Source organism: Choloepus didactylus (genome assembly GCF_015220235.1).
Source record: "Choloepus didactylus isolate mChoDid1 chromosome 23 unlocalized genomic scaffold, mChoDid1.pri SUPER_23_unloc7, whole genome shotgun sequence".
Lineage (NCBI taxonomy): Eukaryota > Metazoa > Chordata > Mammalia > Pilosa > Megalonychidae > Choloepus > Choloepus didactylus.
This window is the reverse complement of record NW_023637601.1, coordinates 1-130869: the sequence shown is the minus strand read 5'-3', so window position 1 is coordinate 130869 and position 130869 is coordinate 1. Positions and strand designations below refer to the sequence as shown.

General features: G+C 41.9%; 2 long non-coding RNA genes, 2 pseudogenes and 1 gene segment (V, D, J or C); 3 read left to right on the top strand and 2 right to left on the bottom strand.

The window, feature by feature from the left end:
* Window positions 1-16042: 16042 nt before the first annotated feature.
* LOC119525102 lies at window positions 16043-17301 on the top strand (annotated as a pseudogene).
* Window positions 17302-51998: 34697 nt separating this feature from the next.
* On the bottom strand, window positions 51999-54008 carry LOC119525101 (annotated as a pseudogene).
* Window positions 54009-66666: 12658 nt separating this feature from the next.
* On the bottom strand, window positions 66667-75209 carry LOC119525106. The gene is made up of 2 exons (XR_005214922.1): window positions 75127-75209; window positions 66667-66863 (listed from the first exon to the last, which is right to left on the bottom strand). It is a non-coding gene; the product is annotated as an uncharacterized LOC119525106 (long non-coding RNA).
* On the top strand, window positions 74661-102087 carry LOC119525105. The gene is made up of 5 exons (XR_005214921.1): window positions 74661-74789; window positions 75661-75719; window positions 99138-99260; window positions 99363-99460; window positions 101471-102087. It is a non-coding gene; the product is annotated as an uncharacterized LOC119525105 (long non-coding RNA).
* Window positions 102088-111181: 9094 nt separating this feature from the next.
* On the top strand, window positions 111182-122669 carry LOC119525104. The segment is given in 4 exon segments: window positions 111182-111559; window positions 114415-114500; window positions 120649-120707; window positions 122250-122669. Coding segments are annotated over 3 exon segments (249 nt in total).
* Window positions 122670-130869: the final 8200 nt, after the last annotated feature.

The following is a 130869-nucleotide window of genomic DNA, read 5'->3' as shown; positions in this document are numbered from 1 at the left end:
CCGCCTGTGGTCCCCAGTGCTCCCTGCTTGTAGACGAATGTCAGATGGCCCGCTCCCCGCGCGCCAGCCACGCCAACGCTGGGAGGTTGGCAGTGAAAGCCCGGCACAGAGAGAACTGTTGCAGCCAGGTGCCTAGCACCTGATCTTGTTAGCTCCGATTCCTACAAAGGACTTTGCCAAGTTCAGCTGCTTCTCTCCCTGACTGAGGAGCCCTGGCGCCTGGGGAAGCAGGTAGGGGTGGGAAGGGGGCGCCAGGGGTGTCCCATTGGTGGTGCAGGTGCAGCCGCAGGCAGAGGCAGGAGCAGGCCCGGGAGGGAGAGGCGGCCATGGGAGGGTTCCTGGCAGCTTACTGACCCACTTCAGCAGTGGACCCCCAGGGCTGGCTCTTTGGCCCAGTGGTCAGCGTCCATGCTGGTTAGTTAGCGAGTGACTTGGTGAATGGGGTGTTAATTGGTAAACCTGTGGCTGGTGGGAAGTGGGGAGCTTAACCTCGTGAAAGCATCTGACTTGCTTTTTGTGCATCTGTGCCCTGATCGTTAATTAGTGAAGGCTTTAAAAGTGTAGCAGACAACGCACTATTTATGTATTTCTTATGTAAACAGGAGCTTTTTTTTTTTTTTTAACGTAAAGAGAATTTTGTATTGAAAAACAGTTTTCTGGCACTGGGAGACCCTGAGAAATATTCATCAAATGGGAAAACTGTTCCCCGTTACACACACATGCCTGTGTCCCAGGGTCCTGAGCATGGGGCGGGGGGTGTTGTGTATGGCCCCCATGGGCCCTGCCCGCTCACCCATGCCTGTAGGTTGGGGCAGGGTCAGGAGGCCCCAGCTGAGACCCTTCCAGAGCAGGGGACCCTCTGGGTTAAGGACAGAGACTGCGCTGCCTCCACTCTCAGAGCCTGTAGGGAAAGAAAAGGGAAGCCGTGTATGCTGGGGGTGGAGGGTTCAAGGGCAGAGGGGATTTCAGGAGCCCTGTGCTCTCCAATCCTATACCCAGGCCGGGCCCAAGCCTTCCCCTACCCATGCCATAGGGATATGTGCTCCAAGCCGGTCCTCAGTCTCCACCTGTCTACACCACAGATACATGGGTTCCAAGCTGAACCCTGCATCCACCCATATACACAGTGGGGATATGGGCTCTGAGACAAGACGCCAGCCTCTACCCACCTACCCCACAGGTATATGGGCTCTGAGGCAGGCCCCAGGCCTCCACCCCTCTACACTGCAGGAATATGGGCTCCAAGCTGGGCCCCAGCCTCCACCTTTCTACATAAGTAAATGGGCTCCAAGGTGGGCCCCGGCCTACATCCATCTACACTGTGGGGATTTGGGCCCCGAGTTGGGCTCCAGACTCCACCCATCTAACCCACAGATATAAGTACTCCAACCTGGCCCCATGTCTCCTCCTATCTCTAGCACAGTTATTTGGGCTGAGCCAGTCCCTATCCTCCACCTATCTACACCTCAACTATGTGGGCTCCAAGTCAGGCCCCAAGCCAAACCTGTCCACATTGCAGGATATGGGCTACAAGCTGGGCCCCAGCCTCTGCTTGTCTTCACTGTGGGGATATGGGCTCCAAGCTGGGCTATAGGCTCCACCTGTCTACATTGAGGGGATATCAGTTCTGACCCGGGCCCCAGCCTCTACCTGTCTACCCCACAGTTATGTGGGCTCAAAGCTGGGCCCCAGCCCCCACCTGTCTACACTGTGGGGATATCAGTTCTGACCCGGGATCCAGCCTCTAACTGTCTACCCCACAGTTATGTGGGCTCAAAGCTGGGCCCCAGCCCCCACCTGTCTACACAGTGGGGATATGGGCTCTAGCCAGACCCCAGCCTCCACCTGTCTACCACTCATATATATGGGTTCCAAGCTGAGCCCCATGCCTCCACCTGACTACACTGTGTTGATATGGGATCCACCCCAGTCCAGCCTATACCCATCTACACTGCGGGTATATGGGCTCTGAGCTGGGTCCTGGCCTCCAGCCATCTACCTCATAGATATACGGGCTCCAAGCTGGGCTGCACTCATCCTTCTGTCTATGTCACAGTTATTTTGGCTCCAAGTCAGGTGCCAGCTTCCACCTGTCTATACCACATTTACATGGGCTCCAAGCAAGGCCCCAGGCCCCCACCCATCTACTTTATTGGAATTTGGGCTCCAAGCTAGGCCTGAGCTTCCACATGTCTAACTTTCAGGCATATAGCCTCTGAGTCACACCACAACCTCTACCTGTTTACCCCAAAGTATATGGGGTCTAAATGGAACCCCAAGCTCCTCATGTCTACACCACAGGTATATGGGCCCCAATCTGGGTCCCATGCTCCCCTTGTCTACACTGAGCAGATATGGGCTCTGAGCCAGGACCAGTCTCTACCATTGACACTGTTGTGATATGGGTCTGAGCTAGGCCCCCAGCGTCTACTCATCTACAACAGATATGGGATCTGAGCCGTGCCCCAGCCTTCACCCCTCTACATTGTGGGGATATGGGTTCGAGCTGTGCCCCAGCCTTCAACCCTCCACACGGTGGGGATATGGGCTTGAGCCATGCCCCAGTCTTCAACTGTCTACCCCACATGTATATGGGTTCTAAGCTGGGTCCCATGCCCAACCCATCTACACTTTGTGGATATGGACTCTGTTCCGGTTTGCTAATGCTGCCATTTGGCCAATCACCAGAAATAGATAGGCTTATGTAAAAGGGGTTTATTTGTTTACAAACTTACAGTCTTAGGGCCATGAAAATGTCCAAATTAAGGCATCAATATGAGTATACCTTCACCGAAGGAAGGGCAATGGTGTCCAGAAAACCTCTGTTAGCTGGGAAGGCATGTGGCTGTCATCGCTGATCCCAGATTGTGTTCCACCTCCTCTCTCAGCAATTCTGCTTTTTCAAAATGTTGCTCTTGGGGTGTTTTGTCCTCTCTTAGCTTCTCTGGAGCAAACACTGGGCTAGCATCTGCAAGGTGACAGCCAAAGCCTGCTTTCAGCAGCCATCTCCAAAATGTCCCTCTCAGCTGCTCTGAGGTCCTTCTGTTTGTGAGCTGTTTTATAGGACTCCAGTGATTAAATCAAGACCCATACTGAATGGGTGGGACCACACCTCCATGGAAATAATCTTATCAAAGGAATTATGCACAGTTTGGTGGGTCACATCTCCATGGAAAGAACCTAATCCAAACATTCTAACCTAATAGACACCAATACATCTGCTGCCACAAGATTTCATTAAAGAACATGACACTTTGGGAGGCATAATACTTCCAAACTGGTACAGTATTTTAAAAATTATATACTGTTATGGCACTTTAGAACATTTTATTTGCAAGTGGATTTTGACTTTAATTCTGTGGCTTCCTGCCTGTCATGGAAAGCTTGGAGCCCTCCTTACCTTGGGTAATCTTTCTGCAAAGGACAGTAGAGGTGGGAAGGAAAGCCCAAGATTCAAGTCTAGAAAATGGGGAAGGGGAGGGGGAGTTGGGAGTGTGCAGACAGGAAGACATTGAGAGGCCACAGTGCAGCCAGGATATCATCTTGGGACCTGGGGGATATGGCTTAAGAAGAGAATGGCCTTATGCATAAAAAACACTGGGGGGGATTAAATATAGACCAACCATCCATCCATCCAAAGGGCAGGGCTCACCTTTGGGCTGCCCCAGGACTGGACACAGGCTGGTTTTAGTTCTTTGGAATTCAGGAACTGATGAGCTAATAAATTTGGTATCCTTCATGCTGTTTCTCTTAAACCAGGGGTTGGATACAGGAAGGGCCAAATAATAAATATGTTAGGCTATACAGGCCATACTAGTATTGCAACTACTTTAACACTGCAGGAGTGGAGCAATGTGAAAGCAGCCACAGACAGCAGTAAGCCAATGATCATGGCTGTGTTCTAATAAAACTTTACTTACAGACACTGTCAAACCTAGAAATAACAAACTGCATCTGGAAAGGCTTCTTCCCATTTTAGGTCCTTTACCCCTGCTCCAGCCCTGTCTGAACTGCTGTGTGGACCCCACTGCCCACCCCCAAAAAGATCAGGACCCTGGCGAACTCCAGGTGAGGTGGTTGGGCTCTGGGAAATTCAGAGAGGACGTAGCCGCCCACCACTGGACCCCACCGGATAAGGCGCTCTGACCTGGCCCCTGGCCCCGCCCACATTCTTTCCTTTGATGCACTGGAAGGAAGGTTTTGTCAACCACGCCCCTAATCTAGTCAGGACATACTGGTGCAGGAAAGTGATTGGAGCCCAGTGTGCCTGTTATTGATAGGATTACCTGGGTTTTAAATAGGGCTGGAATCTTCTGTCCGAGTCTCAGACCCTTTTTTGGAGAGCGAGGTGAGAGCTGTGCAAACACAGAATAAGACAGGCTGTACCGTGGAGAAATTGCTCCGTGAGGAGGAGGCACTTTAATTTCACCCTCCCTGTGACTCCAGTTGGAAAATATTGAGCCACACCAAATTATCAGGACACACAACTTCAGGAACTGGTGAGCTGAGAAATTTGGTATCCTCCATGTTGCTTCTCTCAAACCAGGAGTTGGATTGCAGCAGGTCCACTTAGTTAATATTTTAGGCTATGTGGGCCTTACTAGCTTTGCAACTATTTCTATCCTGCTCGGTTATAGCAGTCAATGTGAAAGCAGCTACAGTCAGCAGTAAATCAATGATCATGGCTGTGTTCTGAAAAAACTTTATTTATAGTTGCTGTCAACCTAGAAATAACAAACTGATCTGCAAGGCAAAAAGGCAATTTCTGGGGATCTTAGAATTGCAATTCTGGAGCACAGATTTAAGTAGCAACCCAAAACATTTCCTATCTTGGCTTTTCCAGTCAAATTGTTCGTGGTTGGTGGATATTTGGAATTCACCTATTGTCCTTCAGGTTAGATAATTAGCTGAGTTCTTTATGTTGAGGTTTTTTATGGTCAGCATGTCCTCAGGGTTTTGAGAAACACTGTTGCTTGAGGCTTTGCATACTTTGGCAGTTTGTGAAATCTGGCTGATATTTGCCTGAGACTAATCTCAAGAATGACCTCCTGACTCCCTTTCAAATTTCTTAGCCATAATAGCTGTATTTTGCTTTATTTCTTTTTTACAACACTGATATTTGAATTTCATATAACTTACAAGTGTCACAAAATATTCTACTTTTGATCTTTGTTCCAAAATTGAAAAGTAAGAAAATGCTTTTTAAAATGTAAAGAACCTTCACAATGTAAAAAAAAACATTTAAAAAGTAAGTAACATTAAAGTTTCATCCTTAGCTTCCTAGTCTACAAAAACAGGGCAGGCTGATTTGCCAATTCTTGACTTAAACCAATTTTTTGCCAAAATGTAGCTAGCATCACACCAGTGAACTGTGAAATCAATTTTATGAGCTGCAATCAACATACAAAAAGGAAAGAGTTTTTAATTGACTCTAAGATGCCATGAATTATACAATGTATTATTTTGGGGACTGCTATAAATTGAAAAGAATATATCCTGCCAAAGAAACCAGTGAAATGCTATTGAGAGATTTAATCTGATTTCAGGGATGTTAAAATGTAAATATGAAACTGAATATAAGCAGGCCCCTTAGAATCAGTGAAATGTACTAACAGCATAGAAGATAGGGTATATCAATATAGTGAAGTCATTATTTTACAAAACTTCTGTTTCAGTTATATATACACACACCCACATACATCCTGGCTTAATTTCTCCATTGCCTGGTAGTGTTAAATCATTGAGATTTTGGATTTCATTACATGTTGGAGAACTTGCAATTAGTGGAGTCAAGTATGTTGTACCCAGAAATAATCATATTAAAAACAGCTCCCATTTATTTAGGTAACAAATGTTGAGTGCTTACACTACATTGAGCATTGCCCTAGGAGCTGGGGATGCAGCAGTAAGCAAAACACAAGTCACTGCCCTCATGGAGCTTGCAGTCCCGTGGGTGAAAAGAAAAAAGAAACAAGCTATATTTTATATAATGTGTGTTAAAACAAAAACTTGAGCAAGAATTGGCTTGATCCCACAGAGATTTAGTCAATCAATTCACACATTGGGGAGGTTCCAATTGCCTTGAAATAGAGAAGCACTCTGCTGAACTAAAGAGTGCAACAGCCTTTTATAGACAGACAAGCAGAGTACATCTGGAGGAAAAATTCATTTGTGAGTGCAGACTACATTCCTAATATGGTTAGCATGGGCAGTTGCTTAGTAATGAGGAATTAAGCTGGCCTAAGAATAGGGAGTAGTGATAGCTGTTTGGATGGCCTAAATTTGGTTTTCCAGGTGAGCCTGGTATGTACAAGAAATAGAAAACTACTCAGATTTTGGTTTTGCTGACATGGGGCTTAGTACAGGCACCTCCAGTTGGACCTATTAGATTTTATTTATCATGTATGATGATAAATATTAAGTTGACAAATAGCCTAGCTGGGAAAATAGGGAATGAAAGTTGGGGGAGATTGCAATTTTTAATAGTGTGGTCAGGGAAGGTGCTTCAGTTTGCTAAAGCTGCCAGAAAGGCAATATACCAGATATGGATTGGCTTTTGCAATGGGGTTTTATCCATTCACAAGTTTACAGTTCTAAGGACTTGAAATTGTCCTGATTAAGGCATCAGCATGATGATACCTTCTCTGAAGAAAGGCTGATGGCAGCTGAGGTTCCTCTGTCACATGAGAAGGAACATGGCTGGAGTCTGCTGGTCCTCTTCCAGGTTTAGCTTCTGATTTCCATGGCTTTTACCAAAATGTCTCTGGTTGCTTTCTCTCTAAGCATCTCTCTTAGCTTCTCTCTGTTCCTGTGGGTTCTCTTCACTTCTCCTGGGAGCAAACTCTGGATTGCATATCTTAGCTTCTCTCCAAAATGTCTCTCTCAGCTTCAGTGGACTCTCTCTCTCTCTCCATGGGCTCTCTTAAAGGACTCCAGTAAAGGATTAAGACCCATCTTGAATGAGCAGGGTCACATCTCCATGGAAATATTCTAATCAAAATGTCCCATCCACAGTAGATCTGCCCCCACAAGAGTGGATTAAAAGAACATAGTCTTTCATAGGGTACACAACAAATTCAAACCAGCACAGAAGCTTTCCTGAAAAAGGCCAGGGGCCAGGATGTGGATGTCTGGGGAAACAGCATCCAAGGCAGGGGGTACAACAAAATCCCTGGAACATAAAGGGCCTGACATGTTCTAGACTCACAGAGTTCATGGTGGCTCTGGTGGAGTGTGTGAGGGGTGGAAGAGATGAGGGCCCAGGTGTGTATGGGCACATGGCCTAAGGCTCTATTAGACATTTTTAGTTCATTGGTGCTTCTCTATGAGTGAGATGGGAAGCCACTGGAGATGTTTAAAGGACAGAGTGAATGCCAGCTTGATTATATATTTTATCAGGAGCATTGGGGCTGCCATGGGGAGTTCTGACCAAAAAGGCTGGAAAAATCTGCCATGATCCAGGGAGAGGACAGGTGCCTTCCATCAGGGAGCTGGCAACAGAGGTAGAAAACAGTGGTCTGATTCTGGATACTTTCAGAAGAGTTTGCAGATAGGATTTGCTAATTGTCTATAAGGTTTGTCAGCCAAGAATTTTTTAATGCAGTTTTATTGAGATATATATTCACATGCCATACAATCCATCCAAAGTGTACAATCGATGGCTTTTAGTATAATCAGAGTTGTGCATTCACCACCACATCAATTTTAGAAAATTTTCATTACTCCAAAAACAAAAACCCCATACACCTTAGCATTCACCTCTCAATCCCAACCCTACAAAACCACCAGTCTAATTCTGTCTCTATAAATTTATTTATATTTACAATTTATATAAATGTAATCATACAACAAATAGTATTTTATATCTGGTTTCTTTCACTTAGCATATTTTTTGTTATTTTTTTAATTAGAGAGGTCATAGATTTACAGAAAAGACATGTAAAAATACAATGTCCCAATATACCCCCTTATTAGTGACATTTTGCATTGGTATGATACCCTTGTTACAATTGCTGAAAGAATATTAAAACATTTCTGATGCTTTAGCCCATAACTTATTTTAGGTGTATTTTACCCATATATCCCCTTATTATTAACACCTTGTAATAGTGTACATTTGTTACAATTGATGAAAGAACATTCTTGTCTTTATAGTATTAACCACATTCTATTGTCTACCACAGCATTTACTGTTATACAGTCCTGTGCTTTATCTTCTAAATTTCCTTCTAGCAACACATGACCCAAAATTTTTAACAACATCCATATGTATATTTCAGTGCTGTTAATGCCACTCAAAACAAAAAATGTGCTACCATCACCACCATCCATTTCTAAAACTTTACAATCAACCTAAATAGAAATTCTGCACAAATTAAGTATCAGCTTTCCTTTCTCTACCCCATTCTATCCACTGATAACCTATATTCTAAATTCTGACTCTTTGAGTTTGTTTATTATAATTAGTTCATATCAATGAGATCAGACTATATTTGTCCTTTTGTGTATGGCTTATTTCACTTAACATAAGATTCTCATGGTTCATCCAGGTTCTCATATACATTGGGACTTCATTCCTTCTTACAGTTGAATAATATTCTGTTGAACTTAAATACCACATTTTGTTTATCCATTCTTCAATTGGTTGACACTTGGGTTGTTTCCATCATTTGACAATAGTGAATAATGGTACTATGAACAACAGTGTGCAAATGTCTGTTTGAGTCCCTGCTTTTGGTTTGTCTGGGTATATACTGCGGTCGGGGTTACTGCTTCTAGGGGGAGTGGCGGCCGGTAGCCGAGCCCTCAGCTCTCGGGGCTGCTTAAAGGGTACCGGCGGCGGGGGCTCTTTCCCGGAGGCGAGGGCGAGGCGGAGGACGTGGCCAAGGTCCTCGGCGAGAGGCGTGCAAGGTATGGAGGGCGGCGATAAGGACAAAAACACTCTTCATCCAGTAGGAGTATGCGCCAAAGAGATTTATTCAGGGGTGATCACAGGTTATATAGGCTGGTAAGAAGGGCAGGGCTGGAAAGGAGGTGAAGTAGCCTAAAATGGCAATACTGAAGGAAGAGGGGCTAGGATTGGTTCTGAGAGGACGCAGGAGCCGTTGCAGCGGGCGGGGGGTTGTTCTGGCCACGGTGCATGCGCGCTGGCGGTGGCAGGAGTGGCCTTGGCACAAGGGAGTATGTGGGTAAGATAAGGAAGTGGGGAAAGGGCAGTTGGGAGAAAGGCGGTTTCCTCCGGCAAGCCTCCCCTGCCAGTGGCATTTTGGGTGAGGAAAAGGGAGCTGCCTTGACCTCGCTCCTCAGGCTCGGGGGGGCTGCAGAGGGCACTCACGCCCGTACCTACTACCCTCCCCAGGGGGTGATATCAAGTCCCCTGGCCCAGGCCTGGTAAGTCGAGGCACAAGCTCAGTCCCCGCAATTCCCCTTTCTTTTCTAATTAGAGGAAGAGGCTTTACCGGAGAGGCCCGCTAAGGGTGAGGGAAGGGGGAGGTCAGGGAAGGGAAAAAGGGGTTGACGGTGGCTCAGCGAGGCTGGAGCTCAGTGTTGGTGTGGTGCCCGGGCGCTCGACAAGGGCTTCGCTGCAGCGGGCTGGGCGAAGGTGAGGGGTTTAAAGTTCAGGGGTTTAAAGTTCAGGGGTTTAAAGTTCAGGGGTTCAGAGAAGCTGGAACTCGAGGTGAGAGCGATGTTCAGGTGATTGAGAAGGGCCTCGCGGTCGGCGGGTTGACCGGTGGCGTTGAGGTCGCGGAGGGTTGGCTGTCATCTTGGAGTGGGGGGCTTCAGAGGTGGCGAGCCGCTGATACTGGATTTGCACGAACGAGGAAAAAAGGGCATCTGTTTGTTTCCTTACAAGCTGGACAATTTTGCGGATGAGGCAGGGTCCTAAGATAAGAGCTAGAATAATTATTAATAGGGGGCCAAGAAAAGGAAGGATGTACGGGAGGATGGGAGTGAAAAAACTGGACCAATAATTGGTGGCTTCACGATCTCTTTTACGCTTTTCCAGTCCCTCTCGGACCCTTTTCAGGCTGTCCTCGACGAGACCTGTGGAATTGGCATAAACACAGCACTCTTCTCCTAGGGCGGCGCAGAGGCCTCCTTCTTTGAGGAGGAGAAGGTCAAGACCTCGGCGGTTTTGGAGCACGACTTCAGAGAGGGAATTGACAGAATTTTTTAGATGGTAAATAGCGTTTTGTAGGTGACGAATGTCCTCGTCAACAGCCGCCCTGAGGTGAGTTAGGGCGGAGCCTTGACTGGCTAGTGCAGCGATTCCGGTGCCAGCGCCGGCAAGACCTAGGAGGGAGGCAATTGTAAGGACGGTGATGGGCTCTCGCTTTTGCAGAAGGGCAGGAGCTGCAGTTCTTTCCAGACGGAGGAAGAAGTCTTCTTCGCTGTGGTATAAAACCCTAGGGATAAGGACAATTAGGAGGCAAGTTTCTTTATATTCGCTGATGATATTTGTGCTGAGACAGGGGGTAAGTCCTGTAGAGGAGCAGAGCCATTGGGAGGAGTTATGAGGAATGAGAAATTTTGCCGAGCTACTGGGAGATGAGTAGCTGGCACAGGCAGTGAGGTCGGGAGAGTTACTGGAGCGAGGGCGGACGCACTTTCCCGTATAGGAGACTGAATGAAAGGTCAGGGGAACGGCAGAGGTATTCCAACTGCATTCCGAGGGGCTGTCTTCTGTGCTTTCTGAAAAGGAGAGGTTGGAGGCAACGGGCTCGTATAGTGAGGAAGAGGTGGAGAGGCAGAGCCAGCAGGAGGAGGTAAAATTGGGGTTGGAGGAGTTCACTGAGGCAAAGGCGGCTTGGATGAGGCTGAGGAGGGGAGAGGAATAACGAGAAGGGGGCAGAGGAAGCTGGGGTGGTGGGGTTGGCGATGCGTTGTTTGTAGCTGAGGTGCGGCTGGTTGGAGCTGAGGTGCGGCTGGAGAGCTGTGGAGAAAGGGGGTTAATGACTTTATTGGGACCTATGCCAGAGGGTGTTTTTAATGCAGTATTTTGGCCTGGTTGACTTACAGCCTCCTTTTTTATAAGAATAAGTGATCCTCGGTCGGCTCCCTTCTCATAGATTCTGAAGCCCCAAGTTTGACCGAGTAACCAGGAGGGATCAGTGGGGAGCTGCACTGTAAGATTAAGATGTGTGCAGGATCCCTCGCTTTCTTGGCCGAGCCAGTTAATTGTAGGGAGTTTGCACCCTGTAGGGGCCCACTCTAAGGTAAGGTAATGATTAGGAACAGGAGGCTTCCAATTAGTGGCTAATGTTTCACACCCCCAGTATGCACAGTAGTACTTGTTGGGGGAATTACAGCACGATTTTCCAGGATTGGAGGATGGGCACATGTAATATTGGGCCTGGGGATTACTTACCTTTCGAGCGCAGGTTTCTTCGACTCTGGAGACAAAGGTGGCGAAAGGCTTACTCGGCTCCTGGAAGAGCTTGGTGAATTTATTAGGCCGACAGGCAGAGCATTTGGCAAACGCGCGTAAGGCGATGCCTCTGAGGACAGTCCAGAAGGCAGCAGGGGCATTAATATAAGCAGACGCATTTAGAAACGCTCCAGTGCCCAAATAGGCTTCGGGGGGATGATAGACTCCAATGGCTGCATCTTGCTCACTTTGCTTAGCTGCTTCTGCCTGGAAGTGAGCACGCCAGTCAACAAACTGACCGGGGTTAAAAATTGAACGGGCAAGCGAGGCCCAGTCTTGGGGAAGGCAATAGTTCATGGCGAGGTCCTGCAGTATTTGGGAAGCATATGGGCTACCTAACCCGTCCTCCCTGACGGCCTTGCGAAGCTGCTTGATAGTATCTAAGTCAATGGGATACCAGTCATGCGGCCTCTGTGGGGTGGGGGCAAGGTTAAGAGGAAAGCAGCGAAAAGCACGAGAGAAAGGAGGACGCGCTTGCAGAGGGCTTGGCGCGGGAGTGGGGGTAGGGGGAGCGTTGCCCCAAGGGTTGCCTTGAGGTGCAGAAGGCAGCCAGGGGTTGTTAGTCGGCAGGGTGGGAGGAGCGGCGGCAGCTGCCGGTAGCGGCTCCGAGGGGGAGCTCGCCGGAGGGAGAGGCAGGAGTGGGAGGCCCCAAGCGTCGCAAGATGGCGGCGTGGTGGGCGTGGCTAAGACACAAGATGGTGGATCAGTCCCGCCCTGTGAAAGGGCGGGGCCCAAGGCATAAGATGGCGGACTAGCTCCGCCCTGTGGAAGGGCGGGGTAAAGCATATGCGGTTTCCGGCCCAGCTTAGGGCTGATGTCATCGCCGGAGCATTTCCTCCCCTCGATGGAAGAAGAAGGAGGAAGTTCGCCATCTTGGCGTGGCGCAGTGTTATTTTGCTTTTTGGGAGTCACCTCGAGCGCGTTGTTAATCTGCTCGACTAAGGACTCCGTGTCCGAGTCATGATTTGAATTAGTATCGCTATCTGAGTCTGTTGGCTGGGTTGATAGGGCCTCTTTGGATTTAACGGGGCCTCTATCAGGGGGGAGGGAGCCTTGAAGGCAGGAGCGGATGGTTATTAAGGTGGGGAGCAAGCCGGGAGGGAAACGCTTGCTCTCATGTTCCATGGCGTTAGTGACTCGATCAATAAGACGATCATAAGTAACAGGGTCCCAAAGATGGCAAGTGGTGAGCCATGGGTTAAAGGGCAGCAGGAGATCCCAGTATATCTGCAGCTGCCGGACAGACACTTTACAGCTATGCGTGTCTAGGAGACCCGCTAGAGCACGAACTTGAGGTGCCTGACATGTAGATATACGATTACCCATAGCTGAGGGGAGAGGAGGGGGAGTTGCTCCCGAGCCGGGCCGGCCGGCTGGCGGGGAGGAGAAGGAGGAGTAGTTTACTGAGCAGAGAGAATGAGATAAACTGTGGCTGCAAGGTCGAAGGAGACGGCGAGAGCAGAAAGCAGTGCCCTTTGGCAACGAGAGCAGTCAGGGGGGGCAGTTGCAAAGAGGCACACGGTGCCAAATGAGGAAATAAAGATACAAAGAACTACAGCAAAGTAATGGAGGGGAAGAGGGAGAGCGTTAGGAGGAACGGGGGTCATAGAAGTGCGCATACAAGAGGACGAAGAGAGCGTGGGGGAAGGGAGGAGTTCCTACTGGATGAAGAGAGCGTGGGGGAAGGGAGGAGCGGCTTCGGAGCAAGGAACCTCCCACGGCTCCGGAAGCGGCGAGGGAGAGGCGGCCCTTACCTTGCAGGCGAGGAAATGGGAAGCTGGAGGGGCGTCCGGGCGAGCGGGTGACCTGCCAAACTGTCGTGTGGAGACGTTCCTCACACGGGGCACCAGTTGCGGTCGGGGTTACTGCTTCTAGGGGGAGTGGCGGCCGGTAGCCGAGCCCTCAGCTCTCGGGGCTGCTTAAAGGGTACCGGCGGCGGGGGCTCTTTCCCGGAGGCGAGGGCGAGGCGGAGGACGTGGCCAAGGTCCTCGGCGAGAGGCGTGCAAGGTATGGAGGGCGGCGATAAGGACAAAAACACTCTTCATCCAGTAGGAGTATGCGCCAAAGAGATTTATTCAGGGGTGATCACAGGTTATATAGGCTGGTAAGAAGGGCAGGGCTGGAAAGGAGGTGAAGTAGCCTAAAATGGCAATACTGAAGGAAGAGGGGCTAGGATTGGTTCTGAGAGGACGCAGGAGCCGTTGCAGCGGGCGGGGGTTGTTCTGGCCACGGTGCATGCGCGCTGGCGGTGGCAGGAGTGGCCTTGGCACAAGGGAGTATGTGGGTAAGATAAGGAAGTGGGGAAAGGGCAGTTGGGAGAAAGGCGGTTTCCTCCGGCAAGCCTCCCCTGCCAGTGGCATTTTGGGTGAGGAAAAGGGAGCTGCCTTGACCTCGCTCCTCAGGCTCGGGGGGGGCTGCAGAGGGCACTCACGCCCGTACCTACTACCCTCCCCAGGGGGTGATATCAAGTCCCCTGGCCCAGGCCTGGTAAGTCGAGGCACAAGCTCAGTCCCCGCATATACTAAGCAGCAGGATTTCCAGATTATATAGAAGGTCTATATGTAGCTTCCTGAGAAACTATCAAATGGTTTTCCACAGCAACTGCACCATTTTACATTCTCACATTCAAAGAATGAGTGTTCCTTTTTCTCCACATCTTCTATAATATTTGTAGATTTCTGTTTTTTCAAAAGTGGACATTCTAGTAGGTGTCACATGATATCTAACTATAGTTTTGATTTGCATTTCCCTAATAGCTAGTGATGGTGAGCATCTTTTCATGTGCTTCTTAGCAATTTGAGTTTTGCCTTTGGAAAAATGTCTATTCAAGTCATTTACCCATTTTAAAATTGGGTTTCTCTTTTTATTGTTGAGTTGTAGAATTTCTTTATTTATTATGGATAGTAAACTTATTGGATATGTGGTTTCCAAATATCTTCTCCCTCTGAGTAAGTTGCCTTTGCATTTTCTTGACAAAATCTTGTAAGGCAGAAAAAGTTTTAATTTTGAGGGGCTCTGATTTATCTATTATTTCTTTCACTGCCTATCACAGGATCTTGAAGATGCTTTCTTACATTTTCTTCTAGGAGTTTTATAGTCCTGGTTTTCATGTTTATGTCTTCAATCCATGTAGAGTTAATTTTTGTATAAGGTGTAAGATAAGGGTCCTCATTCATTCTTTTCATATAGATATCCAGTTCTTCCAGTACCATTTGTTGAAGAGACTGTTCTTTCCCAGTTGAGGGACTTGGCAGACGTGACAAAAATCACTTGGCCATAGATGTGGGGGTCTACATCTGAATGCTCAATTCAATTGCATTGGTCAATAAATTTAAATTTATACCAGCACCATGCTGTTTTGACCACTATAATTGTATAATACATGTTAAAGTCAGGACTTATGAGTCCTCCAACTTCATTCTTCTTTTTCAAGATATATTTGGCTTTTCCAGTTCCCTTGCCACATCAAATAAATTTGATAATTGTCTTTTCCATTTCTGCAAAGTAGGCCAATGGAATTCTCATTGCAATTGTGTTGAGTCTTCTAAAAGTGGAGAGAGGGCCTTCTTGGTAAATGTAATCATTCAGTAACAAGTATTATCTTCTTTCCTTCTCAAAACCATGAGTATATATTGCAAGAAGATTCCTTGAGGCTCTTTAAAATTGTGCCTTTTTCCCAGGTTCTTTGCATCCTGGGTGTTCTTTGTGTGCCCATCTCATTGTTGTCTCTGCCCTGAGGGGATGGTCCATAATTTGGTTTTATCCAGACACCACTTGGCCAAGAAGAGAGGTGTCAGATTTGGGCCACTTGGAGACCTCTGGGGTCTCTGCAAGATCTGGAGTATGAAAAGCTAACCAAAAGCTGGAATCATGGAGTGGGGGGCAGTGTAGAGTCCAAGGCAACAGTAGAGGCACCTTCTGGGAGCCTGGAGGCAGTCACAGTAGAGATGAAGGTGGGTGTCCATGGGCTGGGTGGGGCAGGGGCAGGAGATGCCTGAGGGTAAAGTCCTGGAGCTAGCACCACCTCCTTCAGCTTTGCAGATTGGGAGCCTCACTCTCTCACCCTAGAACCTGTCCTGAGAGGAGGGATGCTGAGCATTTTGCCTGACATTCTGGGGCACTGGGTGGCCAGAATGGCTGGAGAGTTAAGTTTAGAATTAGCAACAAATAGATAGTAAAGATATGGGGCTGGATGAGAACCTAAGGGTGTCTGAGGGCTAATGCTGTACTAGGAACTGGGCTTAGTACTTTACAAGTGGACCACCCTCTGTGAATTCTGCTTAGCAATTTTATCTAGTGTTTTATAGAATGGGACCACAATCTGTAACTCAAAGCTCTGACACTGGAATCATACACAACTGGGTTTCTAATCCTGGCTCAACCTCTAACCAGCTGTCGCTTGAAAGTTTTCAGCCCTTTAGCTCATGTGTAAAACAGGGATGTTAATAGTTATCTCAGTGTTATGGTGGAGGACTAAATAAGGTAATGATTATTCTCTTTTCAAATAAATACTGACTAATGTCATGTGGTTGTTCTTAGGTGGCAGTTTATTAAAAGCAAGCCCTGGAAGTTGAGGGGACCACTGGCTTCAAGCAAAACAAAAATAACTGTAAAATGGCAAAGCTCTTGTGTGAGAAAGAACAGGAGTCAGCAGCACAGATGAAAAATGGAAAAGAATCCAAATGCCAAGAAGATGAAGATGCTGAGCTGATCTTTGCTGGGGTAGAACATGAAAGTGTAGATGCTGACATTCTGTTTGTCAAGGTGATTTCAAATGCAAAAGTCATCAATTCAAAGATTTTGAACAGAATTACCCCAGGCTCATGTTCAAGAAGAAAGAAAAACCACATGAGTCAAGAGACTGCTCATGCATTAAAATCTGCAAATCCTATGACCCCAACATCAAAAGCAGTTGTCCAATTGTCAGTCTCTGACCCTGAATTAAGATCAACAGATACTTCTGTTATCATGGAGCATTCATCTCAACCTGGTTGTAAGAGGAGACCACTACAAGTCATGCCCCATAATTCCTCAGATTTGCCCTCACTGTGGACTTGGCATGTAGTTGGAACTGCTCTTTATGTAGGAGACAAGGATGAAAGTCCTCACAATTCAAAGCAAATTTCCCCTTCTGATGTGAACAGTGGAAACCCCAAAAGGCCTAAAGTCAGTGATGGAATCCCATGGGAGCATTCTTCAGATACTCTTTCAGGTGTCTTTCTTACAGTGGATGCTGGCACACCCTCAAAAGGTGTTCCTACTTCCTTGAACCATGATCAAAATGGAATGTTGGTTCCATGGCCATGTGCAAATGGCAAGACACAGTTGGATCTTATGATTCCACACATAGGAAATAGCTTTGAAGGACTGGCAAAAACAAGCTTTTCAAGCCTAACCAGCCAGAACAAGACTGTGGATTCCAGGAAAGGAAATATGATCATGCTACTTCATGACTTTTACTATGGACAGCATAAAGGAGATGGGCAGCTGGAACAGAAGACTCACACAAACTTTAAATGCCTCAGCTGCTTGAAAGTTCTAAAAAATGTTAAGTTTATGAAGCACATGGAGCACCATTTGGAACTTGAGAGGCAGAGGGGTGACAGCTGGGAGAGCCACACCACCTGCCAGCACTGCCACCGGCAGTTTCCCACTCCCTTCCAGCTGCAGTGTCACATTGAAAGTGTGCACATCCCCCAGGAACCCTCCTCTGTTTGTAAAATCTGTGAATTGTCATTTGAAACAGATCAGATTCTCTTACAACACATGAAGGACAATCATAAAGTTGGTGAAATGCCTTATGTTTGCAAGGTTTGCAATTACAGGTCATCATGCTTTGCTGATGTGGAAATGCATTTTAGAGTCTGCCATGAAAACACTAAGAATTTGCTGTGTCCATTTTGTCTGAAAATTTTCAAAACAGCAACATCATATGTGAATCATTTTTGGAGGCATTGGAACAAGAGAGTCTTTCCATGTTTGCAGTGCCGGCTACAGTTTTTGACTATGAAGGAGAAAATGGAGCACAGAACCAAGGATCATCAAACATTTAAAAAGCCAGAGCAACTAGAAGGGTTGCCACCTGAAACAGAGGTTATTATTCACTCAGTTCAGCCAAGATCAAGAGACACAGCATCCATTATTGTCAGCATCAGTCATGATAACTGACCCTAGGTTGTCACCTGCTAGAACCTACAAGAGAATGGCCATAGGCGCTAGACTTTCCAGATCTCTTGTACCTAGTATTCTGGCTGACAACTATATTCTGTGCTCACTTACAGGAATTATGACAGACACAAGCTAGGCTAGGCCATCTGTACATCTTGGTTGTGGATGCCCACAAGCAATGCCATCAAATATGGGTTTTCCGTTGACAATTTTTCAGCTGTCTGATTTTAAGAAGTAGCCAAAAGTTTCCTTCATACTTCCTTCCAGCCACCTTCCCCATAAGTAACACCTATTCTAATCTCTACCCCATGAGTTAATTAAGTTAATTTTTTAAATTAAAATAAATGGAATCACACAATGTCTTCTTTCCTTTGCTTTCTTTTAAATAATGTCTGTGAGATGCATTGTGGATGTGTTGCAGTAATACATTTCTTTTTACATGGTTTGGTGGATTTCCACTAAATGAATATGGCATGGTGTTATGTATCCATTTTACTGTTGATGGACTTTTAACCTGATTCTTTGGCTGTTTTAAGTGAAGTGGCTGTGAATATCCTTGTGCCACTCTTGGTGGGAACATGGACTCATTTTTTCCTGGGTATATACGGCTATGAGAGGAAGTGCTGGAACTGAAGATAAAGTGCAGATACTATCAAAGTTTTTCAAAAGTAATAGAAACAACTTATATTCCCACCAGCCACACTGAGAGTTCCACGGATACAAATCCTCTCCAAAACTTGGTACTGTCAAACATTTTAATTAGAGTTATTTACTTGAAGTTGTAGTTGTATCTCATTTAGTGCCTGTTTTAAGTCAACTTTTTTTTTAACTTAGTTGTCACTTAGGAGGGGGCTGAGGGGCACTGAATTGTCCTGTGTCTTGATCTGGTGGTGGTTTTATGTGTATGTTTACATATATTATGGTTGGTGCTTTGTGTGTCTTTTGAAGAAATTTAAGATAGTCCAGCTATGTTTTCTTCTAGACGTTTTACTGTCTAACTTTTTACATTTAGGTCTATGATCCATCTCAAATTCATTTTTTCTTTAAGGTGTGAGAAATTAAGGCATCAAGGTTAATATTTCCCATATGCACATCCAAATTAACTGGCACCATTTAGTCAAAAGACCACTCTTGTCCCCACTGTATTGCAGAAAACCTTTGTGTGAAAGAGGTAAGTGACTATATATGTATTTCCAGATTTTTTTCCATTCTGTTTGTCCAGTTATCTATTCTTGTTCTAATACCACACTTTGTTAATTATTGTAGCTTTATGTAAGTCTGTGTATCTGGGACTTCAAGTGCTCCAGCTTTGGCCTTAAATTGGCTTGGCTAATGTGCTTTCTTCTGTGTAATGAGGACTGTTTTCCTTGAGGAAGGTTTTCCAACATTGATTATGGTCAAAGGTTTGTTTCAAAGTCTGAATATTCTGGTGCAGAATAAGATCTTCATTTTGATTTCCAGCTTTCTTAATTTGATTATGTTTGTACTTCTTCATTTATGAATGACTTTTCTCCTGCTTAGTATGGAGTTGTGATATCCCACATTCACTGTATTCATTGGGAATCTTTTAAAAATAGCTTTTCTTTACAACAATTAGTTCTGAATTACTTTTCAAACTGTTTTCACATGAATCTTATTTATTGGGTATTTTTCTTGAGGGAACAATATCCATGCCTGGATTAAATGTTTTTCTAAATACATTATTAGCGCTCTCTGTAATCCGTGTTTTGTTGCTGAAGAATACAATTTGCCTCAAAAGTTAAAAAAAAAAAAATTGGCTTGGCTATTCCAGATGTTTTGTTGACTTGAAGTGATTATAGTGAACATCTGTGTCTTGTTCCTAAAGTCATGTTCTCTAGTTCACCATTAATTATAATATTTGCTGTAGCTACCCATGACTGCAGTGGAATTGAACTAGAAATCAATAACAGGTAATTAAAAAAACTAAACAATAGTTTGGAAATTAAGCAATATATTCTAAAATGGAGCTTGGAATAGGATGAGGCAGGCAAGGAGCCTAAGGTGTAAAGTGCCATTTGTCTCTACACTTTCACAGAGCTGAGAGGGAGTAGCTCCTTAATTTTGTGCTTGTGGTTGCTTGTTTTCCCCATTCTAGTCCTCCTCCTGGTTCTAAATAATTCATAGGTCTATATTTTGGAAATGAAAATATTTATGTTAATGAGTTAAAGCAGTTTTTGGAAAAGAAGAATTGTCAAAAAATCAAATCACTTCTATCCAGAGAACTTTCTGTGATGATGGAAATGTTCTGTATTTGCACTGTCCAATATAATAGCCAGTAAACACATGTGACTTGATTTCTTGTTCTGTAACTAGTGTGATTGATGTATTGAATTTTTAATTTAACTTTGATCTTCCTTACAAAAGAATCACAAATAACTTATGTAGATACACTCCCCCAATGAGGTGGAATTTTACTCCTCACCTCCCCCCACTTCCAACTCCCCTCCTTTACATGAGCATTGTTTGGATTTAGTAACTTGCTTCTAAGGAACAGAATATGAAAAGGGGATAATAACTTTACAGTGGGGAAACTTGTCAAACAATGCTTGGCCAGTTGTTCAAGGCTAACTCCCCAGTGATAAGTCAGGGTGATAGCAGGTATCCCTGCTGTGAAGTGATGAGAAGGGCTCATCACTTGTGTGATATTCCTAAAAACCCATAACCCCAGTATGATGGTAAGAAAAACAGCAGACAAACCCAAATTGAGTGATATTCTAGAAAATACCTGACCATTAGTTACTCCTTAAAGTTGCCAAGGTTGTGAAAAACAAGGAAAGTCTGAGAAGCTGTCACAGACCAGAGTTAAACTAAGGGATATGATGACTAAATGTCTTGTGGTATCCTGGATGGAATTCTGGAATAGACAAAGGACATTAATGGAAAAAGACAGTGAAATCCAAATAAAGCCTGGAGTTTAGTCAATAGTAATACACCAACACTGCAGTTCTTGTTAAACCTAAGGAGGCCATTTCACATATATACATTTTAGGGATTGCAAATATCTTTAGATCTCTGATTTCTTAATTTTGACTATGAATAGAAATCTTCAAATGCAAAGTATCAATGATATTTAGAGTGTGTGATCTGACCATAATAGAAATGATAAAGGAATAGCTTTAAAAATAACCCCATAGATTTGGCAAATAAATAACATATTACTACATATCCATTAAGAGAATCACTAGGGAAATCAGGGAATACATGGAATTTAATGACAGTGAATATATTACAGTCAAAAATTGTGAGACAAAGGTACATAAGTACTTACAGGGAAATTTATGGGGAAAGTGATAAACAATGAGCTAGGCATGCATGCCAATAAGTTGTAAAGAGTAGCAACAGAGTAAACTGACAGGGATCAAGAAGGAGGAAAATAATAGAGAATGGGTAAAAAATAAATGAAGTAGAGGAGATAGCTTTACAGAAGATTAAAATCAAAAGCTGCTTCTTTCACAAGATTATTAAGATGAGCAAACTTCTGGCAGAACTGGTCAATAAATTAAAGAAGAAAAAATACAGATAAATCAATGATCTGCAAACTTTTCCCATAAAGAGCCAGGTAGTAAACATTTTAGGCTTCCACAGCAGTAAGCACAGTCTCTGTCACAATTAATTAACTCTAATGTTGTAGCAGGAAAGCAGCTGCAGACAATACCAAAATGAATGGACATGTACTTGATCCAATATAAGAGTTATTTATGGACACAAATTTGAATTTGATGTAATTTTCATGTCACCAAAATAGTATTCTTTTTTTCCTCTTCTCCCCAATCACCACTTAAAATTGTAAATGCCCTTCTTAAGCAGCTGCAAGGTGTGCAAAACCAGGCAGCGGGCTGGACTGGATTCACCCCCAGATGCAACATCACGGGAGGGGGCCTCAAGGCCCAGTTGGATCATCAAGTTCATAACCGTGGCACTCGTACTAGCACTTTTATGGAACAGGTGACACACCTGAGGGTTATAAGAGCCGGACACCAGAAGGGGAAAGGTATTCCCTGAGGGTCTGAACCTCGGCACCCCTGACTCTTGCAGGGACTCGGGTCTTCGCCCTCTCCGGGTTCCTGACAACCAGACTGCACAGCACCGCATCGCCGCCAGGGGCCCAGAGCACGCGCATGGGTCCCACCCGGCCCGTCAGCCCCCACGCAGGGACGTGGCAGCCAATCAGAGGTCACAGCCGGGCGCATGCGGAGGCGTCGGCACAGCCGGGGGCCTGAGGAGGAGTTGCCGCGGCTTCACCTGGGGAGCGTCCAGGCCTGATTTGCTTCCAGGAGCTCCAGGACCGCTGTGGACCGCCGCGGACCTGTAAGGATGCAGCGTGGCGTGTGCGGCCCCTAGAATCCCTCGAGTGTTCTCTTCAGGGAGGCGGGAGGGATTCCGTGGACGAAGCCCCGTGGGTGTTGATATCGCTCAGGGTCCTGCGCGGTGCGAGGGGTCTGTTCTCCCTGAGGCGCTCTGAGGGGACATCCCTGTCTGGTGACCCTGGTGGGTGCCTTTCACCTTCCTCCCCGCCCGTCATTCTGACGCCTTCCTCTCAGGAGACAGACTCGGTTACCGCCCCAGGGCCCGGCCTCCCCTCCCTGCACCTCCCCCGCGCTCATCCCCCTCCCCCATGGTTTCCCCCCAGCGGTTCCCACCTGCGCTCCTGGGGAAGGGGCCTAACCAGGCCCTTAGTGCCCCTCCCTTCCCGTCCCGATCCCCCTCGTGGTTTCTTGAGGTGCCTGATGCTTTTAAAACTCTCAAGCCGATTTTGTAACCCCGTCCTGCAAAAAACAAAACAAAAAAAATCCACTTTTGAATGGATTATTCAGCTTAGATAGGCTAATACCAGCTAAGACTGCCGTCTGTGCTTTCAGCATACACTGTACAGACTGTGCACTGCTGGGTGGAAGAGTTGGTCCCTGACCATTCTCTAAACCTCTGTAATACCCATCATAGTATATATCCAGCTGGCTAGCAAATACTTGCTGAAAGAATAGGTCTGAAAATTTAATGCAACTCCCCCATACATATTCTCTCATGTGCTCACATGTAATTGTTGGGGGGGCTGGGGATAAGATTTTATTTAACATGCTATGAGATACTAAATAATTAAAAAAAATTATGGGCTCAAGTTCTCTTGGGTAATGGTTCAAGTCTTTAAGCAACCAACCTCTGACATTAAGGAGAAAATTAGCAACATGGAGGAAGGTGCCTTTGTTGACATGCCTGACGAGTAAATGTTAGTTGTATGCTATTAATGTTATTCTTTCAGTTTGATAGAACAACAAATAATAAGTCTCACACTAATTCTCAGATGTTGTAATATATCACAATCCTAATCAAAGGATGTCCTATATTTGCCAGAGCACAGTTCCAAGGCAAAAGAATTCAAGCTTTACTGTTACAAATAAGTAATGGTTCAGATACAATATAAAAATGTTCAGCACTATTTTTTTCTTTTTTTCTTTTTTTAGCACTAATTTTAACATGTTATTTTAAAGTTCTGATTCCTGAATGCTAGTTCTTTTTCACTTAATATACTCCACCAAAGAAAACCTGATGTGTTTGGTTTCTCATATTACAGTAATGAACACATATGCCTGAGTCTTTTAACTGGTTATTAGCAAAATCACAAAACAGTCATTAAATAAATGCCAATGCTGTATACAACTTACTAGGTACTGATTCAAAAATCATACTACTAGAAAAAAAAGATGAAATATAACTATCCCCATGCCAAAAAAAATGGCCCAGGAGTTCGGATCAATGATCAAACCAAGGATTTTGCAAATTTGGCTTAGAGTGTAGAAAATAATGGATAATTCTATTACACTGACTCGTGTTATTTCCAATGAAGCATTGGTTGGCTCAAAACCTTACATTTTAATTTCTAATTATGAAAATCCAGATTAACCCATAAAACGAAAAACACATGCAACTGAGGTAGATTTTTCATCTTAAGTCTACATTGCTTCATGCATCTGCCCCTGATAGTTAATTTTCTGTGTTTTAAGCTACTTGAGCAAGTGTGACAGTGCTAATCTACTGTATTTACTAAATTTCCTTAGATTACTTAGAACTACACCCTAAAAAAGCCATCCCCTTTCTCCATAAAGGAAGCTGTAGTACAATAAAATTATTAACAATTTCTAGGAAAATGGAGTAAAGATTACTCCAGTAACTTTCAAGTTAATGCCTATAAGAAATCAGGGATGCAATGTCTTGTTCATTTTAAAGATAATTTAAAATGATCTCATAAACACATTAAAACTTTGGATATGTTTTATTATGCCACAAATTTGCAAGAGATGAGAAATATTTTTAAGTAGCAAATTCTAGTACTGTGTTGACAATAACCAATTTTTCTAAGGTAAAACATGTGTATTTTAGTTAAGTTCTTAAAATCTCAAAAGTTTTCACAAATCTTTAATGGGGAATGATTGTATTTCATATTTCAATAGTCTGTAAATTTTTTAAATATTTTAATTCATTTTTTATTGTAGAATATAACATATATACATAAAAGTGATAACTTTCCAAGCACAATTTAACAAGTAGTTAGCAAATTTCGAAGAATATCATAGGTTACAATTCCACAGTTGCGGGACACTGTTATCGAGTTCCGACTTGGCGGGCCTGGGCCAGGGGAACTGATCAGCCCCTAGGAAAGGTAGTGGGGCACGGGTGGTAGCGCCCTCCACGGCCCCCCGGGCCTGAGAAAGTGGAGCCGAATGCAGGCCCCATTTCCTCACCCCAAAGTAGAACCGTTGGGGAGGGCTTGCCGGAGAAACCCCCCCCCCCCCCGTGCCTTACCCGCACCCTCCACCCTCTTTGTTACCGGAGCAACTCCCGCCCCTTTTCAATCAACCTCCGCGCCCTCTCAGAACCAATCCAAGCCTTTAACCCCTACAGCTACCCCGCCCTCTAAACCGCCCGATATAAGCTTATACTCTCCCCTAATAAACTCTCTTGGCTTCTTCACCCTCAAAGAAACGTGTCCCGCCTGTTCCTTCTCGCTGCCCTCCACACCTTGCACGCCTCCGCCGGGGACCGGGCCCAGTCCCCCACCTCGCCCTCGCCTCCGGGAAAGAGCCCCCGCTGCCGGTACCCTCCGAGCAATCCCGAGAGCCTAGGATTTAGCAACCGGCCGCCACCCCCCCCAGACGAGTCAACTGCGACCGCACACAGTTTCAGTTATTTCTTTATTATGAACTATAACACATATATACAAAAAGGTAATATCTTTCAAAGTATGATTTAACTAGTAGTTATATAGGATATTTCCAAAGTTCATGACTGAGCCAGGGCATGAGTTAGTTTGAAGTGAATTAAAAGCCAGGCTTCCAAGCACATGGAAAGATGCTCAACATCCATAGTCATCAAGGAAATTCAAATCCAAGTGTTGTGCCCTATATCCATTACTGCAAAAAAGAAAAAAAGAAGTGAAAACAAACCCAAACCACAGTGAAATACCACTTCACATCCCCTAGGATGGCTATTATAAAAATAGATGAAAAAAGTGTTGAATTTTTGTGCACTGCTTTGCTGGTGGGAATGTAAAATGGTACAGTTGCATGAAAACCAGTTTGGCAGTTACTCAAAAACTTAAACAGAGAATTACCATATGACATATACTCCTCAAAATTGAAAACAGGAACTCAAACCTTAAACAGATATGTATATGCCAATGTTCATGGCAGCATTATTCACAATAGCCAAAAGATGTAGAAAACTCAGGTGTCCATTGGCAGATGAATGGATAAACAAAATTCAGTCCAACCATGCAATGGAATGTTCTTCAGCCATAAAAAGGAGTGAAGTTCTGATCTGTGCTGCAACATGGATGAGCCTTGAAAATACAATGCTGAATGAAGTAAGCTGAACACAAAAGGACAAATTTTGTATTATTCCACTTACATGAAATATCTAGAATATGCAAAGTCATCGAGTCAAAAGCAGATTTGAGGTTTCCAACAGCTGTTGTGGTGGCAATTTTGCAACATTGGGAATGTATTCAGGACCACTGAACTGTTCACTTAAAAGTGGCTGAGATGTAAGATGGAATTTAACAAAGGATTATGAATACTGAATCTCTATATAATTTTCTTTTTCTTAGTTGCTAGGGTATTAGAATAGCTAGAAGGAAAGAACTGAAGTGGTGGAGCTGTAACCCATAGCATTCTTTGAAATTTGTTCCACAAATACTTGTTAAATTGTAATTTGAAAGTTATCATCTTTTTGTATATATGTTATATTTCACAGTAAGGAAATAACTGAAACTATGGTGCTGTAACTCATAACATTTTTGGAAATTTCCTATATAACTACTTGTTAAATTGTACTTTGAAAGATTTTTGTGTGTGTGTATCTTTTATATTCACAAAAAGGAAATAACTGAATCTGGAACTGTAACCCATAACATTATTTGAAATTTGCTCTCTAACTACTTGTTAAATTGCACTTGGAAAGTTACCACTTCTATGTATATATGTTGTATTCTACAATAAAAATTATGATTTAAAAATGGTTATGATGACACATTTTATGTTATATATGTGATGACAAAATAAAAGTAAAAACAAAATCTTGAGTGTCCTAAAGTTCTGTGTGTAAGTCCCTTTGGTTCACACCATTGCATCACCTGCAGGCAGCCACCCTGTCTGTCATGAGGGAGCTGCCCTTAGGTACCCGAATTCAGAGGGCATGTATCCATGGGGCCAACACCATTGTTCAGTCAGGATGAGAAGTCAGGACTTCTGTCAGCCTTGCCAGTCGCAATTCTGACCTTGGGATCTCAGAGCCAAATGGTCCTCATCATTAAGAAATTAATGGCTAGAGACCATAGATACCATCCTTGAAAACTGAACTTGGTGGTGAAATGTCCAGTCCTATAACAGAGAAGACAGGGACATCATCCATGTGTGGGTATTGGAGCAATGGATGGGGAATCACACACTCTTGGCCTCGGCATCTGGGGCTGCCTGTTCACAGACATTGAGGGTACACCCATCTCTGCATCTTCCTTTTCTCAGTACCCTGCTCCCTTTTTAGAAAAATATGCAAAACATATCTTTCAGCTTAAAAGATGTGTCCCAGACTCTCCATCTTCTCTGGATTTGTGCTTGCTCTTTCTGTACTAGGAAAGCTTACAGCTGCATGCAGATCACCCAGAATGCTTTATTAAGAAAAAAAATAATAAAATGACTTTATTTGCCAGTTATATTTCAGATTTCTGATGCTGGAGTAACTCATATCTTGCTTTTTTCTCTAGTGTGGAAAAAGCACCCTTCAGTGAATTCACAGACCTCAAGGATGGAAGGAAGGTGCCGGATCTTCCTAGAAGGCCTCATGGAATCCTTGCTGGTAAGGGTAGTGGGTGTCTCTGTCCTCACTGACATGGAAGACCCTGAGGGTACTTATCTCAGTTTGCTGGGGCTGCCCTAACAAAGTCCCCTGAAGTGGGAGGCTTGAAACAACAGAAATGTATTGTCTCAACATTCAGGAGGCCTGAGGTCCAAAACAAGGGGAGAAGCCCTCCAACCTCTGCCCTGGCTTCTGGTGGTGTCCCTTGGTTTGTGGCAAACTCTCTTTCTGCCTCCACAGCATGGCCATCTTCTCCTTGTGTCTGACTCTTCATCTGTGCCCAAATCTCCTCTCCTTATAATGGCTCCAGTACCACTGGATCAGGGCCCACTCCACTGTACTCTGGCCTCATTTTAACTAATATCATCTTCAGAGATTCTGTTTACAAATAATTTCACTCCCATGGGGACATGTCTTTAGGGGGTACACAATTTGATCCATAATAGAACTTTTAGAAACAAGTTAATTCTTTAATAGAGCAACATGTATGCTTTTTTTCAGGGCTCTATTTTAATCAAAGGTAAGATTTCCTTAAATATTTATTGCTCCAAGGCAGCCCACATTGTGGATTACACAGAAGAATGGGTGTGTAAAACAGGCATTACCAGTAGAGCATCACGCAGACACATTTAGGTGTTCTTTTACAAATACTGAAAAATCATTGTTTTAAACTCTGGCATCTATATTTATTCAGGTTTTATTCTGTATGTGTAAGGTCCCCTGTGCTCACCCAGAAATAAATGCCTGTCCTAAGGCAGTGGGAACATTTTATGGGTAGACAAGTGAACATCAGAGGGAAAATGAAAATAAAAGGCAGAGAGAGATGCACTCCTGAAGATAAATTTCTTTCTTGCAAAAGCATGGTGTTCAAGTGTGGGTAGGCACTTGCTGGGAAGGCACCTGCTGGGAAGGCTGCTGTCTCCTGGGTCTGAGTCACCCCCAATGGTGCAGAAATCAGAAGTCCAAGTTCCCTAGGCTTCTGATTTCTGCACCATTTCCCAGGTGGCAATTCCTGCCTTCCCTGTATAGCCCCTCAGGACTCTGCTCTGCCCAAGTCCATGAAGGATGACCATGCATCTCAGTCTCTCTGCATCCAGAGCTACTTAGACCCAAGAAGCTTTATGCCTCCAGCATGGGTCCCCAAACTTGTCTGCACATTGGAGTCACCATGGAGTTCTTTGAAAATCCCCAAAGCCCAGCCTACTCTCCAGACCATTAAGTTCCTGTCTTGGGGCTGGGATAGGACATAGGTATCAGTACTTCCTGAAGCTCCCTGGGAGATTCCAATGTGTGGGCAAATCAGGCAACCATGATGACCTCAGAGGATGTGGTTGGAGAATTTGTATACTGTGAACACTGCCCTCCAAGGTGGCCTGGGAAAGTGGCTGGAGCTCAAGCATCCAACCCTGTGCTGATCAGGCATGTGAAGGGATAATCTGCCTTGTTTGTTTGTGCTTTATTTTCCAGCCAAGGAGCATAGCTCCACAAGGTTCCATTCTGTAAATAATGTGTCAGCCAAGTGCAGGTCTTACATCAGAACAATGTAAGTTTGCAATGTGAGCTTTGGGTGTTTTTTTTTTTTTGACACTGGTATTTTTATTAGTACAAGATATTCACAAGGTGCAGTAACTTCTTACAAACAATACTACTTGTATTTAAGAGTTGACATTTAAGGAACAAATTCTGAAATATGCTGGTGCAAAAGAAATAGAGTTTTTACATACAGAAAGCACCGGGCAAAATTTAAAAATTATTTGAAAGAGGAGTGAAAATATTTACCAAGCTCTGAACAAAATTCTTTACTGCTAGGTTTAGTTCAGAAGGAGGAAGGACAAAAGTATTAGAGGCCCAGGTAGGGAAAAATAAGAAATGTGAGCAGTGTACATAGGTAACTGAAAAGAACTGAGGTGAAAATGAATTGAACTAAGGCTTGGTGTATCCTACTCTAAATTTTTTTTGCTTCAGCATAACTTCTCTGACCACAATGTATGCTTGCTACACCACCACAGAATATGCCCTTGGGAGATCATATGGGCCTTTCCCCTGGCCTCAGGCCTGTCACAAATATGATCCCTATATTCTTTTTTGATGGATGAGAGTCCCTGGACTCGGTCCACTTTGCAGTTTCTACATCATTATTTACTGCTTGATTAATATGCTATCATCCTGTCCTCCTTTCTGTACAAATTTTACATCATGCCTCAGGATCTTAAGCTATGAGACTGGACTCTAGAACTTCTATGGGATGTATTACAAATGAAATAATAAATGTGCTTTTTGGGATTACTTTATTGATCTGTTATATAACCAATATGTTTTTGAGATTTAGCTTTTCATAGTTCTAATAAAATTTGTTTTTTAATTCACTTATAATGTCAGCCAAAATTGCCAAAATGAAAACCCTGACTTCTGTAGAGAAATTGTCTTAAAAAGCTACTTTTTCACATTAATAGGTGGATTTAGTGAATATCAGAGGCACAGATATTGTAGACAGAAATCTCAACATGACAATGGGATTACTTTGGAGCATCATTTTGCATTGGTAACTGAGGAAAGTTTTAATCACTTTTTAATAAAAATTGAAAATTTATCTTTTCCACAGAAATGTCTGACAAGCTGCTCTATTTTCCTGGCATAGGAAAAAAAATCCATTTTAAATATTTAGTTTAAAAAATTGACATAATTTCAGACTTGTAGAAAGGCTGCAAGAATAGTTCAGAGAATTCCCAGATTCCTTCCCCTAAGATTCCCTGAATGTTAACAGTTGTCTCTTTTTCTTCATTCTTTCTTCCCTCTCTCTCTCTTTTTTTAAGTACCTTACTGTGTATTTTCTAGAAGTAAGGAATTCTCCTCAAAAGAAGGAATTATATAACCACACTATAATATTAATATAATATATACTTATAATATATTAATATGGAATATAAATGTTATGTAATGCCAATATTAATGATATAAAATGATTATCATTGTATTATGTAATAAAAGCATATATTTATCAAAACCAGGTGCATAGCATGAAAGAATACAATTGTATAATCTACAGTTCTTGCTGAGATTTTGTCAGTTGCCCCAATGATATCCTTACATCAAAACAAAGTCCAATATCCTGCATTGTGTGCATTGTCATGCCTCTTCAGTGTTCTTTATTCTGGAACAGTCTCTGAGGCTTTCTTTGTATTTCATGATATTGACACTTCTGGAGACCCCTGGCCATGGATTTTGTAGAATCTCTCTCAGTATGTTTGGCTGATGTTTGCTCATGATTAGATTCAGGGCATTCATTTTGGCAGGGCTGCCCCAGAAGTGATGCTGGGTACTTCTCTGGCCATGGAGTCAGGAGGCACAGGACATCACTTAGCTGAGCTGGCTGCAAAAACTGTGACCCTTTGCTTAAGGCAGCATCAGCCAGGTTTTTCCACTCCAAAGCAACTAACTTTTGCTACTAAAATCTCTCTTTGGGGGGGGGGGATACTTTGAGACTGTAAATACTCAAGACATTTTGAAACTTTCATCTATTAGTTTTAGCATCCATTGATAATTCTGACCTTAATCAGCTATTATTTTTATGTTTTCTAATTTGTCTTTCAATAGTGATTTTCTGTTTTGACATTCCTTCTACATCAGCTTTCTTCTTCTAAGGAAGAGCTTTCCATGGTCTCCCATTTATCTGTGAATCTTATCTAACCATCTGTCCATTCATTTATACAAATATCAGTGTAGACTTATGGATTTTTAATTATTCATACATTATAATCTTTTAGCAAGATTATTTATTTTGATGTTCAAATTGCCCCAGATTTGGCCAGTGGGAGCCCCTTGCAGCTGGCTTCTGTGTCCTTCTGTTACATCTCCATTACTCTTTGAGCACTTCCTTAAAACATACACCTTGCTTTTGAAATGTAATAAAAGAATATCTTAGTTCTGGGTTTACACAGTTATTGCAACAAGGTAATGAACATTATTCTTTGACTTTGATGTCTGTCTTTCCTTCCCTCCTCATTTTTAAAAATTGGATTCTCTTCCTATTGAAAGATCTTTTTAAATGTATTGGAATTAAGATATTACTTTTTTGTTACTTCTAAAGGAATATACATTGCAATCAAGTATAACAAAAGTATGATTTATTTTTTTAATGCAGTTTTTTTAATCTTCATTTTATTGAGATATATTCACATACCACGCAGTCATACAAAACAAATCGTACTTTCGATTGTTTACAGTACCATTACATAGTGGTACATTCATCACCCAAATCAATCCCTGACACCTTCATTAGCACACAGACAAAAATAACAAGAATAATAATTAGAGTGAATAAGAGCAATTGAAGTAAAAAAGAACACTGGGTACCTTTGTCTGTTTGTTTCCTTCCCCTATTTTTATACTCATCCATCCATAAACTAGACAAAGTGGAGTGTGGTCCTTATGGCTTCCCCAATCCCATTGTCACCCCTCATAAGCTACATTTTTATACAACTGTCTTCGAGATTCATGGGTTCTGGGTTGTAGTTTGATAGTTTCAGGTATCCACCACCAGCTACCCCAATTCTTTAGAACCTAAAAAGGGTTGTCTAAAGTGTGCATAAGAGTGCCCACCAGAGTGATCTCTTGGCTCCTTTTGGAATCTCTCTGCCACTGAAGCTTATTTCATTTCCTTTCACATCCCCCTTTTGGTCAAGAAGATGTTCTCCGTCCCACGATGCCAGGTCTACATTTCTCCCCGGGAGTCATATTCCACGTTGCCAGGGAGATTCACTCCCCTGGGTGTCTGATCCCACGTAGTGGGGAGGGCAGTGATTTCACCTTTCAAGTTGGCTTAGCCAGAGAGAGAGGGCCAAATCTGAGCAACAAAGAGGCATCCAGGAGGAGGCTCTTAGGCACAACCATAGGGAGGCCTAGCCTCTCCTTTGCAGCAACCGTCTTCCCAAGGGTAAAACCTGTGGTAGAGGGCCCAACCGATCAAACCACCAGTCCCCTATGTCTGTGGTCATGTTAGCAACCATGGAGGTGGGGTAGGCGAATACCCCTGCATTCTCCACAGGCTCCTCAAGGGGTCACTACATCTTTTTTTTTCCTTGTTTTTCTTTTATTTTTAACTTTCCCTTCTTTTTTAAATCAACTGTATGAAAAAAAAGTTAAAAAGAAAACAAACATACAATAAAAGAACATTTCAAAGAGACCATAACAAGGGAGTAAGAAAAAGACAACTAACCTAAGATAACTGCTTAACTTCCAACATGTTTCTACTTTACCCCAAGAAAGTTACCTAATATAGCAACATTTCTGTGAACTTGCTCCTACTATATCCATCAGAAATTAACAGACTATAGTCATTCCTGGGCATCCCCAGAACGTTAAATAGCTTATCTGTTCTTCTTGGATTATTTTTCCCCCTTCCTTAATTGCTCTCTATTGCTAGTTCCCCTACATTCTACATTATAAACCATTTGTTTTACATTTTTCAAAGTTCACATTAGTGGTAGCATATAATATTTCTCTTTTTGTGCCTGGCTTATTTCGCTCAGCATTATGTCTTCAAGGTTCATCCATGTTGTCATATGTTTCACGAGATCGTTCCTTCTTACTGCCGCGTAGTATTCCATAGTGTGTATATACCACATTTTATTTATCCACTCATCTGTTGAAGGACATTTGGGTTGTTTCCATCTCTTGGCAATTGTGAATAATGCTGCTATGGACATTGGCGTGCAGATATCTGTTCGTGTCACTGCTTTCCGATCTTCCAGGTATATACCGAGAAGTGCAATCGCTGGATCGAATGTTAACTCTATATCTAGTTTTCTAAGGAACTGCCAGACTGACTTCCAGAGTGGCTGAACCATTATACAGTCCCACCAACAATGAATAAGAGTTCCAATTTCTCCACATCCCCTCCAGCATTTGTAGTTTCCTGTTTGTTTAATGGCAGCCATTCTAACCGGTGTTAGATGGTATCTCATTGTGGTCTTAATTTGCATGTCTCTAATAGCTAGTGAAGCTGAACATTTTTTCATGTGTTTCTTGGCCATTTGTATTTCCTCTTCAGAGAACTGTCTTTTCATATCTTTGCCCATTTTATAATTGGGCTGTCTGTACTATTGTCATTGAGTTGTAGGATTTCTTTATATATGCAATATATCAGTCTTCTGTCAGATACATAGTTTCCAAAAATTTTTTCCCATTGAGTTGGCTGCCTCTTTACCTTTTTGAGAAATTCCTTTGAGGTGCAGAAACTTCTAAGCTTGAGGAGTTCCCATTTATCTATTTTTTCTTTTGTTGCTTGTGCTTTGGGTGTAAAGTCTAGGAAGTGGCCGCCTAATATAAGGTCTTGAAGATATTTTCCTACATTATCTTCTAGGAGTTTTATGGTACTTTCTTTTATATTGAGATCTTTCGTCCATTTTGAGTTAATTTTTGTGTAGGGGGTAAGGTAGGGGTCCTCTTTCATTCTTTTGGATATGGATATCCAACTCTCCCAGCCCCATTTGTTGAAAAGACCATTATGACTCAGTTCAGTGACTTTGGGGGCCTTATCAAAGCTCAGTTGGCCATAGATCTGAGGGTCTATCTCTGATTTCTCAGTTCGATTACATTGATCTATATGTCTATCTTTGTGCCAGTACCATGCTGTTTTGGCAACTGTGGCTTTATAATAAGCTTCAAAGTCAGGGAGTGTAAGACCTCCCACTTCGTTTTTCTTTTTTAGAGGGTCTTTAGCAATTCAAGGCATCTTCCCTTTCCAAATAAATTTGATAACTAGCTTTTCCAAGTCTGCAAAGTAGATTGTTGGAATTTTGATTGGGATTGCATTGAATCTGTAGATGAGTTTGGGTAGAATTGACATCTTAATGACATTTAGTCTTCCTATCCATGAACATGGAATATTTTTCCATCTTTTAAGGTCCCCTTCTATTTCTTTTAGTAGAGTTATGTAGTTTTCTTTGTATAGGTCTTTTACATCTTTGGTTAAGTTTATTCCTAGGTACTTGATTTTTTTAGTTGCTATTGAAAATGGTATCTTTTTCTTGAGTGTCTCTTCAGTTTGTTCATTTCTAGCACATAGAAACATTACTGACTTATGTGCATTAATCTTTTATCCCGCTACTTTGCTAAATTTGTTTATTAGCTCTAGTAGCTGTATCGTCAATTTCTCAGGGTTTTCTAGATATAAGTTCATATCATCTGTAAACAATGACAGTTTTACTTCTTCTTTTCCAATTTGGATGCCTTTTATTTCTTTGTCTTGCCGGATTGCCCTGGCTAGCACTTCCAGCACAATGTTGAATAACAGTGGTGATAGCGGGCATCCTTGTCTTGTTCCTGATCTTACAGGGAAGGCTTTCAGTCTCTCACCATTGAGTACTATGCTGGCTGTGGGTTTTTCATATATGCTCTTTATCATGTTGAGGAAGGTTCCTTCAATTCCTACCTTTTGAAGTGTTTTTATCAAAAAGGGATGTTGGATTTTGTCAAATGCTTTTTCAGCATCTATTGAGATGATCAATTGATTTTTCCCTTTTGACTTGTTAATGTGTTGTAATACATTGATTGATTTTCTTATGTTGAACCATCCTTGCATGCCTGGAATGAACCTCACTTGGTCATGGTGTATGATTTTTTTAATGTGTCTTTGGATTCAATTTGCAAGTATTTTGTTGAGGATTTTTGCATCTATATTCATTAGGGAGATTGGCCAGTAGTTTTCCTTTCTTGTAACATGTTTGCCTGGTTTTGGTATTAGATTGATGTTAGCTTCATAAAATGAGTTAGGTAGTGTTCCATTTTCTTCAATGTTTTGAAAGAGTTTGAGTAAGATTGGTGTCAGTTCTTTCTGGAAAGTTTGGTAGAATTCCCCTGTGAAGTCATCTGGCCCTGGGCATTTATTTGTGGGAAGATTTTTGATGACTGATTGGATCTCTTTGCTTGTGATGGGTTGGTTGAGGTCTTCTATTTCTTCTCTGGTCAGTCTAGGTTGTTCATATGTTTCCGGGAAATTGTCCATTTCCTCTACATTATCCGGTTTGTTGCCATACAGTTGTTCATAGTATCCTCTTATAATTTTTTTAATTTCTTCAGGATCTGCAGTTATGTCACCTTTTTAATTCATTATTTTGTTTATATGGGTCTTCTCTCTTTTTGATTTTGTCAGTCTAGCTAGGGGCTTGTGAATCTTGTTGATCTTCTCAAAGAACCAACTTTTGGTGATATTTATCCTCTCTATTGTTTTTTTGTTCTCTATGTCATTTATTTCTGCCTTAATCCTTGTTATTTCTTTTCTTGTACTTGGTTTAGGATTGGTTTGCTGTTCATTTTCTAGCTTCTTCAGTTGATCCATTAGTTCTTTGATTTTGGCTCTTTCTTCCTTTTTAATATATGTGTTTAGTGCTATCAATTTCCCCCTTAGCACTGCTTTTGCTGCATCCCATAGGTTTTGGTATGTTGTGTTCTCATTTTCATTCGTCTCTATATATTTAGCAATTTCTCTTGCTATTTCTTCTTTAACCCACTGATTGTTTAGGAGTGTGTTGTTTAACCTCCAGGTATTTGTGAATTTTCTAAGTCTCTGATGGTTATTGACTTCTAATTGTATTCCATTGTGGTCAGAGAATGTGCTTTGAATAATTTCAATCTTTTTAAATTTATTGAGGCTTGTTTTATGTCCCAGCATATGATCTATTCTGGAGAAAGTTCTGTGAGCACTAGAAAAGTATGTGTATCCTGGTGATTTGGGATGTAATGCCCTGTATATGTGTGTTAAATCTAATTCATTTATCAGATTGTTTAGGTTTTCAATTTCCTTATTGGTCTTCTGTCTGGTTGATCTATCTATAGGAGAGAGTGATGTGTTGAAGTCTCCCACAATTATTGTGGAAACATCAATTGCTTCCTTTAGTTTTGCCAGTGTTTCTCTCATGTATTTTGTGGCACCCTGATTGGGTGCATAGACATTTACGATTGTTATTTCTTCTTGCTGAATTGCCCCTTTTATTAGTATGTAGTGGCCTTCTTTGTCTCTGAAAACATCCCTGCATTTAAAGTCTATTTTATCTGAGATTAATATTGCTACACCTGCTTTCTTTTGGCTGTCGCTTGCATGAAATATTTTTTTCCATCCTTTCACTTTCAGTTTCTTTGTGTCCCTGTGTCTAAGATGAGTCTCTTGTATGCAACATATTGATGGTTCATTTTTTTTTATCCATTCTGTGAATCTATATCTTTTAATTGGGGAGTTTAATCCATTTACATTCAACGTTATAACCGTGAAGGCATTTCTTGAATCAGCCATCTTATCCTTTGGTTTATGTTTGTCATATTTTTCCCCTCTGTCTATTAATATCCTTTATTGTACCCATACCGAATCTCTTTAGTACTGAACCTTTCTCCAAGTCTCTCTGTCCTTTCTTTGTTTCTCTGTCTGTAGGGCTCCCTTTAGTATCTCCAGTAGGGCAGGTCTCTTGTTAGCAAATCTCTCAGCATTTGTTTGTCTGTGAAAAATTTAAGCTCTCCCTCAAATTTGAAGGAGAGCTTTGCTGGATAAAGTATTGTTGGCTGGAAATTTTTCTCACTCAGAATTTTACATATATCGTGCCACTGCCTTCTCGCCTCCATGGTGGCTGCTGAGTAGTCACTACTTAGCCTTATGCTGTTTCCTTTGTATGTGGTGAATTGCTTTTCTCTTGCTGCTTTCAGAACTTGCTCCTTCTCTTCTGTGTTTGACAGTGTGATCAGTATATGTCTCGGAGTAGGTTTATTTGGATTTATTCTATTTGGAGTTCGCTGAGCATTTATCATTTGTGTATTTATGTTGTTTAGAAGATTTGGGAAGTTTTCCCCAACAATTTCTTTGAATACTCTTCCTAGACCTTTACACTTTTCTTCCCCTTCTGGGACACCAATGAGTCTTATATTCGGACGTTTCATATTATCTATCATATCCCTGAGGTCCATTTCAATTTTTTCAATTTTTTTCCCCATTCTTTCTTTTATGCTTTCGTTTTCCATTCTGTCATCTTCCAGGTCACTGATTCATTGTTCAACTTCCTCTAGTCTTGTACTATGAGTGTCCAGAATCTTTTTAATTTGGTCAACAGTTTCTTTAATTTCCATAAGATCATCCATTTTTTTATTTAGTCTTGCAATGTCTTCTTTATGCTCTTCTAGGGTCTTCTTGATTTCCTTTGTATCCCGTACTAGGGTCTCATTGTTCCTCTTTAGTTCTTTGAGTAGCTGCTCTAGGTGCTGTGTCTCTTCTGATCTTTTGATTTGGGTGCTGGGGCTTGGGTTATCCATATCGTGTGGTTTTTTCATATGCTTTATAATTTTCTGTTGTTTTTGGCCTCGTGGCATTTTCTGAACTTGATAGGGTTCTTTTAGGATGTGTGGACCAATTGAAGTCCTTATCTCTAGTTTATCAGATCTACAGATTCGTGGAGTACACTTTCTCTAACTAACCAGCAGGTGACGACCACGAGCCACCTGTCCTCCAGAATCCAGTTCTCCCCTGCTTAGCCTTTTTGGTGAGTGGGGGAGTGAGTCTTGTGGGGTCCAATTGGTGTACCAGGCTTGCGTGTGTAGTTGGTGTTACCTGCTCTGTATATGGGGCGTGTTTCTGGGCAGTCAGGGATGGGGAGTGGCTCTAACAATCAAATCTCCCTGGTGATCCTAGAGTTTTAAAGCTGCTGCAATAGTCTAATCCTTCAGTTCAGTCCTGCCACAGTTTGTCTCTGCCACTGACCCACAAGTCCTTGGTATTGGCGTATGGCTCCTGAGACTTGCAAGTGGGCCCCTCTTCCAGGCTGTGCACCCCGGGTCCTCTGTTGAGGGATGACTGTGCTATGTCACAGGTGACTGCCGACCCCCCAGGGCAGTTCTGGGCTGCTGGGCTGTGTAGGGAGGCTCCCAGTCTGCTGAAATGATGGCTGAATGGGGCTTTGTTAATTCACACTGCTCCACCTTCCCAACTCTGGGACAATCAGCTGAGGTTGCAGGGAAGGCTAATGTCCACACCCAGTTTTGTGGTGTGTGCCTGTTATTTGAAGCACTTCCGTCACACTGGGTTATCTGGGGCAGCTCTGAGTTATGGGGCTGGCAATGGGCAGGAGTGTTTCCTGTCCACCAGGATGATGGCTGAGAGCGGACACCCCCCTTTTCTTGGGAAGTTGTGGTGTTTAGTGAATTTTCTCAGCCACTGGATTATTGCGTTTTGTCTCAGAGCTCTCTTAGTTCTGCTCTTGACTTGACCTGCCCAAATTGCAAGTCTTTGAAGCTTTCTGTATTGGGCTTCTTAGAGTAATTGTTTTAGAAAAAGAAAAAAGGATTAAAAAAAAAGGGCCCTCCTCTGAGATCTAATGGGTTATTGAAATGCTAAGAGACAAAGCAACCAGGGCCATTAAGGAAAGGTCCACAGGGCAGAGAGATCAACTTTTCTTCAGGATTTGCATATGCGCCTCAGGGCCTGAGCTCAGGCCTGAGCTCTGCCCTTCCCCTTTCTATGTTCACCAGAACTCCAAAAATCCTCCGCTTTTATTTTGGAGTTTTTCGTGTTGCTTTTTTTCTCTATGCCTGTCTCCTCTCTGCTGGGCTGGCTGCTCTCAGATTCTCTGGTGTCTGGTCTCAGTCTATCTATGGTTGGAGTTTGGATCAGTAGAACGAGTTTCCGATAAGGGCTGCCACTGCAGTTCTCCCTTCTCCTTCCCGGAGCTGACAGCCCCTCCTCCCACGGGACTGAGCCTGGCAGGGAGGGGTGAGGGTCCCCTGGCCACAAAAACTTACAGATTTCGCTGATCTCAGCAGTTCCACGTTTTCATGAGTGTTGTATGAAGTATGCCCAAAGTCAGATTGCTCTGTGGTGTCCAGTCCACGCAGTTCCTCGCTTTCTACCTACTTTCCTGGAGGAGTAACTTAAACATACAGCTCACCAGTCTGCCATCTTGCCCCTCCCTCCTCAATGCAGTTTTATTGAGATGTATTCACACACCCTACCATCCATCCAATGGCTGTGTGTTCACCACCACAATCAATTGCAGAACATTTTTCATTTTTACAATAAAAAAAATAATAATAAGGAAAAAGAAAAAGAAAAAAGAAAACCCAAAACATTCCATACTCCTATCCCCCCCCCCCATTGTTGACCCACAGTATTGGTGTGGAACTCTTTTGTATTTGTACTGTTAATCACAGTCATCATCCTCCACAAGATTCTCTGGGTTATACCTTCCCATGTTTTATTTTTATTTTTTTTATTTTTTTTATCTTCATTTTATTGAGATATATGCACATACCATGCAGTCATACAAAATGAATCGTACTTTCGATTGTTCACAGTACAATTACATAGTTGTACATTCATCACCTAAATCAATCGCTGACAACTTCATTAGCACACACACAAAAATAACAACAATAATAATTAGAGTGAAAAAGAGCAATTGAAGTAAAAAAGAACACTGGGTACCTTTGTCTGTTTATTTCCTTCCCCTATTTTTCTACTCATCCATCCATAAACTAGACAAAGGGGAGTGTGGTCCTTATGGCTTTCCAATCCCATTGTCACCCCTCATAAGCTACATTTTTATACAACTGTCTTCAAGATTCATGGGTTCTGGGTTGTAGTTTGATAGTTTCAGGTATCCACCACCAGCTACCCCAATTCTTTAGAACCTAAAAAGAGTTGTCTAAAGTGTGCGTAAGAGTGCCCACCAGAGTGACCTCTCGGCTCCTTTTGGAATCTCTCTGCTACTGAAGCTTATTTCATTTCCTTTCACATCCCCCTTTTGGTCAAGAAGATGTTCTCCGTCCCACGATGCCAGGTTTACATTCCTCCCCGGGAGTCATATTCCACGTTGCCAGGGAGATTCACTCCCCTGGGTGTCTGATCCCATGTAGTGGGGAGGGCAGTGATTTCACCTTTCAAGTTGGCTTAGCCAGAGAGAGAGGGCCACTTCTGAGCAACAAAGAGGCATTCGGGAGGAGGCTCTTAGGCACAACCATAGGGAGGCCTAGCCTCTCCTTTGCAGCAACCGTCTTCCCAAGGGTAAAACCTATGGTAGAGGGCTCAACCCATCAAACCACCAGTCCCCTATGCCTGTGGTCATGTTAGCAACCATCGAGGTGTGGTAGGCGAATACCCCTGCATTCTCCACAGGCTCCTCAAGGGGGCAGTACCTCTTTTTTTCCTTGTTTTTCTTTTTTTTTTTTTTTTAACTTTCCCTTCTTTTTTAAATCAACTGTATGAAAAAAAAGTTAAAAAGGAAACAAACATACAATAAAAGAACATTTCAAAGAGACCATAACAAGGGAGTAAGAAAAAGACAACTAACCTAAGATAACTGCTTTACTTCCCACCTCTTCCTACTTTACCCCAAGAAAGTTACCTAATATAGCAACATTTCTGTGAAGTTGCTCCGACTATATCCATCAGAAATTAACAGACCATAGTCATTCCTGGGCATCCCCAGAACATTAAATACCTTATCTGTTCTTCTTGGATTATTGTTCCCCCTTCCTTAATTGCTCTCTATTGCTAGTTCCCCTACATTCTACATTATAAACCATTTGTTTTACATTTTTCAAAGTTCACATTAGTGGTAGCATTTAATATCTCTCTTTTTGTGCCTTGCTTATTTCGCTCAGCATTATGTCTTCAAGGTTCATCCATGTTGTCATATGTTTCACGAGATCGTTCCTTCTTACTGCCGCGTAGTATTCCATCATGTGTATATATCACATTTTATTTATCCACTCATCTGTTGAAGGACATTTGGGTTGTTTCCATCTCTTGGCAATTGTGAATAATGCTGCTATGGACATTGGCGTGCAGATATCTGTTCGTGTCACTGCTTTCCGATCTTCCGGGTATATACCGAGAAGTGCAATCGCTGGATCGAATGGTAACTCTATATCTAGTTTTCTAAGGAACTGCCAGACTGACTTCCAGAGTAGCTGAACCATTATACAGTCCCACCAACAATGAATAAGAGTTCCAATTTCTCTACATCCCCTCCAGCATTTGTAGTTTCCTGTTTGTTTAATGGCAGCCATTCTAACCGGTGTTACATGGTATCTCATTGTGGTCTTAATTTGCATGTCTCTAATAGCTAGTGAAGCTGAACATTTTTTCATGTGTTTCTTGGCCATTTGTATTTCCTCTTCAGAGAACTGTCTTTTCATATCTTTTGCCCATTTTATAATTGGGCTGTCTGTACTATTGTCATTGAGTTGTAGGATTTCTTTATATATGCAAGATATCAGTCTTTTGTCAGATACATGGTTTCCAAAAATTTTTTCCCATTGAGTTGGCTGCCTCTTTACCTTTTTGAGAAATTCCTTTGAGGTGCAGAAACTTCTAAGCTTGAGGAGTTCCCATTTATCTATTTTCTCTTTTGTTGCTTGTGCTTTGGGTGTAAAGTCTAGGAAGTGGCCGCCTAATACAAGGTCTTGAAGATGTTTTCCTACATTATCTTCTAGGAGTTTTATGGTACTTTCTTTTATATTGAGATCTTTCATCCATTTTGAGTTAATTTTTGTGTAGGGGGTGAGGTAGGGGTCCTCTTTCATTCTTTTGGATATGGATATCCAACTCTCCCAGCCCCATTTGTTGAAAAGACCATTATGACTCAGTTCAGTGACTTTGGGGGCCTTATCAAAGCTCAGTTGGCCATAGATCTGAGGGTCTATCTCTGAATTTTCAATTTGATTCCATTGATCTATATGTGTATCTTTGTGCCAGTACCATGCTGTTTTGGCAACTGTGGCTTTATAATAAGCTTCAAAGTCAGGGAGTGTAAGTCCTCCCACTTCATTTTTCTTTTTTAGAGGGTCTTTAGCAATTCAAGGCATCTTCCCTTTCCAAATAAATTTGATAACTAGCTTTTCCAAGTCTGCAAAGTAGGTTGTTGGAATTTTGATTGAGATTGCATTGAATCTGTAGATGAGTTTGGGTAGAATTGACATCTTAATGACATTTAGTCTTCCTATCCATGAACATGGAATATTTTTCCATCTTTTAAGGTCCCCTTCTATTTCTTTTAGTAGAGTTATGTAGTTTTCTTTGTATAGGTCTTTTACATCTTTGGTTAAGTTTATTCCTAGGTACTTGATTTTTTTAGTTGCTATTGAAAATGGTATCTTTTTCTTGAGTGTCTCTTCAGTTTGTTCATTTCTAGCACATAGAAACATTACTGACTTATGTGCATTAATCTTGTATCCCGCTACTTTGCTAAATTTGTTTATTAGCTCTAGTAGCTGTATTGTCGATTTCTCAGGGTTTTCTAGATATAAGATCATATCATCTGCAAACAATGACAGTTTTACTTCTTCTTTTCCAATTTGGATGCCTTTTATTTCTTTGTCTTGCCAGATTGCCCTGGCTAGCACTTCCAGCACAATGTTGAATAACAGTGGTGACAGCGGGCATCCTTGTCTTGTTCCTGATCTTAGAGGGAAGGCTTTCAATCTCTCACCATTGAGTACTATGCTGGCTGTGGGTTTTTCTTATATGCTCTTTATCATGTTGAGGAAATTTCCTTCAATTCCTACTTTTTGAAGTGTTTTTATCAAAAATGGATGTTGGGTTTTGTCAAATGCTTTTTCAGCATCTATTGAGATGATCAATTGATTTTTCCCTTTTGAATTTTTAATGTGTTGTAATACATTGATTGATTTTATTATGTTGAACCGTCCTTGCATGCCTGGAATGAACCCCACTTGGTCATGGTGTATGATTTTTTTAATGTGTCTTTGGGTTCGATTTGCAAGTATTTTGTTGAGGATTTTTGCATCTATATTCATTAGGGAGATTGGCCGGTAGTTTTCCTTTTTTGTAGCATCTTTGCCTGGTTTTTGTATTAGATTGATGTTAGCTTCATAAAATGAGTTAGGTAGTGTTCCATTTTCTTCAATGTTTTGAAAGAGTTTGAGTAAGATTGGTGTCAGTTCTTTCTGGAAAGTTTGGTAGAATTCCCCTGTAAAGCCATCTGGCCCTGGGCATTTATTTGTGGGAAGATTTTTGATGACTGATTGGATCTCTTTGCTTGTGATGGGTTCATTGAGGTCTTATATTTCTTCTCTGGTCAGTCTAGGTTGTTCATATGTTTCCAGGGAATTGTCCATTTCTTCTACATTATCCAGTTTGTTGCCATACAGTTGTTCATAATATCCTGTTATAATTTTTTAATTTCTTCAGGATCTGCAGTTATGTCACCTTTTCCATTCATTATTTTGTTTGTATGGGTCTTCTCTCTTTTTGATTTTGTCAGTCTAGCTAGCGGCTTGTCAATCTTGTTGATCTTCTCAAAGAATCAACTTTTGGTGATATTTATCCTCTCTATTGTTGTTTTTTTTTTTTTGTTCTCTGTGTCATTTCTTTCTGCTTTAATCCTTCTTATTTCTTTTCTTCTACTTGGTTTAGGATTGGTTTGCTGTTCATTTTCTAGCTTCTTCAGTTGATCCATTAGTTCTTTGATTTTGGCTCTTTCTTCCTTTTTAATATATGTGTTTAGTGCTATCAATTTCCCCCTTAGCACTGCTTTTGCTGCATCCCATAGGTTTTGGTATGTTGTGTTCTCATTTTCATTCGTCTCTGTATATTTAGCAATTTCTCTTGCTATTTCTTCTTTAACCCACTGATTGTTTAGGAATGTGTTGTTTAACCTCCAAGTATTTGTGAATTTTCTAAGTCTCTGATGGTTATTGACTTCTAATTGTATTCCATTGTGGTCAGAGAATGTGCTTTGAGTAATTTCAATCTTTTTAAATTTATTGAGGCTTGTTTTATGTCCCAGCATATGATCTATTCTGGAGAAAGTTCCGTGAGCACTAGAAAAGTATGTGTATCCTGGTGATTTGGGATGTAATGTCCTGTATATGTCTGTTAAATCTAATTCATTTATCAGATTGTTTAGGTTTTAAATTTCCTTATTGGTCTTCTGTCTGGTTGATCTATCAATAGGAGAGACTGATGTGTTGAAGTCTCCCACAATTATTGTGGAAACATCCATTGCTTCCTTTAGTTTTGCCAGTGTTTGTCTCATGTATTTTGTGGCACCTTGATTGGGTGCATAGACATTTACGATTGTTATTTCTTCTTGCTGAATTGCCCCTTTTATTAGTATGTAGTGGCCTTCTTCGTCTCTGAAAACATCCCTGCATTTAAAGTCTATTTTATCTGAGATTAATATTGCTACACCTGCTTTCTTTTGGCTGTTGCTTGCATGAAATACTTTTTTCCATCCTTTCACTTTCAGTTTCTTTGTGTCCCTGTGTCTAAGATGAGTCTCTTGTATGCAACATATTGATGGTTCATTTTTCTTGATCCATTCTGCGAATCTATATCTTTTAATTGGGGAGTTTAATCCATTTACACTCAACGTTATAACCATGAAGGCATTTCTTGAATCAGCCATCTTATCCTTTGGTTTATGTTTATCATATTTTCCCCTTCTCTCTATTAATATCCTTTATTGTACCCATACCGAATCTCTTTAGTACTGAACCTTTCTCCAAGTCTCTCTGTCCTTTCTTTGTTTCTCTGTCTGTAGGGCTCCCTTTAGTATCTCCAGTAGGGCAGGTCTCTTGTTAGCAAATCTCTCAGCATTTGTTTGTCTGTGAAAAATTTAAGCTCTCCCTCAAATTTGAAGGAGAGCTTTGCTGGATAAAGTATTGTTGGCTGGAAATTTTTCTCACTCAGAATTTTACATATATCGTGCCACTGCCTTCTCGCCTCCATGGTGGCTGCTGAGTAGTCACTACTTAGCCTTATGCTGTTTCCTTTGTATGTGGTGAATTGCTTTTCTCTTGCTGCTTTCAGAACTTGCTCCTTCTCTTCTGTGTTTGACAGTGTGATCAGAATATGTCTCAGAGTGGGTTTATTTGGATTTATTCTATTTGGAGTTCGCTGAGCATTTATGATTTGTGTATTTATGTTGTTTAGAAGATTTGGGATGTTTTCCCCAACAATTTCTTTGAATACTCTTCCTAGACCTTTACCCTTTTCTTCCCACACTGGAACACCAATGAGTCTTATATTCGGACGTTTCATATTATCTATCATATCCCTGAGGTCCATTTCGATTTTTTCAAATTTTTTCCCCATTCTTTCTTTTATGCTTTCATTTTCCATTCTGTCATCTTCCAGGTCACTGATTCATTGTTTGACTTCCTCTAGTCTTGTACTATGAGTGTCCAGAATCTTTTTAATTTGGTCAACAGTTTCTTTAATTTCCATAAGATCATCCATTTTTTTATTTAGTCTTGCAATGTCTTCTTTATGCTCTTCTAGGGTCTTCTTGATTTCCTTTGTGTCCCGTACTATGGTCTCATTGTTCATCTTTAGTTCTTTGAGTAGCTGCTCTAGGTGCTGTGTCTCTTCTGATCTTTTGATTTGGGTGCTTGGGCTTGGGTTATCCATATCATGTGGTTTTTTCATATGCTTTATAATTTTCTGTTGTTTTTGGCCTCGTGGCATTTGCTGAACTTGATAGGGTTCTTTTAGGATTTGTAGACCAATTGAAGTCCTTATCTCTAATTTATCAGATCTACAGCTTCGTGGAGTACACTTTCTCTAACTAACCAGCAGGTGGCATCCACGAGCCACCTGTTCTCCAGAATCCAGTTCTCCCCTGCTTAGCCTTTTTGGTGAGTGGGGGAGTGAGTCTTGTGGGGTCCAATTGGTGTACCAAGCTTGCGTGTGTAGTTTGTGTTGCCTGCCCTGTATATGGGGTGTGTTTCTGGGCAGTCAGGGAGGGGGGGTGGCTCTAACAATCAAATCTCCCTGGTGATCCTAGAGTTTTAAAGCTGCTGCAATAGTCTAATCCTTCAGTTCAGTCCTGCCACAGTTTGTCTCTGCCACTGACCCACAAGTCCTTGGTATTGGCGTATGGCTCCTGAGACTTGCAAGTGGGCCTGTCTTCCAGGCTGTGCACCCCGGGTCCTCTGTTGAGGGATGACTGTGCTATGTCACAGGTGACTGCCGACCCCCCAGGGCAGTTCTGGGCTGCTGGGCTGTGTAGGGAGGCTCCCAGTCTGCTGAAATGATGGCTGAATGGGGCTTTGTTAATTCACACTGCTCCACCTTCCCAACTCTGGGACAATCAGCTGAGGTTGCAGGGAAGGCTAATGTCCACGCCCAGTTTTGTGGTGTGTGCCTGTTATTTGAAGCACTTCCGTCACACTGGGTTGTCTGGGGCAGCTCTGGGCTATGGGGCTGGCGATGGGCAGGAGTGTTTCCTGTCCACCAGGATGATGGCTGTGAGCAGACACCCCCCTTTTCTTGGGAAGTTGTGGTGTTTAGTGAATTTCCTCAATCACTGGATTATTGCCTTTTGTCTCAGAGCTCTCTTAGTTCTGCTCTTGTCTTGACCTGCCCAAATTGCAAGTCTTTGAAGCTTTCTGTATTGGGCTTCTTAGAGTAATTGTTTTAGAAAAAGAAAAAAGGATTAAAAAAAAAAAAAAAAAAGGGCCCTCCTCAGAGATCTAATGGGTTATTGAAATGCTAAGAGACAAAGCAATTAGGGCCATTAAGGAAAGGTCCACAGGGCAGAGAGATCAGCTTTTCTTTGGGATTTGCATATGAGCCTGAGGGCCTGAGCTCTGCCCTTCCCCTTTCTATGTTCACCAGAACTCCAAAAATCCTCCACTTTTATGTTGGAGTTTTTCATGCTGTTTTTTTCTATGTCTGTCTCCTCTCTGCTGGGCTGGCTGCTCTCAGATTCTCTGGTGTCTGGTCTCAGTCTATCTATGGTTGGAGTTTGGATCAGTAGAATGAGTTTCTGATAAGGGCTGCCCCTGAAGTTCTCCCTTCTCCTTCTGGGAGCTGATGGCCCCTCCTCCCATGGGACTGAGCCTGGCAGGGAGGGGCATGGGTCCCCTTGCCGCAAAACCTTACAGATTTTGCTGATCTCAGCAGTTCCACATTTTCATGAGTGTTGTATGAAGTATGCCCAAAGTCAGATTGCTCTGTGGTGTCCAGTCCACACAGTTCCTGGCTTTCCACCTACTTCCCTGGAGGAGTAACTAAAACATACAGCTCACCAGTCTGCCATCTTGCCCCGCCTCCACAAAAGTATGATTTAAAATATAGTATTTATTTATGAAGATGGGGTGAAATTCACTTCTAAATCCTAGTACCCAGAAAAAAATAACATTTAAAAATTTCTTAACTTCCCAGATTTTAAAGGAAATATTTGGAGTGAAAGGGATGCCAATTCCCTGACTCATAGTGGTTCATTAATGCAATATTCCTAATTGAAGGTCTCAAGTCACATACTTTTATGAAGTTACCAGGCAGACATGTTTCCTCTCAAACAGGTCAAGAACACCATGAAGGACATCATGTCTGATGAGCAGCAGGCCTAAAGAGAGAAGATCCTGCTGAGCTGGGTGTGCCAGGCCACATGGTCCGACTGCCGGGTCAGTGTGCTCAACTTCACCACTAGCTGGGCAGATGGACTGGCCTTCAATGCCCAGCTCCACCACAAGTGAATGGCTGTGCTCTGCTTGGAAGGGGATGTAATGTTTCTCCCTGGTCTCCCCACCACCCCAGTCCCAACCCCATGACTCCTCCCTTAAGCCTCTTCTCCAGCCCCACCTCTACCCACATCTCCCAAAACAGTTAAGGAGAGGAATTCAGAGGCACACTACCCAAGGGCAGAGGCACACTGTCAAGGGCAGTGTCCCTGGCTCACCTCACCCCCATACCCTTGCACAGTTGGCATAGTTGGGCCCCATTCATTCAGCATTACCTGGTGATATTTACAGAGTTGTGTTAGCATTTATTCTTATACTGAAGAGTAAAATGGTATAAGTTCAATGCAATTCCAATTAAAAATAGCCAAACAATTTTTCATGAAACTTGTAAATTGATTATATAACTGTATATAAGATGAAAGATCAATAATAAGTAGTCAATACATGACTGAAGGAAAAGAATCAGGTTAAGAGGCTGCCAAAGAGAATCAGACCAACAATGAAAGTTATAGTAATGTGTGAAATGTATGTAGTTCTATTGATAAATGCACCAATATAATAATAGGTTGAACTACATGAAATTGCCATTATATGAGTGTTTTTGACCTATAAAAAAAGACAGTTTTATATAATTTAACCTAATAGAATGAAGAGCTCAGAAATAGATGTATCATACAGTGACATCTGATAGACAACCAAACTGATATTACAGATTAGGAGTAGGCAGTTCTGCAACAACTGGTTAGCCATATGTAAATTAAGAAGTGAGGTCCTTCCCTCACACTTGCACCTCACCCCAAAATAAATTACAGATGGAATGAGGGTTCCAATGTAAAAAGCAAAATTTTGTATATGTTTTATTGCCAATGTAATTGATTTATTATCTCGATTCACTTGTCAATATATAAAAATTCAATGGACTTCTCAATGTATTAAACATCTTAAATATTGAAATCTGTTCAATTCTTAAATATTTTAGTAACTTTGCCTACAGAGTTAGGGATTTTATTTTTATTACAGCAGTTGTAAATTTACAGAAAAATCATGCAGAAAATGCAGAGTTCCCATATAGCCCCATTCCCACACACAGTTTTTCCTGTTGATACTTTGCATTAGTGTGGTGCCTCTGTTACAGTTGATGAAACACATTGTTATAATTAAATTATTAACTTTGGTCCATAATAGAGTTCACTCTTTGTGTTGTAGAGGTATGTGCTATTTTTAAAAAACAATTTCTCATGTTAACATATATACAGCAACTTTAAATTTCCTGGTTTAACCACTTTCAAGAGTAAATTTAAGGACATTTGTTACATTCACAATGTTGTGCCTCCATCACCACCATCCATTACCAAAATTTCCCATCAATTTGTTTTGGGTAGAATATCCATGAATTTTTTTGGTTTTGTTTATTTTTGTTTTTTTTCCCTTTTTTATTTTTTGTTCTTCATTGTGCCAGGTTCTTCAATACAGTGTCTGTTTAAAGTGGCAATGATGGAGTGAAATGGTTTTTTCTTGACGATGGAGTGCTTTTAATGTTTAACCATAGTATGATTTCTGCTGTAGCTTTTTCAATATACTTTTTATCAGATTAAAGAAAATTTCCCACTCTTTCTCTTTTATGAGTGCAGTCTCCCCCCAATCCTAGTTGATTAAGAGATTTTATGAGGAAACTACTGAATTTTAGCCAATACATTTTTCCATCTATTAATGATTTGATTTAGTAAATATTAGTTGAATGTCTTCTCAGCATGTGCAGCAGAGAAGAAAGCCTACATCTCCTGTCTTGTGGAGCTCATATTTCAGTAGACACAGACAATAATAAAATAGAATATCTATAAATGGCAACTACTTAAAGAAAAATGCATCAGGCAAGAGGGGAAGAGATGCCAGCAGGAGACATGTGATGGGGGTTGGGTCTTAGGAGATGAAATCAGAGAAGGAACTGGGGAGGGAGCTGGTGGGGGAGGCAAGTCCCCAAAGGTCTGTAGGTCTAAGATGCAAGAACAGATAGTATGCAAAGAAAGGGACCAACTTTTGGGTAAATAAAAACAACAATAATATCCAGTTTGTGGGACTAAAAGAAAATAAGATAGAAATTAAGTGATAGACAATGGTAACATGGGAGGTTGATGGGAGAAAAGTCCTCCCAGGGCCTTTTTTAAGGAGTACCCAGTGAATAGATGAGAGCTGGTGTTTCTACTCTGCTACTCTTGGCCTTTTAATTGGTAGATTTAGTCCATCACCTTTGATTGTGGTAACTGAATATTTAGGTTCCATTTTTACCATCTTATTTCCACTTCTCCTTTCCTTTTCTTTTCTATGTTTTGTTTTTTCTTTCTTGATTTTCTTTTGCATTGATTGATTCTCCCCTCCAAATACATATTTTTTTGTCTTTTACCTTTTGGGAAATTTTATATGCCATTTTTATTTTTTAGTGGTTACCCTAGAGACTTTAACATGCATGTTTAACCAATCCAAGAATCTTAGAATATGCTACCTATAGCTTTCCTATTTTGAAATTGCTTTCAAATACTATATATCAAAAAAGCCATTGAGTTACAACTTAAAAGATAGGCTATTTATTAAATCACAAATAAGACAGTCTAAATATTGAAATGCATCAGACAATAGCTGTGCCTGTCTTGTCTCCTTATAGCTCATCCTCATTGCTTTTTGTTTGCTTCGTGTTTTCAGACCTGGTCCCTTCAGGTGGGAGAGAGTCCCCAACATGACCCCAACTGAGAGAATGGAACATGCCCTCAGCAAGGCTTAATGTTATTTGGGAATTGATAAGCTGTTAGATCCTGAAGGTATTGTTCAATATTTAATTTCAACCTTGATTTTTCTTAAGGAGTTTGAACATTTTAAAAACAGTGTTTTCTTTTCCTTTTTAGAATGAATTAGGATATTGAGGAGAGTATTTCCTTTGGAAGTATAGCTGGAAGCTATACTTGTAAACACATTTTTGTAAGCTTTTTTACTTAGCAATCTATAGGGTCATTCAGGTAGAAATTTAATTATATTATTGGAGAACAGTTCATCTATATTAAAGTTTTAGAAAAATAAAATTATTAGATAATTCAATATTTCATTTGGTTCATTAAAATGTGTTTTGTGTGAATTTCTTCCATATGATATGACAACTTTAGTTTCAAATGTTGCAGGGTAGAATACCGCTCATTTCATACTCTGTCATTATCTGACATGATAACAGAGGTAGCTTGTCTTTGAAATTTCATGGATGCTTTTAGGGAAGATTTTTAGGAAATGGGATATGGAGCAAAAATAATCCTCTTGCATTTGTCTCAATTGTTATTTGAAAAGGGCAATTTGCTGAGCTTACAAATTTTTGTATTACGTATTGCTTCTGGGTACTAAGTAGAGTTATTTTACATCAAATGTTGAGCAATTCACAAATTTTGGACATGTAATTTGGGTGGATTCTTACTTTGTCCACTTTTAGATGTTGCTGTCCAGCTCCCTGACCAGAAATCCATAACTGTGTATTTAAAGCCTTTGCTTGAGGTGCTACCTCAGCAAGTCACCATAGGTGATATTCATGAAGTAGAGACCCTTCCAAGGAAATATAAAAAAGAGTGTGAAGCAGAAATTAATATACAGGCCAGTTTTGTAGGTTCTCTTTTAAAAAAACTTATGAACATTTTTATTCATCTCATGTTATAATAAGTGTTCTTACACTTTAATCTGTGACCACACAGATTAACTTTCTTGTATACATACAACACAACAGCTTTGACAATTAGAGATAAATGCTTAATGACCCTTCCTTTTCATGGCAGAGGGATGATGGAGATATGTTCAATAACTGAATGTTAAAATAATTTTAAAAATCCTATTTGTTGAGCATCCAAAGACAGAGCTCATAGATCACACTGACAGTCCAGTTATCTCCAGTATGTTTCTAAAATTGTTGGACTCTTGTGTTTACTATTTTCTCTTGTTTTGATTTATAAAAAGTAATACTAGATGTTCTGGACTAAGAGAGAGATGTGATAGAAAAGCACATTATCTGAAGAAAGAGCCTGTTAAGAAAGACAATAGTATGCATGATAAAGGATTTAAAAATAAAAAACACAGCTGGAAATAACAACCATAATTTTTTCAAGAACATTTATACATTTTTAAAATTAGATTAGTTTTACAAGCAACTTGAGATTTCTTTCATAATGAAACACTGCTTTTCCAATTACATGACTTTATAGGCTATCTGAAATTCACATATTTTGGACATGTAATTTGGGTGGGTTCTTACTTGAAATTCTTTACCTGCTATTGATAAAGGTCTGTGTTTTACAGCTGGTTAATGTATTGATTAAAAAACAGCATTTTGAAGCTTTATCTTTAATCAGGATTAAACACACATAGGTTAAAAGTAATTTTAAATTTTGTTTTAAATAGGAGTCCTAATTGGTGACAAGTTAACGGTCCCACTAACATTAAATGAATAGTTTTTAAATGGTTATTAAAGAAATGGCTATTCTGATTTCTTTAGGCTTTCACAATGATCTCCAAAAAATATACAAAACCTTTCAAAAAAAAAAAAAAATACACACTTTAAGACCTGTCTGGCAAGTACAACCCACAGACAGTAGAATCTGTTACTTTGCACAAATGAAGTACATATTTGAATGACATGGGGGCTCCCCAATTAAAAGGCTGTTGCTGTACATTTTGAAAATCAAACAAACCTATCATCAATATAATACAATTTCTACGAAACTTGAAAATGATAGTAATTCTGAGTTACGGCCTAATACAATGCAGTGCATTGCAGACCAGATAGCAAAGACAACTTGCACTCCTGGGTAAGCTGGCAGAGGCAGTGATTATAGAGATGTTAAAGTTTATTATATTGAACAAAGGAGAGGAAGTGGAACAAAACTGAGTATGGGTATGTAAAAAAATACACTAAAATTTCTTCCTGCAAGTTCTTCTAAGTGAGATCACAATAGTGAATATTTAATCCCACACTAAATCTACACTGTCAGTTTCACTAAACAAATTTTTTCATGTTTCAAATGAACAATAGCAATCTTTTAATAAAAATTACGGAGCTTTCCATAGAAAAGTTCTCTAACTGAATACAAATTATACAGATGTCATAAGATGAAATATGCAGAAATATTTCTGTACACACATTATTTTGGGAAAGAAGATCATGGATCCAGATAGAAAACTTAAGTTGGCAAGGGTTTATACCCATAATTCATGTAAAATAAAGACTCCACCTTTTGGGCTTTGTTAAAGAGCCTAGGAAATTGAAGTCTAAGACACCAATCTCAATTCATTCTTTACCTTACAGAAATCTGGGAGGTCTTGCGTGATTTTGTAATATTCCCTCTTTTACTGAAAGGCAAACAAGAAAACCCTTATAACATAAAAATAAAAGTATCTGGTTTTGCTTTTTTTGATTTTGTTTTTGTTTCTTTAAACATACATCTTTTGGTACTTCTGGAAAACTTTGAAGTATTCCTCCACTTACCTTGGCATCCCAGTATTTATTAAGATATTATATACGTGTCACACATCTTCCAAATCCATTTGGATCATCAACATGACGCACATAGCTCATTTCATGGCCTGGATAACGAGCAACCATGGCTTTCCACCGGCCATTGATTCTGTAGTTGCCCAGTTTCCTGTTACGTGGTGGGTCAGGTCTTCCATGCTGCTCAAGAGCAGTCCAGTGGTTTCACAGCCAGGCTCCTTGCCCTCAATACAGGTGATCTTATCGCCTCAGATGTCCTTGGACGAGCTGCTTTTCTGGCTGATCGTTGGTAAACTAGCAGTGGCTTGCAGGGCCCGCACCTCCTCGAGGATCTGCGTCCTGCCTCTTTGCCCAGAAGTCGTCACAACACAGATGCTGTGCTTGTTCATTCGCGGCACAATGGACTCCAGCGCCAGCTTCAGCTCCAGCAGCGGCTTAGTCTGCTCCTTGGCCACAGGCCACAGCTGTGGCTCAGCCCCTAGCTGGGGGTGTTGCTTGGCGGGTACATGTTCCACTTCTCTTGGAACAACTGCGAACGGGCCAGCGGCTCTTCTTCCCGGGCCCCTCCTCGGTCACCACCCGCCCTGGCTGCCAGTGGCAACGTGAGGCAAGGGCGCGGGCGTCGCAGGCGCTGGATCCGCCCAGGCTTTGCCTTTGCCTTGTCTGCCGTCGCGTCTCCAGCCGCCGATCTGCCTGGGGCCTCCCCGTCCGTCGCCTCCCTGAGCCGCGGTGCCTTCTTGGCTCCTCAGCCACGCCGGACTTGGGCGGCATCGCGGCCACCCACTGTGCGGGGCTGAGACGGTGACGGTGGTGACCGGTGCCATGGCGAGTGTGCCCGGGGCTCCGCGGCGCCCTCGCTGCCCTGGCGGACGAGCTTGTGCTTTCTTCCACCCCTGGCGTTGGTGCTCCTTGCTGCAGAAGGAGCTGCGGTCGGGGCTGCAGCGCAGCAGGTTCTCCATCTTCCCGCAAGGCTCCAGTATCCGGGTCTAGCTCGCTCGGGCTTGGCCCGCCTGTGTCACTGGCCGTGGCGGCGGCGACGGGTAAGCAGGAGGGGGTGGCGGCCATGAGGCCTCGCCCGGGGCCAAGGGAGTGGAGGCGAGCGGCTAAGGCTGTTACCGAGCCACGCACCCGTCCGCCCCTCGCCTCACGAAGGCCGATGTCCCCTGCCGTGCCTCGGCCCGGGCCGCTTCCTCTCCGCTGGGTCCCGGGTGCACCAAGCCGGCAACCACCGCCTCAGCGCCGCCGCCGCCGCAGGCTGAGGGAGCGCGGCCCGGGCGCGGGGGTTACCTTCTCCAGCGGCGCGTCGGCCCCTGGGGCGCAGGACCTGCCCTCGCAGCAGCGCCGCAGCCTCTGTCCCAGCAGAACCAGCCCCGCTTTCATGGATTCTTAATTAAAATGTTAGATTCATCATCCTTGTAAACAGCTAGATAGAAACCTTTTTAGAAAAGTTTTAGCGCGAAGAACAGCTTGATTTCTTGGCTTATGTTAAGTATAAGATGTCCAGTTTCTCAGCCCGCCTTCACATGGGAGTATTAGAAAATCAAAACTCAAATGACTCTACTCAGAAGGAAAACAGATGATTTCACATGCCAAGGTGGAGCTGAGGGTCTGGCGCGTTGATCTTGCTGTGCCTTGACGTGCTTAAGAACACGCATTTTTCCGTCGTTCTGATTCGGTCCCCCTTTAGCACTGTTGGTGTGTGCTGCAGAGACAGGCTTTCTCATGTCAGCCCAATTTATTTCTAAGAACTAGTTTGTTCTCTCTCTCTCTCCCTCCTCCCCCTCCCTCCCTTCCCTTTTTGCCATTAAAATTGATTTTCCTTGTTAAATCTGACAAGACCTTTCAAATGACAATATTCTGTGTCTCTTTTCTTTAGAAGGAGTAATTTGCAATAGGCTTCTGGTGAGTTTTTCCTTTAAGGGAGGGTGTGAATTGGTTTCCTAGTCCTTTCTTCTGGTGGCAACTTCATCTTTCTGTCTCTTATCCTTGGTGGGGTGGGGCCAGTGCTGTGCTTGTATACCAGCTCCCCACAAAACCCCCAAGCCCTGATTTGTCATATTTGCCATTTTCTTGGTCTAAACATGCTCACCAGAGCCACTTTCAAGAGACCAGAGGTTGTGGTTCTCAAAATTCCTGAATATTTGAGAATCAGGTGGAGCCCATAGGAGCCAGCTCCAGCATACAGTGGGGAGGGGCAAGGCAGGAGAGTCTAGCTGGGCAGTGGGCAGGGTCCTGTAGCTGGGGAGAAGGTAAAGTGCTTGACTACTTTGCAAGAAGGGGTGGCAATTGCTTTGTACATGATGTGGGTTTTGAGATTTTGTGCACTTTCTGGTCTGTGCTTGTGCTTTGCAAGTTCTTCAGCTTCTTTGCACTCCCAAAGTATCACTGGCTGGGTTACCTAGCTCTAGGCCTGTGTCAAGGTCAGCAAGTCTCCAGCCAACTCATGTGCCCCCAAATGTGAGAACCACCGTTTATTCTCCTCTTCTCTTCCCTTCCCTTCCCTCCCCTCCTTTCTTCTTTTCTTTCTAGAAGCTTGGAATTGTGCTATAAATCTTGGTTAAGAGCAACAAATTATTTTCTTCCACCTGTTTTTCATCATCTTCCAGTGTCCCTTCAACTACAAATACAGCTGGACATGGATTTTGAATGATATGAAATATATTTTAGAGAGGCAGGAACCATGGGGTTTGGGACTTAAATTTCAGCCACACGACCACTTGCTTTGGGTTGGTTTGCCTCTGAACCACAGTTCTGTGTATAAAATGTGGATATAAAGTGCCTAAAATGATACAAAAATAAGCACTCAGTAAACAGTAGCACGTTATTATGATTTTTTTCTCTCAAATTTTGTTGGTGTTTTCGCTCATTCTCACTCAACAAGCTCCTTTCTAAAACTGTCATTTAATTTCAATAGAAATCATAATGGTCTTGAATTGACATGATATCTGTGTTTTTTTCCTGTGGTTCAGAGTTCTTGTCTATTATTTAGATTTTTTTTGTGTAGTAAGTAGTAATCCTTTTATTTTCTCCATTTCAAAAATAGCACGGCATAGAAAAGGAAGAGATGTTGAGAAGAAGATGGTGAGAGCTGGGGCCAGCTGTGACTGGGGCCCTGTGCAGTGGCTCTGAAGGCCCTGTGATGCTAGGGGAAGCCCTGACCTCTTACTGCCTGACAAGGCGACAAGGTTGGGGGTGGTGGTGCTTGACTCCAGGGAGCAGCTATCACCCACCTCAATGAGGCACCATTTCTGGTGGCTCCAATAGCCTTCCCGCTTTGTCTCTGGGTTTTGGAATCACTTCTGTATTGGCTTTCTGTTTCATTTGTTAGAATTCCAGAAAAAATGAGGTATTTTACTTCTTATAGTTAAGACCATGATCTCTTAAAAAGGAAGACTACATTTGCTGTTCATGAGGCATAGACAAAACAATTGCTTCTGCTTAGGAATAAGGGTAGAATGATAAGAATTCCGGAAACCATTTGCTGTTTGATTAGGATCAAGTGTCTCAACATTAATTTAATCTTTTGTGTGCTGTAGCATATGTAATGAGGGCTTTCTGATATTCATGGCCTGACTCCTGAGACCCAGGGTTGTGCCTGAGACACACTGGTGCCTGCTTAAGATCCTCTGTATGGAGCATGTTGAACACCCTTCTGGCCTTCATGAGGGCCATGGGCTTTCCTTGACTTCAATTTTGCTGATCTGCACACCAGAGGGGAAGCACGAGAGTGCCCACACAGACCCAGTACTGTCACAAAGTGCATTAGAGGTTGAATTAAGTTAACTGAGGGAACAGCATGTGGGCAAGTGTTAGCCATCCATTCTGACATGGTTTGCCACCCACTGCTGCTCAGAGACCCATGCCCACCCCCTTTCCTGCTCTGTCCTTTCTGCAGACCGATGCTCTAGAGCATTAATTGGGTGGCAAAAAATACCTGCCTTTCTCTGTAAGGAACTCTCAGTTGGAAGTCTCTGAACACCTGCATTTGGAGAATGTCTTTCCCCTCCCACCTTGTAGCTGCTGGTTCCTAGGTGGCCTCTGGCTGCTCACTGACTTTCCTAGTTCTCAGACATCCTCCTCTGTGATCTGGAGGTTTGGTACTAAGTGATCTCCAGGGTTCTTTTGACTCCAGGGTTTTAGTAGGTTCAGGGCTTAACTCTTTTCCTTTCTCTATCTTTGGCACCATCTGTCTTTTGATTTTCCAGGGCTTAACTAGGGGTCCATGTCAAGTTCTCATCTCCATCTCTTCTGCTTCAAATTCCATCCATCCTGCAAGGACCCACATGTTTGAGCTCCTCCCTGAACTTTTCCTGATTTAGGCTTTGGTAAACTCACATGTCATTTCTGGTTGGAAACACAGATTTTATTACTTGGATATAAGCTGCTACTAACCATTATATTTTTGTTCAGAAGTGATTCATGGGGGTTAGTCTCCTCTCCTCAACTATATTGGACTCTCCTTGAGTACAGAATCCATGAGGACATCCTGCTTTTGCACTCTGTCCCCATAGTGTATGTAATGAGGGCTTTCTGATATTAATGGCCTGACTCCTGAGACCCAGGGTTGTGCCTGAGACATACTGGTGCCTGCTTAGGATCCTCTGTATGCAGCATATTGAACACCCTTCTGGTCTTCATGAGGGCCATGGGCTTTCCTTGACTTCAGTTTTGCTGAGTTCCATACTGGAGGGGGAGGAGAGAGTGCCTACGCAGACACTCAGTACTGTCACCAAAGTAGACATGGACCTGGATGACTATCAGGTGGCCCTGGAGGAGGTGATGACCTGGCTGTTCTCTGCTGAGGACATTTTCCAGGAGCAGGATGACTTCTCAGACAATGTAGAAGAAGGCAAAGACCAGTTTGCAACCCACAGAGTAACCATCTGTGATCTGTGAGCAGGATCTATCTGCCACAGTGCCAGGCCTCAGTGTGGAGGCTCTGTGTACCCTGTTTGTCGTTTACCAAATTGTGCTCCACAGAAAGATCATGACATATTTTAGGTCTTCTGATATTTAAATAGGGCTTTGTTATAAAATTGGCATGGGTGAGTGTATATTGGAAGTAGATTTAGGATTTTAATTTTATCCTCACATGTATATTTTGTAGAGTGACCAGTGAAAATCAGTGCACAGTGTACTCATTTCTGAAGTGAAGTGTTGTAGTTAAACAAACAAAATTATGAATCAAAACACCAAATCACAGAGTTAGAGTTCTTAACTTGGAAGAGATTATTTTAATTTATTGTATGATTCAGCAGATGTTGTACTCAAAGTTCTTGTATAATTTTGCATAATGAAAGTTCCCTACTATTCTGAGGGTGTATTTTTGTTGCAGTGTAGTGAATTTAACTATACAGCAATTTCTTTAGGGTTAAGCAGTTTATTGTGCAGCTATGTTAATGGACAGATTTTATTTGCTCTTTGGTTTGAAAATAATAGAAAATGGTAATGTTCCTTCAGCAGTTCTTCTTGCATGAGTGTGATGATATATTGATTATATTTAGCTTTAATACAGCATTCACCACCTGTCGGCAGCATAATCAGCATCTCATTCAAGACAGATGGCGGTGTGAGGTAGAGCCCTGCCATCCTTGGCCTGCCCCTTCTTGCTTATGAGAAGGATTCATTTCCTATTTTCAGAGTTCAAATATTGGATCAAAGTGTAATTTCTGCTTACTCTACTAGGCCACCTTTCCCAGCAACATTGGTATTGAGGCATGGAGAATTTATCATGGCTTTTGGCTGTGAGTGACTCACAAACTGTGCCGGCCCTGCCTAAGATTTCATGATGGAGATGACAGCCTGCCAGAGCCAGGTGGGCAGTGTGCTGCAGGTGGGAAAATGGCTGATCATGCAAGAGACTCTGTCCAAGGAAGGGGAGTTTGAGATTCAGGAGCAAATGGCCCTGCAGGTGGAGAGCAGGGACCCACAGGCCCATTAAGTGGGAGGGGGCCCTGGGGCAGGGTTCCATGGTGATAGTCTGCCTATGAAAACAAAGATCATCACACCATTTGCCTTGGCCCTTTTCTTTTGGCGATGTTGTTGGAATTTTGTCTGATTCCTCTTTAAAGTTCCAACCAAACTTAAAAGGAAAAGTTGGAATGTGAAATTAGCAAAGATGGAAAAGACATTTCATGGAAACAGTTTTCTATTTGCAGCATCAAAATTGGCTCACCATACTCAGTGTGTAAAAAAGGACTATGTGGTATTGGTCTACAGTGCCATTTTACATTTTTTGAAGCATGCTTTTCCCCCATAGTGCATTATTTTTTAAAATACATTTATTAATTGTGAAACTTAACATATATACATAATGGTGATAACTTTCAAAGTACATTTTAACAAGTAGTTAGCAAATTTCAAAGAATTTTATGTTACAGTTCCACAATTTCATTTTTTTCTTATTGTGAAATATGATACATACAGAAAGGTGATAACTTTCAAAGTAAAGTTTAACAAGTGGTCCCGGATCAAATTTCAAAGAATGCTATAGGTTACATTTCCACCATTTCATTTATTTCCTTCTAGCTATTCTAATACCCTAGCATCTATAAAATATTTATATAAAGATTCAATATTTGTAATCATTTGTTAAGTCCTATCTGGTTTCTTGCCACCCCTTCCTCTTGTTTCATCACTTTCTTGATCCTCATGGGTGTCTAGGCAGTGACCACCCTAAACTGTGCATAGTTAAAAGGGGTGTCAAGATTATGGGGAAGGGGGCTGCATCTGGTTGTTGTTCCTAAAGAGGCTGTTGCCTCTGGCTTTTAGGACTTGTCTGACATAGGAACACTCTGGTGGATTTAAGTTTCTGAGAGATAAACTGATTGAGTGAAACTTTGATAGAATCTCAGATAGGGACCTAGGTATTTTGGTACTACTGTTGGTTAGGGCACAGCATACTATGGCCATTTGGGAGAGCCAGCTGGAGCTTGCATAAGAGTAACCTCTAAGATAGCCTCTCAACTCTATTTGAAATCTCTTAGCCACTGTAACCTTATTTTGTTACCTTTCTTTTCCCCATTTTGGTCAAGAAGGCATTTTCAGTCCCTTGATGAATGCCTGAGCCAGGCTTATTCCTGGGGATCATGTCTCACATTGCCAGGGAGATTCACTCCCCCGGGAGCCACCCCTTGGTCCATTTTATGATTTCATGTGTCTTGTACAAAGGAGCAAGATGCATTCCAGTGCAATTTCACCTATTTAATAAACAGGAATTCCTGATGAAGAAACAATGATTCTGGTAGGAACAGAGGGTAGCGTTTATTTGCATTCCTTGACTGCATTGGATTGTGTCCATTTAGGAGGAAAATAAAAGTCTTCCCTGGCCCCTACATTTAAAGACCAACTGCCCCTTTCAGTGTTGGACTGGGTACACTTCTTGGCCCTGCTTCCTTGGTGCCCAGGATGTGTGTTTCCCTTGCCAAGGGCAGGAGCCAGTGGAGTGCTGCTATGTCCCCACAGGCAGGCTGCACCACATGCTCACAGAGCTGCAGAAGAAGCACCTGCATCTGCTGCCCACCTGGATGGTGCTCACTGAAGGGGGCATTCAGAAGGTGGAGGCATGGCCCCTGGATGAGGACCACAAATCCATGCAAACACTGCTGGAGGAACACAGAGTAAATCTTCCAAGTATTTTCCTTATACCATATCACATTTGGGAAAGCTGCACTTAGGGTCTCAAGTCCAATGGCTGGCATCATCTCCAGAGGCTGGGGCTCCTGGAAAGGTGACTTTTCTGAGGCTGGGATGACCATGAAAGTGGGAATGTATGTTGATTTGTGCAGCTTTCTTAGGAAAGTACATGGTGCTTTCATCAGATTCCCAGGGAATCTTTGGGCCTATGCAGGCTAAAGCTGTGTGTTGTCATTAAAGCAGGGTGTGAGCAGAGAGGCAAGGCTGAGGTTTATCTGCACTGTGTCCTCCAAGGACAGGAAGTGCTTCTTTTCTTCTCAAGAAAAGCATCAGTCACTAGACGAGGAACCAAATTTTGGTGGGCAATGTAATTTTTCACTAGTTTAGGAAATCACTTCTTTCATATTCAAGATAAGGAATGTGGAGCAAATATTTTCTGTGTAAATGGTTTGAAGAATTTTATCATCAATGAAACAACCAAAGGCACCCAGTGTTCTTTTTACTTTAATTGCTCTTTTTCACTTTAATTATTATTCTTGTTATTTTTGTGTGTGTGGTAATAAAGGTGTCAGGGATTGATTTTGGTGATGAGTGAACAACTATGTAATAGTACTGTGAACAATCGAATGTATGATTTGTTTTGTATGACTCATGGTATGTGAATATATCTCAATACAATAAATTTTTAAAAAAAGGAAAAAAATTAAATTATCCTTGTGTGATAGTAGGCCACCTCCTCACACAGGCACCTCCAGATTCTGCTTTGGGAAAATATAACATGAGAACTAAATCAGATCTGCTGATAGCAGATCTTTAAAAATAATGGCAGGGCACAAACACAATTCAGTTTTACCCTTGTTAAAAATATTCCTCCTTTTATTAAGTTTATTTTCCTTTTTAATTTTTATTGGGATTGTTCAGATACCATACAATTATCCAAAGATCCAAAGTGTACAATCACTTGCCCCTGGTACCCTCATACAGCTGTGCATCCTTCACCACACTTAATTTTTGTCCAATTTTTAGAAACTTTTCATTACTCCAGACAAGAAATAGAGTGAAAGATGAAAAAAAGAAAAAAAGAAAAGGAAACTTGAATCCTCTCATATCCCTAACCAACCCCCACAAATGTTGACTCATAGTCATTGGTATAGTACATTTGTTACTGTTTATGAGAAAATGTTGAAATACTGCAAACTGTAGTATATAATTTGCAATAGGTATATATTTCTTCCCTATATGCTCCTCTATTATTAACTTCTAATTGCATTGTCATATATTTGTTCTGGTTCATGGAAGAGATTTATAATATTTGTACAGTTAGTCATGGACATTGCCCACCATGGATTCAGTTTTATACATTCTCATCTTTTGATCTCCAACTTTCCTTCTGTTGACATCTAGGACTCTGAACTTCCCCTTTCCACCTCATTCATGCACCATTTGGCACTGTTAGTTATTCTCACATCTTGCTACCGAGACCTCTGTTCATTTCCAAACATTTAAGTTCATCCTAGTTGAACATTCTGCTCATACTAAGCAACTGCTCCCCATTCTTAAGCCTCATCCTATATCTTGGTACCTTATATTTCATGTCTATGAGTTTACTTATTATAATTAGTTCCTATCAGTGAGATCCTGCAATATTTGTCCTTCTCTGTCTGGCTTATTTCACTCAGTATATTGCCCTCAAGGTTTTGTCTTCAACCCAATTTTTTAATGTGGTTTTGTTCACACACCATACATTCCATCCTAAGTAAACAATCGATGGTTCTCTGTATGGTCATATATTTATGTTTTCCCCACCATCACCACTATCTGTATAAGGGCATCTGCATTTTTTCCACAAGGCAGGAGGGAGAGTCAAAGAAGGTAGAGAGGCAAAAGAAAGAGGAAAAAAATGACAGCTAGGAAGCAGCAAAGGGAAAAATAATCTTAAATTAAAGTAGATTAAAGAGTCAGACAACACCACCAATATCAAGTGTCTAACATGCCTCCCCTATTCCCCCGCTTATCTGCATTTACCTTGGTATATCACCTTTGTTACATTAAAGGAAGCATAATACAATGATTCTGTTAGTTACAGTCTCTAGTTTATGTTGATTGCATCCCTCCCCCAATGTCTCCCCATTTTTAACAACTTGCAAGGTTGACATTTGCTTTTTCTCCATCATAAAAGAACATATTTGTACATTTTATCACAATTGTAGAACACTCTAGATTTCACCAAGTTACACAATCCCAGTCTTTATCTTTCCTCCTTTCTTTTGGTGTCTCACATGCTCCCAACCTTTCTCTCTCAACCATATTTATAGTTATCTTTGTTCAGTGTACCATCTCCCATAATTGTGTTCCAAACCATGCACTCCTGTCTTCTATCACTCTGTAGTGCTCCCTTTAGTATTTCCTGTAGGGCGGGTGTCTTGTTCACAAAGTCTCTCATTGTCTGTTTGTCAGAAAATATTTTGAGCTCTCCCTCATATTTGAAGGACAGCTTTGCTGGATACAGGATTCTTGGTTGGCAGTTTTTCTCTTTCAGTATCTTAAATATATCACACCACTTCCTTCTTGCCTCCATGGTTTCTTCTGAAAGATCTGCACATAGTCTTATTAAACTTCCTTTGTATGTGATGGATCACTTCTCTCTTGCTGCTTTCAGGATTCTCTCTTTGTCTTTGACATTTGATAATCTGATTATTAAGTGTCTTGGCATAGGCCTATTCATATCTCTTCTGTTTGGAGTACGCTGCACTTCCTGGATCTGTAATTTTATGTCTTTCATAAGACATGGGAAATTTTCATTAATTATTTCCTCTATCATTGCTTCTGCCCCTTTTCCCTTCTCTTCTCCTTCTGGGACACCAAAGATACATACATTATTGCACTTTGTTTCATCCTAAGTTTCTGGAGATGTTGCTCATATTTTTTCATTCTTTTCTCCATCTGCTCCTTTGCATGTAGGCTTTCAGGTGTTTTGTTCTCCAGTTCCTGAGTGTTCTCTTCTGCCTCTTGAGATCTGCTGTTGTATGTTTCCATTGTGTCTTTCATCTCTTGTGTTGTGCCTTTCATTTCCATAGATTCTACTAGTTGTTTTTTTGAACTTTCAATTTCTGCCTTATATATGCCATGTTTCCTTTACAGCCTCTATCTCTTTTGCAATATCTTCTCTAAACTTTTTGAATTGATTTAGCATTAGTTGTTTAAATTCCTGTATCTCAGTTGAAGTGTATGTTTGTTCCTTTGACTGGGCCATAACTTTGTTTTTCTTAGTGTAGGTTGTAATTTTCTGTTGTCTAGGCATGGTTTCCTTGGTTATCCAAATCAGGTTTTCCCAGACCAGAACAGGCTCAGGTCCCAGAGGAAAGAAATATTCAGTATCTGGTTTCCCTGAGGGTGTGTCTTAGAAAATTGCTCCACCCTGTGATGCCTCAGGTCACTGTGCTTTTCTGCCCAGCAGGCGATGCCTGTTAGTCTATAATTCTTGACTGGTGTGAGGAGGTATGGCCATATTCCCCCAGGCTCTGGGGTCTGGTTCTGAATGGAAAGGGCCCCACCCCTTTCCTCCTACAGAAGACAGAGCCTCCAGGTGGAGGTCATTAGCATTTCAATGGTCTCGCTCTCTGCTTGTGCTGTCTCCACCCTTCCCTGAGTCACAGCCCTGGAAACTGAAAATGGCTGGGGCTTTCTCCACTGAGCCAAAAAAGAAACAGATAGTCCCCTTCAGACCAAGTCCAAGGCGACCCTCCAGCTCTCCAAGGTCAGTCATCACCCAAAGCCTTTTTTGGGGGGATTTGTACCTGTAGTGAGCAGTTCACACTCGCTACTTAAAACCCCAGTTGGAGCTCAGCTGAGCTATATTCACTTGCTGGGAGAGAGCTTCTCTCTGGCACCATGAGGTTTTGCAGCTCAGGCTATGGGGGAGGAGGTCTCATGACTTGGATCTGCAGGTTTTACTTACAGATTTTATGCTGTGATCTTGGGCATTCCTCCCAATTCAGGTTGGTGTATGATGAGTGGATGGTGTTGTTTGTCCCCCCACAGTTATTCTGGATTATTTACTAGTTGTTTCTGTTTCTTTTAGTTGTTCCAGGGGGACTACTTAGCTCCCACTCCTCTCTAAGCTGCCATCTTGCCCAAGCTTGTACATGATATTCTTAAAGGTAATAATGCATGGTCTTATTTTATAGACTTTTTAACTATGTATTTGACATGTGAAAAAGGTAAAGTATAGTAATCATTGCTTTAAAAGTTAAATTATAAATGTATAATTTTCTTTGGTCACAAACATTTGGATTAAGTAGTGCCACTTTGGTCAGGATTTTATTCAGTGCCATTTAGCAAACTACTGTGTTTAGTCTTTGCAAATAGCAATGTTCCAAGATCTTCTATTTGTATTAATGCAAAAAAACACATTACAGCTGTTACACTTTAAATTAATGGGGGATTCTTCTGGGACACAATCTAACAAAATTAGAAGAAGGGCTCTAAGGAAATTTATTTATTTTAAGAGAAAGCAAAACAACATTTTCAAGCAAACCATTCAAAACTACTACAGATAATAGTATCTACTATCTCAATCATACAGAGCTTGCAATGTTGGGGTCATCATTTCTGCTTTCTGTGTGGTAGTTTCGTAAAATTGGGCAGCTAAATTTTTCAGCCTTGTGCCTCCCAAATAAAAGACAGCAAAAACTAGTTATTGTAAATTAAGACTTGCAGACAGGAGGTGGAAACTATCCTGTATGTTCTGTAAAATGTGGCATTTTCAACCAAGCTCATATCATTTAGTTTTCTGTTGATTCCACTGTGCCAGCTTGATTAGGTTGGAATACTTTGATTGTTTCCATGGAGATGTAACTCAATCAACTGTGGGTGAAAAGTTTGCTTAAATTAATTCCATGGAGATATGGACCCTGCCCATTCAGGGTAGGTCTCGATTTAATCACTGGAGACCTATAAAAGAGCTCACAAACAGAAGGACCTCAGAGCAGCTGAGTAGGACATTTTGGAGAGAAGCTAAAAGGTGACAGTTGGAGATGCTTGGAGATGTTTGGAGATGCTAGCCTAGAGTTTGCTCTGGAGAAACTAAGAGAAGACTCCTGATGCTTAGATGCACAAGAGCAGAAGACAATAAGAGAGACAAGTCCAGAGACATTTTGGAGAAAGCCACTTTGAAACCAGAACCCTGGAGCAAAAAATTAGCAGATGCCAGCTACATAGCTTTCCAGCTGTCAGAGGTTTTCCAGATGCCATCAGCCATGCTTCAGTAAAGGTATCCTTTTTATCCTATTAATGGTGCCTTAGTTTGGATACTTTTATGGCCTCCAAAGTAATTTAACAAATCCCCTTTATAAAAGCCAATTCATTTCTGGTGTTCTGCATAATGCCAGCATTAGCAAACCAGAACACACACCATTGTATAAAATAGTAACCCCAAAGGGGGGCAAATGAATATTGTACACACTTTGAATTACTTTGCATGGTCTTATTTGAGATAATTGGTATAAGAATCTTGACTTTAATTTTCATTTGGAAACATCAAATAAAAATGAAAATTAAAAAAGTGTTGGTAAAAGAATTATGTTTTTGACAGAAAAAATTTTTAAATGATCTTTTTATAATCTGATCTTATGGATTTGGCCAGCCATAAAATGGCTTGCATTCATGCACACAAAAATATTTCTTTGGTCAAGAAATAGTAAAAAAGAAAATCATTTCAATTATGTAAATGTTAAGACAATTATGTGAAAATAGTTTAAATACATTTTAGGAAAAATAAAAGCTCTTTAATTATATCACCAAACCCATTAGAAACAAGACCTTTCTAATAATATTAAAGAAAAGCTTGCTCAATATTACAAAATCACATGTACAATTCTTTAGCTTTAGATCAATTGTACAATATAGGACACATTGCAATGAATATAGAGTACACTATGTCTCAATGGACTCTGAAACCTACAATGAAATGTAGCCTGAAAATTTGAATTTTTGCATAGATTTCTTTTGAATCCTTTACGTCTTTGACAAAAGAACTTAAGCCATATAAGAAAAATTTGCATGTAACAAAATAGATGGATTTCAGCTATGATAGACAAAAAAACACATTTATTGGATTTAAAAAAAGGCTGATATTTTCTTATTGATCCTTTCCATCCTGTAGAACACACTGTAATAGTCATGCTCATTTTTCTCCACAGACTCAAGGAAAACCTTTGGATTTGGTTGTGAAATCGGTCAATGCATCTGTGCAAATGCTGTGAGTCACCCCCATTCATGGAACAGCTGAAAGAAGCAAAAGACAATGAATGGAAGGATCTTGGCCTCTTTCCCAACACTTGGTTCAAGTCATGGAAGGCTTGGACAAATTTACTGCCCTGTGAACTTCTATTCAAGACTTTCTTTAAACTCAAGGAATGATTACCAAATAGTCAACAATCAAGTAAAAAACAATGACATCTTGATTGATATTTTCTCATCAACACCTCATTTCATATGAATGAACATTATGTATAAATCCAGGTATTGGAACCAAGCAGGATTTTGTAAGTTGGCTGCTATTCAAAAAATAATGAAACATTTGAATATTAGTTGATGTAGTCAAATTTAGAGCTGCCTTTCAAACTACGCAGAAACTTTTGAGCTGAATGTTACTAATAATGAGATGATGCAGGAGTTAGTGATTTTCCTTAATTTAGGCAGACATAATGGTTTTGAAACTGTTAAACTTTGGTTTCAATGTCAAATCAATTTTCCTAGGAAAGTGAACCAGTTTTGCCAATGTGAATTTGAATATTAAAGGAAATGATATTTTGGTATTCTATTTACTTATTTGAAAAACTTTAGATGTGTTTTAAAAACTTGGATATGTACATCCTGTTTAAACACCGGAAAATTTTCTGAAACCTTAATAGAGGTCATTTCCAAATAAAAATTATTGTATAAATTGACAGGTGTGACAAATACACATTAGATTTCAGTCTTAGCATGACTAAAAGGTGGTAAAATATCTCATAAATAAATTTGTATTATTATGTAGGGAAATTATACTATATTTTGATATATTTGGTTAAATAAAATGTTATTAAATCCATTTGCCTGTTTCTTTTAATTTTTTCATGTGGATTTATTCCAGATATGCAAGCCTGATTCAACACAAAAAAATCAATTAATGTATTATACCACATCAATAAGTCAAAGCAGAAGAACTGCATGATCATCTCAGGCAGTGCAGAAAAGGCATTTGACAAAATTCAACATCATTTCTTGATGAAAACATTCAAAAGGCTAGGAATAGAAGGAAACTTTCCCAATATGATAGAGGCAATATATGAAAAACCCACAGCTAACAGCATATTCAATGGGGAAAGACTGAAAACTTTCCCTCTAAGATCAGGTACAAGACAGAGATGTCCACTGTCACCATTGTTATTCAACATTGTGCTGGAAGTTCTAGCTAGAGCAATTAGGCAGGAAAAAGAAATAAAAGGCATCCAAATTGGAGAGGAAGAAGTAAAACTTTCACTGTTTGCAGATGATATGATCATATATGTAGAAAATGCAAAAAAAATCTACAGCAAAGCTACTAGAGCTAATCAATGAATACAGCAAAGTGGCAGGGTACAATATCAACATGCAAAAGTCAGTAGTGTTCCCATACACAAGTAATGAGCAATAGGAGGAAGAAATCAAGAAAAGAATTCCATTTACAATAGCAACCAAAATAATCAAGTACTTAGGAATAAACTTAGCCAAGGCCACAAAAGACCTATACACAGAAAACTACAAGAAACTGCTAAAAGAAATCATCCAGGACCTTAAAAAATGGAAGAACATACCATGTTTATGGATTGGAAGACTAAATATAGTTAAGATGTCAATTCTACTTAACTGATTTATAGATTTAATGCAATATGAATTAAAATCACAATTTACTTTGCAGAAATAGAAAAACCAATAAAAAATTTATTTGGAAGGGCAGAGTTCCCTGAATAGCCAAAAATATCCTGAAAAAGTGGAATGAGGTGGGAGATCTCACTCTACCTGACTTAAAGCTATTACAAAGCTACAGTAGTCAAAAGAAATGGAACCTGCATAAAGACAGATATACTGACCAATGGAATCAAATTGAGTGTTCAGAAATAGACCCTCTCATCTACAGATAATTGATCTTTGATAAGGCAGTCAAGCCAATGCAACTGGGACAGAGCAGCCTTTTCAATAAATGGCATTTGGAAACTGGATATCTATATCCGAAAGAATGAAAGAGGACTCCTGTCTCACACCTTATACAAAAATTAAATCAAAATTAATGAAAGACCTACACATTATCCCTAAGACAATAAGACTTTTAGAACAAAACATAGGGAAATATCTTAAAGATCTTGAGATACGAGGTGGTTTCCTCAATCTTATACCCAAAGCATGAGCAATCTCCCTGATGAATATAGATACAAAAAATTATGGACAAAATACTTTCAAATCAATTCCAACAGCACATTAAAAGTTATACAGCATGGCCCAGTGGGGTTTATTCCAGGCATCCAAGGGTGGTTAGACACAAGAATGAATTAATGAATCAAAAGGGATAAATCACATGATCATTTTGATTGATGCAGAAAAGACATTTGACAGAATTCAGCATCCTTTATTAATAAAAACCCTTCAAAAGGAATAAAAGGAAACTTCCCCCAAAAGATAAAGTATATATGAAAAACCCACAACCAACAGTGTACTCAATGGTGAGTGACTGAAAACCTCCCTTCTAATATCAGGAAAGGGTTGAGGATGCCAACTGTCCCCACTGTTATTCAACATTGTGCTAGAGGTTCTAGCAGGAGCAATCAGGGAAGAAAAAGAAACAAAAGTAATCCAAATTAGAAAGGAAGAATTAAAACTCTATTTCCAGACAACTTGATACTCTATTTGGTAAATCCTGAGAAGTCTACAACAAATCTACTTGAGCTAATAAACAAATTCTGCAAAGTGGCAGGATATCAGATTAATGCACAAAAGTCAGTAGTGTTTCTACACACTAGAAATGAGCTATCCATGGAAGTAATCAAGAAAATTAATTCCATTCACAGTAGCAACCAAGAGAATAAATACCTAGGAAAAAAAGTTAATCAAGGATGTAAAGGTCCTGTACTCAGAAAACTATAAAACAGTGCTTAAAGAAATCAAAGAAGACCTAAATAGGTGGAAACACATTCCATGTTCATGGATAGGAAGGCTAAAAATCTTCAAGATGTCAATTCTACCTAAATTGATCTACAGATTCAATGTAATAGCAATCAAATTTCCAACATACTTTGCAGAAATGGAGAAACTATTGATCAGTTTTATTTGGATGGGTAAGGGGCATCAAATAGCCAAAAACATATTGAAAAAGAAGAATGAAGTGGGAGGCATCACAATGCATGATATTAAAGCATACTATAAAGCCACAGAGGTCAAAACAGCATGATACTGACATAAAAATAGATATGCTGATCTATGGAATTGAGTTGAGAGCTCAGAAATAGACCCTGAAATCTATGGTCAATTGATTTTTAATGCAATTTTACTGAGATATATTCACACATCATATAGTCCATCCAAAATATACAATCAATGGCCCACAGTATATCATCATGTTAGTTGTGTATTCATCACCACAATCAATTTTAAAACATTTTCATTATTCCAAAATAAAGGAAAAAATAAAAATAAAAAAGAACCAAAACATACCATACTTGAGGCAACATTTAATGTAGCTATAGATAACTAATTGTTTCCTCCAGCCCCCTCATCACCCACACCTGAACCTCCTGCAACCTGACAATGCAATGGAATGTCCCCCATCTGTCCACCTCTGTGGCTGTCCTCAACTGCACTTTGCCCAAGCCTGGATGACCCTCATACCTTATATGTGCAAGATTTGCAATTATAGATTTTGGACTTTGCTGAGGTGGAAACACATTTTAGGGCATGCCATAAAACACCAAAAATTTGCTATGTCTGTTTTGTCTGAAATTTTTCAAAATAGCACCATCATATGTGAATCATTTTTGGCAGTATTGGAATAAGAGAGTCTTTCAGTGTTCCCAGTGCCACCTACAGTTTTTTACTTTGAAGGAGAAATTGAAGCACAGAACCAAGAATCATGAAACATTTAAAAAGCCAGAGCAACTGGAAGGATTGCCTCCTGAAGCAGAGGTTATTATTCAAAGTTCCATTCAGCCAGGTTCAAGAGATGCAGCATCCATTATTGTCAGCATCAGTCACAATAACTGACCCTAGGTTGTCACCTGCTAGAACCAAAAAGGGAATGGCCATGAACACTAGACTTTCCAGACCCCCTTGCACCTAGTGTTTTGGGGGATAGTTATATTCTGTGCCCACTCAGAGGAATTATGAAAGACACAAACTAGGCTAGGCTGTCTGTATATCTTGGTTGTTGATGCTCACAAGCAGTGTCATCAAATGTGGGTTTTCCACTAACAATTCTTCAGGTCCCTGGTTTCAGGAAGTAACCCAGTTTCCTTCCTACTCCCTTCCAGTCACCTTCCCCCTGAGTAACACCTAATCTGATCTCTACCCACATAAGTAAGTTTTGTCTGTTTTTTAACTCTAAATAAATGGAATCAGAAAATATCTTCTTGCCTTTGCTTTCTTTTAAATAATGTCTGTGAGATGTATCCTGGATGTGTGTTGTAGAAATGCATTCCTTTTCATGATTCGGTGGATTTCCATTAAATGAACATGGCATAGTTTTATATATCCATTTTACTGGTGATGGACTTTTAGACTGATTCTCTGGCTGTTTTAAATGAAGCTGCTATGAACATTCTTTTGCACCTCTTAGTGGGCAGATGGACTCACTTTTTCTTGGGTATATATAGCTATCAGAAGAAGTGCTGGAACAGCAGATAAAGTGTAGATACTATCAAATTGTTTTTCAAAAGTAATAGAAACAATTTATATTCCCACCAGCCATGCTGAGCATTCCTTTCATTCAATCCTTTCCAGCACTTTGCACTGTCAGACGTTTTAATTAGAGCCATTCTCTTGAAGTTTTAGTAGTATCTCTTTTACTGCCTGTTTAAGTCTTGATGTTTTTTAATTGAATTGTCAGTTGGAAGGGGTTGAGGGAAATGCTGGGGCACTGAAATGTCCTGAGTCTTGATCTGGTGGTAGTTTCACGGGTATGTTTATGTACATTATGGTTGGTACTTTGCATGTCTTTTTTAAGGAATTTAAGATATTCCAGCTATGTTTTCTTCTAGAAGTTTTACTGTCTAACATTTTATATTGAGGTCTATGATACATCTAAAATTGATTTTTTCTTTAAGGCATGAGAAATTAAGGCATCTAGGTTAATATTTCCCCATATGCATATCCAAATTAACCAGCATCATTTACTAAAAAGACCACTCTTTGCCCCCTCTGTATTGCAGCAAATCCTTTGTGTGAAACAGGCATGTGATTATATATGTATTTCTGGATTTTCTTCCATTCCTTTTTTCCAGCTCTCTATCCTCATGCTATTTCCACATTATCTTAATTATTGTAGTTCTATGTAACTCTGTGTATTTGGGACTTTAATTGCTCCAGCTTTGGTCTCAAATAGTCTTGGCTATTCCAGATGCTTTGTTAACTTGAAGTGGTTAGAGCTGACATCTGTGTCTTGTTCTTAAACTAATGTTCTGTAGTTTGCCATTAATTATATTATCTATAGGGCTTGTTCAGCTACCCATGACTTCTGGGGGACTGGAGTTACACTAGAAATAAATAAAGGATAATTTAAAAAAACCAAACAAATACTAATTTGAAAAGTAAGCAATACTTTCTAAATGGAGCTGGGAATAGGGTGAGGCAACCAGGGGCCTAAGGTGCAGAGTGCCATTTGTCCCTGTACTTTCACAGACCTGAGAGGGAATAGCTCCTTAATTTTGCACTTGAGCCTCCTTGCTTTCCCCATTCTAGTCCTGGGACTGGTTCTAAATAATCCATCAGTCCATACTTTGGAATTGAAAATATTTAGGGGGATGAGTTAAAGCAGTTTTTAGAAGTTTATATTTTAAGTGCATATATTTGAAAAGAAGAGAGGTCAAAAAATCAAATCACTGCTATTCAGAGAACTTTCTGAGATGATAAAAATGTTCTGTATCTACACTGTCCAATATAATAGCCATTACCCACATGTGTCTTGATCTCTTGAGCTGTGACTAGTGTGACTGATGTACCAAATTTTAAATTTTATTTAACCTTGCTCTTCCTTACAAAAGAACCCAAATAACTTAGGTAGATACACACCTTCCCCAATCTTCCCCACTTCAAACCCCCTCCATTACCTGAGTGTAGTTTGGACTTAGCAACTTGCATCCAAGGAACAGAGTATGAAAAGGGGAAAATAACTTTACAGCAGAGAATCTTGTCAAACAATCTTTGGTTGGTTGTTCAAGGCTAACTCCCCAGTGATAAGTCAAGTTGAGAGCAGGTATCCCTGCTATGAAGTGATGAGAAGGGATCCTCACTTTTGTGGTATTCCTAAAACTCCATAACCCCAGTGTGATGGTGAGACAAACAGCAGACAAACCCAAATTGAGGGATATTCTAGAAAGTACCTGTTATTTGCTCCTTAAAATTGCCAAAGTCATGAAAAACAAGGAAAGTCTGAGACCCTGTAACAGACCAGAGTAATTTAAGGGATGTGATGACTACATGTGATGTGAGATTCTGGAAGAAATTCCAGAACAAAAGCATTAATGGAAAAACCAGTGAAATCCAGATAAAGCCTGGAGTTTAGTTAATAGTAATATACCAACACTGCAATTATTGTTAGGCCTAAGGATGTCATTCCATATAAATACATTTCAAACATTGCAAATATCTTTAAATCTATGATCTCTTAATTTTGATTATGAACAGAATTGTTCAAAGGCAAGCATTAGTCATATTTAGATTGTATCACCTGGCCATAATACAACAAAATTAGAAAATAAATAAAGGAATAACAACCACAAGAATAAAATCCCACAGATTTGGAAAATAGATAACATATTACTGCATAACACTTGCATTAAAAGAGGATCACTAGGGAAATTAGGAAATACATGAAACTGAATAATAATGAACATATTACAATCAAAATTGTGAGACAAAGCTAAATCAGCTAAATCAGTACTTAAAGGGAAGTTTATAAAATTAAATATATGGGGAAGGTTATAAACAATGAGCTAGGCATTCATGCCAAAAATTTTTATAGAGTAGTAACAGAGCAAAGCCACATAGGTCAAGAAGGAAGAAACTAATAAAGAATGGGAAAAAAAATAAATGAAATACAGAAGAAAATATCTTTACAGAAGATTAACAAAATCAAAAGCCGATTCTTTTGCAAGATTATTAAGATAAACAAACTTCTGGCAGCACTGGTAAATAAATTAAAGAAAAAGTACACATAAACCAACAAATTGCAAACTTTTCCTTTAAAGAGACAGGTGGTAAACATTTCAGGCTTTGAGAGCAGTAAGCGCAGTCTCTCTCGCAATTAATCAACTCTGATGTTGGAGCAGGAAAGCAGCCAGAGACAATACCAAAGCGAATGGACAAGTCTGTGTTCCAACAAAATCGTTATTTATGGACACAAATTTGAATTTCATGTAATTTTCATGTCATCGAAATAATATTCTTTTAAATGCTCCCCCCAAACCACTTAAAATTGTAAACCCCATTCTTAGCAAGTTGCAAGGTGCGCAAAACCAGGCAGTGGGCTGGGTTGGATTCCTCCCCAGCGGCAACCTCAAGGGAAGGGGAGTCAAGGCCCAGTGGCATTGTCAAATTCCATAACCATGGAGCACGCACTACTGCTGTTATGGAAAAAGTGACACACACAGTTATGAGAGCTGGAACCTGGGAGGGGAAAGTATTCCCTGAGAGACTGAACCTCAGCAGCCCAGACCCCTCCAGGGTCTCCTGGTCTCTGCCACTCTCTCTGCTCCCAGCAGACAGACCGTACAGCCAGGGGCGCCAGGGTGCGCGCATGCGCCTGACCCCTCCCCCCGCCCACGTCCCTGGCAGGCAGCCAATGAGAGGTCGCAGCGGGGGCCTGCGCAGAGGCGACTGCGGATTCCATGGGCCTGCGGTCGAGGAGGCGTCTTTGCTGCGGGCCTCACCTGAGGAGAGCGTAGGCCCTTTTGTGAGCTCCGGGATCACCGTGGACCGGGACCGGTAAGGACGCCGGTGTGGCGTGTGCGGCCCCTAGAATCGCCCCCAGCGTTCTCCCCGGGGAGGCGGGAGGGATTCCGCGGCGGAAGCCCCGCGGGTCCCGATGGCGCTTCCGGGCCTGGGCGGCCTGGGGGTCTGTCCTGTGCCTCGCGCTCTGATGGGACTCTCTGCTGAACCCCAGTGGGTGCCTTTTATCTTTCTCCCCGCTCCTCATTCCCACTACTTCCTCCCTCAGGGGACAGACCCCTCTGCCGCCCCGAGGGCCTGGCCTCCCCCACCCTCCCCTCCCTCACCGGCGGCTCCCCCCACCCCAGGACCACCACCACACCGCAGTCCCCACCTGCGCTCCTGGGGAACGGGCCTGTCCGGCACTTAATGTCCCTCCTTCCCCGACCCGACACCCTCCTGGTCTCTTGAGGAGCTTCATACTGTTAAAAATCTCAGGCCGGTTTTGTATCCCCGCCCCACCTCCACTCCCCGCTCTGCCAGCCCAGACCCTTTTATGCCTTTCAAAGCATTTAAAAAGCCATTTCTTGATCTTTTCTCCCACCGCACACCTTCCTTTTTTTTTTTTTTTTCCCTTGTTTACTGCATGTATCTGCTCCAACTCGACTGCAGCCCACCTTGACTGTAATGAAGCCCCTGAGTGCTGGTACCAAAGATGATTTCCAGGCTTTTGATTAAGGAGGTTCAAAGGTGGAGTGTTTCCTTTACTGACTTCAAGTATATTGGAGGAACAGGTTTTTTGGGAAACTGAGTTATATTCTTATTTCCAGCTAAGTCTGGGTTGCTTGATAAACATCCAAATCACAGTGCCAGGTGAGTAGTGTGATGTAACCTGGATAATTTAATCCTTTTCTCTGGTTGGCTCTAGGATGTCACCTTCTGCCTGAACTATCTCAAGTGCTTTAGAAGTTTCAGTACACACCTGAGGTAAGATGAGAGAGGTTTTCATAATAAAGTCCAAGTTTATATCTTTTGTTCATTTCATTTTTTTTCCTCTTCTATGCTCTTGTACTAGAATATTACTATTTAGGCAGTGTTTCCTGAGGGAGTCTTAATGTTTATGATAAACTCAGGCCACTCACTGATCCACATATTTCCATATCCCTCCAGAGTGCTTCCTTTAAAAAAAGAGGAAGATGTCATTCTATCACCCAATCTTTTGAAGGGTGAAAGAGAGTAACAAAGAGTACCAGAGAGATTAAAGCTATGTAAAGCTCTGAATTGTTTTACCATGTTCTGGGGCTGAAATGGGCTGATACATATGGTTTATCCCTTAAGATTTCAGTGAATGAATTAAAGTAGTTCATTCAAAGAAAAAGTGTATTCTTTTAAAAGGTTACATGATATTAGTTTGTTTTCTTCTATACCCTTTCCCTTAGGACTTTATTTCTTGAAGTAATTGCATGCAGCTGGATAGGGGATGCTGTCTGAATTCTTGACATGGAAGTAGATGAGATTATAGATAAATTCTTGCCTAACACATTTAAGCGTATAGCTCAGTGAGATCTCACTGTATTAATTATCTACTGCTGTGTAAAAATTATCTTAAAATTTGGAGGCCTAAAATAACATTTATTATCTCATGTAGTTTCAAAGATCATGAATCTGGAGTGGCTTAGCTGGGGTGGTTCTGGCTCAGGGTCTTTCCTGAGATTGTAGACAAGAATTTGGCTGGCTCTGTAATCTCTGAGGACTTGGCTAGGTTGGATGATATCCTTTAAGCTCACTCACTTGGCTGTTAGCCAGAGGCCTCATTTCCTCTTTGTTTGAACCTATCCCTGTGATTGTTACCCCGATAGAGCTTGCATCCAAGATGGCCAAAGCCATAGCATCTTTTCATAACCTTATTTTGGAATTGACATAACATTGTTTCTGCCATATGTGGCTGGTTCCACAGAGCAACCCTGGTACAGTGGGCAGAGGACTTCATAAGGTATGAATAACAGGAAATGGGATTCATTGATTGGGAGGGCATATTAGGGACTGGCTACCACAGGCATTTATTCACCATTCCAACCTTTCTCCATAAAATCTCAGGACTTGTCCCTTTATTATTGGTGAATTATTTGGTTTCTAGCTAAGATGAAATCTTCTGCCTATGCACTAAATCCAAGTACTCATGTTTATTTAAGGATATTGTTCCAGTAAATCACCTCTTTGCCCTAGATTATTAAGTTTTCTGTCTCTCTGTGTCATCTCATCAGCAAATATATTGATTGTTATGTCACCTCTCATTAAATGTCCCTCTTTGGATGACACATTCCTTTCTTGCTTATTTTATTTTATTTTTGTGTGTGCTTACAGAAAAATTTCTCCTGGGTTTTCTGTATTTGTGGTATCTAATTCTTTCCCCATTCTGCTTTAAAATCACTCTTGTCAGGGTCAACAATGAATTCCACATTGCTTAATCCAGTGGTCCATTTTTAGTTTTGAGTATATTTGATCTATTAGTTTTTGTCAGAGTTCAGTTTCCCCCTACTTCAGGATAATTTTTCATGTGGATTGCAGGTTGCCTCCTATCTCAGTGGCTCTGAGTTCCTTCTTGATCTTCTCTTCTGTTTCCTTCTCATCTCCAAATCTAACTGATGATGTTTCCCAGGACCCTTTTTTCTCAGTCTTACTCTTTCCCTAGGTGATCTCACCCAGTCTTGTGTTTTACTTAATGCTTTATGATGAGGACTCCAAAATGTGTATACCTAGCCCAGACCTCTGCCTGATCTCTGGTCTCATAGATCTACCTGCTGTGCATTACTTTGTTTGTCATTCTTCTCTTTTTCATATCCCAAATTGAATCCATCAATAAATTTTGTGAGTTATACCTACAATATTTTGCTCCAAAATCTTGCCTCTTCTTAGTACCACCATTTCTGTACTCTGATAACGCCATCATCTTTTTTCTGTGCTATTCCAATATCTTTATAACTTGTCTTCCTGTTTCCACCATTCCCTCTACATTCTTTTCTTCACACAGCAGCCAATATAATCCTTTTGAAATGAAAGTCAGATCATATCTTCCCTCAAAACCTCCTAATGACCACCCATCATACTCAGAGAAAAGTGAAAGGACTTAGAATGGCCTGCATAGCTCTGCACAAACTTGGCTTTGTTCTATCACCACCAGTTCATTCTTTGATCTCATCTGCAGCTTCTCTTCATTTCCATTGGCTCAACTTTGAGCCATTACTTAATTGTGTTAAGTATGGTACAATCTCAGAGCTTTGTTTTGCTATTCCCTTTGCTAGAGTACTCTTCTCCCAGATAAAAATAACCACATCATACAAATATTGGTCTGTGTCTGTACTCCTGTCCTTGCTTTATTTTTCTCCATTGCATTTATTATCATCTGATATACTATATATCTTTATTTCTATCTGTTATCCATCTGTCTATCCAAATTTATTGTCCAACTGCCCCTACTGGAATGTCAGCTCCTTGAGGATATGGAGTTTCATTAGGTGACAGCTGTATCCCCAGAAACAAGACCAGCAACTGGCACATGATAAGTTCACCAACTTTGAATGAATGGCCTTCTGCTGAAATTCCTAATACCGCCTCAATTCCCCTCCCCCCAACTCACCCTTTTTTCTCTTGTGGTCACACAATGATCAAAACTGTGTAAGCTTTTCTGTATTATTCCTGTGTCATTTCTGTGTTTCTCAGTCTCTTGTGGACAGGAATGGGTTCTAATTCTACTGATTCAGTGCATTTTATAGCTACCAAAAATAGTGAACATCAAAATATTACAAAATATGAATATATGAGTACATGTAGAACCTCTTAAGAGGTTTCCACAGATGAACAATTTCTCCCTCTTTTCTTAAAACAAAATCTTCTTTTTTGTTGATTTTGTTTTCTGGACTCAGGAGTTCTAGTGCAGCAATATTACCTTTTGGCCAATTTGACATGGTGAAAGATAATACTGACTTTTAGCTTTTGAGTTCTTAACACTTAATAAGCATGGTTACAAGCCATTTTATCCTTATCCAGGTAAGCTCCCTACCTGATTCTAGGTCTGTTCCTTATTCTTCCCTTTAATGTATGAATTAATCAGTCATTTGAATAACACTGAATAATACAATCTTGGGAGTATTGTGCAAGTTTGCAGTGAAGAAAGGATGCTCTGAAGAAGTCTTACCAGGATTTTCCCCTTGGGAGCTTTCCAACAGGAAGATCCGAGTTACCTAGGGATTCATGACAGGGCCCACCTGGCTTGTATGGAAGAAGGTGTCTCTCACAGCCTCTTGATTCCTTCCTAGACTCTAGAAAAGAATTTGTTCCTTACCTCTTCCAGTCTGTGGTGGATGCTGGCATTTCTCAGCTTGTGGCTGCATCACTCCAGTCTCTGCCTCTCTTTACATCATCCTCTTTTCATGTTTGAAATTTTCCTCTTTTATAAAGACATTTGGGTCCTACCTGGAAAATCGAGGATATTGCCCCATCTCAAGATCCTTTACTTAATCACATCCACAAAGACCATTTTTCAAAACAGGTAAAGTTTACAGGTTTCAGGGATTTGGGGGTCTGTCATTCAACCTACTGTACTCCCCATTCCTTTTATTTCCCCCAGCTCATGATAACCACTAGTTCATTTTCATTCTCTATGCATTTGCCTATTCTGAACATTTCATTTAAATGGAATCACACAGTATGTAGTGTTTTGTAACTAGCTTCTCTCACTTAGCATAATATTTTCATGGTTCATCCATGTTTTGGCATGTATCTCATTCCTTTTTTTATTGCTGAATAATATTCCAGTGCGTGGATAATATTACATTTTATTTATCCATTCTTCAATCCATGGCTATTGTGATTGTTTCTACTTTTTGGGTGTTATGAAGAATACTTCTGTAAATATTTGCCTATGAGTTTTTTGTGTGTTTTTTTTGGGGGGGGGTTGTAGCTATTTAATAATTTTTTTTCTTGTTTATTCTTTTTTTTATTATTAAATTCAGTTTTATTGAAATACATTCACACACCATACAATCATCCATGATATACAATCCACTGTCCACAGTATGATAACATAGTTATGAGTTCGTCACCACAATCTATCTCTGAACATTTTCCTTACATCACAAAGAACCAGAACAAGAATAAAAAATAAAAGTGAAAAAAGAACACCCAAATCATCCCCCATCCCACCCCTTTTGTCCTTTAGTTTTTATCCCCATTCCTCCACTCATCCATACACTAGATAAAGGGGGTGTGATCCACAAGGTCTTCACAATCACACTGTCACCCCTTGTAATCTACATTATTATATAATTGTCTTCAGGAGTCCAGACTGCTGGGTTGGAGTTTGGTAGTTTCAGGTATTTACTTCTAGCTATTCCAATACATTAAAGCCTAAGAGGTGTTATCTATATAGTGCATAAGAATGTCCACCAGAGTGACCTCTCGACTCCATTTGGAATCTCTCAGCCACTGAAACCATCTCGTCTCATTTTGCATCCCCCTTTTGGTCAAGAAGATACTCTCAGTCCCACGATGCTGGGTCCACATTCATCCCCGGGAGTCATACTCTGCGTTGCCAGGGAGATTTACAACCCTGGGAGTTGGGTTCCATGTCGGGGGGAGGGCAGCGAGTTCACCTGTCGAGATGGCTCAGAGAGAGAGAGGGCCATATCTGAGCAACAAAGAGGTACTCGGGGAGACTCTTAGACACCATTACATACAACATTAGACTCTCCTTTGTGGTAATTGCATATGAGTTTTTGTGTGGAAAAATTGCTGGGTCACACATGGCAACCCTATGTTTAATTTTTGAGGAACTACCAAAATGTTTCCCAAAGCAGCTGTACCATTTTGTTTGTGCTGTCAGTGAAATCTAAGAAACCATTACTTAACCCATGGTCAGGAAGATTTGTGTGTATGCCTTCCATCTAAGAGGTTTATAATTTTAGTCTTGAATTTACATCTGTGCTCCATTTTAAAAAACATAATTAGGCTTTTATTTTGAGATAATTGCATATTCATATGAAATTTTTTTCCCACTGGTGCTCAAAGAGAAACTAAAAATTTTAATTTTCACCTGAAATCTTTTGGTTTTTAAATGTTGGGCAAAGATGGTAAGGTGAGACTGGGGCTGAGGGACGGGCTGGTACTGAGGTGGGGGAGGAACTGGACCTGGGGTGTAGGGAAGGAACTGGCTGGTTCTGAGGTGGGGTGATTGGGCTTGAGGGGGATTGGGATGGTCAGGGGGTGGCTGGAGGGAACTGAGACTGCCCTGATAGGTGGGCCTGGGAGTTGGGGGGCAGGCTACTCCATCCATGACCACACCCACCAAATCACAGGGCTCTGGGATGGGGATGGAGATGGCAAGATCAGCGCCCACCCCTGAGGCCTATTCTTCTGTTGTCTACTTTCCTTCCTTAGATTGGGCTGCAGAGCCCAGTGTGTGGGGGTGTGTTGAGCTTGCTAGATGGGCAAGTTTTGACACCAGAGCCCCTTTCCCTTCTGCAGGGGGATTGCCCACCCTCAGCCATCCTGGTAGCCCACTGCATACTGCCCTTTAACCCAGTTTTGTCAGCCCAGAAGTGGAAGCTCTCTCCCCCAGCGGTGATGCTCTTAGATTGGTTTATCTGCAGAATCTTTCCTCAGTCTCCCCCTGGAATTTTGTTCTTCCCAAGGTCCCACAGAAGCCCAAATTTTCTGTCCCCACTCTGCTCAGCCTTCTGCAACCCTAAGGATTACTTCAGATTTCTCTTTCCTTCTTTTACCTCACCAATATCTCTTCCTCTGGAATCACACTAGATCTTGGAAACTAGGAAACTGTGAGGAGTTGCAGGGTGTGGGTGATGAGGGCACCAGGGTGGTGCAACTGGATGGGACTCTAAGCCAGGAACAGCCCCAGAACCAGGATTTGAACCTGAGTTGGATTTTGGCACCTGCTTCTGCTGTGACTTGGGAGGGGGAAAGTCAGGCTTTAGGACAGACAGGGAGAGTGAGATGAGTGGGGATCCTTCCCTGGTGGAGAGATGAGGCAGGAGTGGCAGGAAACTGAGGGCACCAGCTCTGTCATTCAAGCTGAGAATAGGGACTTCTTTGAGATATTATTCGGATCTTATTATGGATCACTCAGGCTTGGGAAATACTCAGCCTGGTTGGACTGTGCACTATGTTTTTGTGAAGTGTTGGGAGGGGGTGTGGTTTGGTACATGTCCCTGTCATTTCAAGTGACAGCAGATCTTTTACCTCAGGCCATAGGATGGTCATGGTGCCCCCAGAGTCACAGTGAGGCTGTCAGGCTGGCTTTTCTTTGTGAACCTGCTCTGCTCTTCCCCTAGTCATGTTTGTGCTTGTGAGCCACAGAGCTTCAGGCTCTCAGTTGCACAATGAATGAATGAATGAATGGAGTGAATATAATTATAAATGAGGTCATTGCATTTATCTCCATTAGACCTGGAGTGCTCTTATAAAAACCCCCATTTTTCTCAACTTGGGACCACCTCCTCCCTCCTTCATTCATTCAACAAACATTTTTCCCTGAGTGGCTGCAGATGAAATGCTCTAGAAAAAACACATCAGCTCTGACTGGTGAGGTTTAGTTGAATAAACAGAAATAACAAACAAAATTTTAAAAAAACAAGACCTTTTTTTGAAGTAGCAAATTGTATCTAATCCTTAAAGAAAGCAAGCTGAGTGATAGGGGAAGTGACAAAGACAGGAGAGCTTGAGGGGGTGGTGTTCTGGACATCATGACATGCTGCTCAAGTCCTGATGTAAGGCCCTTGGCCAGTTTGAGACAAGAAGAAGCCATGGAAGTGAGGATGGAGAGGAGCGAGATGAGAGGGGCAGGGAGGGAAGAAGACAGATCATGGGGGAGAATAGATAAGAGGGCTAGGTGTTTTTCTAAATGAAAAGAGGATCCAGTGATCTTCCTTAGTCTTGATTCATGTTTTGTAGCTCACTGTGGTGATGCTAGAAGGGAGCTGCTGTGGAGGAGGGGAGAACCCTGAGCAAGCATGGCTGTTGTTTGTGGACAAAGCATAGTCCAGGAGAGCCACAGAGGTGGACAGCAGGGGAGGTGTCATGGCATTGTTAGGTTGCAGGAGGTTCAGGTGTGACACATGAGGCAAAGAGTGGCTTGAGGATGACTTCTGGAGTTGTAACATAGTCAGCTGGGCCACTGGTCCTTGTTTTTATGGTGATGAGTCAAATGGTAGAGGAACAGTGCCAGGAGAAAGAGAAAGTGCTTTGTTGGTCTCATGGTACTTTTTGGACAAGCTAGCCAACAATGCAAAGATGATGTTATAATGTGTGAAAGCAAAATGCAAGTTCACAGGATTGATGATATAGTGTGATCCTCTATTGTGAAATTATGAATATAGTGTTCATTCACTCATTTTTGCAAATAATGCTTTCCAAATGTTTATCATACTGGATATAGAATGGGGAGTGGAAGTTACACAGGCCCCACCCTCATGGAGTATATGTAATTCATATTTGTGACCATCTTAGTTAAACATGCTGAGATGTGCAGCAGAGGGTCTCTATAATGATGGCACTGGTTATCATAAAGTAGAGGATTTGGTTTATATTTCTGCCTGACTTGTAAGCTTTTTCTGTGATTTTTTTCCCCTTCATCAGTGACAAAAGCAGAAGTATCTTCATCTGGGAAAGCAAGAGCCAACTGCACCAAATTAGAATTAGATGATGAGAGAGACTATAAGAGTCTTCACAAAGGGACAAAAAAACTGGTGGGGGGGGGTGCATTGGAAAATATCCTGTTCTGCAGCTTGCCTGTGACTGAGGGAGGCTGGGTCTCCACTAACTGGTGCAGGGATGGCAGGGGAGAACTGAGACAGGAAAATAACTTTTTTGTGCCTGAAGCTGAAAGGGCTGAACTGCCCACCTAAACATGCTGGGGAAAAAAGTCAGAGAACACTTATCAATTAAGGGGAATACTTTGATTTCACTTGTATGTGAAATCTAGATTCATCCAAGGTCACTTGAACTTTGAGACTGTCTATATTACTCAGGGCACTCCAAAAAACAGAATCTGCAGGATACTATAAATAATAAGTAAATAAATAAATAATGAGCTTTATAATAAGGTATTAACTACTGTGATCAAGGGGGCTGACAACTCCAAATTCCATGGGACAGTCCACAAACTGGAAATGCCAATAAAAGTGATGCTGAAGTTGAGTCCAAATTCCCCAGGGGAAGTTGCTGACTGAAGAGAAGGACAAAATTCTTTCTGATTTTCTTTCTGATTTTTGAAATCCCCATTTCTGACTTTTAACACCTCCAACTGACTGGATGAGGAGACACCCCACATTGCTGATGGCAACCTCCTTTCTTGATGGTAGATGAAATCAATTGTTTATAGATGGAAATCCACGTATGAAACACCCTCAGAATATCAGTCAGGCCAGTGCTTGTCTGACCAAGCAACTGGGCACCATAAACTAGCCAAGTTAACATGAAATTAGCCATCATGCTGTCTTAGGATTCTTTCAGACACTGAGGCTTCCCAAACTGCTGTTGCTCCTTATAATGAAGTGGGAAAGAGAAGCTGTCTCCCAGGGGACTTGAGTTGGCAAAAATAAAAGTGACCCAGTGACCCTTGTCTTAGTTTCCCATTGCTGTGAAATGACTTCAACAAGCAGATGCCTGCAAACAGCTCCCATTTATTAGCTCACAGATTGACAGGGTCAGGCATCTGGGCCCCACTTGGCTGCCCCTTTCTGCTTAGGGACATATGGGCAGGGGTGAGGGTGGAATCTAGGCCCTGGGATGACTGTGCCATCATCAGGGGGCTCAACTGGGGAAGAAGGTGCTGGGCTGCCTTATGGCCATCTCCAAGGGGAGTTCACAGCAGGGGCTTTTGCTTCCTCAGAGCCAGTCTCTTTCTACTGTCTGCTGTAACACAACCTATGACCTTGGCTATATTTTACCCATAACTTTTGCTATGTTTTATTGGTCAGAAGCAAGTCCCAGATTTCATCAGGACTCATGGGAAGGTGATAATGTAAGGTTGTGACTTGAGGGGTTACCATGGGGTGCATCTTCCAGAACCCGTAAATAAGGAGTGTGTGTGTGTGTGTGTGTGTGTGTTTAATTCAAACACATTTTATTTTAAATTTTTTATTTTGAAATAATTTGTATCTTATAGGACAGTTGCAAAAACAATACACAGCACCCTTCCTGGGGGTGGCTGTCACACCTATGACCTCACCATCCCAGTGCCTCACAAAACCCACCACTCCACTGCCTCCAGCAGTGGAACCATTGCTCTTTACACTGGAGTTTGTATATCTGTCTACCTTGCTACTTTACATGAAAATGATTTATGGTTTTCTAAGGCATGGAGTTCTTATGACCAATGTTTGATTTACTTTTCAGTGCCTCCAGTAATAGCCAACATAATGCGCTTTTGTCATAAAGGATCATCCAGCTGCTTCAAAGTCTTGGCTATAAAGACATTTGTGTTTATCATTATGAAGTAATATCAGAATTTTAAAAATCAAATGAGATTTCTCTTTTTCATTAACTTACTCCAATTATGTAAAAGTTACTCTAAACCAGTAGTTTTCAAATTGGATTGGGAAACTGGTGCTGCAGGCCATGAGGAACATTTTTTCTTCAATCAGACAGAAAAAATGTCAGAGTTTATCACATATAATACTGTTGAGAATTGTTTTCTGAAACTTTCATTTTAATTTATGTATGTCTGTGCAAACCAGGTCACAGTTTAAAATGTAATTTTCACTGTGGATTACATTAGAAAAAGAAAGAAAGAAAATCAAAATCACTGCTCTAAAACATGAAGTCTTAATCTGGTATCATAGTTGGACCTCAAGGTGACCATGGCTGAATTTTCATCAGATTCTTAGAAGGGTCTGTGCCTCTTCATAAACACCAGTTTCCTTGTGCAGTCTTGCCCATGTTCTCTCTCTCCACCTCCCCTTCTGTCTGTCTGTCTCTCTCTCTCTGTCTCTCTCTCTCTCTCTCTCTCAACATTTCCAGAAATCCTCTTGACAGGTTTTCTTTTTTTTTCTTATCTTCATTTTATTGAGTTATATTCACATACACAGTCATACGAAACAACTCGTACATTCGATTGTTCACAGTACCATTACATAGTTGTACATTCATCACCTAAATCAATCCCTGGCACCTTCATTAGCACACACACAAAAATAACAAGAATAATTATTAAAGTCAAAAAGAGCAATTGAAGTAAAAAAGAACACTGGGTACCTTTGTCTGTTTGTTTGTTTCCTTCCCCTATTTTTCTACTCATCCATCCATAAACTAGACAAAGTGGAGTGTGGTCCTTATGGCTTTCCCAATCCCATTGTCACCCCTCATAAGCTACATTTTTATACAACTGTCTTCGAGATTCATGGGTTCTGGGTTGTAGTTTGATAGTTTCAGTTATCCACCACCAGCTACCCCAATTCTTTAAAACCTAAAAAGGGTTGTCTAAATTGTGCATAAGAGTGCCCACCAGAGTGACCTCTCGGTTCCTTTTGGAATCTCTCTGCCACTGAAGCTTATTTCATTTCCTTTCACATCCCCCTTTTGGTCAAGAAGATGTTCTCCATCCCACGATGCCGGGTCTACATTCCTCCCCGGGAGTCATATTCCATGTTGCCAGGGAGATTCACACCCCTGGGTGTCTTATCCCACATAGGGGGGAGGGCAGTGATTTCACCTTTCAAATTGGCTTAGCTAGAGAGAGAGGGCCACATCTGAGCAACAAAGAGGCATTTGGGAGGAGGCCCTTAGGCACAATTATAGGGAGGCCTAGACTCTCCTTTGCAGCAACCGTCTTCCCAAGGGTAAATCCTATGGTAGAGGGCTCAACCCATCAAACCACCAGTCCCCTATGTCTGTGGTCATGTTAGCAACCATCGAGGTGAGGTAGGACAATACCCCTGCATTCTCCACATGCTCCTCAAGGGGGCTCTACATATTTTTTTCCTTTTTTTTTTTTTAAATCAACTGTATGAAAAATAAAAAAATTAATAAAAAAATAAAAAAAAAACATACACTAAAAGAACATTTCAAAGAGACCATAACAAGGGAGTAAGGAAAAGACAACTAACCTAAGATAACTGGTTTACTTCCAACCTGTCCCTACTTTACCCCAAGAAAGTTACCTAATATAGCAACATTTCTGTGAACTTGTTCCTGCTATATCCATCAGAAATTAACAGACCATAGTCATTCCTGGGCATCCCCAGAACGTTAAATAGCTTATCTGTTCTTCTTGGATTATTGTTCCCCCTTCCTTAATTGCTCTCTTGCTAGTTCCCCTACATTCTACATTATAAACCATTTGTTTTACATTTTTCAAAGTTCACCTTAGTGGTAGCATATAATATTTCTCTTTTTGTGCCTGGCTTATTTCGCTCAGCATTATGTCTTCAAGGTTAATCCATGTTGTCATATGTTTCACAAGATCGTTCCTTCTTACTGCCGTGTAGTATTCCATCATGTGTATATACCACATTTTATTTATCCACTCATCTGTTGAAGGACATTTGGGTTGTTTCCATCTCTTGGCAATTGTGAATAATGCTGCTATGAGCATTGGTGTGCAGATATCTGTTTGTGTCACTGTTTTCCTATCTTCCGGGTATATACCGAGAAGTGCAATCGCTGGATCGAATGTTAACTCTATATCTAGTTTTCTAAGGAACTGCCAGACTGACTTCCAGAGTGGCTGAACCATTATACAGTCCCACCAACAATGAATAAGAGTTCCAATTTCTCCACATCCCCTCCAGCATTTGTAGTTTCCTGTTTGTTTAATGGCAGCCATTCTAATCGGTGTTAGATGGTATCTCATTGTGGTCTTAATTTGCATCTCTAATAGCTAGTGAAGCTGAACATTTTTTCATGTGATTCTTGGCCATTTGTATTTCCTCTTCAGAGAACTGTCTTTTCATATCTTTTGCCCATTTTATAATTGGGCTGTCTGTACTATTGTCATTGAGTTGTAGGATTTCTTTATATATGCAAGATATCAGTCTTTTGTCAGGTACATGGTTTCCAAAAATTTTTTCCCATTGAGTTGACTGCCTCTTTACCTTTTTGAGAAATTTCTTTGAGGTGCAGAAACTTCTAAGCTTGAGGAGTTCCCATTTATCTATTTTTTCTTTTGTTGCTTGTGCTTTGGGTGTAAAGTCTAGGAAGTGGCCACCTAATACAAGGTCTTGAAGATGTTTTCCTACATTATCTTCTAGGAGTTTTATGGTACTTTCTTTTATATTGAGATCTTTGGTCCATTTTGAGTTAATTTTTGTGTAGGGGGTGAGGTAGGGGTCCTCTTTCATTCTTTTGGATATGGATCTCCAACTCTCACAGCCCCATTTGTTGAAAAGACCATTATGACCCAGTTCAGTGACTTTGGGGGCCTTATCAAAGATCAGTCGGCCATAGATCTGGGGGTCTATCTCTGAATTCTCAATGCAATTCCATTGACCTATATGTCTATCTTTGTGCCAGTACCATGCTGTTTTGGCAACTGTGGCTTTATAATAAACTTCAAAGTCAGGGAGTGTAAGTCCTCCCATTTTGTTTTTCTTTTTTAGAGTGTCTTTAGCAATTCGAGGCATCTTCCCTTTCTAAATAAATTTGATAACTAGCTTTTCCAAGTCTGCAAAGTAGGTTGTTGGAATTTTGATTGGGATTGCATTGAATCTGTAGATGAGTTTGGGTAGAATTGACATCTTAATGACATTTAGCCTTCCTATCCATGAACATGGAATATTTTTCCATCTTTTAAGGTCCCCTTCTATTTCTTTTAGTAGAGTTATGTAGTTTTCTTTGTATAGGTCTTTTACATCTTTCGTTAAGTTTATTCCTAGGTACTTGATTTTTTTAGTTGCTATTGAACATGGTATCTTTTTCTTGAGTGTCTCTTCAGTTTGTTCATTTCTAGCATATAGAAACATTACTGACTTATGTGCATTAATCTTGTATCCCGCTACTTTGCTAAATTTGTTTATTAGCTCTAGTAGCTGTATCGTCGATTTCTCAGGGTTTTCTAGATATAAGATCATATCACCTGCAAACAATGACAGTTTTACTTCTTCTTTTCCAATTTGGATGCCTTTTATTTCTTTGTCTTGCCGGATTGCCCTGGCTAGCACTTCCAGCACAATGTTGAATAACAGTGGTGACAGTGAGGATCCTTTTCTTGTTCCTGATCTTAGAGGGAAGGCTTTCAGTCTCTCACCATTGAGTACTATGCTGGCTGTGGTTTTTCATATATGCTCTTTATCATATTGAGGAAGTTTCCTTCAATTCCTACCTTTTCAAGTGTTTTTATCAAAAACGGATGTTGGATTTTGTCAAATGCTTTTTCAGCATCTATTGAGATGATCATTTGATTTTTCCCTTTTGATTTGTTAATGTGTTGTAATACATTGATTGATTTTCTTATGTTGAACCATCCTTGCATGCCTGGAATGAACCCCACTTGGTCATGGTGTATGATTTGTTTAATGTTTCTTTGGATTCGATTTGCAAGTATTTTGTTGAGGATTTTTGCATCTGTATTCATTAGGGAGATTGGCTGGTAGTTTTCCTTTTTTGTAGCATCTTTGCCTGGTTTTGGTATTAGATTGATGTTAGCTTCATAAAATGAGTTAGGTAGTGTTCCATTTTCTTCAATGTTTTGAAAGAGTTTTGAGTAAGATTGGTGTCAGTTCTTTCTGGAAAGTTTGGTAGAATTCCCCTGTGAAGCCATCATCTGGCCCTGGGCATTTATTTGTGGGAAGATTTTTGATGACTGATTGGATCTCTTTGCTTGTGATGGGTTGGTTGAGGTCTTCTGTTTCTTCTCTGGTCAGTCTAGGTTGTTCATATGTTTCCAGGAACTTGTCCATTTCCTCTACATTATCCAGTTTGTTGCCATACAGTTGTTCATAGTATCCTCTTATAATTTTTTTTAATTTCTTCAGGATCTGCAGTTATGTCACCGTTTTGATTCATTATTTTGTTTATATGGGTCTTCTCTCTTTTTGATTTTGTCAGTCTAGCTAGGGGCTTGTCAATCTTGTTGATCTTCTCAAAGAACCAACTTTTGGTGATATTTATCCTCTCTATTGTTTTTTTGTTCTCTATGTCATTTATTTCTGCTTTAATCCTTGTTATTTCTTTTCTTCTACTTGGTTTAGGATTAGTTTGCTGTTCATTTTCTAGCTTCTTCAGTTGATCCATTAGTTCTTTGATTTTGTCTCTTTCTTCCTTTTTAATATATGCGTTTAGTGCTATAAATTTCCCCCTCAGCACTGCTTTTGCTGCATCCCATAGGTTTTGGTATGTTGTGTTCTCATTTTGATTCATCTCTATATATTTAGCAATTTCTCTTGCTATTTCTTCTTTAACCCACTGATTGTTTAGGAGTGTGTTGTTTAACCTCCAGGTATTTGTGAATTTTCTAAGTCTCTGATGGTTATTGACTTCTAATTGTAGTCCATTGTGGTCAGAGAATGTGCTTTGAATAATCTGAATCTCTTTAAATTTATTGAGGCTTGTTTTATGTCCCAGCATATGATCTATTTAGGAGAAAGTTCCGTAAGCACTAGAAAAGTATGTGTATCCTGGTGATTTGGGATGTAATGTTCTGTATATGTCTCTTAAATGTAATTCATTTATCAGATTGTTTAGGTTTTCAGTTTCCTTATTGGTCTTCTGTCTGGTTGATCTATCTATAGGAGAGAGTGATGTGTTGAAGTCTCCCACAATTATTGTGGAAACATCAATTGCTTCCTTTAGTTTTGCCAGTGTTTCTCTCATGTATTTTGTGGCACCTTGATTGGGTGCATAAACATTTATGATTGTTACTTCTTCTTGTTGAATTGCCCCTTTTATTAGTATGTAGTGGCCTTCATTGTCTCTCAAAACATCCCTGCATTTAAAGTCTGTTTTATCTGAGATTAATATTGCTACACCTGCTTTCTTTTGGCTGTAGCTTGTATGAAATATTTTTTTATGTAATTTCTTAATGTGCTATTTCAGAAACCTTGTTTAATAACACGTAATGTTAAAGAGTATCAGGTCATTTCAGGAGCTTTAGGAACTGGGTGTGTTCATATTGTTCTGTTACCTACTAAATGACAATGAGAATATGAGAATCTTCTGGAAAATGTCAGGTAATCATTACATGACCTACCAATATATTTCAAGTTCTTGAATTTGCTTTCTACAAAATCCATGGAAGTGTTAAAAACTAATATAGAGATGTGGGTTGTTTATTAACTAAATTATTAAATGAGTGTCATATGTGTTGTTTAAAAAATCATTTACAGTTATTCACATCTAAATGGTGAATAATGATTATTGGTTCTGATTTTAAGTTTTCAAGAATCTTTACTTTCCATAAAGATTACTTTCATTATGGGGGTGAGGCACAGGATCAAGTGGTCATTCACTGTTACAGTTTCTTTTAACAAATGAAAAGACAGTGATGTTTAGCTGCAGTATAATAAAAACATTTATCAGAAAACAGTTTCATCAGATTCTGTGCTTTACAGATAATCAAACCTCTAAAAGTTCTAGAGACAGGAAGAACAGAACTCTATGAAGTATTCAATAAGTAGCCAGGTTCAAGAGGTCTTAGACTTGGCTTTGAACAAAGATACCCATTAGAGCTGGAAATGGTTATTGAATTTTCACTCGGATATTTCTCTCATGTATTTTGTGGCTCTTTGATTGGGTGCATAAACATTTATGATTATTTCTTCTTGTTGAATTGCTTCTTTTATTAGCATGTAGTGGCCTTCTTTGTCTCTCATAACATCCTTGCATTTCAGGTATTTTATCTGAGGTTAATATTGCTACTTGTGCTTTCTTTTGTCTGTAACTTGCATGAAATATTTTTTCCATCCTTTCACTTTTAATTTCTTTGTGTCTGTGTTTGAGTTTCTTGTATGCAACATATTGATTGTTCATATTTTTTATCCATTCTGCCAATCTATATCTTTTAATTGGGGAGTTTAATCCTTTGCATTCAATGTTATTACTGTGAAGACATTTCTTGAATCAGCCATCCTATCCTTGGTTTATGTTTGTCAGATATATTTTTCCCTCTCTCTTAAAGTCCTTTAACATACCCATATTGAATCTCTTTAGTACTGAACCTTTTTCCATCTCTCTTTCTCTTTTCTTTGTTTCTCTGTTGGTAGGGCTCCCTTCAGTATCTCAAGTAGGGCAGGTCTCTTGTTAGCAAATTCTCTCAGCATTTGTTTGTGAAAAATTTAAGCTGTCCCTCAAATTTGAAGGAGACCTTTGCTGGATAAAGAATTCTTGGTAGGCAATTTTTTCTCTCTCAGAATTTTAAATATGCCATGCCACTGCTTTCTCACCTTCATGGTGGATGCTGAGTAATTACTACTTAGTCTTATGCTGTTTCCTTTGTGAGTGGTGAATTGCTTTTCTCTTGCTGCTTTCAGAACTTGCTCCCTCTCTTCAGTATTTGACAGTCTGATCAGAATATGTCTCAGAGTGAGTTTATTTGGATTTATATTCTATTTGGAGTTCACTGGGCATTTATGAGTTGTGTATTTATGTTGTTTAGAAGGTTTAGGAAGTTCTTCCCAACAATTTCTTTGAAAACTCTTCCTAGACCTTCACCCTTCTCTTGCCCTTCTGGAACACCAATCACTCTTACATTTGGACATTTTATATTATCCATCATATCCCTGAGGTCCATTTTGATTTTTTTATTTTCTTCCCCATTCTTTCTTTTGTTCTTTCACTTTTCTGTCTTCTGAGTTTGCTGATTCACTGTCCAGCTTCCTCCAGTCTTATACTGTGAGTATCCAGAATCTTTTAAATTTGGTCAACAGTTTCTTTTATTTCCATAAGATCATTTTTTTTTAATTTACTCTTGCAATTTCTTCTTTATGCTCCTCTAGGGTCTTCTTCTTGTCCTTTATATCCTGTGCTGTGCTCTCATTGTGTGTCTTTAGTTCTTTGATTAATTGCCTCAAATACTGGGTCTCCTCTGATCTTTTGATTTGGGTGTTTGGGTTTGGGTTATCCATATCATCTCATTCCTTCATATGCTTTAAAATTTTCTGTTGTTTTTGGCCTCTTGGCATTTGCTTTACTTGATAGGGTTCTTTTAGGATATGTAGGCTTATTCATCTAATTTGTCAGATCTACAGCTTGGTGGCGTACACTTTCTCTAACTGACCAGCATGTGGCATCCCTGAACCACCTTTTCCCCTCAAGCCAGTTCTCCCCAACTTTGTCTTTGTGGTGAGCAGGGATATGAATCTTGTAGGGGTCCAATTGGTGCACCAAGTTTGCATGTGTAGTTGGTGTTGCCCACCCTGAATGTGGGACATGTGTCTGAGCAGTTAGGGAGGGAGGGTGGCTTTAATAATCAAACCTCCCAGGTGTTCCTGGAAATGTAAAGCTATTGCAAGAGTCTAAACCTTCAGTTCAGTCTCACCAGTTTTTCTCTGCCACTGACAAACAAGTCCTTAGTATTGGCATATCCCTGGGACTTCCAAGTAGGTCCCTCTTCCAAGCTGTGCCTCTGCTGAGGGAAAAGTGTGCTATGTCACAAGTGAGCACCTTCCCCCAAGGGAAGTTCTGGGCTGCAGGGCCATGTAGGGGTGTTCACAGCCTGCTGAAAGAATGGCTGAATGAGGTGTGTTAATTTCCCCCTTTTTGCACACCCCCACCTTCCTAGCTCCAGGACAATTAGCTGCAGGTGCGTGAAAGGCTATCATCCATGCCAGGTATTGTGGCAGGCATGCATGTTTCTGGAAACACTTCCCATCACACTGGGTTGTTTGGCATAGCTCTGGGCTATGGTGCTGGTGCTGGGCAGTAGCTTTCCCAGCCTGCTGGGAAGGTGGTTTTATGGGGTGTGGTTATTCCCCTTTTTGCTGACCTCTGCCTCCCTAGCTCTGTGACAATTAGCAGTGGGTTCATGAAAGGCTATCATCCATGCCAGGTATTCAGGTGTGCCCATATTTTGTGGGGATGCGGTTCCCACTGCGCTTCACTGTGCAGTTGTTGCTGCTGTATCTGCAGTTGCTTTTGGGTTTTTAAAACTAGTCCAACTCCAAACACCAACTCCCAGTTTCCCCAGACTGCAGCATGGCTGCTGGTTATCCAGCAGGTTTACTCACTCATTTCAGAATGCAGACTCCTGGTTTCACCAAGTGCATGGTCCCTGTGGATTTAACAGACCTTGTCCAGCTGGTGCATCACTGAAACTTGTGTTCTGGGTCACTTGTTTTCTTTTATCTAATATTTTTCATGGAGATGTTTTTTTGCCCTCTCTCTCCTAACCACCATCTTCCAGAAGCTCTAAGAAGTCCCCTGTTATTTTTTAAATTTTTTGCTAATTCCTAGGCCTATTTTATTTTATTTTATATTTTGGAGAAGAAAAGAATTTATTCATGATCTTGCAAGAATGGACACACAACCAGAAATGTGGCAGGCATGCTGAACAGTAGATCACAGCAAAAATTTATATCCTAGGCCTAAACACAAGTCCCTCCTCTGTTTCTCTATTGGCTGGATACTACAGAGGGTACTGTCTATCCAAGAGAGCTAACTAGCCCACCTTTGGGATTTTAAGTTGTACAGTCTATCCAAGAGAGCTCACCCAGTTTAAATTTCCCACTGAGAGTTCCCACCTTTGACCATACCCCCACATTCTTTTACATTCCAGTAACCCTGGTTATCTTTCCCACATAAGGAACTGGCACTGATTCTAGAGTTATGTCATGGCACTCTCTTTTTCCTTCCCCTCACTTTGGGGCTAGTAAACCAGCTCTTCTGCCCAATCTCCATTTTCTCTATTCCATGTGGTCTTTATGTGAAAACTAAACTTAACCCTTTCTTACAGATTCCCCCCCCCTTTCTTTTTTTAAACATTTTTAGTTTTCATATTTTAGTTACTCAAGTTTGCTAGGAGCTTTTTCACATTCCTCATCATAGGGATCTTTCTCCTTAAGGTGGGTATAGATTCTTCTGCTGATATTCTTGATTAGGGCAGTTTTGATGAGTCTCTGAACTAACCCCTTGGCACATGGGACAATGTAACACCCAGCTGCTGTGAGCACTCCAGCTGAAATGATACGGGAAGTTAAAACAGATGTTGCAATTCCTTTCCATTTCCTGAACCAATTTTCCAACCACCCTGTGAGTGGGTTGTTAATGCCAGAATTTTCTGCTAGTTCCTGAGATAAGGCTGTTAAGCCTAGTAAAGCTTTTGTGATAGTTCCATTGGGTGCCATATTATTGTGGATGATTGTGCAACAACTTCCTCCAACCAACACAGATACCTCCCTTTTCAGCTTGCATCATGTCTGGGGCCATTCTATTTTTCCATGCCATTTGGCTAGTGACATCTTACTGTTCTGCTATTCCCTTAATGACATCCCTGGTATAGTTGATAAATCTTTGCTGATTATAATAGATATAATTGATCCAATCCACATTTTTTATTGATGGTGACCCACCAGAATAAGAATGATTCAAATCCTGCAGCCACTTGATTTCTAGCTCTAAACTCATTTGGAACTCCCTAGGGAACCCCAATTCTATCTAAATAAATTCTTTCATCAAAGGAACCAGGTACATGTCAGATATTTCTCTTATCTCCTTTGCCTTGAGTTGGTAATTTTTCTTTACTTTCAAATGCCAGGGTGAATGAGATAGCCAATTAAACCAGAGCACAAGTTCCTCCCCAATTTTCAGGTTGTGTTGGCTGGAGGATGCCCTTCCTGTAGTACCACCAGAGGTCTGCTCAGGGTATAGCTAAGCTGGAGAAGTTGCCAGTACTGTCCTTGCTCACATTCCACACTGTTATACACAAGGCCATGGTACCAAGATCCTGGAGCCCTTCTTCCCATCTGGAGAGACAAGCTGAGTGGTTTCTGGGACCAAGGCAAGAAGCTGGTACAGCCCTGAAACTTCTCTTCTAGACTGGAGGGAAAAGGAAGGACAATGTGCTACAACTTTCACCAGGAGTGGCATTTTGAAAGAGGAGTGTTATACATTTAAACTTTTTTTCATGCTTTTCCATCTGCAAGGGGAAGGGCACAATTTGATAGGCCTATATTTTTTTAATTCAGTTTTATTGAGATATACTCACATACCATACAATCATTCATGTTGTACAATCAACTGTTCACAGTACCATCATATAGTTGTGCATTCATCACCCCAATCTGTTTTTGAACATTTTCCTTATACCAGAAAGAATCAGAGTAAGAATAAAAAATAAAAATAAACACCCAAATCATCCCCCATCCCACCCTATTTTTCATTTAGTTTTTTGTCCCCATTTTTCTACTCATCCATCCATACACTGGATAAAGGGAGTGTAATCCACAAGGTTTTCACAATCACACTGTCAACCCTTGTAATCTATATTGTTTACATTGGTATACAATCATCTTCAAGAGTCAAGGCTAGTGGGTTGGAGTTTGGTAGTTTCAGGGATTTTCTTCTAGCCATTCTGATACATCAAAACCTAAAAGGGTTATCTATATAGTGCAAAAGAATGTCCACCAGAGTGACCTCTAGACTCCATTTGAAGTCTCTCAACCACTGAAGCTTTATTTTGTTTCATTTTGCATCCCCCATTTGGTCAACAAGGTGTTCTCAATCCCATTATTTTGGGTGCAGATTCTTCCTTGAGAGTCATATCCTGAGTTGCCAGGGAGATTTCCACCACCACCACCCTCACTTATTTTTAAGAGCTTAAAGTGATCCAGAAACCAAAATTTTGAGAACCACTGACCTTGGAAGGAAGCTTACAAAAAACAAAAGTAGTCTTTCTCAAGTGGTAAGTTTGGTAAAGATAATTTTCTCCTTATATTATTTTCATATTGAATTTTGGGCAAACCCTCCTAACAGAGCAGGCATGTGCCCTGGAATTGTTAGCACCCAGAAACACAACCATACTTTATGTATTCTCAGTGAGTTCTCAGGTATTTCAATCATCAGGATAAATATTTATTTTTGTCTCTTCCATTATAAAACTGTCTCATAAAATGGAAAAAAAAAAAAACTATCTCTTCCAGTTCTTTCTCCTGACTTACATTTTTGGCATAAATTAATTTTTATTATGAATCATGTCAACAACTTGCAGTCTCTTGCAAAGGACAAAGGGTGTAGAGAGATACAGGATGGAGGTAAACCTGAAGTGCGGTTCTTCTATGACAACCTAAAGAAGAGAATTTTGAGTTTGGAGGTGGGGTTTTCCCTGGTACCTCTTTATGCTGGAGCCCAAGAAACACAGTTTCATCCCTTGGGCCCCAAACCAGATCCACATCCCCAGACTGATGGCTTCTGAACTGGCCATCAGATCTGACACCTCATAGTGTGCTCTGTCTTTGGAAGATATGCTTCTTCCAAAAACAGAGGGAAGGAAGGAAGGAGAGAGAGAAGAGAGGGAGATGGGGAGAAAGAGAGAGAAGAGCCACTGAGGTCTTGAACAGTGAAGCATGTCCTTGTGGCTTCTGAAGAGAGGGACAAGTCTCTGTATAACTGATTTTCCTCCCCTGCACACCTTGACCTCATGCTGAGCAATTACTGATGCAACCACCTCAGAACTCTTTCTCACCTTCTTCAGGTCTGAAGGTCTGTAAAAGTAGCCCCATGGGGAGGGTAGTGGTGCTGAAATATTGTCCTCAGGACTTTCTTACCACAAAAATCTCCATGTCCCATCCCTCCCATTCCCAGTAGGAACAGGTAGGCCTTATCTTTTCCATTCACTGAGTGAGCTGACATCCCTATTTAGTGTGTTTAGTCACATCTCTCTGAGAATCTCCCTCAAAGTCTCTGTGCCAGCAAGGAAGAGACATATCCATGGGAAGGAGATGACCTTAGAGTCCTGGTTCCCAGGATGACCAGAGAGAAATCCATCCTCCTCCTCTTTGCTGGCAAGGACCCCAGTGTGATAAGAGCCCCTGGATAGGGAGCCTCAGGGCAGCAGAGTCCAGCTGCTCCCAGATCTTTACTCATTTACATAACCCCAGGAGCAGAGGTCATCCCAGCAGGATTCAATTAGATTTTCTTCTCTGCAGAATATGCACTCCTTGGGCCTTTTTAGGTTTTGCTCCTTCAAGATCTTTTTCCAATTAGCAACTCCCTTCATTGCTCTCCTTTCATCTAGAGCTGATCCCTCATGATTTCCTGAGGTGATTTGGTCTACCAGAGGGCACTCTTGGCCAAGAATTGACTCCTGTTGAGGGTCCCAATGAAGGAAGGGGGCCTGGGGGCTGTATCACAGTGAAACAGGAAAGTAGAAAGTGTGTTTGAGGGGTGAGATGTGGGAGGTGGGGGCAGGGGTATGCTAAGTAAATTGACAAATTTGTGAGTCAAGTCATGACAGGACCAGAGGTATATATTTTCAGGTTTCCATGTGGTTGCCATGTGGGCAGTGTGAAGTGAGAAAGAAGCAGGAAGACCAGATGGGAGCCCCATTGCTGCTCCATGTGGGAGGTCTTTGCTTCTTCATGGGGGGCTGTGGACAGTTCTCAGGACTTCTGGAGGTAGAATCAGCAGGACTTGATTTTGGATTTGATGTGGGGCATATGAGTAAGAGATGAAGATCACCGTGGTTCTTGGTCTTGAACCCTGAGTTTGAGAAGGATGAGAGAGAAACAGGAAAAAGAATGTTATTAGGCCATGTAAGATATGAAATGTCCATATTGTTGAGTGGAAAAAAACTAATGCAGAATAACACATATACTATAGTCCTACCCTCATCTTGTACTGATTTGATAACTTTGCAAACACATCCCATGGAATTTACACTTTGAAGTGCAGGGGATAGAACTGTGAGCATACTGCTGGATTGTGCTCCTTAATGATTTCTAGTTTATGTACCTAAATAACCTTTTGATGCAGAAGAATGTGTCTGGAAGTTTGGTCATTAAAAGAGCCGGGGCATGGCAAGCATTCAGGGATCATTTGTGGCAGGACTGTCCCTAGGGGAAATTCCCTTATCTTTTCTGTGGCAGCCATGGGTGTCAATCAGGGACACAATAAGGAGCTTTTCAGCACTGGGGTCACTCTCCCATAATCCCAGGGCTCTGGCTGGCCTGTGCTGAGTGGAGTTCTCTGGGCTCTGGCCAGCTCTTTGAGGGACTGAGAGTAGTAGGTGATGGGGTTCCTGACTTGTGCAACCTCTGCATAGCAGCTCTGTGACTCTGGGGATCAGCCTGAGAGCTATTTAGGTGTGGAGCACATCTGAGTCCTCCCTCTATGCCAAGGACCAGGAGGCAGGCCACACTGAAGGGTCCCATCCTCAAGGTTCTGTAGCCATAGTGGGCAATTAGGAAGGTCAAGGCTCCACTAGCAGATTTGTATGAATCATTCTCTGCCCACCCCTCCCCTCAGAGCCAGACAACCTGGTGGGATAGAGTCCTGAGGCTGCCCTGCCCACCTGAGGGACTCAGCAGAGTTCTGGATGCATCCACTGTGGCCTGGGTTCTCCTCCTCCTCACCATCCTCACTGCACAGGTGTGACAACTCATTATTGGTTCATGGGTGGCCCCTTCCTTTATTCCTTTCCTTATTTGGGGAGCCTGGTCGTGAGCTCACTGTCTTTCTTTGCCTTTTCAGGGTCCTGGGCACAATCACAACTGACTCAGCCTCCCTCAGTTTCCAGGGCTCCTGAACAGTCACCATCTCCTGTACTGGAAGCATCAGTGACATTGGGGGTATGAACAGGTGTCCTGGTACCAACAGCAACCCAGGCATAGCCCACGTGCTCCTCATTTATGACTTAGTTCTTGCCCTCAGGGGTCCCTGACCACTTCTCTGGCTCTAAGTCTAGGAACACAGCCTCCTTGAGCATCTCTGTCTCCAGCCTGAAGCTGAGGCTATTTATCACTGCTTCTTATATGGAGGCAGCAGTGGTAGTGCAGTGGTCCAAGATCATGGGGAAGTGAGAACAAAACTTCCCAAAGGGCTCAGTGCCTGGGATGTTCACACTTGCCTTCGGGTCAGTGTATGATTTCTGCCATCACTTAGGCTCATCACCAGGCTGCAGGTGCTTCAGCAATGGGTCCCCCACAAAACTGTTGTTGCTTCTTATAATGAAGTGGAAAAAGGAAGCTGTCTCTCAAGGGGTCTGGCTTGCCCAAATTAAAATAAAAGCTCCCTCCTTGTTCTGACATGGCCTGAGGCTGTAGGCTTGTTCTCACACTCCAGTGGCAAGAGCAGGGACAAGGCAGTGGTTTCTTACTGCACCTGAGATGGCTCAGAGGACACCTTCCCTGAAGTCCTCTTCTCTGCACCTCAGTAGGAGTTCAGGTCCTTGAGACTTACTGACCCAGATCTTCTGACTTCCTCATCTCATCTCCTCTGGATTTGAACAAGTGACCCAGATGGTCCATATATTAGTTTTCTCTGGCTGTGTAACAAATTACCACAAACCCTGCAGCTTCCAAGGACAGCCATCTGCTACTCTTGTTTTCCCTGGGTTAGGGATCTGTTCCAGCTTAACTGGGTCCTGTGCTCAAAGTCTTCCCAGGTTGACCTGGCTATATTCTCATCTGGAGGTGCAATTGGGAAAGACACATCCAGATGACAACATAGCTCTCTAAAACTGCTCCCAACTCCCCTGACAGAATTCATTTCCTAGCTGCTTTATGATGGGGTCCTGGGCTTTTTTCAGGCTAGGGATCACCTGCAGCCCCCTGACAGATGAGCTCCTGTACTGGCTGGCCACAGTAGGGGTTTTTGCAAATTTAGGGCCAACAGAGAGAATCTCCCAGTCCAGTTTGCTAAGAAGGCATCTTGTATAATATAATGTAATCATGTGAATGACTTTCTATAACTTTTACCAAACTATTTGTAGAAGCCAGTCAAACTTTCCACCCATATTTAGTGGGAAGAGATTATGCAGGAGTGTGACTATTTGGGGTTACTTTTTGTTTTTGTTGTGGGCAAATATCTCTTCATTGGAAGTTTTTTTTTATCTGTCCAGATCCATTTTTTCAGCCTCTTTTTAAAAAGCTCTGTAAATTTTGTTGAAGGAAAGTAAGAAATTGGGTACTTCATCCTAGTCTTTTTGCATCTCTCTCCATACCCCAATCTTAGTTCATTGTCTCATCTGGGGAATATTTATATGACTGACCATTGTTTTTTCAAAAACCAACCTGCCTGCAAGTTTTTTTGACTACTGTCCAAATCAAATCTTGTACTCTAAAGTACAAAGAAAGCCATAGGGACATGCCTACATGGCTCTTGATTTTACTCACATACTTCAACCAAAAGAACATGTTGGAGGTGACCGAATGCAGAGGGAGACCTGAAAATCCAGTAAGGGGTATTGAGCCTGACATTAAATAGTTTGGAAATTTAAACTATCCCTGGTCACTTTCCTGGCTCCAGGTCCGGCAGCAGGGCCTCCCTGAGCATCTCCAGGCTCCAGCTGGAGGGTGAGGAGGATTATCACTATGGGTCATATACAGGCAGTAGCATTTTCCATAGTGCTCCAAGGGGAAATGAGACCAAACCCTTCTCTGCACTGAGACCACTCACTGCTAATGTCAGTTTCTCATTCATTTGAGTTCTATGTTACCATTGTATTTCAAAATCATTACAAACTAAATGGAAACTATCAAAATGTATTAAAAGGCCCCTACATAGCCTTTACCCAGTTTCATTAATATTTGGCATTTTGCTATCTTTATCTTACAATCTTTCTCTTGCTCTCTTTCTAGTTTACTCCCTTGCCAGTCTGTCTGCAGCTCTGCCAAATTATATATGAATGCTCAGATAATCCTGCATTTTCCATAATATACTTGTCAAGACAAGCAGATGCACTGAAGCCAACAGAAAATCATGAAGTTCCCAAGAAATTTAGAAGATATGGAGAATTCAAATGAACAAATTAAAAAGCCAGAGGGGACACAAAATTTGGTGCAATTAATTAAAGAATTACACAGAAGTGTCAGTGAGATAGCTAAAGACATAAAGGACATCAAGAAGACTCTAGAAGAGCAAAAAGAAGAGTTTAAAAGAATAAATAAAAAGTTAGACAGTATTACAGAAAAAAAAGAAACAGTTGATCAAATTAAAAATATAGTAGAGATGCACATTAGCAAATTTGAAGATGTAGAAGAAAGAATAGGTGAACTAGAGGACAGCACAATTGAAAGCAAACACACAAAAGACCAAATGGTTAACAAAATTGAAAGATTTGAAGTAGATCTCAGCATTATGATGGACAACATGAAGTGGACAAACATAAGAATCATTGGTGTCCCCAAAGGTGAAGAGAAGAGTAAAGGGCTAGGAAGAGTGTTTCAAGACATAGGGAAAATTTCCCAACCTAGTTAAATGATATAAATATGCAAATTATAGTTGCCCAACAAACTCCAAATAAAACCCAAATAAACCCACTCTGAGACATATATTGTTCAGATTGTCAAATTCTGATGAGAAGGAGAAAGTTCTGAAAGCAGCAAGAGAGAAGCGATTCACCACATACAAGGGAAACAAGATAAGGCTATGTCCTGACTATTCAGTTGGCACCATTGGAGGCAAGAAGGCAGTGGTATGACATATTTAAGATTCTGAAAAAGAAAAATTGCCAGCCAAGAATTCTTTATCCAGCAAAGCTCTCCTTCAAAATTGAGGAAGAGTTTAAAATTTTCACAGAGAAATATTGAGAGACTTTGTTATAGTGAGACTTCCCTGCCAGAAATATGAAAGGGAGCTGTACAGGCTGAAAAATAAAGGAGAGAGAGGTCTGGAGGAGGGCACAGAACTGAAGAGTATTAGTAAGGGTAACTTAAAGGGAAAAAGAGAGGGAATGGTTCTGAGAAATAAAAAACAAAGGATAAGGTGTTTGATTCAAGAGCTACCTTCACATTAATAACATTGAACATGAATGGAATAAACCCCTCAATTAAAAGATACTGATTGACAGAATGGATTAAAAAGTATGATCCATCAATATGATGTTTACCAGAGACTCATCTTAGACCTAGAGAGACAAAGAGGTAGACACAAGGAGATGGAAAAAGTATTCCACAGAAGCTGCTGCCAAAAGAAAGCAGGGATAGCAATACTAATATCAGTCAAAAGAGACTTTAACTACAAGGAAGTCATAAGAGACAAAAAAGGACACATTGTGTTAATAAAAGGGACAATTCACCAAGAAGAAATAATCAAATGTTTATGCATCCAATCAAGGAATTCCAAAGTACATGAGAAAAACCTTGGCAAAACTGAAAGGAGCAATAGATATTTTCACAATTATAGTGGGAGATCTCAATACACCACTCTATTCCATAGATAGAATAACCACAGGACCAATAAGGAAACTGAGAACCTAAACTATGTCATAAATGAAGTAGACTTAGAACACTTCTAAAGAGTGTTACATCCCAAATTACCAGGATTTACATTTTTCTCTTGTGCTCACAGAACATTCTCCAGGATTTGTCATATGCTGGGACATAAGACAAGCCTTGAGAAACTTAAAATGAAATTATTCAGAGCACATTCCCTGAACATAATGGAATGCAACTAGAAGTCAATAACCACCAAGGAACCAGAACATTCACAAATATTTGGAGGTTGAACACACTCCTGAACAATCAGTGGGTCAAAGAAGAAGTTGCAAGAGAATTTGGTAAATATCTAGAGACCAATGAAATGGAGAACACATCATATCAAAACCTATGTGATGCAGTGAACATGGTGCTGAGGGAGAAATTTGTAGCTATAAATGCATACATTACAAAGGAAGAAAGGGCTAAAATTGATGACCTAATTAAACAACTGAAGCAGCCAAAGAATGATCAGCAAATTAACCCTAAAGCAAGTAGAAGAAAAGAAACAAAAAGGATTAAAGCCAGGAAAAATGACCTGGAGAACCAAAAAACATTAGAATAAATGAAACCAAAAGTTGGTTGAGAATATCAACAAGATTGACAAATCCTTTGACAAAGTAAAAAGAGAGAAGATCCAAATAAAACCAGAAATGGGGGGGGGGACATTATTGTGGGTCTGAAAGAAATTTTAAAAATTGTAAGAGGATACTATGAACAACTGTATGTCAACAAACTAGGCAATTTAGAGCAAATGGATAGTTTCCTGGAAATACTTAGACATGCAAAGAAATGGCAGACCTCAACAAACCAATCACAAGAGTTCCAGTCAGTCATGAAAAGGCCCCCTACAAATCAAAGCCCAGGGCCAGATGGCTTCAAAGGGTAATTTTAGCAGAGTTTTGAAAAATAAGTGACGTCATGCCTGTCAAATTCTTCCAAAAAATTGAAGAAAAAAGAACACTATGTAACTTGTTTTATGGAGCTAATATCACTGTAATACCAAAACCAGATAAAAATATTACAGGTCTTTCTCTCTAATGAATATAGATGCAAAAATTCTCAACAAAATACTTGAAAGTAGAATCCCAAAACACACTAAAGGAGTCATACACAACGACAAAGTGGGGTTCATTCCAGGCATGCAAGGGTGGTTCCATATAAGAAAATCAATGTAATAAACCACATGAACAAATTGAAAGAGGAAAATCAGATGTTCATCTCAATAGATGCTGAAAAAGCATTTGACAAAATTTAGCATCCATTTTTGATAAAGTCAATTCAAAAGTAGTGATTGAAGGAAACTTCTTCAGTATGATAAAGGGCATACATGTAAAACCCAAAGCCAGCATAATACTCAATGGTGAGAGACTGAAAGCCTTCCACCTGATTTGGGAATAAGATGAGGATGCCCACTGTCTCCACTGTTATTCAACAATATTATTAAAAGCTCTAGCCAGAGCAATCTTGCAAGACAAAGAAATAAAAGGCATTCAAATTGGGAAGGAAAAAGCAAAACTGTCATTAGCAGAAGATATGAATGTATATTTGGAAAATCCTGAGAAATTGACAAAAAAGCTATTTTTTATCTAATAAAAAAATTCAGCAAACTGGTGGGATACAAGATTAATGTACAAAAGTCAGTAATGTTTGTATACACTGGAAGTGACCTAACTGTAGAGACAATAAAAAGAAATTCCATTCACAATAGCAACTAAAAGAAAATAATTACCTAGGAATAAACTTAACCAAAGATGTAAAAGGCCTCTACACAGAAAATTATAAAACTTTACTAAAAGAACTCAAAGAGAATGTAAATAGGTGGAAAGATAGTCTGTGTTCATTGATAGGAAGGCTAAACATTATGATTTCAAATCTTCCCAAAGTGACCTACAGATTCAATGCAACTCCAAATCAGAATTCCAACAACCTACTTTAGAGAATTGGAAAAGCTGTCTATCAAATTCATTTGGAAGGGAAAGGGGTGGCAAATTGCCAAAAACATTCTTAAAAAGAAGAACGGAGTGGGAGGACTTACACTTTCTGACTTTAAAGTGCACTATAAAACCACAATTGTCCAAAGAGCATGGCACTAGCACCACAATAGACATGTTGATAAATGGAATCAAATCAAGAGTTCAGAAATACACCCCCAGAACTATGACTAACTGATTTTTATAAGGTATCCAAAAGAATTAAGAGGACCCATATCTCACCCCCTATACAAAAATTAACTCAATGTGGGTCAAAGACCTCCTAGAAGATAATGTAGGGAAACATCTTGAAACTCAGTATTATAAGCTAGCTTCTTAGACCTTATACCCAAAGCACAAACAACAAAAGAAAAAATAGATTAGTGGGAACTCCTCAAAATCAAAAGCTTGGACTTTGTCAAAAAGTTGAAGAGGCAGCCAACTCAATGGGAGAAAGTATTTGGAAACCATATATCTGATAAGAGACTGATATGCTACATATACAAAGAAATTCTACAACTTAATAGCAATCATACACACAGCCAAATTATTCAATGGGCAAGAGATATGAAAAGACATTTTCTGAGGAAGAAATACAATTGGCTAAGATACATGGAAAAATATTTATCTTCACTAGATATTAGGGGAATCTAAATCAAAACCAAAATGAGATATGTCACCAATGAGTGGCTACCACTAAACAAACAGGAATTTAGAAATGCTGGAGAATATGTGGAGAAATTGGAGCTCTTATTCATTGCTGGTGGGAATGTATAATGTTGTAGCCACTTTGGAAGACAGGTTGATGGTTCCTCAGAAAACTATATATTGAGTTACTCTATGAACTGGCAATTTCACATCTCAGTATATACCCAGAAGTTCTGAAAACAGTGACACGGATATTTGCACACTAGTGTTCGTAGTGGCATTATTCACAATTGCCAAGAGAAGGAAACAATCCTAGTGTCCTCCAACAGACAAGTGAATTACAAAATGTGGTGTATATATATGATGGAATACTATGCAGGAGTGAGAAGGAAAGCAGTCCTAAAACATGGCAAAATGGATGAACCTTGAAGACACAATGTTGACTAAAATAGGTCTGGCAACAAAGGAGACATTTTTGTGTGTTACCACTACTGTGAACAAAGTAAAATCAGTGTCTTATAATGTAGAATCTAGGGGACCTAGAGATAGATGCTAGTGAAGGGGGAATGATAACCTAATATGTACACACATGTTAATGAGGATGAACTTAAAGGTATGGGAATGGACAAGGGTGATGTTTGTTAATGGGATTATAAATATCAGTGCCACATTGAAGGCAGACATGATCAAAAGTTGTTTCTTAAAGGCATTTATCCCACAGATTAACACTCTACATACAAATAAATGTTTATATGGTATACTTCTTTTTTTAAATTAATTTTTATTGAGATATATTCACATGCCATGCAGTCATACAAAAACCATACATTCAATTGTTTACAGTACCACTATATAGTTGTGGATTCATCACCAAAATTAATTTTTGACATTTTCATTACGAAACACACAAAAATAAGAGTAAAAATTGAAGTGAAAAAGAACAATTAAAGTAAAAAAGAACACTGGGCGCCATCCCCCCCATTTTTCTACTCATCCATCTATAAACTGGACAAAGGGGAGAGTGGTCCATATGGCTTTTCCAATCACATTGTCACCCCTTATAAGGTACATTGTTGTACAATCATCAAGATTCTTGGGTTCTGCATTGTAGTTTGATAGTTTCAGGTATTTACTGCTAGCTATTCCAATTCATTAGAACCTAAAAAGGGTTGTCTATATTGTGCCTATGAGTGCCCACCAGAGTGACCTCTTGGCTCCTTTTGGAATCTCTCTGCCACTGAAGCTTATTTCATTTCCTTTCACATCCCCCTTTTGGTCAAGATGTTCTCCATCCCATGATGCCAGGTCTAGAATCCTCCCTGGGAGTCATATTCCAGGTTGCCAGGGAGTTTTACCCCCATGGGTGTCAGATCCCATGTAGCGGGGAGGGCAGTGATTTCACCTGCCAAGTTGGCTTAGCTAGAGAGAGAGGGCCATATCTGAGCAACAAAGGCATTCAGGAGGAGGCCTTTAGGTACAATTACAGGCAGGCCTAGCCTCTCCTTTGCAGCAACAGTCTTGCCAAGGGCAAGTCCTGTGGTACAGGGCTCAGTCCATCAAACCCCAGTCCCCTATGTCTGCAACCATTGAGGTAGGGAAGCCCAACACCCCTGCATTCTCCACCAGCTCTTCAAGGGGGCTCTGCATATTTTTTTCATTGTTTTAGTTAACTTTTTTAAAACAATATCAAGAAAATATTTTTTTAAAAAATACAATAAAAAACATTTCAAACCATAACAAGGGAGTAAGAAAAAGGTAACCTAACTACTTTACTTCCAACATGTTCCTACTCTAGCCCAAGTAAATAACCTAATATAGCAACATTTCTGTGAACTTGTTCCTACCATACCTGTCAGAAATTAACAAACCGTAGTCATTCTTAGGCATTCCCAGAACATTAAGTTTACCCACAATAGCTTATCTGTTCTTATTGGGTTATTGTTCCCCCTTCACTAATTGCTCTCTATCACTAGTTCCCCTAAATTCTACATTATAAACCATTTATTTTAGAAGTGTGTTGTTTAACCTCCAGGTGTTTGTGAATTTTCTGTCTCTGATGGTTATGGACTTCTAAATGGTTATTGACTTCTAATTGTGTTCCATTATGGTCAGAGAATGTGCTTTGAATAATTTCAATTTTTTGAAATTTATTGATGCTTGTTTTATGTCCCAGCATATGGTCTATTCTGTAGAAGGTTCTGTGAGCACTAGAGAAGAGTGTATCCTGGTGATTTGGGTTGTAATGTTCTATATATGCCTGTTAAATCAAATTCATTTCTCAGATTGTTTAGGTTTTCAATTTCCTTATTGGTCTTCTGTCTGGTTGATCTATCTGTAAGAGTGATGTGTTGAAGTCCCATGATTATTGTGGAAACATCCATTGCTTTAGTTTTGCCAGTGTTTGTCTCATATTTTGTGGTACCATGATTGGGTGAATAAACATTTATGATTTCTTATTTCTTCTTGTTGATTTGCCCCTTTTATTAGTATGTAGTGGCCTTCTTTGTCTCTCCTAATATCCTTGCATTTAAAGTCTGTTTTATCTGAGATTAATCTTGCTACTCCTGCTTTCTTTTGGCTGTAGCTTGCACAAAATATTTTTTCATCTTTTTACTTTCAATTTGTGTCCCTGTGTCTTTGATGAGTCTCGTGTATGCAATATATTGATGTTTCATATTTTTTATCCATTCTGCCAATCTGTGTCTTCTTAATTGGGGAGTTTAATCCATTTACATTCAACATTATCACTGTGATGGCATTTCTTGAATCAGCTGTCCTATCCTTTGGTTTATGTTTGTCAGATATTTTTTTCCCCTCTCTCTCTTATTGTCCTTTAGTGAACCAATGTTGAATCTCTTTAGTACTGAACCCTTCTCCATCTCTTTCTCTCCTTTCTTTGTTTCTCTGTTGGTAGGGCTCCCTTTAGTATGTGAAGTAGGGCAGGTCTTTTATTAGCAAAATCTCTCAGCATTTGTCTGTGAAAAATTTAAGCTCTCCCTCAAATTTGAAGGAGAGCTTTGCTGGATAAAGTATTCTTGGCTGGAAATTTTTCTTTCTCAGGATTTTAAATATGTCATGCCACTCTTTTCTCACCTCCATGGTGGACATTGAGTAGTCACTACTTAGTCTTATGTGGTTTCCTTTGTATGTGGTGAATTGCTTTTCTCTTGCTGCTTTCAGGACTTGCTCCTTCTCTTCAGTATTTGACAGTCCGATCAGAATATTTCTTGGAGTGGGTTTATTTGGATTTATTTTATTTGGAGTTCACTGGGCATTTATGCTTTGTGTATTTATGCTTTGTGTAGAAGGTTTGAAAAGTTTTCCCCAACAATTTCTTTCAATACTCTTTCAAGACCCTTACCATTCTCTTCCCCTTCTGGGACACCAATGAGTCTTAAATTTGGATTTTTTATTTTATCTGTAATATCCCTGAGATCCATTTTGATTTTTTCAATTTTTTCCCCATTATTTCTTTTGTTCTTTCATTTTCTGTTCTGTGGTCCTTGAGGATGCTGAGTCATTGTTAAACTTCCTCTAATCTTATATTATTAATATCCAGAGTTTTTTTATTTTGGCCAACAGTTTCATTTCCATAAGATCTTCTATTTTTTTAATTTGCTCTTGCAATTTCTTCTTTATGCTCTTCTAGGGTCTTCTTTATGTCCTTTATATCCTGTGCCATGCTCTCATTGTTTGTCTTTAGTCTTTTGACTAATAGCACCAAGTACTGTCTTTTCTGATCTTTTGATTTGGGTGTTTTGGTTTGGGTTGTCCATATTGTCTGCTTTTATCATATGCTTTAAGATTTTCTGTTGTTTTGAGCCTCTTGGCATTTGCTTAACTTGATAGGCTTCTTTCTGGATATAAAAATTACCAATCTCTAATTTGTCAGATCTACAGCTTGGTGGTGTACACTTTAACTCGCCAGCAGATGGCGTCCTCGAGTCACCTGTCCTCTCAAGTCAGTTCTCCCCAACTTTGTCTTTGTGGTGTGTGGGTATCTGATTCTTGTGGGGTTCAGTTGGTGCACTCAGTTTGGGTGTGTTGCTGGTGCTGTCCACCCTGAATGTGGGGCATGTGTCTGAGAGGTTAGGGACGCAGGGCAGCTTTAATAATCAAACCTCCCAGGTGTTCCTGGAGATTTAAGGCTGTTGCAAGTGTCTAAGCATTCATTTCAGTCTTGCCACAGATTGTCTCTGCTACTGACCCACAAGTCCTTGGTATTAGTGTATGGTCCCTGGGATTTCTGATCAGGTCCCCCTTCCCAGCTGTGCTCTTCCAGGATCTCTGCTGAAGGAAGACTGTGCCATGTCAGGAGTGCATGCCAGCCCTCCGGGGAAGCCCTGGGCTGCTGGGCTGTGCAGGGGCATTCCTAGCCTTTTGTAAAGAAGGCTGAATGGGGCATGTTAATTTCCCCCTTTTTGCACAGCCCTGCCTTTCCAGCTCTGGGAAAATTAGCTGTGGGTACACTAAAGGCCACTGTCCACAGCCGATATTGTGGCATGTGCATGGTGCTGTGGGAAATACTCCCTGTCAAACTGGGACCCTTGGTGTGGCTTTGGGCTATAGCTCCCACCCCAGGCAGGAGTGTTCCCAGCCCACTGGGGAGATGGCTGCAAGGGGCACAATTTCTTTCATGTTTTGGCTCCCCTCTGCCTCCTGGCCCCAAGACAATCAGCAGCAGGCTATCCTCCATGCCAGACACCAAGAGGTTGGCACAGACCACTCCTGCTGTGCTTCCCTGCGTGGTTCTCACCATCATAACCACAGCCACTCCCAGTGTTCTTTTTTTTTAAAGAACTAGTCTGTCTCCAAACACCAACCCATGGTTCCCCCACACCACAGCATGGCAGCTGGACTTTCAGCCAGCTCACTCACTGGTTTCAGAATGCAAGACTCCCAGTTTCACCAAATGCATGGTCCCTGCGGATTTAGCAGACTTTGTCCAGCTGGAGCATCACTGAAACTGGTGTTCTGGGTCACTTTCTGGCTTTTATCTAGTTTTTTTCACAGAGGTGTTTTTTTGCCCTGTCTCACCTAGCCTCCATCTTAGGTTCTCCTGACACCCATTTTTAATATGAACAAGTTATATTGGTCACTGCCTGGGCATCCCTGAAGATTGAGAAAGTGATTAAATGAGAGGAAGGGGTAGCAACAGACAAAGTAGGATGTAACAAAGTATTACAAATACCAAATCTGTATATAAATACATTTGTTAGATACTAAGGTATTAGAATAGCTAGAAGGAAATAATAGAAATGGTGGAAATGTAACCCATAATATTCTTTGAAATTTGCTCTATAGCTACTTATTAAATTGGATTTTGAAAGTGATCACCCTTCTGTATGTATTTCACAATAAGGAAATAACTGAAATTGTGGAACTGTAACCCATAACATTCTTGGAAATTTGCTCTGTAACTACTTGTTAAAATGTACTTTGAATGTTATCACTGTTCTGAACACATGTTAAATTTCACAATAAAGAATGTAGGAAAAAAGAAAGTACTTTGAAATTTTCTGCCTGGGAGATTTCCCTGTTCTCTATTTATTTATTCATTTATGTAGTTAATTTTATGCTCTTTAAAAAAACTGTCACTTTTAGTAATGGTTATATACCACAGAATTGCCTATCTTAATCATATTCAAGTGTAAAGTTCAGTGGTATTAACTATGTTTTCAATATTGTGCTACCATTGTTGATGTCCACGATGCCTACATTTTTTGACTCCTGAAATATGAAGCAATTATCCATTAGGCTATATCTTCTTCCTGTACTCTGTCTCCCCAGCCCCTGGTAACCTGTAAACCACCACTGGCCTTTGATGTTTCCTTCTTCTTTTTTCATATAAGTGAGTATGTACAATATTTGACTTTTATTGTTGTAACATTTATACAACACAAAATTTCCCATTTTAACTACTTTCTTGACACTGAATTTTACAGAGGTCATATTTTGTTTACCCTTATCACCAGTTGATGAATATTTTGGGTTGTTTACATCTTTTATCTTTTATGCCTAATGCTCCTATGAATATCCACATTTAAGGTTTAGTGTAGACTTATATTTTCTTTTTACTTGGGAAGATATCTAGCAGTGGGATTGCTGGATCACATCAGAACTCTATTTTTAACATTTTCAGGAACTGCCAAATAATTTTCCATAATGGCTGCACCTTTTTCCTTTCCCACTAGTAATGTAAGAGGTCTCCAATTTCTCCACATCCTCACACAACTTGTTATTGCCTGTCTTTTTGATTAAGTACATTCTAGTGTAGGTTAAGGGTTATCACACTGTGATTATGATTTGCATTTCCCTAATGACTAATGATGCTGAGCATCTTTTCATGTGCTACACTATTTTATTAACTCATGAATGTCCAGTGGTTTCAGGCATCCCCATAGATCCCTGGCTTTAGAAACTTTAGAGCAACCAATAGCTCAAATCATACCCTCAACCTGCTCACCTCTACATGGGCAGAAAATCCTTAACAGGCAACAGAATTCCACTGAGATACACTAGAATGGGCAGTAAGAGGCCAAGGCACCCATGCCAGGTTCATAAGACAGTGTCTGCTCAATTCTGCCTGTACCATGCTCATCCAGGGCACTCCCAGGGCTCTGGATCTGTTAAGATTCTGGAGCATGTCACTCATGTGATCACCATTTTAGACAGGAGCAGGCCCAGCTTGTGGCTTCTGGTGATTCAGCAGAGTCTCCTCCACTGGGAAAAAGGACTTGGATGGAGTATTGATTGTAGGTCCTTCTCCCCACTAATGCACATTTCCACTTTTATCAACCACATAACTATAAGCAAGATCATGTTGCATTGAATGGCTTAATGTTCAAAAAGACAATTATGATAATTTAATTTATTAACATAATGGATGTATTTTAATAAATAGCAGTCAGCACATTAGTAAACATTGCAAATTTTCAAATATCTATACAGAAAATGTTAAGTCCTGGAACAGCCTCAAATATTTTTCAAGCTAATATCATTAGGCATTGTGAATGATTTTAAAGCAAAAATAAACAAAAATTATTTAAGCAATGTCAGGTTGTTACAGAAACACAAAAGCAATTTGATAAACAGCCCAGAAACAAATCTGTCTATGCAATAGTGTTAGATGGATTAAACAAGCAATTTAAGATGCATTTTCTGACTTGATCCTCCACATAATTTGTTCTTGGAGCCCTCACAGCCTCCCGTATGTCTCAAGGACCCTCCCTCTCATTATCTCTCATGTTCAGCCTTGCCTCAAAAGTTTTGCACTTCCAGAAAGTCTACTCCCTCTTTCTCTCCCCAGGAGGTCTCCACACCCTCTCATTCCTTAAGGGGACAACAGAGGATGTCCCCTTGGAGAAACTTTCTCTAAATGTCCCAAAAATTGAGTTTCTTCAGGCCACATGCTTCTCCCTCAGCACTTTTCATTTTCTCTGTATTATTTATCTCTTGTTGGCTTTTCCCTCATAAGCCTATCATTAACATATAAACTAAGTCAATATTAGCAATACTGAGTCCAAGATCAATGCTTGGCACATTGATGCCCCATTCAATATGTGTGGAATTAAAGTGAAATGTTAAAATGGCTGAAAGTACAAGGACTGTGAAGACTGAAGTTTTCAATGTGACCAGTAGGGGGCACCATGGGGGCTGTGCTAGGGGCTCCCTGTAGAAGGTGGGTGAGTGTCCCACTGGCTTAAGTCTGGTTGGGCTTGAGCCCCTTGGTGGGAAATCAACAGCTGTGGACTCAGGAAGAGTTTCCTGCCTCTAGCCTTGTTGATATTCCCATCAGGGGCTCCTTTCATGCAGGCTCCCCCAAGGAGCAACCTTAGAGGATCCCAGCCCCTTAGATGCTCTGTCCACAGGCTCTGAGCTTCAGAAAGAGATTGGGTCACAAGAGGGAGGTAACATGTTTGCATGAGTGTCCCTCCTCCACGAGTCTACTATGGAGGTTTTCAAAAGGCCTGGGGCAGCCCAGCTCTAGACCTGGGCCCTCAGTGGCTGTGTCCACCATAGCCTGGACCCATCTCCTGCTCCTTCTCCTCTCTCACTGCACAGGTAGGGACAGGCCTCAGGGGCTGGCTAAGATCTCAGTGGCTTAACCTGGTCTCTTATCACTCATGAGTGTTTGCAGATTCCCTCTCCCAGCCTGTGCTGACTCAGCCACCCTCCCTCTCTGCATCCCTGGAAGCATCTGTGACACTCACCTGCACTCTGAGCAGTGGCTTCAATGTAGGTGGCTTCACAATACACTGGTTACAGCAGAAATCATAGAGCACTCCCTGGTACCTCCTGAGATACAGTCAGACTCAGACAAGCACCAGTGTTCTGGTGTCCCCAACCAATTCTCTGGATCCAAAGATGTCTTGGCCAATGTGGGTGTTCTGCACATCTTGGAGCTCCATTCTGAGGATGAGGCTGACTACTGTAATATATGATGTGGGTGCACTGAGGCTTACATGGTGAACTAAAACCATAGGGAAGTGGGACAGAAACCACCCCTCTGCTCTCACTGCCTCGTGCACTCAATGCTGGAAGTGACTGACCAAGTCTAGCTCAGTTCCTGACATCTTTGGTCACCTTTACAGCAGTCACCTCTTTCCTCAGACCAATTTGTCTGAAAATGTCATATCACTCTTTCAAATTCAAATTTTAGATTGATCCATTGCTAATATATTCTCACCCTATTTAACTTTTCAGAGGAATAAATTCCTTGCTCAGAGCTAAGAATTTCTCCAAGGAGAAGGTGGAGGAATCTGAAGGATGTAGCTCCCAGCCATGCCCAGGTCAGTGTCTGGGAGTGACTCATAAGTAGCCTCATAATCTACAAGTGTCTGGTCAATTCTGCCAGTGCCAGGCTCACCCAGGTTTCTACAGGGCTCACCCTGGGATGCAGGTCAGTGAAAGGTGAGAATCAGGTCTCTTCTGACCAAGTCACTCAGCTACTACTAGACACATACCCCAGGCTCACCTTGTGGCTTCTGGTGTCTCAGCAGTGGCCCCTCCACTGGGAACAAGGACTTGATTGCAACCTCTTCTCCCTGCAAGCACAAAACATACAGAATTGAGGCAGGGAGCCACCTTACAAAAATGCATCTGGATGTTCTAAAGGGGATAAATAAGACCAGGTTGATGGGTATGGTGACTTAATATGGAAAAAAATGAAAATTATGCTAGCTAATTTAATTTAGTAATATAATTAATATATTTTTAAAAATACAAGTCTGCACATGATGAAACTTTCCAAATTTTCAAATAGCAATATGGAAATTGTGAAGTCCAACATTTTGAAAATTAATGGAAAACAATAGGACATAAACCACTGGATTTTGATATATATATTTTAAAGCAAAATTAAAGTGTTAGGCTGTTGCAGAAGCATAAATTTAAGAGTGCAGAAGTAGACCTATCCATGCAATAGTTTCAGTATGGATTGTTCAAATTAAATCCACTTCTTCCTCTTGATTCTGCCTCCTACTTTCTTTGTGGAGCTCTCCCAGCCTCCAAGTCATCTCCAGTTCTCTCACTCCCTCCATGGTCTCTCAAATGCAACATCACCTCAAAGGTTTTTCTGTGTTTGGAACTTGCCTTGACCTTTCAGAAATTTGATACTTCTAAAATCTTTTCTCTTCCAGAATGGCCACTCCCTCCTTCTTTCCTCTGGAAAACTACACACCCACCCATCCATCCAGGGAACAATTGAAGGATGTCCCCTCTGAGAAACCTTTTCTACATGCCCAAAATATTGGGAGTTTCTTCAGACAACACTCTTCTTTCCCAGCACTTTCCATGTTAACTGCATTATTTCTGCTTTGCTTTTCTCATACACTGGTGATAAAGACAGAATGTAGATTAAAATTAGCAATATTGGGTCTGAGCCCAAGGCCTGCAGCATCACAGCTCTAGAACTGAGGCCTCAGGGGCTGTGACAGCCATGTCCTGGGCTACCCTCCTCTTTGTGTCCTCTCCCGCTGAACAGGTAGGGACAGGCCACAGGGGCTGGCTCAGATCTCAGGAGCTTTATCCTGGTCTCTGTCCATCACTCATAAGTGTTTGCCTTCATATTCCCTCTCCCAGCCTGTGCTGACTCAGCCTCCCTCCCTCTCTGCATCCCTGGGAGCTCCCACCAGACTCACCTGCACTCTGAGAAGTGGCATTACCAGTGTTGCAGGGAAAAGCCTATACTGGTATCACCAGAAGCCAGGGAGCTCTCCTGGTTTCTCCTGTTCTTTTACTCACACTCAAACAAGCAGTTGGGATCTGGGGTTTCTAGTCACTTCTCTGGATCAAAAGAGGCTTCAACAAATACAGCACATTTGCTCCTCTCTGGGCTCCAGCCTGAGGATGAGGCTGATGATCACTGCCAGATATGGGAGGACAGCTCCAGAGCTCACACAGGGCCCAGGACCAGGGGAAGTGAGACACAAACCCCCTCTGATCCCTGAGTGAGCCTCCTCTCTTTGTGACCTGAAAAAATAAGATACAATGAAAGAAAAAAGGGCTTTGAAGTCACTGCTGAGACATCTTCTGAAAATATGTATAGTAGAAATAGTTCAATTCTTTGAACCAGGAGACTTGGAAGGGAAAAAAAGGACCCACTTTTACTCTTTTGGGGAGAGTTGCAATATTCATCCTCCTTAAACAGCCTGGGACTGGTGAGTTATGGCAGCTGAGAGGGGAGCTCTCTTGTCATTACTTGTGATCCAATCACTTTTTCTGGAACAGCCATCCCTCCATCTGGAATCTGGAGCTCCCACATTCCCACTACAACCTGATGAGCTGCAGGCCTGGGAGAGTTGATCAGAGTAAGCAGGAACCCCCCAAAGGGGATGGTTAAGGCATGTAGGAGACTCCAGCTAGTCCTGGAGTCTCAAGGACATCATGGGACACTGCCAAATCCTGAGACATCTCTATTGTCAGGGAAACTGCTCAGGGCTCCAGGGGAGCTGAGCAAACCTTGTGGAGACTGAGCTGGGGTGAACCCTCTCCCAACTTGCAGAACCCCAGGGCCCCAGAGGCCAGGCTTCCTGTCCCATTGGGGCCTGGGTCAGCACATCTCCTCCTCTTCTTTCTCCTGTTGACCTGGGAGGACCCAGGGCTAGAAGGGTCCAAGGACAGACAAGGGGAAGGCCTTAATTAAATGCAGCATCTCTTCCCTATGACTGATTTGGAAGGTGAAAAGAGACTGAGGAGAGCTTAGTCTCCTTCAGAGCTCCAGGAGCCAGAGTCTGAGCCTCTCCATGGCCTGACCCCTCTCCTCCTCCCCCTCTCTGTGACTCTCCAGAGAGGGGAGGGCAACCTCATCTGGGGGGTGATGGGTGGGAGATCCACACACATCTGCACCCCACACCCCCATCTGTTTAGCACTCAGTGTCCTCTCTGCACCCTTCCAGTATCTGTGGACCAGGTCTGTGACCCAGGTGTTGCTGGTTTATCTGCCCTCTGCCTTGAGGGACCTGAGACAGATGCCACAGTCACCTGCTCTGGAAAGAGCAAAAATATCTGCACTGAAGGCACCTCTTGTCTACAGCAGGACCAGGGCTGTGTCCCCAAAAACCAACTCACAGTAACACCAACTGACACCGGGGCTCCCAGATGTATCTTCTGGCTCTGGGTCAAGCAACTCATCTTCTCTGGACCTCTCTGGGCTCTAGCATGAGGGCAGGGCTGGCTGTCACTGCCCAGAGTGGAGCAGCAGCCTCAGGGCTCCACAGGACTCTAGGCCCTCAGGGGCAAGGGACACAATGAGCAGCTCCCCCAGCCTCCCCAGGTGCAGGGAACTCAGGGTGCACCTTTGAACTGGATTCATGAGTGAAGTGCTGGGTACTACATGAAAACAGAGTGTACTATTCAGGCCTATTACATATAACAGTATGAGTTAAAATGCCTGGACCTGCAGGGTTAACAAATGCCCCTAGGTAACATCCTTCTGAATGTATCTGAGGCTACATAGAGATTTGCACAACCACGTGTTTATAGTGAGGCTGGGAATGGTTCGTGTCCACTCCCCTTTCCAAAATAATTGATGAAAAATAGAAGGTTTAATTAAGGGAGTATTCATGTTCCAGATTTTTCATTATTAACCCAATTGGAGGAGCTGGATTCACATGTTCAGATGGCACAGCTCTCTGACCACAAGTGACCATTCACTGTGTCACCAGCCACCCACCCACATCTTTTTCTTGACTTGGCACATGCCCTGACCTCTGACCAGAAAGCCCTTTCCCTCTCTCTGCCACAGAGATCACCTGACTCCTCCTGCAGATCCAAACTTATCCATCACACTTGTGTTCAGCCTTCTTTACCCCAATACCCCGGTAACCCCCCCCCATAGGTACACAGAAATTTCTCTGGGTGTATGTTCCTATGGCTCCCTTTAGTTGACCTTTCATTCACCATGTTCAGTGTCGGGCAAAATCTGACAAAGTTGGAGCTGCAGGGATATAGTTGACAGAGATTGACATTTTTGTATTAATGATAGCCAGTGTAACAATAATTTTCAAACAGCATAAACACTGTTCCAACACAGGGCATATGGATGCAACTTCTTCCTCTACAGTCTTGAGGAGTGACATCATAAAATACCTAGGTAATAGGATGGAACCTCTGTCCCTGGGTTTATTGGCATCCAAGAAGCTAGAGGAAGTTTGTCTTGTGGCCAGCAGAGATCATTGTGTGAGACTTCTGAGTGTGCTGGGCTGGATGGCTGTTCAACCACGCAGTTGGCTCCAGGGGAGTTGGGCAAATGGTGTCCTCCCTGATGTGGGACTTTCCTGCACTTGTGATGCTCCCTGTGATCCCATCTGAATTAGTTCAACTTCTCCTTTTCCTCTGTGGAGGAAAGCAAGTGTTGGTGGCCAGCAAGGAGCCCTTAGGTGTATGCATAGAGTAAGTCTGCTCCCATGAAAGTCTGGCCAGGGGGTAAGACTCAGCTTGGGAACAGAGGCCACACAGTGGAACCTCAGAAGAATGCATTCTGAGGCCCCTTCACTGGGCTCCCTAAGTTCTATGACAGAGTTTGTGGAGAGGGATCCTTGGGTCACACAGAACCTGCCTTTCTCCTCTTGTCCTCAGAGGACCAGGATCCTCTCTGGACTTGGCTGAGCTTCCTGATCACAGGCCCAGATGCTTTCCTGGAAACTGCTTCCTCCTGGGGCTACCCCAAGGCTCTGTCAGTCTCTTCTTACCACAAGACCCTCAGATCAAGGAAAACAATGACAGATAGGAGGTGCTGCCCATTTTACAGAGCTTCCCACCTTTGGGGAGGCCAGTAGTGAGGGAATAAAAGCAGCCCAGGCCCGCTGGGGTCTGCAGGTTCTGTGTCCACCATGGCCTGGACTCCTCTCCTTATGCTCCTCTTTCACTGCACAGGTATCATAAGGCCAAACACACCCAGGAAAGGCCCCCAGCCCACAGCAGCAACTCACATTCAGACCTACAGCACCTTCAACTTCATCCCTGCCCCTACACCCATGCAGGTCTGTGTCCGCAGGTTCCCTCTCCCAGCCTGTGCTGACCCAGACACCTTCCCTCTTTGCATCTCTGTGGTCCTCTCTGAGACTCAGCTGAGCAGTGAAATCATAGTTGGTGGATACATGATATTCTGGCCCCAGCAGAAGCCAGGGAGCCATCCTGACATTCTAGTCAGCCTTAGACTAACACCAGGGCTCCAGGGTCCCCAGCAACTTCTCTGGATTCAAAGATGCATCAGCCAAGCAGGCCTGTTGCTCATCTCTGTGATCAGCCTGAGGATGAGGCTGACTATTAATGTGTGATCTGGCCAAGCTGTGCTGCTCACAGTGACACAGGCAGGTGAGAAAAGGAACAGAAACCCTTGGCACCATGGAAGATGGCCTATAGCTCTTGTATTGTTGATGTTAAACATTTGCTTTTATTATTATTAAAAAATTTCACCATATAGATATTATCCACAAGACTGCCATTAAATAAATATAAAGACTTAAGAAATAGTCCTTGAACCAATACAATTGCAGGATATTGAGAATCTGAGAGGAATTTGCTGCTAGTCTCCATGTGGCCCTCAGGTTCTGTGGAATCCAGACAGCCCACCTGTGAGGACACTTCATGTCCAAACAATGAGATGGAGCCACATTCCTGGCTCAGAGATGCTAAGGCAGCCCCCAGAGATGACACCCTGCCATCCCCATCTCTCCACAGGAGGGACCCCAGCAGCAGGCCCTGGCCTGGGCCATGGAATTCTAGGAAATGTAAAACTAAGAATTAAAATTCAGTTGCAATGATGGGATTGGGAGGCAAACATAAAAAACTGCACCTGTGCGGACTGGAAATAATGGATTTTGTCATCCACTAGCTGAGAGGATCTCCTCAGTCTACAGTCCAGGGACAGTAATGAGGTTACACTTCAATTCTGAGATGAAGGTTTTACCAACTGGTAAAGCTTATAGTATACAAAATTTACACATCTTTAAATTCCAAATTACACAGTGCCTCCCTTTATCAAACTTGAGGAAGTATGTTATTTGCTGCAACTTAAGATGAAAATATATCACCAAAAGGAGAATTCTACTTCCCTTTACTAAAAGTAACAATATCTGCCCAAATCCATAGATGATGAGGCTCCTGCCCTCAGGGTGGTGAACAGGGCCTGCCCCTGCCCATCTTTCCAGCTCCAGGTGCCACCCTCCACACCCCTCCCCTCCCACCCACTCCTCCAGTCTTCCCCAAGCAGTCTGCATTTTCTATCTACCCCTCTGAGAGCATCACACACTGCCCCCAGCTCTAGGTCTGCATGTCTCTTTTCCCCTGGGAGTTCTCCTGACCCTCTACAAGGCTGAGAGTCACTTTCTCCTTCTAGGCTGCCCCCACAGAAAATATTTCCAGGACCACATTTTTCTTTTAAACTATTGTCCCCTCTCATGTGAACATTTGTTTCATGTCTGATCCCTCTTCCAGGACAGGAGCAAGCCCTCACACTCAAAATGAGCATCGGGTGCCACTTGGAGTAAAACCAGGTAATATTGGTGACTGTGTGTCTTGGTACTAAGAATGGATAAAACCCTGACATTTTGGTCTCTGTGGCCCATGCAAATGAACATTTTCCCTAAACACCATAAAGAGAGAGGCCCAGAGGTCAGAGCATGTCCTAGAATATCTATGGAAAGGCCCCTATGAGGCTGGGCCTGTGACACCATTTGGAGAATTCAAGTCAGAGAGGATGTTGGGTGTGGTGAGGCCTGATGACGTCTGCCTTCACCTGCCCAGGAATCAAATATCTCCACAAAAACAGTGTGACATTAAAAGATATACTTAGATTACTATTAAACATAAAAAAACAAAAATACTAGACAGAAAAATGTCTGTTTACAATAAGAAAATATCATGGGGCACCTAGGAGAAAAACCTGATCTGAAAGGTACAATATAAATATGCACAAAATACAACTTCCACTTAGGGGGTTAAAAGCTGATTCATAAACTAGAGAACACTGTTACACATTTGCTGGTAAACGTTATGTCTAGGAGAGCTGTCAGTTTCTCCCAAATCACTAAAGTGAATTAAAATTCTCTCAGATTCTAAAAGCTTTGCCTATCTTTTTGAAAATTTGTTGTCATCTTTTCAACAAGCCTCTGAGCAAATTTTCCTTCTTGGAAAATACCCCATCCATGCCAAATCCCTTAACAGACCCCCACAGCCTTCAAACCGGCCCAGTGGCCCCTTGTCTGATACCTGACCTGATGGAAAATGTCCATTAGCTTTTTCCAGAATCTTCTCTCCTGGTCGTAATCTCTTAGGATGTAGTTTGTGCACTTGCTTGCAAATCCTCCAGCCTTTTGTGGAGTGAGAAGCTGTTTAGTAATCAAGTGTGATGTGTCAGAACCACAAAAGGTAGGAGTCAGGCTATTGATGTTCAGACATAGACAGTGACCTGAGTGAGAAATAAGCCCAGTTCCCAGGCCTTATAGCAATAGTAATGTCCTGCCCTCTGACCAGGAGAGGGTGCTGTGGGACTGCTCTGGGGATCCTACACTGGGACTCAGGAAGGACCATTCACACAAAGTGGTCCCAGCCTGGGGGACTGGGCCCTGTGCTCACTGATGGGGACTCAGCAGCTGCATCCTCTCTACTTGGCCAAGTCCTCTGTGCAAGGGCATTTGTGTCATCTCAGCAGCTGCTTCAACCCAGGACTCCCCCAAGGGGCAAACCCAACCTTCATCCTCCTCAGTCTACAGTGTGAGCTGAGCTCCACATCAGGGCTCAGGGAGGGGCTGGGCAGGCAGTGGGTGGAAGCAAATTTACATGAACAGCCCCTCCCCTGGCAGAAGGTAGGGGAGAAAAGGAGGCTGGGGCAGCCCAGTTCCACTTTAGGCCACACAGGGCTGTGTCCACCATGGCCTGGACCCCTCTCCTCCTTGTGCTCCTCTCCCACTGCACAGGTAGTGACAGGCTGCTGACACCCAGGGAAGCCCCCAGCCTTTGTCAGCCCCTCTCATTCAGACCTGTAGGAGCTACACCCTGGTCCACACCTGGTCACTCATGAGTGTCTGTGTTTGCAGGTTCCCTCTCCCAGCCTGTGCTGATCCAGCCACCCTCCCTCTCTGCATCTTTGGGAACAATGTCCAGACTCACCTGCACCCTGAGCAGTGGTGTAAGTGTTGGTGGATACAGGATATACTGGTACCAGCAGAAGCCAGGGAGTGTTCCCAGGTTCTTCCTGTACCAATACTCAGACTCATAAGCAACTGGGACCTGGGGTCCCCAGTCAAGTTTCTGGATCCAAAGACACCTCAAGCAAAGCAGCATATTTGCAAATCTCAGGGTTGAAGCCTGAGGATGAGGCTGACTATGACTGTGTGACTGGGCACAGCAGTGCTGCTCACAGTGACATAGGCAGATGGGGATGTGGGAAAAAACCTGGCCTTCTTGAGGTCTTTGACAATGACTCTATTCTCTTATTAAATTAACTGTCATATGCACTGATGTACCTGGATGTGGCTTCTGGCTCACAATGGCTTACCCCATTTTCACATTCCATCTTTCTGACTTATCAGGAAAACCATAAAGAGAGCACAAATAGCAAACAAACAGAAAAAAAAATAATAGCTCTTATGAGAACAACAAATTCTACTCCTGGAAGCCCATATGGGGTAAAATCAGAGCTTGTGTAGTTGCATTTTTCCTCTTGAAAGAAAGCACCTCTGCCTTTGGTAGGATTCTCCTGGGGCCAGAGGCCCAGGGCTGCTCCAGTAGATGGACAGTCCCAACAACATGGACACTGCACCTTGAGGTCAGAGCACAGACAGCCCCTTCCCTCCCGTCACCTGTGCTCAGGGCTGGCTGAGGGCCCTGTCCCAGGACAAGGCAGGCAGGTGTGAAGAGCTGCCTGAGGAGGCGGGTCACTAGGGCATTCTAGACACTGTGTTGACTGGCACCTACCTTTTTGGTTGTGATATCAGGGAGAGGGGGTCAGACATGTGAGAATTAGGGCCCTGAGGCCAGCCAAGGGAAGGGATGGCCCACATTGCTGGGGAAACCCTGACTCTGCCCCAGGGAAGGAGGGGTGTTCCAGTTTGCTAATGCTGCTGTTATGCAAAATACCAGAAATGGATTGGCTTTTATAAAGGAGATTTATTCAGTTACAAATTTAAGGTTCTAAGGCTATAAATGTGTCAAAAATAAGGCATCAACAAGAGGATACCTTCACTGAAGTATGGCCGATGGTGTCTGGGACACCTCTCTCAGCCTGGAAGGCATGAGGTTGGCATCAGCTCTTCCTTTGTTCCTGGGTTGCATTTCAAAATGGTGTTCTCCAAAATGTCCCTGGGTCTCTCTTAATTTCTCTGGGGCAAACTCTGGACTTCATCTCTTAGCTTAGCATCTCCAAATGTTCTTCAGTTTGCATCTCCAAGCATTTCTCAGCATCTCTGCTGGCTTCCAAGAGTCTAACATCTGTGTGTCCTGGTTTAGCATAGCCTGGGGTGCTTTCACCTCTCTGCTCCCTGTGTGAGCTCCCTTCTAAGGACTCCAGTAAACTAACCAAGACCCACCCTGAATGGGTCAGACCACACCTCCATGGAAAGAATCTAACCAAAAGTATCACCCACAGTTGGGTGAGTCACACCTTCATGGAAACACTCAATCAAAAGGTACCACCCTAATCACAAGACTAATAAATCTGCCCCCATAAGATTGCATCAAAGAACATCACTTTTTGAGGGACATAATATATCCAAACTGGCTCAAGGGGGAAGTTGGTCTTCCTGATGTGAATTTCTTAGAGCTGATGCCTCTCATGACCCCTGGGAACCCCTGTGGGTCATTTATGCTGATCACACAGGGCAAAATGTGTGTCCTCCTTTCCTTCCACATCCCATTGTAGGGTGTGGATCACCAGGGAGCAGGCATTCTATATGTTTCATGAAGTAACTCCACCCCAGGGAGTGCATGAGAAGGCCCAGACCCGTGGTCAGCATCTCCTGTATGGAGAGCTGCAGTAACATTATGGGTTACCATAGTGATTTGTACACAGGGTTCCCAGTCAAAACCCCTACATTTGAGACTTCCTTAAGGAGTTTCAGCCATCCTTCCTGAAACCAGACTCCTTTGGTCAAGGAGTCTTGACCACCCCTGGGCCATCTGAGACAAGGCTGGCTATTGCTATGGGACAGCTGAATACAGCCTCCAGGCCATCAAGATCTCCCATCTATGGGAAGATTAGCATCTGCCCTCCACACCCCTGTCTGACCCATCACTCCCCCATCGTATCTGGCTGGGACCAACACCAGCTCAGGTTTTGTCTTCTACTGTCTCTTGTGCTACTAAACCTAGGAGGCCTTATGCTCTAAACTTGGTCTATTATTACAGGGTCAATGAAAATAACCCCTTTCTTCCTGCTTTCCCAATGAACACAGAATCCTTGTGAGTCCAAAAGCAAAAATATCCCTGCACTTGCTGGGTGGGGATGATAAGAAGGGCAGAAGTCAAGCATGTGTGTCACAGGAGACCCAGGTTTCCTGCTGCCTGAAACCCAAACTGTCCCTTGCTCCTGGCCAAGCCTCTGCTGACCATTCTCTGAGCCCTGAAACCCTAGCAAAGCCTGTCTTCCCTCTTTCTCCCCAGGTTCTGGCCTCAGGAGCTCCTGAGTTCCCAGAGACAGTACAACCTCCCCAATAAGGAGATGACACTCGTACCCACCCCTGCTCACTCTTCCTGTGTAATCCCACACTACCTCACTCTCTTCCCTCTCTAGAGCCTTGATTGGGACAATAGTGGATGCATCTCAGTTCTGTGGTACACAGAGCTCCTAATCACAACATCTACTGTCACAGAGAAACTGAGCATCTCAGAAATTTCCAGAAAGTCCTGGTTTGCTTCATTGTCAATCCAGAGAACATTTCCCAGATAAACATTATCAGGTCCCAATATCAGCAGGATAACAGGCCATGGGGATACCTTCTTGCAAGATTGGAGGAAGATCATTCCTAAAGGAGAAATTTCCTTAAGAATAAAGGTCTTTTTATCAAGGCATAGAATATGTTCTAGTTTGCTAAGTCTGCCAGAATATGAAACACCAGAAATGGACTGGCTTTTATACAGTTGGATTATTTGGTTACATGGTTACAGTCTTAAGGACATAAGTGTCCAAGGTAACACATCCACAATCAGGAACCTTCCCTGGAGGATGGCCAATGGTGTCTGGAAAACCTCTGTTAGCTGGGAAGACACATGGCTGACATCTGCTCCATGTTCTGATTTCAAAATGGCTTTCTCCCAGAACATTCCTCTCTAGGCTGCTGTTCCTCAAAAATGTAACTCTCAGTTGCTCTTGGGAGTGTTTGTCCTCTCTTGGCTTCTCCAGAGCAAGAGTCTGCTTTCAACAGCCATCTTCAAACTCTCATCTGCAGCTACTCTCTCAGCTTCTGTGCATTCCTGAAAATGTCCCTCTTGGCTGTTGCAAGCTCACTCCCTGTGTCTGAGCTTATTAGTGCTCTAGTAAACTAATGAAGGCCCATGCTGAATGGGTGGGGCCACACCTCCATGGAAACTATCCAATCAGAGTCATCACCCACAGTTGGGTGGGGTGCATCTCCATGGAAACACTCAAAGAATTACAATCTAATCAACAATGATACCTCTGCCCACACAAGATTACATCAAAGATAATGATATTTTGGGGGACATAATGTATTCAAACCAGCACAGCAGGTATGTGACATAATGTGGGTCCAGGACTTCTCAGATATAACCTACCATCTTAACCACCAATTCATTGCAGGGTATGATTGTGCATCTACTATTTTATTTCTATCCACCCAGAGCCAGAGACCAAGAGTCTTTGGAAGGCTGAGTCCAGGGGTCCTGCAAAGGAGAGGGCAGCCAGGGGGATAGGAATGGATCTCCCAAGTTAGGACCTGGCCATATGGGGAAGACTCTGGTCTGTTATGGAGGAGAAGGAAGAAATGGGCAGGCTGTGGGGCACTGGCAGGGAGGACTGAGCTCTGTCCAGGCACTGGGTCCTGCCTCCCAGTGACACCTACTTCAACAATGGTGAGGTCCTAGGACTGTCCTTTAATCTGCATGGTAAGCTGGCACAGGGGTCCTGGTGGGGGAAGCTGGGTGGGACAGGAAATTGAGGTGCATTGTGACATGGTCATGTCCAGCTTGATCCTCTGGGCAAGGAGGAAAGTGAAGAGTGGAGAAGATGGAACATGTGTGCGCCCAGGCCTCAGGCAGCAGAGGGCATTGTGGCCTTCACTGAGGGTCTGTGCTGCTGGCTAAGCTGAGAACCCCCCACCTGCCCTGGCCTGGCACCCTCTGCCCTGTGCTCACTGGGCTCAGCAGCTGTGTCCTCACAGGCCCCGGGGACACACAGGCCAGGACCCCTGACCCAGCTCCACATGCTCCAGGATAAGTTTTCCAGGAGGCCTCAGGTTCAGGGACCAGAGTTGGGCCTGGAAACCCAAGGGAGGAGTCTGTGTAGCATGAGGGACCCTCCCTCATCTGAGGCTGTTGGAGGAGTAAGAGGGACTTGGGGATCCCTAGCCCAGTTGAGGAACCTTAGGATGGAGGGGTCTCCACCACAGCCTGGGCTCCTCTCCTCACCCTTCCCACTCTCATGTGCATGTGTGTGGAGGACAGGGGTCAGGGATGGAGGTGGCAGGTCTGAGGATCCAACAGGTATCCCTGTCCACTGTCCCCACCTCACTCACCACTGTCCTCTCTGCTGACACTCAGTGTCCCGGACTCAGTCTGTGCTGACTCAGTGTCTCTAGCATTCAGTCTGTGAGATAGATGGTCACCATCTCCTGCTGTGGAAGCAGCAGTGGCATTGGGGGAAGGACTCTGAAATCCTCATCTTGGGGAGCAGTGGATGGCCCTCTGGGGCCCTGAATGAATTCTCAGGCTCTGGGTCAGGGAACACAGCCTCGTTGTACATCTCTGGGCTCCAGCCAGAGGATGAAGCCAGTTATCACTGCTCAGCATGGGATGGCAGCATGGGGTCATCTAGGCTGTGGGGACATGAGACACAAACAGGCTGGGGACTCCAAAATGGGGCCCACTGTACAGCTCCCAGAACTCAGCCAGGCCTGTGACTCTCCTTGATGGTTTTGATTTTGGCCAAAAATCAGGGTCTCAGTCTCACACCAGGTACCGTGTTCCAAATATTGTAGAAATGTCTTCTGAAATTCTGTTCCAAATTCAATCCTGGGTGGGAAACATTATTTGATTGTCTCAGATTGAGCAGAAATTCTTTGCTGTAGAGGGACAGACCACCAGGGGACAGAGTCCATGAAAGGGGTCAGGATAGACAGAGGGACTCAGAGGCCAGCTGGATCTGCCTCAGGGGTGAAGATGGAGGGAGAGGTGTGCCTGTCCACACTATTATCTGAACACCTACTATGTGTAGATCATCTCCAGGGTCAGCACAGAGTGTGGACAAGGCAGGGGGGGTCCCAGGCTCAGTGAGGTGAAAATGACATGGGGAAGAGAGGATGGAAAGGAAAAGTAGCAATGAGAATAAGATGTGTTATGGTGGAGTGAGGAGAGGAGAGCAGGGAAGGTGGGTATAAGAGCCCTTGGAGGGTCTGAGAAGGAGCCTGAGAATTGGTTCAGCGTCCCAGAGGGCCAACCACTGCTCCCCAAGATGAGGATTTCAGGGTCCTGCCCCCAATGCCACTGCTGCTTCCACAGCAGGAGATGGTGACCATCTATCCCACAGACTGGATGCTAGAGACACTGAGTCAGCACAGACTGAGCCCAGGACACTGAGTGTCAGCAGAGAGGACAGTGGGAGAGTGAGGTGGGGACAGTGGACAGGGATGCATGTGGGGTCATGCAATAAATTCAAATTTATTGAAAAAAGTCCAGCTGCTCCATAGAATCCAAGCCAGTTGTAGGTGTTGCTAAAAGAAAGTGAGTTCTTCAGAAAGAATATATTTTCATGCATTTATAAAAACACAAAGAAAATCAAGCTTAAATTGTTCAGACATAACCATAATATTAAATAAGTGGACATGAGATTTGAGCACATGGAGATTATCTTCATGCTCTGTGTTAATTGATGTTACTTGGATGGGGTCACTTGAAAAAACATTAAAGGAATTGAAGGCATCTCTGGGAACACAGGCCATGGGGCACCTACTAATCCATAGCATGAAGGAGTCTATTAATTTTGGCCCACATCTAGTAAGATGTTAACATTGTTTCATATCATAAAATAAAATGTAAATCAAAGAGTGAGCTGCTTGCTGATTTGTGGACTCTCCCCAACAGTCAGCCAGCTTGTATCCTGTGGCTCCGTCCTCACCCTGTCTTCCCTGGACAGCACCCTCACCTCAGCATCAGAGGGGCCACCAGCCCAGTGAGGGTGCAGGTCTGGGGTCCTCAGTGGCTCAGAGGGTCCTTGGCCTGGTGGTGCCAGGAGCAGCGTGGCCAGCAGGGGGCGCTGTGGGGCTGTCCTCAGGGTGAGGGTGCTGGGCCCTCCCAGCTGGGAAACCTCAGTGGGTTGGAGGGGAGGGAAAATGGTGAGGTCACTGAGCTGTGACCAGATTGCAGCTGTCGAGGTCCCTCAGGACCCTCGGTCCTCACCCCAAGGACCCCAGTCAGATGACATTCTCTGTTTCTCTTCTACCTCCAGCCACAGAGACATTTGCCCAAGCCCTGGGGCACTGGGGGTGTCAGGAAGCAGGGACTTATTTGAATGTAGGAATCCTCCCTCTCAGGGCCTTCGGAGAGAATAAAGGAGACTTAGGGGAGCCCAGGGTTCATGCTGGAGTCTCGGGAGGCAGAGCTTTGCTGTCTTTCATGTGGGGTATCATCATCCATCCAAATTCCCAACCAGATATTCCATCCTCATATTAGATGCTTCCTTTTTCCTGACTCTCAAAAGTCACAGTCTCCAAGGCTTCCCAACCACACCTCTACATTGGATCTGCAATTCCCCTTCATCCTTCCTTTTCCAATATCACTTATCTAGGGAAGGTCATTGTCACCCTTCCTGTGAATCACTCCTCTGCCTCCTAACTGGTCTCCTTTTCCCTGTTCTCACCACAGTTTACCCTTCACTTCTTCCTGCATCTGCTGCTAGAGAGTCTCTCTAAAGGCCAATTGGCAAAGTCACTGCCCAGGTGAGCTCTTGCACCATGACCCCTAAGACCCCTTTCCTCTTCCTCCTCATCATAACTCTCTGTCCCAGTGAGGGCTGATATCATTGGTGTGGGAGATGCCATGTGGCCTCCCTCAGTCACATCAGACACACTCCTGTCCTCCCTCAGCTCACTGCCTCTCTGTCTCTCCCTGAACCAGTGTGTGTGGCCCAGGCAAGGCTGACTCAGCTGCCCTCAGAGTCTCAGGACCCAGGACACACAGCCATGGTCACTCACACTGGAAACAGCAACAATGTCAGCAACCAGGGAGCAGCATGGCTGCAGCAGTGCTTAGGCCAGGTTCCCAGACTCCTGACCCACAGGAATAACCACTGAGCCTCAGGGATCTCAGAGGGACTCTCAGGCTCCAGAGCAGGCAACATGGCCTCCCTGAGCATCTCTGGGCTCCAGCCTGGGGATGAGGCTGATGATTCCTGCTCAGTGTGGACAGCAGCCTGAGGCCTTGCCCTGGGTTCCAGGCTCATGGGAAGGGAGACAGAACCTTAAGATCTTCCTCCTGCCTCTTCACTAACCACAGCCTTGAGGACAATGGACCTGTGAGAAGAGTTGGCTCAGTCCCCACTGGACAGTTTTGGGAATTACAAAGAACCATGAAATGAAGTGTGTCTCTCAAGTTGGGACTACTAACAAAACTCAAATAAATCCACTTAGAATGATTTAGAATGAACCATTCAATAAATATTTATGTACAATCCAATACTAAATGTATTAAGTTCTCTTTGACAATGTTATTACAAATAAACATTTATAAAGAGAAGAGAGGTCAGAAGTATTTAATTTGTGACATTTTCATAAAGGAAATGGTAAAAATAAATGTGATGCCAGGAATAGCTGAGGGACTATTCATTCACCCAACTTACCCCCAACAATTTAATTCCATGTCATCGTATAGGTTCTAGATCTCTGGCTTATGTGCTATCACGGTGTTGATGGACAATGTTCTGGGTTCAACAACAATGGACAGTAAAGCCCAGTAAGACTTTTTAATACTTACTTCTTCATGCTTCAGGACATCCCTCTCCTCAGTCATTCCTCTAGTTCCCGCCTCCCCTTTATCCTACCAGCCCCTTGGCAGAGCTTTGAGAGGAGAATTCAAGTGTGCAAAGGTGGTGCAGACTGAAAAACTCCCCGTGAGACTTTGTACTGGGGACTGATTTGGGCCACAGAAGCGTGACCAGAAGGGGAGACTCTACTGCGATGAATCCTGTAGAATTAATGGAAATGGACCAGACTGATGTCATAAAGGGAAGAAGGCTCCAGGCTTTGACAAAATCATGTTCCAAAAAACAGAAGAAAAGAAACTTTGCTTGTCCAGACAAAGAATTGGCAGAACTGGCATTGGACTGAACAGGGTCAGGAGAAGCAACTCTGGATGACTCTGGAGGAGTTGAAGGACGGGCTTGGCCAGATCACTGAGAAAACCAACTCTTGAGAAGTGTGAGCTTGACTCTAAAGGCCGCTTGGAGTCAAAGAAACATCCTCACCTGGGCAGTGACTTTGCCAATTGGCT